Here is a 144,179-nt window from a genome sequence, read left to right as displayed (position 1 = left end):
AAACCTGGCCCCAAGACTGCCAACATTTGGGCCCTAAGAAACATCCAGAGGCTATTGCAACCCCACTACCTGTCTGGACAGTAGCCTACTGTCCGGTTGTGCTTACTCACCACATCCACCCCTTACACTACCCTGAAAGTGTTGACTTTCTTATTTTTCAACTGATTAATTTTTCATGCCCATGGTAATATGCAAAGACCAAAGTTATTGTAGTCAGCTGAGACTAACTAAACAACTAAAACTAAAGGGTAAAAATCATGTTAGTTAACTGAAACTAAATAAAAACCAAGCTTTATGAGAAAAACAAAAACTAACCAAAATGAAATAAAATCAGAGACAAAATCTCCTTAGTTTTAGTCTTTGACAGCAACACACTGTCTGACATGAACACCCAGGCCTGGAGAGAGTAAAGTGGCCTGATTTAATTGCAGAAGACTTCACACAATGGTAAATTTTAGGTCATGAGTTGTATACAAACATAAAAATTGAATAAATAAAATGAAAAGTGAAGAGCCCTTTTGGGTCTGGCCCTTGGCAGGTGTCCCATATTCCCCACAAAGCTAAAACTGACACTAAAACTAATAAAAATTAAACAAAAATGAAGTGTTTTTTCAAAACACTTCATGTTTTTTCAAAATCAAAACTAAACTAAACTAAGAAACCAACAGGAAACACTGATAAAAACTAAACTGAAATCTTAAACAAAAGGTAAAAACTAAATAAATATTAAACCAATGAAAAATCCAAAACTATTATAACCTTTGGCAAACTGTCAACTGGGAGTCATAAAGTTCTGCACAGTGATGTTTGTGCACTAGTTTGTATGTCTGTTTGCACACCTGTTCGTATGTCTGTGTCTGTGTCTGAAGTTTCTGGTCTCTGACTTCATTGTAACCACTCCTGAATCGTCCACGCTGAACACCAAGTTTGGCTTTGCCATGTTAACCATTTGTTGTGTGGCTGTTCATCCATCTTTATGTCCATTTGTGTGTCTGATCTAATGTCTGTGCATCTGTCTGGGTTATTTTTTGACACAATATCTTATGGATGCTTTGAGGGATTTTCATCAAACTTTCCATAAATGTCCACTCAAGCTCAAGAATGAACTTTTGACATTTGGAGGTTAGAGGTCAGTGTCATTGAGCTTAATGTTTATTCCGTGCTTAGGACAGTGATACATAAAAATGCTCTGTGGTATTTTCTTTTAAATGTGTCCACTCTGACTTAAAGATATGTTAAATACATTTTGGAGGTATAAGATCAAAAAGTCACCCCAACCCTTCTTCTTGACCGACCACTGTTCTTTTGCTGTCTGGCAATTGCGTACCTGGCAGAGGTATACAACCAACAGGCTTTAATTCTAGTGTCAGTGTGTAAGATACAGGTGAGCTGTGACACCAACTAGAAATTAACACTGGTCCTTGTGAATCAGATTGCAACAAGACTCATTTACATGAGAAGGAGGTAATTTTGCACCAAAATTTTTAATGTTCCCAAATATAAAGTACATGCACACCTGGCACAGGTACACCCAGGATACTGTCTGCTTGGCAGTCAGTGAAGTTTGTGTAGATTTCTCCCTTTGCATGTGTGTTCTGTGGATTGCTTTTCAAAGTGTGACTCAGGCCTTTAGTGTGAACTTAAAAAGTATGGGTTAAAACTTAATTTGTGCTTTTATTTAATTCGCTAAGTCTCTTAGATAACAATGTTTCTGACATGTGTCCGGACAAAAAGTACAATGTGATGAAAGACCTCTGAGCTTTGAAATCACTGAGCCAGGTGAAGTCTGATTCCAGGCAAGGAGTTTAAAGCTGATCATATTGCTTGTTACATTACTTTATTAACTTTAAAATTTAGTTTGGTTCTTTTATTACTGTTCCGATTGAATATAGAGAAATCATCAATCACAACCAAATTTTGGAGAAGGGTTTCTAAGAAAATGTTATTATTTTTCTCATTGTTGAGTGACCACTGAGAACCAATAATTTACCCAGTTGACTGCAGAGTACTTCAGGATTTTGATGAAATCCAGCTGCTCTCAGCCATTTTGATAATTGAGCTAAGCCTGATTCCTCCAACTTCAGCAATCAAACATGAGACTATCCAAACTTTTCTGCAGTAGGTTTTCACAAAACTTAATGTCTTGCAGGATGTATGTAGGAATGACACAATCAGTTTAAGCAAAGCGGGCACCCAGGGCTCAAGCAGGCATTAATTTGTGTATTTAGAGCACGGCTGATTTGACCGACAGGTGGGCACATTATTGCTGATAGAGAAAACAAAGACGACTCTCCCTACTTGGTGACCACTATTGCTGGGCTTCATAATACCTCTTAGGAGCTAATGAGTGACTTGGCTGAGACTACATCCATATTTTTATATGTTCTATGATTTAAGCAAAAAGCAAAAAGTGTTTATGTTTAACCCTCTGAGACTGACGTTGTCGTATACGTCAAGAAGAGACACCATTTACAGAAAGTTACATACATTTTGAGCTGTAGAAGCCCTTCATTTTGCCATTCTAATGACACTATTCATGCCTTTGTTACAGAGGCTTTTCTAGCAAGCTTGGAAGTTGGGTGTTTTTCCAGGGCATTTAAAGATTAAATTTAAAGATTAAATCCACGCCAGTAGGTCTGTTATTGAACATCTTTTTATCCATTTTTTAATCTTTTTTTTCTTGATTGTTTTTGCTACTAGTGGCAAATGCTATCTGCTATATTGTCTGTTTTGTTTCCCACAATGCAATGTGGTTGGGCTATGACAACCAATGGCAGTTTTGTAAGTTGTTGCATCGTACTTTGTCAAACTGTATATCCAGGTGGAGATGGCCTGAATGGCTCATAACGGAGAGAAAGAGAGACAGAGAGCCTGGGATGTGGCCCTCTGTGTTTCTGCAGACAGGATATGCTTGAATAATGACACAAATAAAGTTAGTACAAAGAAGTGCAAGGACTTTCTTGTACATATGTGAATATTTGAAGACTTTATGTCATAGAATGATTTTTTAAAACTTTTTGGTACCTAGGACATGGGAAAACAAGTTTGTGCAATCCCAGGCAAAACAAAATGGTTATAAAACAGCTTTTGGATCAGAGGGTGCAGGAAGAAAGCCTTCTAGCAGTCTGACAAACTTGTTGGTTGTTTCCACCAAGTTGTCTGATTTAGTTTGGTATGGCACGGTACACTCTTATTTGCGTTTCCATCATCAAAAGCTGGAAAGGGTCCTAAATAACTGACCTTTTCCATCATCAAAAGCTGGAAAGGGTCCTAAATAACTGACCCGAACCACCTTACTTTTTCTGGCATCCTTATGTAGGAGTGCCAAGCTCACCTATAGGTCCCACATGCAATAGACTCAATGATTGGTCGATAGAATTGTCTCTTCCCATGCAACAGTGGTAAAAAACACAGAAATGGAACCTGCAGTGTTTGAATATCCCATGGACTCCAGAAGAAGACTGTTATTATGACAAAGATGTCAGCACACAATACCAACCTTGAACTACATTGGAGGTCTCAAATCTGCCTGGTGATTGTTACTGACTAAGAAGTACAGTGGGAATTAGAAGAGCCTGTGAGGAACTAGAAAGTGTTCCAGCCTTGCCATAAGGCTTATAATTCTGCCCACCAAATGAGGGTACAGGTGTCTCTGGAAACGTAAACTATTTTGGGGTTTACCATAGTGAACCACACCAAACTGTACTCAGTCAAACTGGACCACCTGGTGAAAACGCAGCTTTAGACAAAAACAGAAGTGGAAGCAAGTTGATGCATTTAAAGGTCATCACAGTAAATGAAACATCTGTCTAGAATAGAGGGAATCTCTGCTTGTCTTTATTTCTTTCTTTTCGTACTTCAAGAACTGCTCATAGTATTGACTTCATTCTTGGTGTTGCAGCTGTTTTCAAATCTAAATATCTAAGATGACAGGTGAAGCAAAGTCGCCGCTGCATAGGCCTTTTGAGCCTTTATATTAAAGCTTAAAATCTCTTTTCAGTTTTTGTATCTCAAGAACTGTTCAACCTACCAACTTCATTCTAGGGCTGTGTATTGCTGAGACAGAGAGCATCGTAGAGAGCTACCAAGAAGGAGGGAGGACATGTCGTTAGGACACTGATATTGTAATGTTAACATAGAAACCCAGCATGGCAGTTGAAGCAGTGTGCCACTATAGAGACATTTCGGTTCCTTCTATTAATGGTTTGTGTTCGTGGGCATATTAACAGTATAAAAAAGAAGAAAATAACCTCCTGGCCAGCAGGAAGAGTATGAAACTGCTTCATTACCTGCATTGCAAATGCACTGATTGCTTACTGGTCACAGGACGGCAATGTCATCGCCCTCTCCCGATAGCTTGTGTTAAATTTTCCTAAATATTATGCACCATGTTTACATATTCTTTCACTCTGACTTCATGCTGAAACTTTACTATGGTTCTGGCGAGGGAATGTGTTGATAAAGCTGGAGTGATACATTTGTCTCCTTGCATTCACACATGCAGCCCACACTTAGGAGTTTTGTTGTTGTGTGAATACAGCAAAGGCAGCCTTATTGAAAGGCAGTTGTCTGCTTGACTATATGAAGGCATTGTAGTCTATGTTTTAGCTAGAAGACCTGTGTATGCAGCACATCTGTGATAACTACTGATTGGGCTTTCTCAATTATGTCTAAATTCTTTGCAGTTGACATCACAGCAACTCCCAATGAGGGGCAAGAAGTAATTTCTGCATAGAGATACGCTCCCAAAAAGGCCATGTTTTGTGCTTTTCACAACTATGCCAAACGTTCAAAGTATGAAAGTAAAAACATTCTTAATTCTTAAGCTACTTTGGGTCTTGAAAGTAGTGAAACAATCAGGCCAAAAAAGTAAGAAAAAAAAAAACGGTCAGAGAAACAGCAGCAGGCAGGAATTAAAAAAGCCCCAGTCTAAAGCATGAATGAACAGTGTCACACAACACTCGGGTATGGTCTGTTTCCACAGAGCAGTAGTTTTGTCATGGTTTAGCACATAAAACTCTGATCTTACCTGTGTAGCTGATGTCCGACCAGTCTCGCTCATTTTGTCAGGAAATCCATCTCTTTTAATAGATCAGAACATCTGGCTCAGCTCAGTAGAACTGGTTGTTTGGCTCCCAAATGGCTCTTCATTTTCAACAGTTTGGCTTTTTAGATATTGATTAAATAATGACCAAGAATGGGGGAAAGGAAACTGGCACTCAAACAGGAGCTAGCTACAGTTTCTTACATTAAAGAGCCATTTTGCAGAACATTTTATAGCCATTCATGAATGGCTCATCATTACTTCGTCGCTCACCCTACAAGATTTATTCTTTGATAGTGCATCACTGTTTCAGTTAAAAGCTGGACTCAGCTAGCTTATATCCAGGGTCTGCTGGACTGAGTGGATTGTGATATTGATCACCTGGACACCAGGTAAATTGGTTAAACTTTGGGGAAAAAACACTTTTTTGTAAAGTGTCGGGATCGTGCTCAATGTATGTAGAAATCTTCAGATGATAACTACGGTGTAAATGTCCATTTAGATCTGTAAAATACTAACTTTGCTGCATTCCCATTCATTCATTATGGCTGGCCCCCATGGCTGGACATTCGGCATGATTGTAAACAATCTATATGACTGAACATCTGCCACTCAGCATGCTTATGTGGTCCAGGTTAGAGGATGTGCTGATGTTGGTGTTACACTCTAGCCCTGATTTGGGTGTAAGACAAATGCAAGTTAGCCCTAACCTGGAGTGCAAATTAAAGAAAAGGGACATCCTTTAGAAAGAAAGAGTTAGTTTTCATGACTGGAAACACAAGTCTGGGTTAGCCCACTTTCACACCAGTCCACTGGGCCTCCTGTCTCGTTCACTCTTGCAGTGAGTGACAAGCTCGCCTTCATCCGTGTGCTCAGTTTCAGATTGGTTTGGTTTCAATGCAATGTACACTAAGGCAACTTTAGTTATAGAGCACCATTCATATGTGCAGTAATTTAAACTGCTTGGCAAAATTGAAAACAAATTATAGAGAGATGACTGGTGCTCAGTTGGGAGTCAGTCACCCAGAAGGTCAGGGGTCAGCCCCCAGCTCCTGCAGTCACATGTGGTTGTGGCCTTGGGAAAGACACTTGACCCTAAATTTCTCCTACTGCTGCGCCAATAACATGTGAACGTGTATGCATGGAATTATTTAATACAGATGGCCTCTCTACGTAGCAGCCTCTATCATCAGTGTGTGAATGGGCGAGTGTGTTAAAAGCACTTTGAGTAGTCAGACGTCTAGAGAAGAAAAGTCCAATTACCATTTACCCCAACATAAAAAGAATGTTGTATTTAAGTTAGCAAGTCAGTTGTCGAGTCCAGTTGATAGATGTGTCTTAAGTGTGTTTCATTAATACATTTTATTTAGATCCTCGGAAAACAAATTGAGGGAAAACCCTCATTTTTACAATGGTGCTGAGGTACAGACAACAATAAGAAAGATAGAAAGTGTTTAGTTGTGTTTGGATGTTACCTTTTACAGAGTGATCCCTTCTGGGGTATTTTTGATCATGTTCCTGTTGGATTGTTGTTGTTTTTGTTTTGGACATACTGTATCTGCACCATGAGTGACGTTATTCACTGAAGTAGAGATCCCGTCTGTGACTTTAAGTGCTCCTTAAGGATGCATAGTCTGTACTCTTCATCAGTTTGCATTGCCTTTCTATGAGGTTGGCTCTCTGCTTTGTTCTTGACAGAGGAGACTCACCTCGTGTGAAACCACAGATTTTCAGGAGTTACTGCAGCTCAATCATACTGTAAAGTATTTAACACTTTAAAAGTGTAGTTTAACTATATATAGTGTGGACCAGCAAAGACACATTTAAAGTGCTAAATTCAATTCTATATGAGATAAATTGACAGTTTTGCAGTGTATTTTACTTTATCATAGAGGTGTGACTTCACTCGAACAACCTGGTTTGAGATTAATTCTCTTGTTGTTGTCGCCAATAAGGAATAGTCATGTTTAACTGTACAACTCCTCAGTAGCTACACAGTTCTTTGAACCTTTTTTTAGTGCATTTATAGACCAGTACTTTTACTTCTAATTAAGTAAATTTTAATCGGAGTAACTGTAGTTTTACTCAAGTACATTAGCTGTGTATTTTTTCGCCTTCTGGTCAAAAACTTCACCTTGAAATTGCACATGTTCTGATCAAAATAAGACAACTTAGAAAAGATGAATAAGACATTTTTTTTTAGATTTTATTGTTAATTATTTTGCTTTGCAGTCATTCAGAAAAAATAATTTAATAGATCTTGTTTTGTATACAGTGCTTAACAAATGTATTAGACCACCTGTCTCAGAGACCATCCAGCATCATGAAGTGCTTTAATGCGGACTCTTTCATTTTCAGTGAGCTCCCCACGTTTTACCATTTTGAACAGGAATGAGGGATTTCAAACTGAATTCACCTTTTTATACTCAAATTTGAGCCGGCTCACTGGGCTTCTCTGAGAAGTCAGAAATGAATCAAACATAACATTCAACCACTAAAACTCATTTTTCTGTGCAGGAATGCAAGTAAATAACTATAATTTGACATATTAATCAAGAAATAACAATGTGCTTTACTATTTTTTCAGTTGTTTCGTATATCAGTAAATGTGAAAATTCATGGATAACAATAATACTTATATTTTAGCATTAAAATATCATTTCAGTCTAGGAGCTTCTACATATTGTTGAATTAACCATTGCAGAAATGTAAAAAAATGATTTTGGTAATTACCAGTGCTGTTAATTTAGGGCAGCTGTGGCATAAACCTGACTTTGGGTGGTGGTCTAATAAATTTGTTAAGCACTGTACATAATATATGGAAGCTTTTGTATATTCTAATGGTTTGAGTGGAATTTGAAACAATTTGTTAAATTCCTAATCTCTGTCTTTCAGACTGAAGCTGAGGGTGGCGTTCTTACACTGTTGATTCTGGAATTTGTTTTCTTTTATTTAAGATTTATTTTTGTGCTGTTATGAGTGAGAAAGGAGAGCAGATAACGTCAGAAACCGAAAGAGAGACCATGGAGAATAACATACAGGAAAGAAGCCACAGATCTGGTCTAAACCCGGGATGTTTGCTTTGAGGACAGCAGAGTTTTTCTCAAGAGTAAAAGGGAAATTAGAATTTTCCAGCAAAACACAAATGTAGAATCAGGAATGCTTTTATATCAGAAGTAGGGGGATGTTTTCTTTTTTCTTTGGAATAAATCACACAATGTGTTCATTCTTGTTAATGGTTTAAAATGTTCATGCTGTCTAATGAAAACTGATCTGTTTAAGATCACAGGAATGACTTAGTAGTGAACAGTTTCTACATGCATGTAGTTTTTCTATGTTCAGTCAGGAGCTCTGCAGTTTGATAGCAGGGGGAAAAAGATTCTGGAGTGGATGAGTGGAAGCAGACATAGTGGAAATTTAACAAAATAATTTACTTGAATTTGAGAATATTCACTTTATCAACACTTTAAATCAGGCATTGAGTTAAAGATTTCAATTAAAATGTTACACTTTCCTTAAATTTTTGATTAAATAGTGATCATATCCTTCATTCTGCCATTTTATCCACCAAATGTGTAACATTTTAACTCCTACAGAAGCTTAGTTGTAAAGCTGAGATTGTCGCAAAAGGACATTTTTGATAATTTCTGCCTTCAACTATTCTTTTGTCATCTGTTTTATGTCCAACAAAAATAATTTTTAAAGAGATTTGTTTGATGTCCTTTCATTTTGTCAGTGTAATCCAAGGAAATCTGTCTATTAATGTTAAAGCATTTAGTAGCTTTACATCAAGACTAAATCCTGTTTTTTTAAATTAACTTCAAGTAAAGAAAAATTAAAAATAAAAGCACGATTGCTTAACCCTTTAAAGCCTATTGTATCATATTTGATACTCACTATTGTGAAACCTCTGTCATATCAACATGATGAATTATTTCCATAAGAACCTTTTGTATACAGTATGATAAATGATTTAAAAAGCCTTCCAGTGGATTAACAATTGCCAGAAATGTCTAATGCATTAAATATGAAAAAATAATGTAATGTTTTTTGGAAATTTTTCTCTTTTGGATTTTGGTAGAAGGTTAAATAAACGTCTAAGTTCCAAAAAATTAAAAATTTCTGGATAATAATTCAGGTTTGAGGCTTTAAAGAGTTAACATATGTTAGGATAGTTCTAATCAGCCTTATATTGCTACGTATGTCTTGCAGTAGAGAATTATACTGCTGATGACTCATCTTTTGCAGAAGTATTTATGTTTAAATTCTGTTCACTTCCAGCAAGCATGTAACTTAAAAGGATAAAAACAGCAGCATTGTAGAAAATAAACTCCTACTGTTGTAATTTTTCTGCCTTCAATGTCTCAATAATGTAAAATATGCAATAAATCACAGTAAGTGCATACAATTTTGAACTTTTACTCTAAAGAGATTTCTAAAGACAACACAAGATCTGAACTTCCATTCTGAAAGATATAAGACTTTTATAAAAGACGTTTGTGAGTATTTGTGCGCTGTTGTTTATTTCATCAGAGTGCTGAGGAGTTACAGTGTGCTTGTGGAGTTACAGGAGGTCTGTTTCTCCTGGTGTTGAGAAGCGGTACACTCCCTTTCAGTGTTTTGAATGGAGAGGAGAGTCTGATTATGTCTGTGTGTGGTGATTTGGGGGGGGGGGGGGGTGTATCGTCACCAGCACTCCTGGTCGTGACTCACGGCACACAATGCTTTTCGCTTCTCTCCCGAGCCCTTTATTTATTTTTAGCTGAGCAACGTTTTGTACGCCCGAACTGAAGTCCTGCACACTGATCACTTACACACATTCACAGACATAATGAGCAACACATTTCCACACAGTGTGACTTCTTTGAAAGCATTTTTGTAGTTAAGTCACTGAAGTATAAGATTTTTACTGTCATACAAATCAAAGTTTTACATACACACTTAAGAAAGTGTATTTACCATCCACCTCAGCATCATCTCTGCATGATTTGCCAATGAAGAATGATATTGTACTTTTTAAAAAAAGAAGTTTAAGAAGTTTCCAGGGTGGTTCATGGGAACATTTCTAGTAAACATCCTGATATTTGATGAATGATAAGAGCTTAAACTGAATAAAAACCTGATAAGGATTTGAAAAAGATAATTATTAATTAGGATAACAGATTAAAGCTGTACTCCTTAAAGGCAAAATATGCCAAATTTTCACACTGAACTGTCACAATGAATTAAAAGTGACCTAACCTTTTATGCTTTTTTTATTTGAATACTTGCATTACCTCAAATATTTATGTCATCTTTCAAAACTAAACAAATTCTTCTCTAACTATCTATGTCTTGTCAAATTCATGTTTACTATTGCCATGGAAACACAGATGTTACATGAAAGACTGCTACATAAGGAAGCTACCATTTTTTGCTGCATCTCATTCATGTTTTTTGCTGCTTTCCTGTGATAAACCACGTTAATTCTCTGCCATCAGCAGCGTGTTCTGTTGCCCAAGCTCCCCCATAACACATAACTCCACCTCCCACCCCATGATTTCCACAACGTCGTGGCCCCACAAGACATTTCCAAGTTGATAAGAGATGAGAAGCTCAGCTTTTGTTAATAAATTGACAGTTAACAGAGTTACATTTCTGATGAATTTTGCCCACCTCTGTGTGATTCTACTGTAAAGTTGGACATTTTACTATGAAGCTGTATGGAGATTGACTCCCTTTTGAGGCCAGCCTCAAGTGGACGCTCAAGGAACTGCAGCCGACTACACAAGGACAGGCCTCCCATTTTTTTTAGCAGCTACGTTTGCTTGTTTTTTTGTTCATACAATAGTCAGATAATTCTTTCCTCTCTATCAGTTGGTTGCTGCTGTAGTTTAAGTGGTGTCTGATACAGGCTCTGCAGCTAAACAGAGAATTGTTGCCACATGCCTCCTTTAATGCAAGGTTTGTAGTCTGATATCTCACATTACATGTGTAATTACAATGCAAGCTGCCCGACCTCAAAGTGATTGTAGCTGGACAGCAGCTTTCTTTCTATGCCCCCTTCCCATTGTCTTTTATAATGTGGCCACTGGTGTCCGTGATAAACAAACTTCGTCTTAATCCTTGAATTTGTCTCAATTCCGATTACAGTTAAAAAAAAAAAAAAGAATTCTTCACTGCATCACCATTTGCCACAACTTTAAAAAAGTTGAAGTGAAGTGAAAGCCTTGTAATGTCACACATGAACTGTATTAAAAGGTTGATTTAGCAGTGTAAATGTTTTAATTAGTGCTGTTACGCGATAAAATAAATTAATCAAGATAATCAAATCACTACGCTGTGATTAATCATGATTGATCACAGCATTTTTTGAAAGTAGTTTAAGTATTTTTTATGGTTTTAGATTTTTAAAGGTTGTTCTTGTCAGGTGTTTTATTTTTATTCTTTTAATTCTATGTACAGCACATTAAAGTGCCGATCTGAGTCCTTATTGATACCACTATCAGTACTTTCTACAGTTTGGTGGAAAGACAAAATAAGGGCAAATATTTAAACTACAAGTAGTCTTAGCTGAGTAGTGCTTGAGTTGAAAAGCTGTGATTCAGTCTGTCTTATCTATTGTATATCCCTCAAATATAAACACATATTCACAACTGTAGTTTTTACATTTTCTAATTTTTATGTGACGTTTGAACATATCATAACAGACTACGGTCGTCTAATTTACTGAGGTTACCTGAACACATCATATTTTTGTCTTCAGCTCTGAAGTTCGCTAATTAACTTCAGTTTTGCCAATTTCCCCACGGATTTCTACACTGGATTAATATTGTTAACAAACAGGACTTACTCAAAGTTTTGGAGAACCTTTCTGCATTTATCTGAGCAGCTGAAGAAGAAAACTGCCAGCTGAAGAGAGTGGTATGACTATGGCTTGAACCCGTGTTGTTAGCATTAGCAAAGATGTGCTTTGCCCAAAGGTGTAACTTAAGACTTGTTGTGCTTTGGTGTAAAGACAGTTCATCACTGCAGCATGTACCCACAGTTTTGGTTTTATCTTCTCTAACAGAAAAGAAAACTGCCATTAAGTAGACCTGGGTCTGTCTCCTCACTCATCATTTCTGGCTGTGTCTGACCCTCTCACCTCTTCACCCCCAGACATGTACACATCCACGCTGGAGGACTACAGGAGCAAGTTGTGGTCATTTAGTCATATGATTGAATACGTTATTATATTTTTAACGCGTTAAGGTTTCAAGATTAATCACAAGTGGTAACTGTTAATGTTAACAGCCCTAGTTTTAATTTTTGTCTTGATGTTTTCTGAACCACCTTGAGCTTGGGTTGTTTGTTTTATTGTTTTTAATTTTTACTGTACAGCACTTTGGTCAGCATTTTGTTGTTTTTAAATGTGCTTTATAAATAAATTCAGGTTGGACTGGATTGGGTTGACATAACAGTTGCACGATTTGTTTTATGATCAACTTACAGCACACAATTTTCTAAAGATTTAGCCAGCCAGACACAGAATTCAAAGCCCTTTTAACTGGATAACTTTATCATATTTTAACTTAAATATGCCCTGTTTCTTTTAAATAAAATGGGCTGTATTTTATTTATAGATAAGAGAAATTGTTCACCATCTGTTGTTGTAAAGATATTATATTTTATTGTGAAATTTCTCATTTTGTTAAAGTGACTGCATGCCAGTTCTGGACCCAAAATATGTACGGTGGAATATTGGTGATTAAGTTTATTTGATAAGTGAGGCTTTAGTGTCACAAAACTTTACATTTTTATATATTTTTTTATTTTTACTTAGTCTTCTGTGTATGTAATCCTACAGCTGACAGAGCTGACAGCAGTGCTGGGTGGTTTGAGGACCTGATTGTATTTATCATGCAGGTATGTTGAAATAGCTGAAGCTACTTTTTCTCTATGACCGTACTTATTGTTTTTCAAAGTAACAAATGAATGGACACTGGTTGAAAAGTTCACCCTAAAACTTGACTTTGAGGTGAAAGCTTTCCAGAGAACCACAATGTTGCTTTTAACAGAAACGTGTTAGATAATCTTTGATAATCAGTAACAGCTTTCCTTTTCATCAGAACAGTTCACTTAGATTAAAAAAAAAAAAAAAAAATTGTCAGTTTCTCTGAAATTCGTTCACCCTGAGTTTGTCTGAGAGATTACAGCCATCAAATTGCACACTAAAGGCCTTTCACATCACAGCGTAAAGTTTTTAGAGGCTTCATTGAATGTGGACTTCTTACCTTGTCTAGTGGCTCAACATACTGTATATCAAGATAAACTGCTTGCAGTTCATTACATATTTTGTAAACCTTCATTTTTAGTCAGTCTAACTCACAAATTTGACAGGAACCATAAATAACATCTCTGACCAGCGGCACTCACCTTTGCCCCCAAGGTCCATTTCAGAAGCAGAACCCAGCCCAGAGCAGCTCATCACAAGTTTATGTGGGACCAAGGAGAACAACAAGCAGACAGTGTGTTACTTTGGGGCTGATTTGCTGTTCATTTCCTTCCAGTTTTGATGTCAGATTGATTTAACCTGATAAAGTGGGTTCTAAAGCCCAGTTGAAAACTAAGATTTGTGACAAGACCGTTTTAGAACGCCACAGAAGACAGTTGCAGCTGTCTGAACTGAGCCGTTACAGCTCAGATTAATCTGACGGTGTTGCAATTGAGTTTGTCAAATTGCCAAAAGCCAAACAAATATTTGTTCAAAGTAGATTATTTTGTCAGATAAAATCATGCTGTGAATTTGAAAATTATTTTATTTATTTAAAACAAAAAAAAAAAAGAAAGCTTTTGCCAATTACTAAACCGGACACTGATGTAACTCACTGGGTAGAACAGAGGAGAGGCTGGAGTCCTCAATGTACTGGTGATAGATCCGAGTCCCAGTCTCTGTGCTGTTTGATGCATGTCCTCCACTCTGTCTCCCCATATTTCTCATCTTTCTTTAGCTGTCCTATCTAAATAAAGGCAAAAAGCCCCCCAAAATAATGAGCACCCTCTGTATCTCCTCCGTCAGCTGTGAGCAGGACACACAGCACTAAACAGGCTAATACATGAGAAATTCAAGGCTGTAGTGGCCAGATTTGTCCCTGGAAAAAATCTTGTTTCTTAGCTGATATCTTAGCTGTAACAAAACTTATCTGAAGCTTTTTTTTTTTTTTTGCATTTTTGTGCAACAGAGGGTGAAGTATCACTGTCACATAGTTGATTAGAAAAATGCATTTCCCTTCATTTAAGGCAATCATACAGCCTAAAGCTCTGCAAGCTTTATAAAGGAAAGGAAATAATACCCACAGAAATATAAAGGAGTCCTTTCCTGGCATTAGCAGCAGCTTTTGACCTGGAAACTTTACCCTCCAAATGAAGCATCAGATAAGTTTATCTTGGGCTATTTTGTTGCCCTTTCTTGATTCTGATTGGTCAGTTAGAGATAAGTGATATTGATGAGCACAGCACTGTTTCAAAAGTAGAATTGTTGCAGTGTTAATTTTGACAGCTTGTTTTAATTTTAGTCTTAGTCTTTAGAAAAAATGTCTTTTAGTTTTAGTCCAATTTTAGTCATTTCTACCCTTTTAGTTTTTGTCTGGTTTTAGTCAACAAAAACTACAAAACATTTTAGTCTAGTTTTAGTCCATACAAATCTTCACATTTTAGTTTTTACTTTTATTCCAAGCATTAATTTTCTTGCCTAAATCTGGTACCAAATCATGGTGTGTTCTGTGCACTCTGCTAAACCTGGGGTCCCTGCTTTCTACAGCCGAGAGGCAGAAGAGCTACAGCTGCATTGTTTTTTGATAGATTTGACACCAGTAGAGAAATATCAGGGATTTTGAATGTCCGATGAAAACTACATAACATTTTATTTTAGTTTTATCAAAGGTAGTTTTTAGTTTACAGGACATTGGTTTTGTATGGTAAATGAGTGCTGCCTGTGCTAAAACTAAATGACTGTAAGAGTTAATCCTTTGGAAATTGTGCATCACCTCCTCCAGTTGCAGCTATGTGAACTGGTATGGTTTCAGAATGTTGCAGCACAGCCCATTACCAGCTGTGCAATTTTCAGCTTATCTTGCGGGGAATCTTTGATCTGAGCTGGGCTTAAAGGGTGAACTTTTGCACCTGTAGCATTCAGAGTTACTAGTTTTGATTTTAGTCTCAGTCTTAGTCTTTAGATTAAATGCATTTTAGTTTTAGTATAGTTTTAGTCTGTTAATAGTTCTTATATTTGAGTTGTAATTTTTTTGTCCAAGCATTTATGCTCTTGCCTAAATCTGGTAACATATCAGAAAAGCTACAGATGCGTTGTATTTGACAGATTTGCCCAAAGTGGAGAAATATGGATTTTGAATGTCCAAATAAATTGCATTTTGTCTCGCTTTAGTCATCTTAACTGCCTTATAGTCAATTTTAGTCATCAAAGATCTATTTTTGACTGGTCTTCATCTCATCTTTCTCATGGAAAATGGCTGTTGACAAACATTTTTATGAATAGTTTTAGTCTATGAAATTAACACTGGTTGCATTGAAAACACTTTGTAAAGATTGTGTCAGGGAACCCTCATGTAAGCATGTTGTTTAATGAGAATTAATAATAATTTGATAGTATAAGCTCCATAAGAGTCAGATTTTCATGTAGTGCTCTGTAGAGCTCAATGCCTTCCATCAACTTGTTTGCTTCCCTCAAAATAGGATATCAAGTCTTTACTGTTGCTGTTAAAAATACATTTGATTTAATGTTAATTTATTCTAAGAAATTACTTTCCTTTTTGATCACTGAATCTATATTCCTGTTCAGACAAGACTCTGTGTCATCCACAATAAAAAAAGGTGTGTATGTATCGATATCAGCCAGGATGAGTTTGAAGTATTGGTATTTCAGATACCAGCAAAAATCCAATATCCAGCCGTCCTCTCCCTCCTGTTTTGGCTGCAGCTGTTAACAAAGGAGGTGAGAACTGTGTCTCCAATGATTGATTTATGGGCTTCTAATTCCTACGTTTTTCTGACAACTCAACAAGTGCACATGTAGTTTGATGGTTCAGTGTATTTCCTTGATTTGTCTGACGCTGCTGGTCAAAACAAACACCCACAAACAAACATGCACAAAAACACAGCCATGTACAAAAGCCTTGTGGGACTAATAATAGTTTCCTCCGTTTGTGTCAGTTACTTCAAGTTCAAGGATTTCTGAACTGTTGATGGGACAAACAACTTCTGATTAAGTTGTGTTTCAGTCGACAATGAAATGACTCATTTAACAACAATAAAGTTTTACACTATTCACTATTTAAAGTTGATCTCTTTTAACTTAGGGATAAGGCAAAGTTTGATATTTCGTTTGCCTTTTTAGATATTTTCCTAGAGTTTAGTCAGGAGTTAAAAATGAAGACAGACTCTGTACCTCACTTCCTTTTCTCGTTAATCCACAAATTAACACACAAACACTGTATATATAGAAACACATGAATGCACAATTTCAGCAGAAAACAGCATACGAGTGGATTGTCACTCGTATGCTGACGCACTTGTGTTGACACTTACTGACTCACTCTCACACGTTTTCTCTTCCTCAATCTCTTTACTGTCACATTCACACACAAACATATGCCTCTGAAGAAACCAGTCTAATTTAAAACTTGTTCAAAACTTTCCCACAAATTTTGTCATCTTTCATTAAACTTTCTGCACATTACACTTCAAATGTCTTTTTCTACCTGAACATGCAAACACACATTCAGAAATAATCAATTTAAACATTAAAAACAATCATTTATCATTTGTCACTAGTCAGTCTAGGAGTTAAACTGCCATCTTTTATTAATCTTTGACTTAAAATATAACACTTACCCCACAAATTTTCCAGCGCTTTCCTTTCCTTACCTCTAAAAAAATCTTGAAGATTTGATCAAGCTTGATGAAGATGTTTAATATTCAAACATTTTTTATGATGGATTGTAAGTAGTGCAGAAGTAGCTGATTTTTTTCAGTCTGATTTTGAAGTTTGGCATGCATATGTATCATGTCAGGACCTACAAAAAATTTTTGGACCCATGTCGTAAAATCCACAGGAAGTCTGCCATTTTGAATTTTTGTAACATTTGTCAACCTAGTCATTTCCAGGGGTCTTTCCAGCATTATCTCCTCTGAGAAATTCATCAAATCAACTTCATCCTCGGTGTAAAATAAGAAGAGCACTGGAGCAAAATGCAAAAGGATGAGGCCATGGTGGCATCTGAAACTTAGATGCCTCATCATGTCATAAAAATGTCTGGTCTTCTTGGAAAAACTTCCATTTAATTACAAGGTTGAACAAATCCTGCTGAAATAAACTTAAGGGAGTCCCTAAAAGTTTACCTTACACATATTTGGAGGTCAAAAGTCTATGTGCAAATAACAATTCTATGCAGATACTCAGATTTGGTCCTTGCTCAAATGTGAAGGCCAAGAATCTTTACTTGAAAAGTCATCGCCATGAAAGTAGTTCATTTCTTATGTAACAGAAAGTAAAATAACCTGTGGCTTGAAAGACTTTTAGAGCCGTTTAACTTTGCATAAACAACAACCAGTAGAAAATTGATTATGATTATTGTCATTGTTATGGCTTATGGGTACTTTCGTGCCTTTGCAGCAGATTGGTGCAGTGCCTTTTGTAATGATATGTTGATCTTTTTATCGAATATGACATTGTTGGACTCGAGTAAATGGTCATTAAATTAAATACAGGAAAACGTCTCCTTTCAGGGAAAAAATGCATAGCTAGTCATGAATATTATAATAAATTGTTGTGACTTCCTAATTGAGCGGTCATATTTCAGCAAAAATGTAGGTGGAAGTTTGACACATAAAATTAACTGAATGAAGCAAACTTTCTTGAGTTAGATCCCAGTCCAGAGTTAGAAACACAACATTTTAGTTGTTGTTTATTTTGTTTGAGTTTGGTTTTTTTTTTTAAATTTTCTGACAGATTTGTTTTCTCACACCAGAACTTTCAAATAGTTTGGCTGTAATCTGTAAGATTGTCTGAATAAACTAATGATGTTTGTCACTTGATGGTGGCTGCAAACAGAAACAAAATAGCTGCTGAGTTAGGCTGCAGGTTGAAGTGATTCAGGGTTAAAGCATAACCGTAAAAGACACCAACCAGACCCATAAACAGGCCAATATATATAACTTGATCTCACAAATTTGATTAGAGTCCCTCTTTGACTATATCTTTATGCCAACAAATTATATTTGTTACAGTGCCAACAGTCGGTAGTAAACAAAACTCCATGCATGATTTTCCTGATTCACTCAACATTAAAATTTAACTCTGTGCTTTCACTTAATGCTGCCTCTAAAGAACAAGAATTGATGGCTGTTTCACAGTTCAGTCTTGGACAGACATCAGTGCAACTAGCTATTGTTTCCAACAAGACCACAACCCAGAATGTGCCGAGACCCCGGTGCACAAAGGTGCCAGGGCCCATTCAGCGCTGCTTGAAGCCCTAGTTACATTTAACCTGCATGCATGTGTTAAATACATGCTCAAGGCTATTAAAAACACCATTCCCTTACACTTTTCATTCCTCCTCTTTGTGTGTTTGTATAAAGATTTAACAGTTGATCAGGTGATTTGTGCAGCCAGGTTGTGTGTTTTTATACCACTTAGAAAGTGTGCATACTCTGTGTTTTTTTTAATCTGTCTTTTTTGTTTTGTTTTCTTAGGAGTACAGAAGAATGAAAAAGGAAGCAAACATAGCCGATGGAGCAGAAAGGAACTGAGGGGGGAGAAGAGGAGGCGGCCAGGCGGGCGGTGAAAGAGAAAGCTTGGGATCAACCGACACCTTTTTTTTCCCAGCAGCTCCACTGGAAACTCCTGAAAGTCAGGCCGGTTTTTGATGGGACACACCCGCCTCCTGTCACTCCGTCCTAAGAGCCAGAGAGAGATGACTAATCCCAGACTGAGGAGGTAAACGGGTGTGACTCTTGATAGCTTGAGTGTGAATGGGATTTACTTCAAGTAAAATCAAAAGCAAAACAAAAATGTGAAAAAAATCCTCTAAATTTTCAACTTTTCACTGCAAAATCAATGAAAAGCAGGCCAGATTTTAAGCTTACTCATACAGAGGCTTTAAAGATTGAAAAATAGTATTATTTGTTGTCAATTGACAGCTTTATCTGACTTAATTCATCCCAAATTATCCAAATAATTTAAAATCTGAGTAGAATTGATCCTTAGGCTGTGTAGTTGATATTGCAGATGGAGAGAAGGGGAATATAAAGATGAGCAGAAAGGTGGAGCAAGGCACAGGCTGGTCAAGTACCAACAAGCTGGGTAAATGAATCATTTCAGCTCTTAAAGACAAGACACTCCAACAATCCACCAACCTGCTCCTGTCATGAACACGTTTACTCAAAGTGAGCTCAAAGCACAAAACCTCCACTTTAAACTAAATATTATGTTTAATTTAGCTACACCTTTAAAGCAGAAGAATTGGGGAGATTTATGAATGGCTGCATGGTTGGTGTGACACGAGGCCTTTCTTGCAGGAGTATTTGAGGATCTGAAAAGGCAGGGGTTCTCTACTGGTGGGGTGGGACCCAAACATGGGTTGCGAAGCTCTTTTTAGTGGGTCCTGAATGTGTACCAGGGAAAAAAAGTGGCAGAAATTCTTTATACAGGAGCCCTAAGTGGACAAAGAACTTTTATAAATTCATAAAAGTATTTGTTAGGTTTCCTATGATTACAAGTAAATTTCAGTGTTTGACTCGAGCTTTCTATTTATTATCTCCTTTTCTTTGAATGCCACTGCTGGTTTTCAGTAGATAATAAGGAAATTCAACAAAAAATTACCAAATTTCCACACTGGTTCAGGAAAATGGAGTAAAATAAGATGTATGCATTCATGCCCTTTTTGTTATGATGTGCTTTTAAACATGTTTTGTTGTCTCTTTCTTTGATTGGTCAAAAATGTTGGTTGCAATTTCTCTTAAGGTGGTCGTGGTGGGTCCTGATGCCAAACCATTTGAAAACCACTGTTTCAAGGCGTATTTAGAAAATAACAGGTAAACAAACTGTAAATCTAAATTGAGCAGCAACACAATCCCTTAGATTTTAGGAGGGTTCACTGAAAAAAATCAAATTCAAGGCAGTGTATTTGTCTAATTCAAGTCAAAAATATCTCAGGATATTTATATGGTGCAGGAGGGCTCTTTTTGGGAAGAACTTGATCCCCAATGTCTCAGCTGCCCCGGACAAAAAGCCTCATTGAACAGGCCAGAGTATGAATTTTGTCCTCCCTCTTTCAAGTGGTGTGTGTTTTTCGTGAGGTTAAGAGAAATTTCCCCTCAGTAAATGGTAAAGCTAGAGCTTGTTTAGCTTTTTTCTTTTCGTCTAACTCAAAGCACTTCTTACCCCAAGGATCACACATTTACACCCATTCACTCCACATTCACACACTGATGTGTGGAGTGTGTGTTAACCAAGGGCATGATAGTTTGGGATTTTTCATTAATTTATTTGTATTTAGTTTTTACTTTTTTAGATTTCAGTTTAGTTTTTGTAAGTTTTTACTGCTGGTGTGTTAGATATTTTGTTATTTTGTAAAAATACTTTGGGGGGTAATATGGGATACCTGTCAGGGGTGAGACACTGAAGGGCTTTTCACTTTTCATTTGATTTATTCAATTTTGATCTTTTTATGCAAATCAAGACTTTAAATTACCATCATGTGAATTCTTTTTCAGTCAAACCAGAGCATTTTCAAACTCCAGGCTTTGTCATAGATGTCAGTCAGTATGCTGCTGTCAAACAATAAGACTAAGGAAATTTTTCTCTAATTTTATTTTAAGCACAGAATTCAGTTTCAGTTTTTATTTAGTTTCAGTTAACTGAAATGATTTTTACATTATAGGTTTCGGTATTTAGTTAGTTTTAGTAAACTATCGTAACCTTGGTATTGACTTAAACCATTCATCCACAACCATCCACAGTCATTCATCACTGATGCAGCAGTGGGAGTAAAAAAAGGTTAACATTCTTACCAAAGGACATGTGGACTGATGCTAGTATTGTCAACTAAAGAAATGACTAAAATGTTCACTGACTGCCCTTTTTTCACAAAGGCTAGACTCAGACTAGAAAAAAATAGATCCTTGGTGGTAAAACTCTGACAAAAAGTATGTTTTGTTCTAATGGGGATTTAAAACAAACTAAAATGTGAGTGCTAGATGGTTCAATGTTCAAATCTATGATAATTCTCCACTGTGCATATGAGGTAAGTCAGGATTTTCATCAGTGCATTTTAAATCACTTGAACCACTGATAATGTGAGTGTTTTACATGTATATTCATTTTACAGTTTTGCTGATTGAATTATTTCAAAGAAAATAAAAGCCTTGACTAATAGTGAAGATTAAAATGTAATGACTTTAACAGACTAAAACTAGACCAGGTTAAAAATGACTCAAAGCTGACTCAAACTTAAGGGTATTTTAATCCAAAGACTATGAATAAATTTAAGATACCTGCCAAAATTACCACTGACGTGGGTATGTGTCTCTGGACTACAGGAGCCAGGGATCAAACCTCTGACTTTCTAATTAAAGGGGACATATGCAAAAATCACTTTTTCAGGCTTTTCAAAAATGTGCCCCTGGCCTGTCCACAATCCCCTCAAGTACTAGAAAAATCCCCCTCCCCTTCACCTTTCAGAAAATTTGTGCTGAAACAAGCTGTTCTTAGATTTTCCCCTCATGATGTCATGTGGGGAGTTAACCCTTCAGGTTCGGTTGGCCCTCCCTGCTTGGAAGAAAGTTCTGCCCTCCTCTCTAATCTTTCTCTTACCTGGCAGCTGAGAGGAGGATCAGGAGAGCCACATCCATCTCCTGAGATGGGCGTGGTCAGGGGCGGAGTCAGACAGCCCAGTAACATTTAAAGCTACAGAGAGAAACAGATTGTTCTGCGCAGGGCTGAAACAGAGGGGTTTTTAGACATACAAAATCAAAAACTGGAGTGTCTCTTCAGAAACAGTCTTCACAGGCATGTTTTGGGGACATCTGAGACCAATATAAACTTGTCTTAAAAGGGTAAAATATTTGATCTTTAAGTAACGTCTGACTCTACCTACTGAGACACAGTCTCAGCACAAACTTGTACCCCTACCCCTTGATTTTAGGCCCCCCCTTGACCCTTAAAACAGAGTCACAAGGGGGACAACTCTTTAGTTCCTGTTATGTCATCAGAAATCTTCAACAGCATTTATGTACACATGTCACAACAATACCAGAAATTTCTACTACTGACACAATTAAATTATCACATCAGATTGTTAAATTTTTTCAAATTTTGCTGATGATTTGGAGAGCATTCTGGGTGTTTGATTTGAATTGTGCCTCTTGAAAATCTTCACCTGAAGGGCCATGTAGCCCTAACACTTTACCCCACCCCTCTATTCCATCAAGAATCAGGACATCCTACACCTGTATGCATAAACAATCTTCATAACAGGTTTTTATGACCCCCTATAGCCCTCACCTCATTCTGCCTACTAATATCTACCATTGTTGGGTGTCTTCAAATGAGACGCTCTTCAATGCATTTAGAAAGTATTCAGACTTCCTTCACTTTTTTCAATTTTTTTATGTTGCAGCCTGATGCTACAGTCATTTAAATTCATTTTTATTCTCAGTAATTGACACTCAGTACCCCATAATGACAAAATAAAAACAGATTTTTATATTTTGTTTCAAATGTATGAAAAATAAAAAGCTGAAATATAACATTGTCAGAAATATTCAGACCCTCTGCAACAATGGGTTCTTCCCATTTCTCTTGGACTTTACTGAGATATTTCTACACCTTGATTGGAGTCAACCTGTGGTAAATTAACCTGATTGGACATGATTTGGAAAGACACACACCTCTCTTTAGATGGCCTCACAGCTGACAAAAACCAAACCATGAGGTCAAAGGAACTGCAGAGCTCAGGGACTGGATTGTTGACAGGCACAGGTTTGGAGAAGGCTACAAAAAACATCTATTGCACTGAAGGTTTCCAAAAGCACAGTGGTGATTCTCAAATGAAAGAAGTTTGACACAACCAGGACTCTTCCAAGAGCTGATCACCTGGTCAGACTGAGCAACCAGGAGGGAAGGGCTTTAGTGAGAGAGGTGACCAAGAACCCGATGGTCACTCTGACTGAGCATGGAGATGGAACAAAGTTGCAAAAAGTGCCTGAAGGGCTTTCAGACTTTGAGAAACGAGTTTCTCTGGTCTAATGAAACCAAGATTGAACTGTTTGCTCTCAATTCTGGAGGTGCAACAAGAGGGGGGCACAGGTAAAGAGAGGAGGTAAGTGCAGAGATATAGAAGATGGAGGTGCAGAAAGAGAGAAGAGGGAGGTGCAGAAAAAAGAAGAGGAAGATGCTGAAAAATAGGAGAGGGAGGTGCAGAAAGAGAGAGAGTAGAGTGCAGAAAGCAAGAAAATAATCAGAGCAACAATGATGAATAAATCACAGAAAGTATTTGAAAATTATGCACATCTGTGTATTCTTGTCATGTGTGTAAAATGTCTGAGTGGGATGGCATGAAAGTTTATCAGTCTAGTATGTACTGTTAAGACATGACATTTGAGCATGTTAGTCTAAAACCTGTTTTAAAGATGATACTGAGACAGTAATTAGACTGTAGACGTATAGAGAAACATTAAGAATGAATGAGTGTTTTATTTTCTTCATCTTTTTTGTCTTTGTGTGAGAGAATGTTTGAAAAGATCTGAATGCACATCCATGTGTGTGTTTTTGCAGTTTTGCTCTGCGTGTGCACAATTTTGGAGAGACAGCATGGAGGTGATTTAGTTTTGTATGAACACTTAAGAGGTGTGAGTGGATGAGTACGCTGGTGTCTGCCGTGCATCCTCGATCCTTTAAATATTTTTGACTGTGAAGTCATGATATCCTCCAGACTTTATACACAAGTTATTCATGAACCGTAAGAGTGTTTAAATTTCCTTTACGTGTGTGTTAGTGTTACAGTTACTAGATCCTCATATACACCCATGTATGTCCTTTTTATTAAAGTTTTACTCCATGCATATCAAAGGTTTTAAAGACAACAAAGAAGTTTATCTAATATATAGATTAAATTTTGTGTATTTTGATTCCTAATAATGTTTTTAACAAGATTTAAAGACATAGATAAGACTGCAGACATGATGATCATTAAATATGAGATCATTTGAGCTTCTTTTGTTGGTTTTCTCCACATTTATAAGTCTAAGGGCCTCTGTGGTTGTGAATATTTTAATAGATCTACAACATTATGAATCCATGTTTTTATCAAGTCTCACATCGATTGTTATCACTCTAAAAAGTATCATGAAGAGATTTTTGTGAGTATGTTGATATCAAACATCCTTTAAAATTATTGACCATGATTTCAAGTCATTAAACAGACATTAGATGCACAAAAACATCAAATATAAAAGTTCTTGTTCTTGTTTTGTTTAATTTTTGCATGCTTTTGAGAGGGTGTGTGAAAACTCTTCATGCACATCCATATATTGTTATGTCCATGTTTGTTTTACAGTATGTGTAAGAGATTTCTGAGACAACATTAAAGTTTACCACGCCTACATACGTAGATTTAAGAGGCATAAATGATTGCATTGGTCTCAATTTGATTCTCGTTTCCTTTTAATATTTTTGACCATGATGGTAAGTCATTGATCAGACTTTAGGCACATGAAACAGAAGAAAATAAGAGTGTGTTTGAGTGTCTTTTTCTTCCTTTTCTGCATGTTTAAGTCTGTGTGTGAGATGTCCATGTTTTTTAATTTTTTGCACTGTTGTGTGTGTGTTGGTGTCAAACATGCATCTAGTGTTGTACTAAAGACCACACTATCTGAGACCAAGACTTGAACGAGACTAGAGTGCACCCAGACCAAGGCAAGACCAAGACTATAAAAAATCAATTTTAAAAAAACCTTGACAAGGTTGAACAGTTAAAAAGCAATTTTCTCTTTAATTTCAGTTTTCTTTTTTATACATTTTGCGGATAAAAACAAGGTGTCTCAACTCTCTCAAAGCACATCCAAAAATCTCAAATCTTAACAAATATGTTCAACAAAATTCTTGTAAAAAAATAATCCTTGTATGTATTTAAAAGTCACTGAAAAGTCCAGAATTATTTTAAGTATCTGAAAATGAGACGTTTATCTAGATTTGTCAGGTGCATGAGGCCTGTGAAGTGTTCAGAGGTATTTCTGACTAGAAATAAGATGGACTAATATCTGAGTTTTTGCAGGTGTAGCTATTTGTTGTTTTAGCAAGTGCTTCTCCTTATTGTCACATGAATAAAGTCGAGGAATAGCAGATCAGTAATGGTCTCGAACGGTCTTGATGGAAAATCTTGAGTCCAGCCAGTCCTAGACCCGAGACAAGACAGAGTAAAATGCTCTCGAGTGCGAGACAAGACCAAGACATTCAAAATGTGGTGTTGAGACTGGTCTCAAGACAAGACTGTTCTCGAGTACTACAACACTAGCAGTTCATTTATTATTATTTACAGTTTATTTTTAAAATTTTTAACATGATATTGAAGTATTGATCAGCCTGTAGAAGAATGAGAAACATAGAAACAGTAAATATGAGAGTGTTTGAGCTTCTTTTGCATATTTTCATGTGTCGATGTGTAAGAGTGTAAGAAAGGATTTTCATGCCTGTCACTAAGTTCCATGTTTTTAGGGTCTTGCATTGTGTTTGTGTTGAGTAGAAGAAAAAACAAAGTTTGTTGCTGTAATATGGGATATTATTTATTTCTAGGTCTCCAACATGTAGACATTAATCAGATTTTTGTGCAGGATATTCAGACATTAATCAGACTTTACACACATAAAAAACACTGAATATGAGAGTGTTTTGGCTTTTTTTGTTAATTTTCTGCACGTTTGCCTCTCTTTCTGTGTGAGTTTATAGAAGGGTGCGTCCGTGCTTTTGGAGCCTAACATATTTTTTTTAAATATCTAACAGAAAAAGTGAAAGTTTATCAGTTTAACATGAATGTTTAGAGGCATGAGTGTGTTAGTCCTAAATGTGTATCTTAGTTACTTTAAATGTTTTTTGACAAGACATTAGACATTAATCAGACTGTAGACACAAAAAGATAATACATATGAGAGTTTTTAGGCTTCTCTCTATGTGTGTGTGAAAAATCTTTATGCACATAAGTAAGTCTCCATATTTATAGTCTTATATTGAGTTTGGATGTTTTAGAATGGAGGTTAATCACTGTGATGTGTGTTATTCAGAGGTGTATGTTAATATCTTGGTCTCAAACATGAATTTTAATTCCTTTTCAGAAATTTGAACATGATGTTCAGACATTAATCAGACTGTAGATATAAAAGGAAACATCATTTGGGCTTCTTTTGTTCTTTTTTCTGCATGTTTTTGATTGTTTAAAAAGATGTAAATGCATATTTATATAGAGTATATCTCCATACTTTTTTAGTCTGACGTGTAAAAATGTTTCAGAGATAAAATGTAGGTCTGTGAGTTCAGTTTGAACTATTAGAGATGTTAGTGTGAGTGTGTTAGTCTGACTTCTTTTAAATGATTTTGAATTTTATATCAAAACAATCACTTTCTAGCACATAAAAACAAAATTTGAGAATATTTGGGCTACTTTTTTTTGCATTTTTATATCTTTGTGTGTGAAAGTGTTTAAAAAGATATACCTTCATGTTTTTGCACTGTGTGTGTGTGGAATTATTTAGAGAGCATGGAGCTCTATCAGTGTCTGTCACGATGTGTCTGTCATCACAATGCTGAGACAATAATCAGACAGCCATGTGAAACAGAAACTTTGAGAGTGTTTGAGCTTCGTCTGTGTATTTTGATGTAAGTGTTGATGTGTGAGAGAGTGTTTGAATAGAGCTTCTTGCAGATCAGTTTGTCTATATTTCTAAATCTTACAGTTTGAAATGTTGGGGAGACATCATGGAGGTTTATTACATATGGTTGTGTTTGAGTGAGAGTGTCATCCCTTAATGTGCATCCTTTTCCCCTTTAATACGTCTGAATGTGATGCAAATTATCAATCAGAAAGCAGACATATGAAAACAAATGTGAGACTGTTTGAGCCTCATCTTTATGTGTGTGTGAGTGTTAGTAACATAGATGTCCATACATACACATTCATATGTATTTTGGGGAGTTTTAAAATGTGTGTGTGTGGGGGGGTGTGGGTGTGTGGGTGAGTGTGTGTGTGTGTGTTAAATGTTTAAGAGACTGTATATAAACATGTTGGCTTTTACAATAATTTGCCTGCTATAATAAAGGCTTTTTTTAGTTTTCACTTTATTTATTATTATATATTTTCGATGCTTGGAGTGTCTGGTTTCTACTCTTTATAAAACAGTAGAGAGGTGTGTTTTCTCTGTGTGGACGCTGATGTTACTGGTGTGATCTTTTTCACTCTAATATGTGTGATTAACCCTTAGAGGTCCACTGGCTATTTTGCCAATTTGTTAATTTTCTTTTGACAAAATAAATCACTCAGAAAAAGTATCAGATAATCTTTATTTGGATAGCACTTTTCATAAATTGAAATGTAGCACAAAGGGCTTTACATAACAGAAAATTAAAAGAAAAATACATGAGTTCACCCCCCCATCCCTCACCCACTACCCCCATCCCACCCTCTTCCCCAATCTGTAGTCCATATATAACGTTGGCACCTATGCCATAAATAATGGATTCCTTACAAACAGGTGCGTACCAATGAAATGCTTTCTTAAAATTCAGAATGAGGAAACAATGGAAGTTAGGGTAGAATCTTAAAACAAGTTGACGTTAAATGAAATCAAACAGAATGAGAGGATACTAAACTAACAATAAAAACAAAATAGAGCTCAATAGACTGTATAAAATAAGTATAAAACACAAAAAGAGAACTTAGTAAAGTTATGATAAGAGGATAAACTATTAAAAGGCGATCCTAACATTAAAATATAGTGAGGTAAAACCTAAAACACAGACAAAATTAAGATATAAACTAAATTTTACTTAAAAGCCAGGCTAAATAGGTAGGTCTTGAGTTTGCTTTTAAAAACTACAACATTAGGTGCAGAAAACTTAGAACACGTAAACCATCCTCATGTTTGGGATAAACTTTTTCAGCACTTCCTTAACTTTCTAAAAAGGAAAACTATGTTTTTTAAGTTTAATTTACTGTATTATATATAGGGCCTCCAAAAAGCACAACACCCCACAAAAAAATTGTTGTGTAGAACAATATATTGTACAATATACTGAAATTATGAAAAAATACCAGTGTCAGTCCTGTACAGCATGGTCCACTGTCCCCTATATGTAACATCAATTTTTATACCAAATTAAAATGATCATATTTCCTGTTTTACTTGGGCTATTGACATCAAATGAAAAGTGAAAGAAAGCTTAAAGCTCATGCTTTCCACATGAAGTGATTGCAATGCAAAATGTTGCTTTGTTTTCATGCTTTCATGTGACAAAAGCAGCACATGATGAAATCATGCAGGCATGATCGTTGACCCCCTAAGATCCACGGTGTTTTTGAGTAGTTTGGTTTTAAAATGTGTGTCTTGATTTCTTTGAATATAAAAGACCAGGATGTAGAGAACAGATCAAGACTGTAGAAACTTGCAGAAACATTAGAGTAGAAAGTCATTTTGTGAGTGTTTAGAAATATTCAAATGCATAGTCACATTTGTATTTTTTCTGACTGTTTCATCTGATTTGTGTCCTAGATATTTTAAAGATAATGTCAACATTTATGGCTTATATGTGAAGTAAAGTGTGAGTGTGTGTGTGAGAGTTACTTCATCAGATGTAAAAGTATATATAGATTCCTTTTTTATATTTTTGACCACAATGTCGAGGTATTAATCAGACTGTATAGGTATTAAAAATATCAAATCTGAGTGTTTTTGCTCCTTTTATTTTGTTCTCAACATCTTTATGTATGCGTGTGTGTGTACATGTGTTTGTGAGTGTGTAGGAAGATATTTATATGGAGCCACATCTTCTGATATTTTCAGAATTTTACAGACATTTGTGTACAAAATGTTTTAGGGATGATGTAGAAGTTTAAGCCATCTATGGGTAATTTATTTTTATTCTTATTTATTTATTTTATGTGGGTGTGTGTAGGTGCTCTGTATGCATACTCTGTCTTAGTCTTAGAAATGTATCTTGATTATTTTAAATATTTTAAACGCATTATGAAGACATTAATGTGAATTTTATGGACATAAAAAAAACTTAAGATACAAGAGTGTCTGGGTTCTTTCTGTTTCATTTTTGTTGCTTGTTTTTGTGAGTTTATGTGAGCATGTTTGAAAAGATCTTCATCTGCACCACTATACGTCCAGGGTTTTTGGGTTTTATAACATTTAGAGGTTTATCAGTTCTATAAGGAGGTGTGTGAGTGTGTTGGTCTCAAACATGCATATGCATCATGCATAATCATGTTACTTTTCATAGTTTCCACAGACGGCAGGCATGTGTAAAAACACATTTCATGTGCTGTTCCTGACTTTTGAGTTTTTATTTCTGCATTTCTGCTTGCATGTGTTTGTTTGTGTGCTTTAATAGATCATCATTCCTATCCATGCATGTTTGCATTTTTGAGTATATCAGTGTATTTGTGTAGAGTTTATCAGCTTAATATGTTCAGTTAAAAGGTGAGCGTGTGTCTGTATTGACCTAGTGTAATATATTTTGTGTTTTGCATGCTGATGTTAAATAACTTCATGCATCTTCATATATATCTGTACTTGTTTAGTTTTATTCAGTGTGAATGTAAAATGTTTGAGTGACAACATGAAAGTTCATCACTTAATATTTATGATTTTAGAGGTGTGAGTGTATTTGTCTTAAATGTGCATCTTTATTCCTTTGAGTAGTTTTCACAGACTGCAGGCATGTGTAACAAACCATTTCATATGCTGTTCCTGACTTTTGAGATTTTATTTCTCCATGCATGTTTGCATTTTTGAGTAAATCAGTGTATTTGTGTAGAGTTTATCAGCATAATATGTTCAGTTTAAAGGTGCGTGTGTGTCTGTTTTGACTTAGTGTAATATGCGTCTCAAACGTGCATCTTTATTCCTTTGAATAGTTTTCACAGACTGCATACGTGTTAGAAACAGCTGTTTCTTGCTTTTTTAAGTTTTATTTCTGCTTACATGTGTGTTTGTAAGAGTGTTTTAGCTGATCTTCTTTCCTGTCCAAGTATGTCTGTATTAGTTTAGTTTTACACTCTGTGTTTGTGTATACAATGTTTCAGAGCCAACTTAGTGGTTTATCAGTGTAACATGTATGAGGTGTGTGAGTGTGCATGCATCCTTATTCCTTTTAATAGTTTTCCACACACTGCAGACACACGTGAAAAATAAACATTAAAATCATGATATGCTTGTGTGAGAGTGTTTTAGAGATCTTCATTTTTGCAAGTAACATTTTGAGTTAACAGTGCGTGTGTCTGTGTGTGGGGGTGGGTGTGTATGTGTGTGTGTGTGAGGCGTTAGGGTTTATCAGTGTGATATGTTCAGTTAAAAGGTGAGCATGTCTGATCCCTAACGTGAATCTTAATTCCTTTCAAAGTTAGAACAGGATGTGGAGACATTGCTCAGATTGTAGACACTAGAAAAATGTTATATATGGGAGTTTTTGGATGTATTTTGTTTAATTTTTTCCTCATATATACACACCTGTATTTAATAGTTTGTCTCTTTGCTTGTGTGAAATGTTTGAGTGACAACGTGGATGTTTATCACTGAATATATGTGATTTTATAGGTGTGTAAGTGTGTTTGTCTTAAAGATTTATTGTGATTCCTTTCAATAAATTTGACCACAATGTCCGGACATTGATCAGACTATAGACACATAGAGAAATGTTTGATATGAGGCTGTTTGGATTCTTTCTGTTTCATTTTTGTTGCTTGTTTTTGTGAGTTTATGTGAGCATGTTTGGAAAGATCTTCATCTGCACCACTATACATCCAAGGTTTTTGTGTTTTGCAGCATGTAGACGTTTATCATTTCTATAAAGAGGTGTGTGAGTGTGTTGGTCTCAAACGTGCAGCTTTATTCCTTTCCATAGTTTCCACAGACTGCAGGCATGTGTAAAAAAACAGTTCATGTGCTGTTCCTGACTTTCAAGTTTTTATTTCTGCATGTCTGCTTGCATGTGTTTGTTTGTGTGCTTTAATAGATCATCATTCCTATCCATGCATGTTTGCATTTTTGAGTAAATCAGTGTATTTGTGTAGAGTTTATCAGCATAATATGTTCAGTTAAAAGGTGAGCGTGTGTCTAGATTGACCTAGTGTAATATATTTTGTGTTTTGCATGCTGATGTTAAATAACTTCATGCATCTTCATATATATCTGTACTTGTTTAGTTTTACTCAGTGTGAATGTAAAATGTTTGAGTGACAACATGAAAGTTCATCACTTAATATCTATGATTTTAGAGGTGTGAGTGTATTTGTCTTAAATGTGCATCTTTATTCCTTTGAATAGTTTTCACAGACTGCATACGTGTTAAAATCAGCTGTTTCTGCTTACATGTGTGTGTTTGTGTGAGAGTGTTTTGGCTGATCTTCTTTCCTGTCCAAGTACATCTGTATTAGTTGAGTTTTACACCCTGTGTTTATGTATAAATTGTTTCAAAGCCAACTTAGTGGTTTATCAGTGTAACTTGTATGAGGTGTGTGAGTGTGCATCCATCTTTGTTCCTTTTAATAGTTTTCACAGACTGCAGACACACTTGAAAAATAAACATTAAAATCATGATATGCTTGTGTGAGAGTGTTTGAGAGATCTTTATTTGTTCATGTAACATTTTGAGTTAACAGTGTGTGTGTGTGTGTGTGAGGCGTTAAGGTTTATCAGTGTGATATGTTCAGTTAAAAGGCGAGCGTGTCTGTATTGGTCCCAAACGTGAATCTCAGTTCCTTTAAAAGTTAGAACAGGATGTGGAGACATTGCTCAGATTGTAGACACTAGAAAAAAAGTTAAATATGGGAGTTTTTGGGCATATTTTCTTTAATTTTTTCCTCATATATACACACATCTGTATTTTATAGTTTTTGTCTTTGCTTGTGTGAAATGTTTGAGTGATGACGTTGACATCGATCAGACTACAGACACATTGAGAAATGTTGGATATGAGACTATTTGAGCGTCTTTTGTTTCATTTTTTTCCATGTTTTTGTGTCTGTGAGAGTGTGTAAGACTGTTCAGATTCCCTGCATTTAAATACAGACATGTCCATCGTCTGAAATGCTTTAGAGATCATGTGGAGTCTTAACAGTCTAATACGGACAAACATAATGACTTTGTTAAGGTCTCAATGGTGTGTCTTGGTTCTTTTAAAGAGTTTTAAAGATCATGGAGATATTGATCAAGGTGCAGGCGTGTAAAACTCAAATATGAGTGTGTTTGGACATAATTTTTTCACTTTTTCCTCATATATACACCAGTATTTTATACAGTTTTTGTCTTTGCATGTGTGAAATGTTTGAGTGACGATATGGACATTTATCACTGAATATATGTGATTTTATAGGTGTGTAAGTGTGTTTGTCTTAAATATTTATTGTGAATCCTTTTAATATATTTGACCACAATGTCTGGACATTGATCAGACTTTAGTCACATAGAGAAATGTTGGATATGAGACTGTTTGAGCTTCTTTTGTTTCATTTTTTCCATGTTTTTGTGTCTGTGAAAGTGTGTAAGACTGTTCAGTTTCACTGCATTTAAATACAGACATGTCCAACGTCTTTTAGGTTTATGATGTGTGTCTGGAATGCTTTAGAGATCATGTGGAGTTTTAGCGGTCTAATATGGACAGACATAAGGACTTTGTTTAGCTCTCAAGGGTATGTCTTGATTCTTTTAAAGAATTTTAAAGATCATGGAGATATTGATCAGGGTGCAGGCATGTAAAACTCAAATATGAGTCTGTTTGGGCTGATTTTGTTACTGTTGTTTGCATAATGGTGTGTTTGTTAGTATAAGAGTATTTAAACAGATTGTCATGCTCACCCTTGCACAGTTAAAGTCTGTATTTTCTGAATTTTACAGCATGTGTGTATGCGTTTATTCAAAGTCAGTTTATCAAGCATCTAAAACTTTAAACAAAGCTGAAAATATATTATAAGGGTTTAATGTTCTTTTAAAAACCTATTTAAATTTGTTTAAATTTCATTCTGCACAATTCTGGATTTGCTGACTTGCTGTAATGATCATTTTCATTACAGTTTATTGTGGTTTTGAATCATCTTGCATCAGAACGAGAAATGTTTTTAATATTAAACCAACCCTAAATGACTTTAAATCGGTATAAAAAATATTAGAAACACCAAAAATTACTCTCCCATCTTTAAAATAGTCTTATAGTTAAGTTAAATCTTTTCTAATACATCTGACGTTTATGTTTTCACCTGTGTGATTGCAGAAAATATAAAGACAGATACTACGTAGTAGTAAATCTATTCCAGCTTTTAAAATGGCAACTGCTGTGCTTAAGGTGCAAGTATTTAGATATGAGGAAACTTAAATATTCAGCGTCTGCTTGTCAGTGTGTGTTAGTCATTTACAACACGTGATCCATCAAAAATCTTCCAAAAGCAGGATAAAAATCTGCACTTATTTGATAAATTTCCATGGGATTTATGTCACATTTTGCAGAGTGATACCTCAAAGCTGGGTCATTAAAATCAGCTGTGTTAAAAACAGCAGGAGGTTTTTATTCAGTGACCATTTAACGGCAAATAATGACATTTATGAGCTGAACACAGATTTAGTGTCTCACACACTTCATTCCCACATGTTTTAGTGTGTTTTCTGACTCTGTCCATTCCGTCATTGTGTTTAAGTGTGTATTTGTCATAGGAAAAATCCACTGTATAACTTTTTTTTTTTTTTTTTTTTTTTACAGGAGTGTGTTTTTTTGTCTTGCAGAATAAAAAGAGTGATGTGACGCAGCCGTTGAGTGAAGCAGCAACACAAAAACAAACACAGGTAAATCAAACCTTTCCTGTTATGTATTCCACATACTAATCATTATTAAAAACAGATTTAGTGTTTTTTTTTAGAATAGAAATATATTGATTATTCATTTTCTTTTTAACATTTTAGAATAAAAGATAAGATGCAGGCAAACAAATTGAGTCTATCTTTATTTGAATAGCGCATTTCATACACAGGGCAACACAGTGGGCTTCACAATTTATCAATCAACTTTTTCGTACAGCGCCAATTCATTATGAATGATAAACCACAGCACTTTACAAAAGGAGCAGTGCAGACTGTACTCTGTGTTCACTTACTTACAAAGATCTGACATTATTTAATGAGGGATGCATGACACTATCAGCATAATACCAGTATCTAAAGATAATAGCTCAGTTCATCTACTGGTGTCAGCAGGTCTGAACATTTTTGCTGATATTTGTGGCGAATATATCAGTCGTACATGTTGGCAGGATGCACCAATGCACAACAAGGCCTCAGCCTATAAGAAGCATAAAGTTAATGGAGTTTTAAGGAAAAAACTTTTGCAAATTTTTGTCATTATCCACAAAAATGGCAGTAAAAAAGCAAATAGCAACACGAGAATACTTTCAGTAATGACTTGATTCTCATAGTCGGTGTTAGACAATGGAGTATCAGCCTCTATGTCATTTATCAGATTAATCAAAGGTGAGGGCTTTCAAAATAAAATTAAAGAATACAGGTAAACAAGCAGCAACAAACAACAAATAAGGTCCATAGAACTTGTCAATGTCGAGACACACAGACCAAAAAAAATCCGTTTAACCCCTTCACTCTTCAAATTCATCTGTTAAATTTCCTTGAAAATGTGTCTAAGCTATCCAAATGCTTAGCATGTTTCCCCAAAGCTGTCCAATAGTTTAATCTTCTCATTTTTAACACAGTAAAGTTTAATGCCAGTCCTTACTGCTTGTTTTAAACATAACTAAACATCTAAGGTTGAGTTTTCTCAACCACTGTTTAAATAAAACTTTTATAAATGTTCTGTAAGGACTTTCTCTTTTACTCTACATGGATTTGGATTTTAGTGTCTTTTGTTGGATGAAGAGTTGGTTTGTTAGTTCTGTTTTTCTACATTGTATTCAGATGCAGGTGGGAAAAAACTCAACTTATTGTCTATTTTTAACAATTGATAACTGACTGATAAGAAAAACTAAATCTTTGCATCACATAATGAATTATATAATGTCTAGAGAGTGTGTGAGAGAAAATATCCATTAAATCCTCTGTCCTTTAAGTTAGAGACCCACTAAAGCTCTGATTTCTGTTCTGTTCTAACACACACATTATTTTAAACATCATCTTCTGCAAAGAGTGCATATGTCTAATTTCTGTGTCACAATGTCTCATTACACTTATATATATATATATATATATATATATATATATTATCCAGAGATATAAAAAGCAAAAATAAAGCCTGGGTTGTTTGTAAGACGTTTAAAATTTATAAAACTAGCCCAGTTTTTCTCTTGATCATCTTGAATTGAGGAATACTAACTAATTTAGGTAGTACAGCTCATTCTGAATCCCTTCACGTGTAAAATTCCTCTTCCCTCATTGGCTGATATTTTTACTTACTACAAACAATTCATGCTTTGTTTTTGGTCCTCATATCTTGAAATAAGATATTTATCTTGCCTTGAAAGGTGAATGTGGATTAAAATAAGTGTAAAGGGATATTTATGTCTCAAAATTTGCCAAAACTTGAGGTTTTGCAGTGTTGATGAGATAAAATAAGGAAAATGTGATTGCATGACAGCGAGAGGAGGACATCAAGACGGTTTTACCATTAGGCAGAGTTAAGTAGAGGCCTCAATCCATAGGATGCCTTGTGCTCTAAATGTGAATAAAAATTATTTTAGTAATGAAGATGGGTATTTAGAATGAAAATAAGGGGTATGGAGTGCATACAATTGGCTAAAAAACTCCCTCAGCCGTCTCTACTGAGGTTCAAGCCCCTCAAAAGCCCCACTAAAACTTCATGTCATGCAAACTACATCAATTTAGATCCATAAGGAAGAAGAATTATTGCAGGAAAAATGATAATGCCCCTATAGTGAACTCATATTATTTATCTCTACAAGCTACAGCTTGATTTAAGACATGTTGAACTGAGATGCAGAGACTTTGAATTCTATTATTACTCATATAAGAGGTGATGAGAAGGTACTGCTGACTCACATTTAGTTGTACCCATACTGTGGTCATGTTACTTTGTTGATTAGAAAGAAATGCCTCACTTTGCTTTCTTTAAACCAATTGGAGAAAGGCCTTTTTTTTCCTACTCAAAGCCCTCAGAATTACCTAAACCATCCCCTGATTATGACAAAAACACACAATAAAGATTACGGTGATGCATGGATGATGAGGACAGGTCTGGGAAAGGAAATAGGATAGAAAAATAACCAGTGTTTTTGTCGGAAGTGTGTTGTGATTTTTTTCTGAAGTGTGAGCAAGAGATATCAAAAATGTATCTGAGGATGCCATTAAGAAGAATGTACAACTTCCTCCTTTTAATAAAAACATTTAAAGGTGAAATTGTTTAAAATAAAAGTCCATACATTTTGCTGGAAAAAAAACAGTTGAGAGTTAGTTTAGGCATCTGGACATGACACCAGTTCTACCAAATGTTTTCCAAATGTTGCTGACACATCTGTGCAATTTAAACAACGTGAAGGAGCTTGTCTGCAATTTTTCATAACCAAAGACAGTAAATCACCCACCATGGGTTATTTGGGATTTATAATTGCAGACAAACACACCTCCTAAATAGTACAAAAACATTGGCAATATATTACCATATATTTGTCATTATTTTTAAATACTGTGTTTCAAATGACAGTATCTTCATTATTTTAATTAAAGATGGTATCAGAGAGTACTTAATATACGTCACACACATTTTTAAATCAAAAAACAAAGAGAGCATTGTAAGAGTTGTAAAAATATGTTTGCAATATTTGGGAAAGTGGGTGAAACTGTCATAAAGTAAGGGTCTCTAAATGGTCCCAACATACTTGTGCACTTTAGACAGCATGCTGGACTTAGCCTGCAGTTTCTGATAACAGAAATTACCCAATACTGTATGTTTAGGATTTAGAATTGAAGATATAGTTCTACACATGGGCGTAGTACAGGGGGGAAAGGGAAAGGGTACTGATTACCCAGGCCCACAGTAGGAAGAGCCCTTGAGAAACCTGCAATGAAAAGTGTTTCTTTTTTTATTTATTTTTTACTTAGTGTCATTATTGAATCAAAAGCAACTACATGAATCCGTCAACAGACTGAAATCTGTATCTAACAGAGTGAAATAAAACACTGAGGATCCCCTGCTCCTCTCTTAAAAATGTCCAAATGGTGTAGTCAAGCACTGTGAAATAATGCAAGTAAATCAGATTTAACCATAGTAAAAATATTGCTCTTACATTGGATAATGACTCAAAATTGGTTGCATGGCTAGCTGGTATAGGGGGGGCCCTATGTAATATTCTTTCTGGGGGCCCAAAATCCCTAGCTATGCCCCTGCTCCTACACACTACCTAAATAGTACAAAAACATTGGCAATTTTACCATATATTTGTCAAAATGCTCTTTATTTTTGAATACTGTGTGTTTCAAAGGACAATACCTTTATTATTTTAATTAAAGACGGTATCAGAGAGTACTTAATATTTGTTACTCACATTTTTAACAAAAACAAAGAGAGCATCGTAAGAGTTGTAAAAATATGTTTGAATATATTTGGGAAAGTGGGTGAAACTGTCAAAAAGTAAGGGTCTCTAAATGGTCCCAACATATTTGTGCACTTTAGACAGCATGCTGGACTTAGCCTGCAGTTTCTGATAACAGAAATTACCCAATACTGTATGTTTAGGATTTAAAATTGAAGATATACGTCTTTACACTGGCTTAATTGTACAAAAACACTGTTAATATTACCATACCATTACCAATATTACCATATATTTGTCAAAAAACTCATTAATTTTGTATCTTTCACAAAAACAAAGAATGCATGGCATGAATTGTAAAAATATGTAGGGTACATTTGGAAAAGTGGGTTAAATGGGCAAAAAGCAAGGGTTTCAAAATGTTTAACGTATCTGTTTAATTTTGACCATGTGCAGGAATTTGCCAGCAAGTTTTGATCATTAGAAAAAATAAATTAGCCAATATTGGGTGTGTAAAACTTCTATTTCTGCTGCAGTGGTATAAAATAGGCATTAATACCATTATAAATGTACCTAAATTTAGATTAAATGAATAACATGATAATTCTCCATTAGACGGAACAGTTCAAATAGTTTGGTGGTCAGTTAGCACATGGATGTTAGTGGTTCTTCTTGTAAACAATCTTTTTATTGAAAATTAGGTGTGGCATCTATTTTTTCAGTCATATCAACAACTGTGTGCTTACATATAATATTGTCTCACCAATGTGATGATGCATTTTAAAACCTTAGAGGAGTTTGTCTTACAAGTACGGAGTGTAACATTTGCAGGACACTGGAAAATGTGGGCTATTTTGAGGAAGCCACATGTGTAAAATCTAGGGTTTCCTTTGTTATGTGCATTTAAAGGCTAAAGTCTTTCAAAATAAAGCTTTAATATATGTTGGAATTACAGCAGTCTACGCTTACTTATATCTGTTATTTGGTGTTATATCTCAGTGATGTTTGTCAGACATATTCAAAGACTTACAGGCAAGATAATAGCAATTAAAAGCCTTAAACATGTGTGTGCTGGTGTTAAACTAAGGCTCCTGTCTTGTCTTTGTGTTCTCAGGTGCAGCTGCTGTAGTCTCCTCGTTTTCATAGGATGGAACAGAGCTAAAGGTGTGTATCAAATTATGAATCATGAATGTTATTCTTGGTGATATTGTTGAAAGCATTGTTGAAACTTTTAAGGCTTTAATGTGTGAAAATGGGCTGAAAATGGTGAAAGAAGCTGCTAGAAAGTAAAGTTTGTGTGGGAATTGTTTTGGAGGTTTGATTTAGCGTTAATGTTGCGGATATTTGAAGTGTGAGATGAGTCAGAACAACGTGTTATGGTAAAATGCAAGCGCCTGAAGACCCAACCTGTTGTTTGTTAACTGGAAACAAGTACAGCATGGATGGTGTTTTGTGCAGCGGTTGTGCAGCCTTATCTTTGTTGAGACGTTTATCAAATGATATAAACATTCACTTTTGGCATCAACAAAAACGGCAATAGAAAGTCTCCAAAAGCCACTCTCGTAGCTCCAGAAATGCAAAAACAGATACGAAAAACTGAAGTAGTCGTTGAGCTACATCACAGAGTGAAGCCATGATTTTAGCTAGCAGGGATAGAAACGTAACAACTCTAAAACACTCAATAACAAATTGATGTCGTCACAGAAATGTTTGATATTGATTTTGAAGATTCTCACTAAGATGTCACATAGTTAAAAGCACTTTTTAGCAAGATAAACGAATTTATTTTTAAGTTTCTAACGAAGCTATTAACAGCCAACATGAGCAGCATAGTGCATGCTAGCAACGATATACGGGGTTTGACGTGCTCGTATGCAGGGACGCTCGTGTTACAAAGTACCAGTCCCAGTGAAAACTCAGAACTTATTATAACTTTTCACAGTTACGTAGGTGTTGTGCGTAAAGGACATGACAGTAAGAGTTGTGGTTTTATTTGTGTATGAGGCTCGTTAAGATGAAAAGGCAGTGAAACTCTCCCGCCCATAACTTGCATTAGAGAGGCTGAAAGGAGAGGGTTAGAGGGTAGTTGGTGAGTGTCGCTGTCCACTCTGGGGGTGCTGAAATGTGCGTTTCAGCACCACGGAGATGGACAGCGACACACAACAGAAAACACAAGGGTTTTGTCACAAAATGTGTATCTGAAGTAGAAAATTTCGATCTTAGATTAGAGGTAACTTGTTTTAAAAAGAGGGGTGATATAAACGCCACTTTGGATGTGTGTTTTAATACTTATCAGTGTGAGGAAAAAGTGCAAACACTGCCTCATTGGGACTTTTTTTCTCCCTTTATTTATTTTGCCCCTATGTTTTCCACCTGCTTTCATGAATGGTAAATTAAAAGAAATGTAGGATATATTTTTACTTTAAATAAGTTAAGAATACGACATTAACACTGTGGTTGGTGCCGTTTATTCTATGTTTTTGTGCGTAATTTTTACCTATAAAAACTGTATCACATAGTACATGCTCCGATCATCACTAATACCTTTTAGGTTGTCCTATTGCCGGTGTGAGGCTTTTTTTTTAGCACGGGAGATTAAATATGCCAAATGCTGCTTTGGTGTGACTCTTTATGCCTTTTAACTGACTTGAAAAAATAATCGTTTCATGACAAGTATAAATAGATACGTGACCTCAAGAGAGTTAAAGAAACGCCATTAACACAGTGGTGGGAGCAGATTATTTCAAGCCTAAAGACAAAATTTTCCCCCAAATTTTAACATATTAAAAGGTTATTTTTCTGAAAATCAGTGATGACTCTCAGGATGTGTTTTCATATTTTGTGCGTTTGAGCACAGAGGGGAAGGGGTGCAAAACTCTTGTTGTTGTGACTCCTTTTTGTCCCTTTTAACTATATAGTTCCCTTTTTCAATCACTTTCTTCATGATGAGTAAATTAAGAGGAATACAATATATAATCTGTCTTTAAAGGGAGCAACAGTGCACCGCTAACACAGTGGTGGGGGAAGTTTATCCAGTGCGTAAAATACGTAAGTCTCCCTCTAAAATCCGTACTATTACAGTGTTATTTCTTTGATAATCAGTGATGCCTCTCAGGATGTGTTTCTATATTTTGTACGTTTGAATACGTTTGAGCACAGAGGGGAAAGTGGTGCCAAACTCTGAGTTGTTGTGACCCCTTTTGTCTCTTCTCTTCTTGTTTTTCTCTCTTTAAAATGACTGCTAACACCATTTGTATATTTAAATAAATACACGAGGATATCTGACTTTGAGGGGGATAAAAAGGCATCATCACCACAGTGGCTGGGGCAGATTATTCAGTGCGTAAAAGACAAAAGTTATCCCTCAAAATTAAGGTGTATTATTGAGTCAATTCTTTGATAATGACTGATGCTTCTCAGGATGTGTTCCTACATTTATACGTTGAAGAAAATGCGGCACAGAGGGATTAAAGGGTGCCAAACGCTGCCTTATTGTGTCTTCTTTTCGCCCCTTTTTAACTTGATCAATCTCGCTTTATAATCACTTGTAGTGTTATTTGTAAATTAAAAGAAATACAAGATATAATCTGACTTTATAGGAGATAAAAAAGATAGCACTTAAACAGTAGTGGGAGCAGTTATTTCTGTGTGTTGCTGTGCGTAATGAACGATGGTTTCAGGGTGTGTGTGGGGAGAAAATGGGGCTAATGTTGACTCTGATAAGGTCGAACAAAGAGTGTGTGTTTGTGTGTGCTGAGAGGAGGGGGCAGAAACTTAAATGTGAGAGCTGCTCTGTCTTCCAGAATTTCGGAGAGGTGGAGTGTGTGAGAGAGAGTGTGTGTGCTGAGGGATGTCGATACTGGGAGGAGTGAGCAAACTTCCAGTGCAAACAAGACACACACAAAAAGGGGGGATTTAGATCAACAAAGGGGGCTGTAGTTGTTGCAAAATTTGCTGAATTAATACCGGAAAAAAATGTGATTTTATTACATCGTGTGTGAGTGTTTGTGATGAAAATATTCTCACACACCTTGCGTTTAAAGAGGCGCAGAACAAGCTGTATGTATGATGTATTTGGGCTCTTTTTCTGCACTAGTGAGATCCTAAAAAAAAGTAAACACGTGAAGGGATTACTTGAATTTGCTTGGAAGATGTGCAGGACTAAATCCAAATTCTTCTCTCTTGTTTTCAGCTTTTGAGCTGCGAGGGCACGACCGAGACGTGACTGTGGACTCAGATATGAGTGAAACATCAGATATGAGTGCGTAAAATGGTTGTAGTTAATTGTATATTTTTGGAAACACTTAGGAACCCAGTGAAAAATCATATCATGATAACTACTGTGCTACAATAGTTTGAGTGTGTGTGGAGTGTTTTTATTATTATTAAAGTTCATGGAAATATTTGTGCGTAAAAATGTGCCATATTCGAGGCTGCATGTTTTTAAATATGGAAATATGATTGTGAAATGTAAAATCGATAATGTCAAGAGAATTTTGAGGTTTATTCAGTTAAAGATGACTTATTTAAAAACATTTGTCCTTGTATATTGCGACTGTTTTTGCCACATATTGACAAAATTACTGCTAATTTCACCCTCTTTGATGTTGTTACACAACTTGCTGCTCCTTGCTCCCTCTCGGTGTCACGCTGTCTTCGATCCTCCACTTGTGTCAAAAAATGCGAGCGACTGCATGATGCCAGTCAGCGTTTGGACACATTTTTATACTCTTGTTTCTCTACTGAGTACATGACAGTCTTTGCTTTATGCAGCACAGCCTCGGTTTGTTAGAATTTCATGTTTAGTTTTGCTGTGTGTGTGAGGGGAAAAGAGAGGCAAGGAGCATGGCGGCAGGAGGAGGGGGGATGGAGGATGTTGGAGACTAAAAATGCAGTTGCAAAAAAAAAAAAAAAAAAAAATCCTTTCTGGGTCGGAGACAGTACACACAGATGAGGAGGGAGTCGTGACAGCTGCTTGTGCTGAAACATCCAGAGCGTGCAAACATGACCGTGTTATTCATGTGCGTAAAAATGTTGGAAAAACTCATAATAAAGCGATGTTAAAACACATTTCTGACTCTGTGTTTATGTAAGGCACACATCACATCTCTGCTCCCCCTCCTCAATGTTTGGGATGAGGAACTTACTACGATGGGGACACTCTCGCGAGAGTTTGGAAGGCATGGCTGGGGATTGTAGTTTTTCACCGCAGTTACACATGCAGCAGCTGAGGCTGGTTTGGAGGGGGTTTGAGGAGCAGCATGGGGAGATCCAAGCGCTAAGATGTCTCTCTGTGGCTGTTTCCAGGTTTCTTTATGAGCTATCAGCAGCATGATGCGGACTGAATACCAAAAATAGAAGAGTGAGTCATGGCGAAGTGGGAGCTGGCTGACTAGGGCTGGGCAATATGGACATACCTCAATATTTTGCTTCATGGCAATAAATTGCACATATATCAGGATTTTTAATGTAAAGATTAACAAATGTCTGTTACAATACCAGAATGAGCCATTTTGATATGACTGAAATAAAACTGATACCTGTTGGATACCATGGCAACAGGAATAGAAGGCACCTATATTGGACTTTTGCTTTGAAATCATAAAAAAGCAGGAAAAATGCAATACATAGTTTTATTGGTACAAAATATTGGCAACATTTCCTGACTGACAAACTTTTCATGTGAAAAAATGACAAAACCAGAGTCATACTGAATCCAAATGAGCTAATTGTCCAATAATTGTCAATATTGGGCAATTTTTCATTTTCAATGATCTAAAATTGCCTACAGACCCCAACTCACTTTCAAGATTGTACAAAAACATTGGCAACATTTCCAGGTTGTCAATACTCTCTGAAATTAATTGAATCTGCAAATGATCAGTGACATCAAAAAGTGCAAAAGCTTCACAATCTTCTGTTGCTTTTATAACCAAATAAAGAGAGCACAGTCTAAATTGCACAAATATGTTGGCAACTTTTGGAAAAGCAAGTGGAACTAGCAAGGCGAGGAGCATTCCTTGATTCCATGGCATCAAAAGCAATTTCTTAAACTTTAATTATCATTAAACCTGAAGAAACTCTGAACAAAGTACTGTCTGCATTGCACAAATATGTTGGCAACATTTGGAAAAGCAAGTGAACCTGTACTCTTAGAAACCATGAAAACAGAAATAGAAGTCCTAGATGCCTGTATTTTGCAAATTTTCATTTTTCATCAATGCCAAAGTCCTAGACACCGAATACTGGGCTTTTTTTCAGCTCCTAATCACAGAAAAAATTATGATCAAATGTCCAACACACTTATCTTTATTGTGCAAAAGCGATGGCAACATTTTCTTAAATGAAGGTTGTCAACATTTTCTGTTCTTTTAAAAGGTTTTTAAAAATGAGCAATTCTTAGTTATTTGGTGGTAATGGTAATGATTGGCGGTGATCTTCAGACATATTCTTAACCAAATAGATAGAAAGCAGTGTTTAAATTGCACAAATATGTTGACAACATTTGGAGAAGCACGTGGAACTGGCAAGGAGTGCTTCTTGATACCATGGCAACAGGAAGAGAAGTCCTAGACACACAATAAAGGACAATTTTTCAGTTTAAAAATTGCAGCCATATCCCCTGCTCACCATCTAAATTGCACAAAAACATTGGCAACAATTCCTTTTTTAGAGATTGACAACATTTTCTGAACTTTAAAATGTATTTTGTTAAAGATACATTTTTAGTTATTTTAGTGATTGTTGATTATCTTCTGGCATATTTGTAGTAAAAAAAAGGGAACACTGTCTAAATTGCACAAATATGTTAGCAACTTTTGGAAAAGCAGGTGGAACTGGCAAGCTGAGGCGCATTCCTTGATACCATGGCAACAGGAATAAAAGTCCTAGACACCCAATGTTGGGCAATGTTTCATTTCTAAGTTTAAAAAATTGCAGCCATATCTCCTACACACCATCTAAATTGCTCAAAAGCATTGGCAACAACTCCTTTTAATGGATGTTGTCAACATCTAAAGCACATTAAAATGTGGTTCTCAAATGTACAATCATAGTTGTTTTAATGATGGGGGATTTTAGCCGTCATTTTATCCAAAGAAAGAGCATTGTCTAAATTGCATAAATATGTCGGCAACATTTGAAGGAGCAGGTAGAAGCGGCAATGAGTGCTCCTTGAAACACTGGCAACAGGAATAGGAGTCCTAGTTACCCAGTATTGGGCAGATTTTCAGTTCCAAGTATCAGAAATTGCAACCACATTTTCTTAACGTTATATAAATTATATAGATTGCATAAAAGCATTGGCAACAATTCCTTATAAGAGGTTGTCAACATTTTTGCACTTTTAAATGTGTTTCAAAATGACCAGATCTTATTTTAATTATCAGTGATGATCTTCAGTACTGTTTTTAACCTGAATAAAAGAACACTGTCCTGTCTAAATTGCACAAATATGTTGGCAACATAAGAAGCAGGTGGAACTGGCAAGGAGTGTTCCTTGATACAATAGTGACAGGAGTAGCAGTCCTAGAAACCCAATATTGGGCAGTTTTTCAGTTCGTAGTTTCAGAAATTGTGGCCAACTTTCTTAACATAGTATTAATTGTACAAAAGCATTGGCAACATTTCCTCTTATGGAGGTTGTCAATGTTTTCTGTTCTTTTAAAAGTGTTTCTAAATGATAAAATCTTATTTTAAGGATTATAATGATTTTCAGACATACTTTATCAGAAAAAAAGAGGGAACTTTAAATTGCACAAAAAAGTTGGCAACATTGGGAAAAGGTTTCCTTCGCAACTTGCTGGCTGTTTGTCGGTCTTTGCAAAATATGCATTATGTACGTATGCACCTGGGTGTAAGTGTTGACCATTTCCACCCACTTTTTTGAAATGTTGCCAACTTATTTGTGCAATGTAGACCGATTGAAGGACATTTCCTTATGACTGTGATAATTAGAAACAGTCTGACACCCAGTACTGGATGTTTAGAACTTCTTAACATAGTATTAATTGAACAAAAGCGTTGGCAATATTTCTTCTAATGGAGGTTGTCAATGTTTTCTGTTCTTTGAAAAGTGTTTCTAAATGATAAAATCTTATTTTAAAGATTGTTGATGATTTTCAGACATACTTTATCAGAAAAAAAGAGGGAATGCACCAAAAAAGTTGGCAACACTGGAACAAGGTGTCCTTCGCAACTTGCTGGCTTTTTGCCAGTCTTTGCAAAATATGCATTATGCACGTATGCAACTGGGTGTAAGTGTTGACCATTTCCACCCACTTTTTTGAAATATTGCCAACTTATTTGTGCAATGTAGACCAGTTGAAGGACATTTGCCTATGATTGTGATAATTAGAAACAGTATGACACCCAGTACTGGATGTTTAGAACTTCTTAACATAGTATCAATTGTACTAAAGTGTTGGCAACATTTTCTCTTATGGAGGTTGTCAACGTTTTCTGTTCCTTTAAAAGTGTTTCTAAATGATAAAATCTTGTTTTAAGGATTATTGATGATTTTCAGACATACTTTATCAGAAAAAAAGAGGGAATGCACCAAAAAAGTTGGCAACACTGGAACAAGGTGTCCGTCGCAACTTGCTGGCTTTCTGCCAGTCTTTGCAAAATATGCATTATGTACATATGCAACTGGGTGTAACTGTTGACCATTTCCACCCACTTTTTTGAAATATTGCCAACTTATTTGTGCAATGTAGACCAGTTGAAGGAAGTTTGCCTAAGATTGTGATAATTAGAAACAGTATGACACCCAGTACTGGATGTTTAGAACTTCTTAACATAGTATTAATTGAACAAAAGCGTTGGCAATATTTCTTCTTATGGAGGTTGTCAATGTTTTCTGTTCTTTGAAAAGTGTTTCTAAATGATTAAATCTTATTTTAAAGATTGTTGATGATTTTCATACATACTTTATCAGACAAAAGTGGGAACTGTAAATTGCACAAAAAAGTTGGCAACACTGGAACAAGGTGTCCTTCGCAACTTGCTGACTGTTTGCCAGTCTTTGCAAAATATGCATTATGTACATATGCAACTGGGTGTAACTGTTGACCATTTGTACACCCTTTTTTTGGAAATGTTGCCAACTTATTTGTGCAATGTAGACCACTTGACGGACGTTTGCCTATGATTGTGATAATGAGAAACAGTATGACACCCAGTACTGGATGTTTAGAACTTTTATTTTCGTTGCTGTGGTATCAAAAAGGATCCTTGTCAGTTGCTTTCAAAATATTGTCAACATAATCATGCAATTCAGTCAACATGCCTGCAGTTTTTAAGATTAAATCAATAGGTTATGTAACATGGGTGTTAGGGGCTTCTAACTTCTTTGCCTTATTATCAAACATGGATCAATATCATGTGATTATTGATAATAATATCAATGCTGATTGGCTCGTATAAATATAGTGGTTATTGCCCATTTAGACAAAGGTTTTTAAGCAGATTATCCTGTGGTCAGTAACCCTGTAACTTTAAGAGTTACAGGGTTACTGTAACTCTTAAAGTTACAGTATGTCTGATGATTTTCAGACATACTTTATCAGAAAAAAAGAGGGAATGCACAAAAAAAGTTGGCAACACTGGAACAAGGTGTCCGTCGCAACTTGCTGGCTTTCTGCCAGTCTTTGCAAAATATGCATTATGTACATATGCAACTGGGTGTAACTGTTGACCATTTCCACCCACTTTTTTGAAATGTTGCCAACTTATTTGTGCAATGTAGACCAGTTGAAGGAAGTTTGCCTAAGATTGTGATAATTAGAAACAGTATGACACCCAGTACTGGATGTTTAGAACTTCTTAACATAGTATTAATTGAACAAAAGCGTTGGCAATATTTCTTCTTATGGAGGTTGTCAATGTTTTCTGTTCTTTGAAAAGTGTTTCTAAATGATAAAATCTTATTTTAAAGATTGTTGATGATTTTCATACATACTTTATCAGACAAAAGTGGGAACTGTAAATTGCACAAAAAAGTTGGCAACACTGGAACAAGGTGTCCTTCGCAACTTGCTGACTGTTTGCCAGTCTTTGCAAAATATGCATTATGCACATATGCAACTGGATGTAACTGCTGACCATTTCCACCTACTTTTTTGAAATGTTGCCAACTTATTTGTGCAATGTAGACCACTTGAAGGACGTTTGCCTAAGATTGTGATAATTAGAAACAGTCTGACACCCAGTACTGGATGTTTAGAACTTCTTAACATTGTATTAGTTGTACAAAAGCGTTGGCAACATTTTCTCTTATGGAGGTTGTCAATGTTTTCTGTTCTTTTAAAAGTGTTTCTGAAAGATAAAATCTTATTTTAAAGATTGTTGATGATTTTTAGACATAATTTATCAGAAAAAAGAGGGAACTGTAAATTGGACAAAAAAGTTGGCAACACTGGAACAAGGTTTCCTTCGCAACTTGCTGGCTGTTTGCCAGGCTTTGCAAAATATGCATTATGTACATATGCAACTGGGTGTAACTGTTGACCATTTGTACACCCTTTTTTTGAAATGTTGCCAACTTATTTGTGCAATGTAGACCACTTGACGGACGTTTGCCTATGATTGTGATAATGAGAAACAGTATGACACCCAGTACTGGATGTTTAGAACTTTTATTTTCATTGCTGTGGTATCAAAAAGGATCCTTGTCAGTTGCTTTCAAAATATTGTCAACATAATCGTGCAATTCAGTCAACATGCCTGCAGTTTTTAAGATTAAATCAATAGGTTATGTAACATGGGTGTTAGGGGCTTCTAACTTCTTTGCCTTATTATCAAACATGGATCAATATCATGTGATTATTGATAATAATATCAATGCTGATTAGCTCATATAAATATAGTGGTTATTGCCCATTTAGACAAAGGTTTTTAAGCAGATTATCCTGTGGTCAGTAACCCTGTAACTTTAAGAGGTTCTCAGTGTAATCAGTCTTTTAACTGAGCATTATGCCTGCCTCTTTTTTCCCCCAAACTCTATCATCATATCAACAAAAGCAATCTTTAAGTAGCCTGTTGAAACTATATCTGTGTCTGAAAACTAGCCCAGCTCCAAGGCTGACCTCACAGACTGGCATCACTTGAGCCAATAAACCATCTCCAAGCTCTCTCCAAAGGGCGGGAAGACGCACACATTTTTCACCAATGAGGGCATCCTTTCATTCATAAAGTGGTGTGGGCAGTTTTTTTCCGAGAGCGTGGGTTTGGAGGGTTTCATAATCCTGACTGAAACCGACAAACCTGCTCCGACGAGAGCCAATCACAGCCTCCGGATGGGAGCTGCCGTAATGTTTGCCCAATCGCTCCTCATCCCGGTCTCCCTTTGACCCTCCCTGCTTCATACAGAAAACCAAATGAATGGGGGAAGCTGTGGGGTTGATTGACATGCAAATGCACCAATAGGAGGGGCGGATGAGCCGAGAGACAGCTGCGGCAGCCAGTGCGCCGCAGAGAGGGGCGGTGCGCTTTAAATCAGGCTAGACAAGTGTTGGGGGAGTTGGGGGAGTGAGTGTGATGCTACAACCTCCTTATAAAGGGACTCTCTCTCACGTTGTGGCTTGGAAATTAGAGCACATTGCCTAAAATTGAGGTCTCCACACACACACTCTCACACAGTCACCGAGAAGCCGCTGCCATGAGCTGGATGAACGTGGAAGAGACGCTCCGTGGGGCCGAGACGCCTCTCTTCTGGGTCGGTGCGTTCACTGTGGCCTCCCTGACGCTGTGGCTGCTCTACAGGCTGCTCTCTGGCTTCAGGATCTGGGTCTTGGGGAACGGACAGCTGCTCTCTCCGAAGCTGGGCAAATGGGCAGGTGAGTTGGGTCACATCAATTTTCACGCCACCTACATGACGGTCACGAAGAGGGCAGGCTGGTGAAGCCGACAAGCACAGCAGAATGAGGTTATTGGGCAAAAACTTCACTTTGGCACAGAGAGGAGCTGCTTTCTGCTGCGTTTTTGTGGCAAAGGGGAGTTTGGTGTTGCGTAACAAGCGCAGGTAAGCAGCTGATTGACTGGCAGGATAATAATGCTCCTTATTAGCTTAATTGGGTTTTTTGTTGGTCTTGTTCTCGACTTGAACACCGCAGCGTCTTTTCCAGCTGCTTTCACCCACATTTGGAGCGGGGATGCCCCACATTGGGGAGCCAGGAGCCAAATTGAGCAGGCTATGCGCACTTTTCAGAGGGCTGTTTTATGTGGGTGAGCTCTCGGGCAGCGCACTACTGAACCACATTAGCCCATCCGCATGATGTAGGACAAACCGTGAGCCCAATTAAAACGTGACCTACATCTAGATCACCTTCGGAGCTCATCTTTTCTTTTAAAAACCTGCCCCATTTACGCACTTTTACCTACATTTGACTCTTTAGTTGGAAATCTTTGCCCTCACTTTGTGTATTCAGCTGGTGTCATGCTTGGGCTTGTGTCGTCGCTTCTTTCTCATCATTGCTTGTCACATCACCTTGCCCCGTTCTGTTTGCCCTACATATCTAAAATAGCCTCTTTTTTTACCTTTAAAGCTCTTAAATGTTATTTTAAATCATGATTGTGCAATGAGGAGCGAGTTCAGATTGAAATCTGTGCGTATTGTGATTCAGTAGAGCCTAGTCTCTCAGGAATCGCCCTGCCATGGCTTGACCCACTTCTCTAGTCTCCTATTTTTGAGGAGACTGCTGCGTCTGGAGCCTCTTGCTGCGCATTTTCCACCGAGCGCGCCTCTTTTCATCAGATAGGTTGATAATCTTCATTCTTAAATGGAACAAGTAGAGAAAACGAGTTATTTCAGTGTTTGCTCCAAAATTAACCCATATATTTATCTGCACTGTGACGCACTTTGCCTCCAAATGGTGTCTTTTTTTATGAATGGGGTGCTTAATTGATACCCTTTTGCGCCAAAAGTGAGGCAAAAACGCATGACGCAATGAAAAGGAGTCTTCAAGAATGACTAATGTACATATTTTTGCGGTTCTGTTGGAATATGCGGAGGAATACCAGTGCACACCGATGACTCATGCGCTTGTTCATCGCTTCGTCATCCATTGGTCATATAGAAATTGTGATACCCCCACCCCCACTGTTCCTTCCACCTGCAGAGCCCCCAGTCGCTTGCGTTTTAGGTGTCCTTTTTGCACTTGTAAGAACCAAATTGATTCTTTAGGTTCATTTTGGCGCAGTAATGACGCTCTCTTAGGGTTTCTCTTTTAATGATTTAAATGTAAGCCCTAAATTTAAAGTTCTGGATTTGCTCAACAGTGAACGTTTCAGTGTTAAGTCCACATATCAAAGGGTTAATGAGGCTGTTTCCTAATTTTCCTTGCGGACACATTTATTTTTGAACTCTCTGCCTTGGGAACTTGGCATGCCACTCCCTGAAACTAGTCTGTGCCACCAGTTTGACAAGTCTGACGGTGATTTTCAATCAAAACGGTTAGAGCCACGGCAGCAGCAGCAGCAGGAGGAGGAGGAGGAGGAGGGAGAGGAGGGGGTGTAGATGAGTGCTAAGGACGAGGTGTCCTCCTCAGCTGGTTGTACCAGATGTGCAGGTCTGACCAGGTTTGTGCAATGGTGTGATTTCTTCTTCTCGCACATGCGTCGGTGGAGCTGGCCGGCTGTCTCCACCTTTAACTTCTACACACAGGAACCTGTTGCAACTCACCAAACCTCCTCCACCTCTGTGTCCTTTAATTTTGTTGTTTAGTAAGAAAAAAAAACGTTAAGTGAGTTAACTTTGCAATTTGGGTCAAAGTAGGGCTGGGCAACATGGACCAAAAATCAGACTTTTTTTTTTTTTTTTTTTTTTTTTTTTGAATGCATGATATAACTTTTCCTGTAAAGAGATGACAAAACCAAAACCAGCTCCAAGTCAAACCCACATGGTCTAAATGTCATAGAGCCACTTTTAAAAACACGCTGCTGCACAGTTCAAACATGTAAGATAAATAATAGATACAAGTTTTTTTCAGTATTGGTCAAATTTTCTATTTTATTCATCATAGAACTTATAGAAAAATCTCTTCCCCACTCTCTAAGTTGTACAAAAACATTGGCAACAGTTCCCTTTTGTCAATTTCCCCCCTTTTTTATACTATGCATTTAAAAATGATAATTTTCCCCAATATTTAAAAAAATGTTAGTATCAAATAGTACAGAAATGTTCTGATCTTCAGTCATATTTCAAACCAAAAGAGAGAGCACTGTGAAAATTGCACAAATGATTTGGCAACATTTGGAAAAGTTGGAACTGGTGAGCACTTTCCAAATGTTGTCAACACATTTTGTCCATTTTAGATGCTGTGATAAAGTTTTTATTGCAATTTTTGATCATTAAAAACAACAAATTAATAGTCACTCATTATTAGGTAGCTTGTTGTTTAGGTATAAAAAATTGCAAACTCCTGCAGACAGGAGAAATTGGACAAATAAGTTGGCAACATTTGGGAAAAAAGGGTGGGACTGGCAAAGACTGGGGGAAACCCTTGCTCTTTGCCGTTCCTGCAACTTTTCCAAATATTGCCAATGTATTTGGCAATTTATACAGTGAGCTGCAATTTTAGTTATCGAAGATGGCAAATTGATACCACAGAAGAAACAGAAGTCCATGGTATCAAATGTTGGGCATGTGTTTTTTTTATTTAAAACTTGCAATCTCCTGCATATTATAATTGGACAAACATGTCGGCAACATTTGGAATAGTGGGTGTATCTAGTGAGAAAGTTTTGCTAGCTCTTCTCAAGTTTCAGTCGTCTTTCAAATGTTGCCAATGTATTTGTGCAATTTGTACCATGTGCAGGAGATTGTTTGCAATTTTTGACTCTTTAAATCCATATGTCGATACAACAACAAGAAGTTGTAGATGCCAGTGTGGTGTTCATATATGTTTAAAATTGCCAACACTTTACAAGTTGGACAAATATGTCAGCAACGTTTGGAGAGATTGGTCTAACTGGCAATGAACGGATGTTCTGTTATCTCAACTTCCAACCAACTTTTCCAACATGTTGCCAATGTATTTGTCCAATTTAGATAGCATGCAGGAGTTTGTCTGCTGCTTTTGATGATTTAAGACTACAAATTGCCTATATTTCTTGTCTAGAACTTGTATTTTTGTTTCCATGGTATCAAATGGGTGTCAGTACAGCTTGATTTTTAAGATTTAAAAATAAATCAAACAAAATAAATGGATGCAAAAAGCCTTTTTTACCAAGCATTAGGCCTGGCATTATTGCTTCTTTTTAATCATCATAAACTGTATTAGCATCAGTGATAATGTCTTACCATCCATCTTGTCTGAAAGTTATTAACACATTTAAAACTCTACTATATATTGCACAGCCCTAATGTGTTATTTTACTGTTAAAATCAAACTCCTTGCAGAAAAAATTCACTTAACTTGAAATATGCAGGAAATCTCTTATCTTTTAAACTAATGTCAACTTCCTTTAAACATATGTGATTTTCTTCTAGCTCTTAGAATATTTAGTTTTAAATCTTCTGTCTCCATTTGGATAAAATAACTCCCCTCTAAATGTTATTACTCACAAAGTTTCTGACTTTAATAGACTTTTATGCTTCAACAGAAGAAAATGGTGTTGGCTGGTGGTTTAACTTGTAAAAACGTTCTTTCATACATGACATTTTTGTTCTTGCGATGTTGTAAAAGCCTCATGCTTTCTAGAGAAGAGAGTCATCCTTCAGACATGTGCTTTTTGCAATGCTCATATCTGCTGTTGCAACACATGCCACATTCAGGTCAGACAGGTTTGAAAGTCTACCTGGTAACTACTTAAAAATGATCAGATAAGGCTTAATCCCTCCTTTTGTCTGAGGTCAAAGTGAAAAATGTTAGACTGTCAGTCCTAATTTCAGAGTTTATCATACCATAGCTGCTCTTCACACTCTGCAGCTCTCACTCATGCAGAGAGGAGACAGACAGAGAGGGAGAGCAGGGATTTCTCTGGAGTTCCTCTGCTGGTCTTCCCCTTAAGCGCATGAGACCCCTAGTGGCAGAAGATGAGCATTGCAGCCGGAGGTACAGCGGCTTCCCCAGCCTCTCCACTGCACTGAGCATCCACACACAAATACTCTCCCCATCTCCTGCCAGCCATATCCATGTCTGCAGCTCTGCTTTTCTGAGCCCAGTTCTGTGGAACACGACACATTTTATCTGATTTTAGGTTTTTATTTTGCAAACATTTTCAAAAAAGTGCATGAAGAGAGGAGGATTCTGGCTTGTTTTGCAGCATTGTAGCTGTCAGATTTAAGAGCTACTCAGTTATGGCAAAAAATCTTTATTATTCTTAGAGATTGAGATTGAGGTATCTGCTCATTGATTTTGCAAAATTTGCATGTGCATTTATTAAATTGAAGCACTCTTTGCATTCTGAACACTTTGCAAAACATGCAATAAATAAAATAAGTGGGAAAAGTATGAAATGCAAATAAGAGGTGGTAACAAGTGCAACATGGCATGCAGCACAGTGATTGCTTTCTTGTTTTCATGCTCCTTTGCAGCCAAAATCATAATTGCAATTGAAACTTGAATATTTGCAACTTCCTGTGCACATATTCAAGGACCTTTTCTGGTATTTTTGCTGTTTTTTCTGCAGCATTTTGGTATTTTTGCACATTTTTGATGCTTCAATGTTGAATATTTCTGCTTTTTCTTCCATTGAAGCAACATTTCACTCCTAACATGTATTAGAGCGCAGTCTTCTCCGATTCGCTCACTCCACTCTTAGCCCCCAGCATCCCATATTATATAAGGGAGCCAGTGTCTGCTCTGTTGCGTGTGTGTAAAACTCCATTACAGGGAAGTAAATTAGACCAAAGGGAGCTTTTTTAGTGAGGGTGGGGGGGCTTCTGCTGCCTGTGCTGCTACTGGTGGTAGTTGGGATGTGACATGCGCCTTAGAAGAGCCCCCCTCCTCCTCCTTCCTTTGACATCAGAGTTTATTGAGAAAATGGTGCTATTATATAAGAGGGATGCAGCCATTCATCAGCAGCAGCACAGGAGTGACAAAGACTCGGGTCAGCACTTACGCAAGAATTTCATTGAGTTTGATTCGACTCCAAAAATAAACATCTGAGGCGTGTGAGTTTGTCAACACGCGCTGTGGGCCAATCAGAGCTCCAGGACGGCTTTTAATTAATATTATAGGAGAATAATTTAGTGGTTTTTTTTTTTTATGAATAGGATTAATCTTCATTCACGCTGAGGAACATGCTCACATGTGAATGAAATCCATCTCTGTGCGTGTGTTTCTACCCAGGCAGGGTCTCCTCTTCTTCTTCATCCTTGTGAATGTGCTTCCCCCTAGTGATTTGTATGAGCGAGCGAGTGTGGGCGGAGAGAGAGCGAGGGAGAGAACACTGCTGTTCATGTGATGAACACGCTCTGTGACACGTGCCCGAGCCAGGGATGCTGGGTAAAAAAAGAAGAGGGAGAGGGAGAGTGGAGAAAGAGAAAAAAAATCCTCTGCATCTCCCTCATTTCAACCTCCTCTCAATCCTCCCCCCTCCCTCCCTCCTCACCCATCTCTCCATCCAGCCAGTGTGTGTATCTGTTTCTCTCTTTGAGTCTACAGTCTCATCATCCTCCTCTGAGCGTGGTGATCTTTTTTTTTTTTCAGCTTTAATTTTTCACAAATTCTCCATCTTTCTCCCTACATCTCCAGCATGTTTATCCATCAGCCTCTTCAGATTAGCCAGTGATAAAATCTATAAATGCACAATAAAATAATCAAAATGTGACTTTGATACTCATCATTACAAGACTAAACATTGTCTGGTCATGCTGCAGCTTCATTCATGCTTAAGTGTTGCTTTTTGACATATTTTCTACTCCACACTACTACAAGAAGTCTCGTCAATGACTCTCAATCACGCTAAAAGTGATTTGCAACAGGGCTGCGTATGATTGGGCGGGGAAGATTGAGCTTTCTGGGGCTCACTGAGGCTGACAAAGATGCTCCATGCTAAATTTAAACCATGATTATCTTTGATTTTAAACCTAAATCTTCAACATAACTTATTAAAGCAACTAAAATTGCAGTTCATTCATTGTTGCATGTTTCAGAGTGTACTTCTCATTCAACTTAACTGTTAGGACAGAAATATCAGTATGTATAGTCATGGTTAGACCTATAGGGAGGCACAATTTTGGACTTTGAAAATCTCAGCATGTGAATATCTTCAAATTTTGTCCCAGCTGATGCTGATATTTATATTTTGGTGCTGCACATTGAATTGATTTTCAATTTCAATCAGAATTTTGGCCTCCAACAATCATGAAAACAAGATAATGTGATTAAACGGTCATTGGGCTGCATGCCAGGTGCATGTTTTGTTGATGGGTTTTTCCACGTGAAGTAAATGTTTCTTTTTTGCACTCTTGCAATGCAATTTTCACATTTTATATTTATCATTTGTTTGCTTGATTTTGAAAGTTAAGGTTCAATTAATGCATTTGATGCAGATGTAGTAAAATTGGTGAGTAAATGTGTTCAACAATCATGATTCCAATATCGTTTAAGATAACCCAGATTTTTATTTTTACTGCAATCAAGCAATCCTAGACCCAAAACTTCAGTCCTTTAATCATACTTTAAAGGTTAAAGACAAACAAGCTCCAGGTAGAAGAGCACACTTTTTTGAAAGGCTGATATTTAGAGCCAGTATAGGCTGATGTTTATTGGTTGTAAATGGGGGTAGACTGAACATCGGTCAGGCTGATTATTGAGGCAGATGTGAACAATTATCCGCTTCGTCATTTTATTTTCCGGGTCATCAATAAAATAAATCAAAAAGTGCAATACTTTGCAAGGTGTGTCTTCCCCTCTGGCATTATTTTTATCCTAATCTAATTAGCCAGGTGTCATGAGTACCAGCCAATCTACACTTTAGCCTGGGTGCCACTGACTTCTGTTCTCCTGCTGCTGCTGCGTTTCTTTGTGCCGTTTGTCATGCTGACAGATCTTGGTCTAAATTGACCATTTTTTTGATTGTGCAATTTCACTTTTGTCTCATTAAGTACATTTTGCATGTCATAATAAATGCATGTTTGTTCCAATTATGGGTTGCCGGTCTCTCAAACTATCAATAATCTATATCAGCAATAAAAAACATCGGACATCCCCTAGCTGTAAATATCAGCAGTGATTTTCATATCTCCCTTTCAGTTATAAAGATAATATCTTTTGATACCAATATCATGCTGATAATATCTTGCATGCCTAAAACATTTAACACTCAGCTCCAGAGTTGATTGGAGGAGAATGTTAGCAACCTAGATGGCACTAATGCTGCTGATCCAAGGTAGATGTGTTTGTATTAAGAGTGTTTAGCTGTGTTTAGATATTGTCTGTACAGTGATCCCTGCTGGGGTTCATATGCCCATGTTAATGGTTAAAATTTTGTTTTTTGACACACATGCACCATGAGTGAATGAGTTAGAGTCCCCACCTGTGACTTCAAGTACTCCTAAAGGACACATAGTGCATATTATTTATCACTTTGTACTACCTTGCTATGAGGTTTACTCTCTTGCCAGAGGAGATCCACCTCACCACAGATTGTCAAGAATAACCGCAGCTCTGCCTCACTGTAAAATATTTAACACGTAAAGTGTTTAATGATATGTTGTGTGGACCAATAGAGACACTTTTTAAAGTGTTAAATTTAACTTTTTATGAGTTTAATGAACTAAGTGTTTCGCTTGATCATAGAGGTGTGACTTTACCAGAACAACCTGATTGCAGATTTATTCTCTTGTTGTTCTTGCCAATAAGGAAACATCCTATTTTACTGTCCATCTCCCCAGTAGCTGCTCTGTATATAATATAAAGTTTACTTTAAGTACTAGGCATTTCCAGGTTGAGTAGGGACCAAGCCAACTGCTCAACTCCACCAATCTCAAAGGCTTACTTCTTATTGTGAATTGAGAACTCTTCATTGAAAACAACATCCTTAAAGTGTATTTACTAAACAGTAAACCAGTGTTTTGGTTTCATGGATAAAATTTACATAATGAGGCAGAAAAGAAGTTAAAAGCTGGCTTCTCGGGTCATGCTGTGAGTAAATGCTTTGGGAATAGCTTGTAGCCATAACCAGGAACGCCACTTTTAACTGTTTTTCTCCCTCATTACGTGAAATTTATCTGTGAAGCCAGAAGATCAGTTTATTGTTTACATGATGCACATAATGAGGCAAAAAAGCGGTTAAATAAAAGTTGCCTTCTTGATTCATGCTGTGAGTAAAAGCTTGGGAGAATCTTGTAACATTAAGCAGGAAGGCAACTTTTAACCGCTCTTCCCCATTTTTGCATGAAATTCATCTGTGAAACCAGAAGATGAGTTTACCGTTTAGTTGATGCTCGTTATAGAGTGCCATACTTGCAGGACCAAGCAGGTAGAGGTTGACAGAGTTGAGCAGCACTGCTCTCTACTCATCTAATCACTCCCATGATTCCCGGCTACCTTCAACATCATGGTTTGTTTCTTTTATCACTAAGAGCTCCCTGGAGGCAGAACTTGCACACCTTACTTTTGAATCTTTGCCAAGCCATAAATCAGCGGATGTAAGAACGTTACTAGATGCCACCACACCTTCTTCTATTTAACACACATTATCAATCCTTAACTGGTTGGAAACGGCTTTTACATGGATGACAGAAACGATGACGACGTACACACAAGTTGAGTGCAAGTTCAGGGGCAGTAAATCTACCAAAACAATATTGTATTGATTTTTTGACAAAGGTCCTAATGATACAATATGTCAAATTACAATCACTGCATCCACAAAGCATGTTAGTGCAGGCTTTTTTGACTCTAAGAGTGTTAAGAGACGCAGCTCGCTCTACTTTAGCCAGGGGAGAGCGTGTATTATCCATATAGGATCCTTGATGGCAATGCATGCTCATAAAAAATGCAAACAGTCCAACTATTGTCACACAGTTCAGTTCAGGTTCAGTACACCCACAACTTGATGGAAACTGTCAGGCTAAACAGGCATGTCAGAAGAATTTCAAAATAAAGCTCTATCTTAAAGATTATAATGCATGATAGTGATATGTTCCCGCTATCTGATCATACGTCTGCTCATCCGTGTTTTTTTTACTTCCCTAGTAAGAGCCAAAAATGTGAACGAGGATCAGCAGAATGAATATTGATGTTATGCTGTGTGGAAATCCACACAGCATAACATGGTATCACTGGTGTGATACTGATCTTTAAGCAAATACCTGAAACACATGCATCTATCAGCATATTTTACCTTTAGTGTATTTAATCTTTTCACGTCACTACTGTTACACTCACAGTTCAAGTTTTGCAGCCTAGCTGCTGCACTCTAGACAAACCCAGGTTGGGATCACTGGGTGCAATAGTGACGGTGCACACAGTCAGAAGATCCAAACACACTCTACTGGACCACCAGCATATTTGGTCCTCGCTGTTTATTGACTTGGTTGCACTCCAACATGCCAGAAAGGCAGTTTGGTCACTTGCGAGTATCTGTTGAAACCTTCTTCAAAGTGTTCGGTGAATCTGAGACAAACATGAGAGGAAGAATGTATGAAGTCATGTTCAGAAACATCACCTGAGCACGCACACTTAGGTGTGTGGAAATGAGAGCTGGTGTGAGTTTTAGGACTAGAGGTTTGATTTGGTTGAAGGTTATCATGTTGTTAAATTGTCTCAGTAAATAAGCATAAAGAATGGTTAAATGCGCATGTTTAAAGTCTGACGCTGCAACGAAACATCCATTAAGAGTTTTACTTGTTCATCTTAAAAGCTATATTTAGGTCTATCTTGGCAATACAGGTTTATTTGTAGTCCCCCAATCATAAAGAAAGCAACTCAAATGATCTTTATGCAGTAAATGGGATGTTTCAGTATTTTTGAAGCCTCCAGAAATTTCCATGAACGTTACCCCTTCATACAGCAGAGGTTTGGAGAAACTTGGCTATACAGCTTAGCAGATGGGTACAGTTTTACCAGGTAGTTTTACAAGTTTGAGGTGAAAGCGGGCCAAAAAAAATGTTTGCTGAATTATACGCTGTATCAAAATTGCTTGAAGCTTCGATAATTCACCCAGAAATTCTCTGTGTTTGGGACAAACAGCTGATCAGATACGCTGAGGCTGAAGAGCACACATAGCCAAAGCTCACATTGCAAAATAGTAAACACAGAGGCATTCTGGGTGTAAAATAAAACGCTCCAAAAATTTTCAGCATGGCGTACAATTGAGCCAGCATTGTTTTTCGGCTCAGTTTTACCTTAAACTCACTAAATTCGGCGGTGAAACTGTACCCATCTGCTACACTGTACAGCCATGTCCTGTTTAAAGGGGCAACACTCACTGAAATCACTGTAGGCTAATACCACTGCTACTGGCAAGAACCTCAGACAATCCAACTTCAAAAAAACAGAAATATCCCTTTTTTCTCCAGTTTTTATTTTGATATTCAATGTTTATTTCCTGTCCAGGAAGAGCAAAGAGTCAAATTCCTTGATTGCACAAGCATACATGGCCAATAAATCAGATTCTGATTAACTTTTAAAAATGACTGCTTTTTCTTTGACATATATTTCAGTTTACTTGCAGTGCATTACATTTTGTTATTACAATTTTCAAACTTTTTATAAGAATGGTCAATTTAGGTGAGACATGTTATTTGATGTAACATCAAATACTGGGTGTATGGTTGCAGTGTTACTGCTACGTCATGGCTGGATTTTTATTTTGGCGTTTATGTTAATGTATCAGCTTCCACACTGCCTGTGTGAGCTCTGTGCCTGTCCACATTGGTAGAATATGTCACAGGGAAGATTGACAAAATACCTACAGTATATATTTTCAGTTTTCAAAGTAAAAGCCCATTTTGGCCTTTGTATGCTGAGAAACTCGCCAAGCTTGTACACAATGTTTTTATTGAATTTTCACTGCTCAGTCGTTCAATGCATCGAGTCACTTGCAGGGAGCTTTACTCGTGAAAAAAGTCAACTCGGCATAAACAAGCCTGGTGTGAAAGTTGTGACGTTGTGACCTAGAACTGACACTTGCCACAGCTGTCACACAGCAAACACTCACCCGGTCTGGAAGCTGCCTTTCTGTTGCTGTACCTCATTTATGTTTAGTGCTGCCTACTTACAATGACCATTATTATTCTCTGCAATCTTTCCGTTGCTCAAGCTGCCCCTGTAACATCTCCTGACATTTCCTAGTTGGTTTGAGACACGCTGTTGCTCTCTGTCCACCTCCACTGATCAGTTCTTTAATTGAATGAAGGACTCAGCATAACAGAAACTGCACCTCATAAGCGGATTTACAAAACAGCAACCTCCCTCTTTGTTTCATGGATGAATTTCATGAGCAGTGGGAGAAAAGCTGTAAAAGTGGCCGTCCAGTTGCATAAAAACAGTCTTTTTATGCATTAATGATTATTTGAAACTCATGGCTCATGTCTGATCGAGGTAAAAATGGCAAAATATGCTTCTCCTGTCATAATTAAGGCAACGGATCTTTCTTAGATCAAACCTGTTAATCCATTTATACTCTGCAAGACTATCTAGTCTTCATTTAAATCAGGATGATTAGATTTGTTAAGTTCTGCAGTTTGCTGGTGAACAGTCGAGCTTGTCCTTAACCACACAAAGTCAAATATGGGAAGTTTGTTTCCTGCTCAGAAATCCCCTCACCTTGTCTCAATGGAAGTCCTGAAAGAAACTATTGATTTTTAAACAAGGCATGTGACTGCAGGAGGGAGGGAGGGGGAGGACGGGGGGCTATTTTTTGCTCCGTACCCAAATTTAGATGCTGCTTCTATCTTTGGCGACTCTGAAGTACATGTTCTCTTTTTCTCTGTCTCTTTGTCTCCCCCCTCCCTCCCCTCATCCTACCCCCCCCCGTCTCTCTTTCTCCCCCAGCCCGATCAAGCTTTATTTTTGTCGACTTTTATATTACCCATGTGACTTTCTCCCCCTGCTATTTAAAGCAGCGTGTGTGTGTGTGTTTGAATGTGGAAGGTGGGTGGATGGAGAAAGGGATGTGTGTTTGGTCGAGCTGTCTTTGGATCTTGTGCTGCATCCCTCCCTCCCTCCCTGCCTCAGTCGGTGTGAGGTGGGAGGGGCTGCTGCTCGTTGATAGGCGAGTTTGGGGTGCGACAGATTACATAACGGTACGTAACGAGAGCGGGGCATACAAGGACCGCAGTCTCTCCTCACTGAGAATCTTAATTGGGGATTTGGTGGAGATGGAGGGGGGTCGAAAGGGAGGGAGGGGAGGTTTGAGCTCATTCTAGTTCTGTCTCTGTCTCTTTTTTTTGAATAGGAAGTTGGATCTTTGAAAAAACCCCTCAGCCTTTGAGTAACTGATAGTTTTGACTGTGCCAGCTTTCTCTGCAACTAAACTAATGAGCACAGTTTTAGATTTAGACTATTTTTGATGCTTATTTTGGTCATTTTACAGTCATTTCAAGGCAATCTGGCACTTGAATTCCTTCTGAATGAAACAGTTCAGTCCCTCTTTACCTTCATCTTGGGAATAAATGATCATGAAGTTTTAGCCACTAAAAGCTCTGTATTTTAACAGACTGAGTTTTTCTTTAAGGGTTAAAGATAGGCACCTTATCCTCACACATGTGCTATTTCATGCAGCTCGTGTTGACATAAAGATTACTGCTCATCAGTATTCATTTTCTAATAGAACTAGCTTTTTCCACAGAGAAGACTAGACCTAGACTAGTGAAAAATATTTGTCTGATTAGCCGGCTAAACAGTTAGAGTTGTATCCCTTTAGGGTTGGCAGCAGAATTTGTAAGCCGGTGAAACTAATCAATAACGTTCTTTTATCAGTTCAGAACAACAATCCTGCAAATGCACCATCCAAACTGTGATGAAGATCCCCGCCACTATGAGCCATTTTAGCTGCCACAATGCTCAACCACTAACAGCTAGCTATAGCGCCAATAGCATGTCATAGGAACGGTGCAGTTCAGCACTTTTTTTATTAAGAAAATGGGGATTAAGTTGCCCAGAGGCTGTGTCAGGTTATGCTTGTATAACCAAAGCATTGAGTGATGATATTCAACTCAGGAATGTGGACATGAACCTACAAAGACTGCTAACCGCTAACTTTAGCCACATTCTGAACCCACTTTGCAGCTTTGCATGGTGTGGCATTGTTCTACCGTTCCAGAGTGAAGTCTTGCATACATGCATGAACACATCTGTAAATGCAAACTATGTGCGATAAAGCTATGTGCAATAATATTAGCACTTTAACCAACCAGGCCAAGGGTGATGTGCAATTTCTTCTATAGCACTACAGCACTTAACCGTCTTCCTTATGCACTTTAACCACAATGGTCGCTTTATTCCTGGTCTGTCTGAAGCTAAGGTCATGCAGCCACCTCTACTGTATTGGTATATTTGGGTCTTTGTATTTTATTGTACTGTCTATGTTGTCTGGTCTATTGGTGTTGTCTGATTTTTATGTAGATTTTTAATGTACTCTTTGTTGTGTATACCATCAACCTACCAAGGACTACAGATGAATTAACCTGTGGCTACAATCTGGCACGTTTACATGTCCATGTTCATTAATGTGCATTGTCCCATGTAATAAATAAATAGGTCCTGTTACAGAATGTATTTATTTGACTTGAGACTAGTTTGCAAAACGGTGTTATAATTTGCATTTAATGGGATAGAAGATGATGGGTTGAAGAACATCGTTAATGTATTTGATTTAAAACTTTTAAAAAGTTAGCTTTGTATGCAGCGCTCACATTTTAGCCTCCTTCACTAAAACAAAGTATCTTAATATTTTCTTCAGTATAAGTAGGACTAATCTAAGAGGGTTTTTTATTCTAGGGGATGATGCACATTAGTGAACATGCACATATAAATGTGCCACACTGTCGCCATAGGCTGATTTCCATCCGTTGGGCAGGTTGATGTTATACATATGAAAGTATACAGCAAGCATGGGCATAATGAAAATAAATAAGTGCTATCATAGACTAAAACTATGAGCTGGGCTGTCAAGACTACTTGCATTAATCACAATAAACTAAGATTATTTTGAGTGCATTAATGTTTTTAAATTGCTATTAACTGCAGCCACAGTGATGCAAAATAACTCCCCCACTGCTTTACTCCTTAATGTTTCATTTTACTCTAAAATCTCAGACAGGTCGGTGAGATTTACCTTTTTTCTGTTCCCTTATTCCCTTTTCAATCCAATGCAGAAATGCAGAAATGCAGAATAGTGGGATTTTAAAATTTTTGCAGTTAATTGCATCATTTCTGAGATTAATCTCGGTTAAAAAATGTTATCTTTGACAGGTTGATAATGACTAAGATGGGACTAAAACTGAAAGCATTTAAATCTAAAGACCAAATTTGAAATGACTGTTAAACTAATGAGCAAAATGTTGAGTTGGTTTTTTTTAAACCTTGTTTGGTTTTTCTTACTGTTATTTCAGAACAATCTGGTTCTTGAATTTCCTTCTGAATGAAAACAGTTCTTTCTTTTCTTACCTTCATTTTGAACTAGAATGATCATGATGTTTTAAAAATTATAGGCTCTAAATTCCTGCAGATTAGATTTTTTCTTTTGTTGTTACACTTGAGGTGTCTACTGCAGTCTGTTGACCTAAACTCAAAGATTTCTGCTCATCACATCAGATGTTTGGTGTGTTTTTTCCCAGCCTGCATTGCTCACCCTAGCATCAGTGATTTAGATGGAGGATGCAGCAGCAGCCTGGTCGCCGTGGTGATGCTGGTGATGGGGGATCTTGTTGGTATTCAAGTGCTGTGGCAGGCAGGCAGGCAGCTCCCAGACGAGGCAGTGCAGGCGCGCTGCTATTTTTACTCCTCCTGCTGCTTTTTTTAGACCCTCGGAATAGTGAGCAGGCAGCAGCAGCAGCAGGGGCTGCTCCACTGCTGAGGAGGGAGGGAGGGAGACAGAAAAGGCTGGGGGATGTCAATACCTCTGGACGTGATGTGCAGCGTTAAGCACAGCAGAGCCACGGTGCTAGTGCGCCCCCGTCAGGCCGACACGGTGGACCAGTTTCCACACAGGCGTTGTAATTGGGAGGGGGGTACTGGGATACTGGGGAATGAATGAGAGGCAGCAGTGCACACATCCTCTGTGCCAGCATACATCCATGAATCCACACGCTCCTCTTCACTCGGCCGCTCCCAAATCTCCTCTTTTTTTCCTTCACATCACTGGATGCGTGGTTTCCCCATCAGCACACATTCACCCTTTGTTGTCAGTGTGCGTCTTTGAGCGTCAGTAGTGCTGCTGTCAGTCACGTGCATGCTTGCGTCGACCGTTTTTGTTAAATTACATCTGTGAGTGTCACAGATGTAATGCATCGCTCACGTGAGGGGAATTAAGGCCTGCTGGGAGCACTGGGACGTGTGCGTGTGGCTTAAATGAACAACAGTATTTTTGGACATGTTGTTCTTCTTTTACAACATTTAAAGCTAAGAATAGATGGCGTATTTTCCTTTTATTCCATCCTCTGCAGTTTAACTTAGTTTTCCTCACACCTGCCTCCATATTTCAGCCTTATTTTGTCCATAAATGAATGCTTTTGTTGCACTAATGATGTCTGACTGCAACTTAAAACCAAAGGGGACACGTTTCAAGACTCAGGAGGAACTCTGTGTCCTAATCCCACTGTACCACCCCCCCAGCCTACCGCCATCCTCTGTTACACACACTTCACTCTCACTCACTCCCAAGACAACGTTTATTCAGAAAATGGTACTATTATATAATGAGTGGGAGGAGTGTAGTCATTCATAAGTACAGCACGAGGATTTGGGAGTGTGGGGAGGGGGTTTTGTGAAGGGAGGGGGCATCAGTAGGCATATACAGAGTGGAAAATCACTAAAGTTGTGATGTTTATTTCTGTCTTTTTCTTTATATAGTCGTTCGCTTTTCTCAGATGGATCTTTTTCCAACTTTCTTCGCCGTTTCTTGCCTCAAACTTTTCAAAACACCAAATCAGACTGCTTTATTTCAGGAAATAAATCTTCTTTGGAGTTTAATATTACATGCTGACACCCTTGCATAATGATTTCAGAGCCTGAAGATGGACATTTGTCTTAAAATAAGGCAGATGATCTTACTACTCCTTTAATTTTATGTGCCAGGTCTTACATTTTGCACTGATCAACTATCCATTGCATCAAACTTTTCAAAATGAAACGCATGAAACGTGCATGCATAATGCACTTTAAATGCAGAATTTGTGCAGACAGTTTTTAAAGGTTGCAGAGTTCTGTAGCGATATTGCAAGTCTTCCAGGCTTGTTCTGGTTCTGCACACTTTCCCCACAACAGAGCCAACTTCCCTTTTTATAGACGTCATTCTAGCTCTTGTATTTTAAGTCATAACTCTTACTTTTCCTTTAAGCCTTTCAGAAATGTCTGAGGCTCTCTGCTAAATAACTGAGAGGGCAGGGCTGCACATTTTTCTTGATACTAAGCCAATTTACCCACCAATGATAAAATAGTTTGAATTTTAAAACTAATATTTCCGATGTAATTTGACACTGACTACACACTGCCTTCTTTGTACACTTTTTTTCTTCCAGAAATGATTGATTTAAAGGATGTAAAAACTCAGTTTTTTTCCCAATACAATGGCTGTCAGTAGCATCTTCACCTGATAGGCTACAACACATAAAACCCTACAAAGTGCAGGTCAAATGCATTGAAAATGCTGCAGAGTTTGTGCAGAAACTTCATGTAGTTTTGCAAACTTTTCGCTCAACCAAACCAAATTCCCTTCCCCAGGTGATGCATGTGTGGCTGCCTTTTCCTTATAGCCAGATATACATTTGTTAAAGCGTACTAAATCTTTCTGATTAGTGCTGCCTTGATTGGCTGTCAGTTCTCAAAATGACATACATAAAAACCTGCACAATGCAGGTTTTTTGCACTCAAAATGCAGCAGACATCATTGCAGAGATGTGGTAATCAACTTTCTCTGAATTTTCTTGCATGCTTGAACTAGTTTTGCAGCAAAACAACCCAAAAATCCAATATTGGGGTTGAGATTGACACTTCTCTTGGTGTCTGTAAAATGCATGGCATGCTCAGCCTGCACGTATGTTCATTCTGACACGTAACACACGTTCTTCTCTGTCAGGTTCAGGTTCAAAGGGTGACTCTGTTCCTGCCTTTTAAACACCTCGTACATTCTTGCACGCTCTCCTCTGTCGGGTTAGGGTTGAAACGGTGATGCCATACGTACGTCTCTCACGCAGGTGCACCTGAAACCCAGTCATGCAGGTGAGCGACATCCTAGCTGCCTCTCTGTGGGCTACACGTGTGTGATCCTTGATGACAGGAATGCGGTTGGAGCAGAGGCCCCTCGGGTTTTAATTTTGTTCTGTGGTTTTAGTCCTTATTCAATTTCAGGTTCAGCTAACCTGACCTGTTTCCTCGAAGGTGTTATTCGAAAAGGTGTTCCTTGTCATTCATGACTTGTGCTGTCTTATCTTACCTTCTGCCACCACTGATGACTTTCTAAGCCAAGTTTCCTGCTCTCAGCTGACCGGAGCAGCACCAAGTTTGGTCTTCAGCTTCTGTAGGCCTTTTGCTTCAGGGGTCAATGTGTTGTGAATTCAGAGATGCTCTTCTGCATAACTTGGCTGTAACAAGTGTTTCCTCTCTATCCTGTCTAGTCATTCTCCTCTGACCTCTGCCATCAACGAGACATTTGTCCCAGAGAACTGCAGCTCACTTCCTTTTTCTCTGTGAACCCTGGAGATGGTTGTGTGATAATCCCAGCTGAGCAGCAGTCTGTGAAACACTCAGACCAGTCTGGCCTGCTGGTCTCAGTATTTAGCTTTTGCAATATTGTAAAAAAAAAAATCAGCTAGAATGTATTAGTTAAAATCAAAGCTTTTCAGTTATCTCTCTATTGTTTGCATAATGTGGAACAATAATTTTCTAGGAATGCACATGATTATGTGGAAGATTGCATGTGATTTAGATAGAAATGGAGATTCAAGACAAATATAAAAGTCTGTCTTTTAGCTTCATTTCATTTTGGCTTTGCAAAATGTGAAAATTGCATCCTCCTTTGTACTTTTAGTTTTAATGTTTTAATTATTCTCTCCCTTGCATGTTCATGCTTCTTCAGTGGTCCTGAGATAAACCCAAATCCTGCATGATTGTCCCCATAAAGGGTCAGATTTTTGTCCCTGCTGCATATTTCCAGCAGTTTGATTGTCATTTGTGTAAATGCCAACCCTTATAGCTTTAAAGTGACTCATTTACCTCACTAGATTACTTTAAGACATTCTATTCTTTAACCCAGGTGGTAGTTGTGTTTCCTCCCCTTGTCCTTAGCCATTTTCCTCTGCAGCTCATGCTCCCTCCATCTGCCTCCACCTCCATCTGCAGCTGGAGTCAGATTTGGTACGACCCGCTCCCATTGAGGCTTTTCTGCCATGGAGCGTTTCATTCTTAACACGGGGGAGGTTTAAAAATAACCAGGGATTCTGCTCTCTTTTTCACTTTTGACTTTGTGCTACTCTCTCTCTTCTCTCATTCACCCCCCCTCCATCTCCCCTCTTCCTCCACCACCGCCATCTCTATTCTGTCTCTTTCTCCTTCACTCATTCGCTCTCTTGCTTCGCTCCAGTTCTATTTTTAGCCGCCCCTAGGATCCCTCCTCGTCCCTCCCCTTCCCCTCTCTCGTCTCCCTACCCCACTTCACCCTCCTCCTTTCTCTGGCTCCATGTTCGTCATCACTCCCTCCTCCTCCTCCTCTCATCTTGTCTCTTTTTTCCCCCCTCTCCCCTCCATCTCTTTGCCGGAGAATGTCCTCTACCTCTATTAATCTTTCATCAAGCCTCCATGATAATAAATTCATGTGTTTTTGAGTACCCCCAATCCCTGCTCAGCACCATCACCGTCCATTTTTTTGTCTTTCTTTTACCTCCATTGTCTTTGTTTCTCCTGCTTCCATCCTTCTCCCCCCTCCTGTCCTCCGTCAGTCAAAGAGGAGCTGGGGTTGATGGGCAGTGAAGGTTTAAAAATAGCCCCGCTTGCTTGACAAGGTGAGGAGAACTCTGAACACAAGAACATCAGCTCTTCTCTACCATCACGCTTCACCCGCTTCTCCATCTTTTGTTGTGCTTCAATAAGGGATGGGCAATATACATTGAGTTTTTAACAGACTATAGTGATGCGTTTTCAACTGGTATGACAATTCATATCAATGCAATTATTGATGTTGATTCAGGGGAAAAAGTGTAGTTGTGAGTCCTCATTCTGGGTAAAAAGATTGATTACAGTAATAATAACAATCTCTCTGAAATGCTTGGTCTAAATGTGGAATTATCCTTTATTTTATTAGATTTAGGAAGCTGACCTCAGGACAACCTCCACCACTACCAACCTTTGTCATAGTTTAAGGTCTTTGCGCACCAAGTTTGTTATTTTTGGGTGCATTTTCAGATCCAAATTTTAAATATGTGATGGGAGGCAGATGGCTTAGTATTTGCGCCTCATGTACTGTACATGGGTGGTCCAGCCTGCAGCTCCTTTCCTGCATGTCTCTCTCACTCTCTCTTCCTGTTTCTGACCCTATCCTCTGTCCTTCCTTTCTAAAAATAAGAAATAAAACTCCCAAAATATAACCAAAAAATGCAAGACTTGTGCACTCAAACCTTACTAACTTTTCTATTTATTGGGCAAATTTGCAGCACAAGACAAAAGTCTCGAAATGCAAAGAAAAAAAAATTGACTACAATTTTGCAGCTCTTTTACACTGTGAAAAAGCCACATTCATGTGTCACCATTCCAAGTGTTGCCAACTTGCCAGTGTGTTTGTGCACATATGACCATGCTCTTTTTCTTTGGTCAGCTTTTCACACGTCTCAATTCAAACAATCATTTAAATAATGAAGATTTGATTATTTTAAAGCAAATGGTATTTAAGAGTAAAGAACATTAACATTCTTTAGTGCATAACCTCTGTAACTGCATTCTTTATTGTTCCTTTCAGCACACTTTTGGTTAAGCCACATCAGCGTCTCCCTGCAGTCACACTCAGTGGAAAGTGAAAAGTCAACTACTGCTCCTTAATGTCTCATTTTACTTTTAAAAGCTCACAGGCAGCAAAAGTCCTCTTCACCGCGTGTTATCAAGTATTTACCTCTTTACTGTTCCCATATTTCATTTTCAATCTAGGAAAAGTTTCTGTTTCTGTGGTCAGCTATGTTTAGTTTAAGATGGATAGAAGATCACAACAAACTTTCAAAATTCTGAGGTTAATCACGATTGGAAGTTAATTTTCAGAGCTCAGGTCAGATCAGAGATTTGCAACTCAACAAAACTGTTTTCCAGAGCATCATGGGCGACAGTCGCAGCAGTGTGAACTGAGCCGTCAGCTTAAATCAGCATGGTTAACCCCTTAAAGGAGGGGTGTCCAAACTTTTTCCACTGGTGGCCATATACAGAAATATATAAGGATGGTGGGGCCACTTTTATTTATCTCACCTCACTATTAAAGTTGGTAAAACCAATCTAATGTTGGTCAAGATAATCAGTGATTGGGTATGCTTAAGTGGCTAGTAGATGGCCAGTCATTTTAAGGATTTTGGGGAGGCAAATCAGATTTCAGGGGGGCCTATTCAGCTCTGGCTACCACTGGCCCCGCCCTCGAACAGCATTGGTGCAGCTATTTGCTGCTGGGATCCATGAGGGCATTATGAATCAAGGTATCTTTATTATTTTGGTTGCCGATATTTTTACTATTTATGGTGTCGTCTCAATTTAGTCTTGAAAAACAGCCATAAATCCTTGTCAAAATGTTTGTTTACAGTATAAGTATGGTAGCAGTGCCTTGTGCTGAAGCTAAGAAGAACAATACAGTGCAGCACAAGCTTCATGCTCTATTGAGGGTCATATTTAATGCAATTTAAATAATTTTCGGAGGGCTTATCAAACATGGGCCACTGGCTGCATTTGGGCCCCATGGGCATAGTTTGGACAGCCCTACCTTAAAGCCTAATTACTCAAATGATGGCCTGAAAATTCAGATTTTTTTTATTTGGAACTGATATGTTTATCTAACCTTCTACTTAAATAAAAAAAAAAAAAAAGAAAATTTGATGAATGTTTGGGAGTTTTTGGCCACAGATAATCCACCGGAGCACTTTTTTAAAAATCAATTATCAGATTGTATTTAAAGGGTTTCTAAGTAGGTTTTTGATCATATTGATTAGATAGAGGTCTCATAAAAGTATGTATCAAATATGATGCAAGGGGTTAACGACACTACTTGCATCTCTGTTCATCAAATTGCCAACAGCTGATTTGTGGAGGGTGGAAACAGTTAACCATTTTCATTTTTAATAATTTCTTTTTTTTTAAGATATGTTTTTGGGCTTTTATTCAGAAAGGTGGACAGTGGATAGAGTCAGAAACAGGGGTGAGAGAGTAGGGATGAAAGTAATCACAGGTCAGACTTGAACCCAGATGCCTGCCTAACCCTATCTGCACCCTGATAATTTGGTCTTTCAAGCCTTAAGAGCAACAATTATTGGTTGAGAGGAAAATATTAGGTGGATAAAACCATGTGGAAATGATGACATCTATCTTTGGTTATGAATGGAGCGATCACAGATTGATTTATTGATCAGCTGTGTAAGCAGGGTGTGTATTTTCCCTGATATACGAAAAATTCAAGGCAGTGTGATGTTCTGCATAAACATGCGATAAAGGGTGAATATGCAGTACTATCCGTCTTGCAGAAACAGCCATTTAGAGGGATTTATTTCTCAAGGTACTGCACGATGAATCTGAGAGTTATTGCTGTGGAAATGAGGCATCGTCTCCTCCAGTAGCAGTGGTGTAAACTCACAGGCTTTCAGAAAGGTGCAGAGCGGCCTGCTACAGTTGAAAGTTTCAACTTTTCTCATCGTTAATCTTTGGTTGGAAGTTGGCTTAAAACAGAAAAAAAATCCCCAGCATTGGGTGTTAAGGACTTCTGTTTTTGTTGCAGTGGCAGGTTTCACTTTTCCTGTAATGAGATGGTATTATGAAAGCTGTTTTGCAAAGTCAGAAAATACCTGTGTAGTGTGTACCTCCATATTTCTATCAACCGACCAACGCCCTTTCCTCCACCTTGTCCTCATCTGTAGATGATGAAACTGCTTAATCAATAAGAAATTTAAGAATAACTCTAAATATGATGTTAAAAATCCCCTTTGCCTCTCAGAGCAGCTTCTAGTGAGGTATCAGTGAGTCTCCATGGCTTTGTGAGTCCTATACCGTCTTCTATCTTTGTTCTGCTGCAATCCATACCATCTTATCACCGCCTTGGTACAATCTCCACCCCGTCTTTTGTCTTTGTAGCTTAATCTTTGGTTATTCAGCTCCTATCTTGGCTATCTTTGGTCCCAAATTCTCTCTGCGTGCTTCTCTTTGTGTGCACCTCAACCGGAGGAAGCTTTATCTGACTGATGAGCAAAGTTGTCATTGAGGAGCTTACAGAGAGGCTATCCTGAATAGTACTGTGAGGCGTCAAATAAGACGACATCCCGTCTGTCACCCGTGAGCCGCTCTGACGGCTGGAAGCGGACAAACCTGATGTGAAGGTGCGTCGTCGAAGCCTGCACAGAGGCGTGTAAGCATGTGTGCCTCCTTTGTTTTATGTTGTGGTTTTATGAGGAAGGTAGCACAGAAAGAGGTGCCAAAAGATGAGTCAGAGTGGCATGATTTCTTCTCTGAGGTTTCTGTGTCGCTTACGTAATGGGACTTTGAGGTCATTCATCAGTCTTGGCGTAAGTTCACCTGTATTCAGATCAGCTGCATTGTGGGTTATTATTCAGGATGTAGACAATTCTGGGTGTAGCTTTATTACAATCCCAATCTCCACCCTGAAGCCTGAGGACTCAAGTCTAACCGTCAAGAGACATCAAGAGTTTGAGACCAAGAGGGCCTGAAAGGTTAGAAAAGAGTTTTATGTGACATCAGATAAATACTTTGACTCCAAAGAAAATCAAGTTTCAGCATTTCCACTACTTCCACAGCAAGAGGAAGAAATAAAATGATAACATGGTAATGCAAAAAAGGAACAATAAGAAGAAAATGAGCAAAAGTTGAAGGGATTACTGAAAACACAAGTAGCATTTAAGAAATCCAACAACACTCAAAGCAAAACCTTAAATCTTAGCGTTTTCTTTTGTTAAATTCCTCCTCAAAATATCTGATTAGGATTAATAGAAGCCACATTCATTTGAAAATTCTAGAAATTAAGAGCAAATGATAAGGGAAGAATTGCTTGCAATGAGAAAAACTGGCTGCACATGAACAAGTAAAAGCTACTTGTCGAGTTTCTTGGCGTGTACTTTTTCCACCTCTGTTTATCATGCATCCCTAGATTTCAGTATCCAGCCATGATCTCAGACCACCTCCAACATCTGAGCCTCTACTGTACTCTCCTGATCATAATGTTCTTGGTTTATTTACCAAAAATTGCTGGCAAACTCCAGCACATTGCACTGATACATTGGAAACGTCTCAGCAGCTCCTTTATTTGTGCAGTTTAGACTGTGCACACGCACTTTTGCTTGTGGTTATAGATCTGAGGATTTAAGTGAAGCCTTCTGTCTTTTTTAGTTTAAAACAAAGTAGACTGTGTCATTTTAGAAAGTGGTATCAAAGCACTGAAGATATTAGAACCTTAGACTGTGGCAAAGACTTGACCCCGTCCCTGCAGAGGATTTCTGAGAAAACACCTTCCTAACGTCGTCTTCTTCTTTGTGTCTCCCTACAGTTGTGACTGGAGCCACCGATGGAATCGGGAAATCCTATGCGGAGGAGGTGAGGCTCCTGGACATTTATTTATTTCATTTCTTTCATGGAATAAAAAAAACTATGACTCATGCATACACATGGTGTGTTAACTCGGCGTCCGCTGTAGGAGAGAGCTCTTAGCGGCCTGTTAACGTGGAGGAGAGCCCTCACACACACATGCACACACTCTTCAGTCCAGGTTTGTCATCAGGAGCTCATACGGGGGTAACAGGCACACGTTGAATGGGGGCTACCCTGCCACGTGTTTGGATCTGCTTGTGTGGGTGTGTGGCTGTTTAATGTAGTCATGTAGGTCTTTGACTCATACTGTTGGTGCTACAGTGGGGCTAGCTGCTCGTCACGCTGCAGGAGTCTGATATTTACAGGGTTTATGCAATAATGCATGGTAGCATTGATGCGGAACCACACTACTGGTATACTGCTTCTAAATGACACACGATGCATGGACTAGACTTTAATATTGGGACTTTAAAACTGTCTTAATGGTCATAGCAGTCTCTCTGATATCTCATAATGAGGATGAAGGAGTCTGCAGTGATATAAAGCTTGATGGAAAGCTAGAGAAAGAGTAAGAATTGTTCATACGAGATAAAATATACAATTTAATGAATGTCAAAACATGTTTATAATCCTGATTATTTTGTGTTTAGAGATCCCTAAACCCATCTTTGCCATTTTTATTGGCTCTTACAAGTCAAGCATGCTGACTGACTGATGGGCAGTAAGTGACTGTCGTAAAGGCAGGGATGCTGCCGTCAGAGGTGGACAAACTTTTCCTCTTTTTCATAGTTTCATCTGTCTGCACGAACATCATCACTATTCTTTTGCTTAGCCATTTGGTTTGTTTACATCTCTGACTTCTGCATGTGCAGAGCACTCCATGCTCTCACTGGGTCAAAGTCATTGACAGGTGCTGAAGGTGTGCTGAAGCACATTAGTGTGTCTTGAAGCAGCTCTTTTAACCTTGCAAAGCAGATGGCTTGGCTAGATTCCATATCTATCATCATGCAGATTAATCTTCCAAAGCTCTAACCTAAAACAATTATGCTAGGTCTGAGAATGAACAGACCAGTCAGTGTTGGAGAGAGAAAGAAGCAGAAGCTACAGGTGTGGTTCAGTTGTACTGCAAGCCAGTAAACGATGGAGACCTGTGTAGGGATTAGCTCAGATGTAGCTACAGCGGCAGTTTTATCAGAACAGGACAACATTTCTTTACTGAAGGAGGAGTGCAGAGCCAAACGGAGAAGCGTGAACAGAACAAGTTTCCACTGCTCCACAGTCCAGTGTCGGTTTGCTTTGCACAACTCCATCCGATGTTTGGCACTGGACTTGGTGATGTAAGGCTTGCATGAAGCTCCCACTGCACAGTTTTAGTGATTACATTAATGCCAGTGGAAGTTCAGAACTCTTCAGCAGAGCGTTGGCAACTTTTGTGCACCAAGCTCCTTAGCAGTCGTAGACCTTGCTTTGTGATTTTACGTGGCCTCCGCTTCATGGCTGAGTTTCTGTTGTTCCTGAACACTTCCACTTTTTTATAATAACACTTACAGTTGGAAGTGGAATATCCAGCAGGGATGATATTTCACAAACTGTCTTGTTCCTAAGTTAGCATCCATCACAGTACCATGCTTAAAGTCCTGAGCTCTTCAGAATGACCCATTTAAGATCACAAACACTTGGCCAAACACTTTTCTCAAATCTAGTGAATCTTATGCAATGTATGAGCCAAAAAAGTTTAAACACTGCAGTATAGTGAGCAAAAACAAGGATAGAGGAGCATTTTCATCCTTCTTTGTCTTTGCCTAAGCTAAATTGCTGATATAAATAATGGTAAAACACTTGACAAAGTCGTTGACACGTTATATTTACTTTATTTTTGCATCTCTTTCTAACCTTTTATTTCTTCTGCAGCTGGCTCGCCGAGGCTTCGCCATGATGCTGATCAGTCGCTCGCAGGACAAGCTGGATGACGTGGCCAGGTCACTCAGTAAGTGTGTTTTTTTAAAGCGTATATAGGTGTGTGGCTCTGCAGCACATCATGGAAACCTGCTCTGGGTTGAGAGCACAGCGAGTGGGCTGATGAGGATGTGTGTATGGGCAGCCGCTGACGTGCAACCTCCCACTTGGCCAGCTACGAGGTTTCCTGGGCCTTGATAGCAGGGAGTGTCTAAGAATTAAGAGTACAGTTAAAAGAACAGATAAGGCGGGAAAAAGCTCTAAGTCTTGTTTCAGGGAGGAAGACTGACTGCAACTTTTAGAAAGTTTTTTTTTTGTGAAGTTTAACTTTTTGAAATCTTTTTTACACTCTTTTGAAGCCAGTTAAGTTACTGTTTAACCCACTTTGAAATCTTTGAATCATGCCAGCAAAGCCGTTTCACTTCCTTAATGTGAGTATAAAGAAAGACGGATCAAATATCTGTTGGAAATTACATAAATTGTTACCCAATCTCTTAATCTGAGACAAAAAGACCACACAGTCATTGACACAGATGGAAACAGCCAATGGAAAACGAGCATTTGTATAAAAGGGGAAAATCTTGGCCTGTCTCCAGATTTTACCACAGACTGAATGGAGTTTACCCCCCCTTGTTCAAATATTGCCCTCTCTGACTCGCTCTCTTTCCATCTGTCTCTGACGTCTCCCACAGCGCAATTTCCCCTGTCGTGCCTCAAGTCCACAGAGGGGGCTGATGGGTAGTCACGAGCGGGATGCGGCGTGCCCAACTCTGGCACTCCTCCCTCACGATTAGCCCGACAAAAACCGCCCTTCTTGGCATTAAACGGGGCGACCCACCCAGTCCTATCTGATTTAACTGTCCTAAATGATAGCATTTTTGCTTATTTGTCATCAAACCTGGCAACCACAATTTAACCTGATAATCTGGCCTCTACAGATTCAATATTACTCCTCTTTGACACCACCTTTAGCTGTTTTTATTATCTTATCTCTTTCAGAGAGTCTTATGGCTAAAAATAATCTGAACTGGATCAAGATCACAGGCCCCAGTCTGATATTCCTCCCAGGGTTCCCCCTTTTTAAAAATCCTTGTTTCTACACTGAATATGCACTGACACACTACTGGCCTTCATCGAGGCACATCCCAGGAATTTTCCTCTTCTAACTCCCTCCGCCACCTAACAGCTAAACGAGTCTTTGGACAATAAATTCTAATTGCAGCAGGCGCGTCAAACATGACGAGGACGGGAGGGAGGGAGAGGGAGGAGGAGATGGTTTGTTTGGTTTGTTGGTACGCAGTGCCCTCCTCAGTTCAAGTCTGACACTGACTGTTTTCAAGCTCAGGTTATTTGAACTGCTTCTTTCTTTTATAACAGGGCATCGCTCAGAATTTAGGGTTGCTAACAGACTTTTGACACTTAGAGTCTTTACTCATGCTGCATTCATGTGCTCCTGGGATTCTCTGATTTCCCAAATATGCAAGTCCAAGTTTAATACATTCAGGGGCTTTGAAACATGAATGTTGCACAAGAAAATAGCTTCTTTTATTGCTCAGAAATAAAGTAACTTGATGCTTAATATTCAGAAGTGCTTTGCAGTTTGTGCATGCAATAAAGTTTTCTTGCCATCAACATCAGACATTTTGGCGTCCAGGTTGAGCAAAATCAAACTTCTGCAGCTTTGCAAGACTGTCAGCTTTTTTAACCCAACTTGTCGACTAGTTCCAACTTTAAGTCAGCTTAACTGTGAATTTTCTCAGTCCAGACATCTATAATTTTCAAAGCATTCTTCATGTATTATAGGTGTGAAAGCTCATAAGGATGCATGAACCAAATATGCATCTATCTGGTTAACACAAATCATTTGTCATTTCACTGTCATGCCATTTCAAACTTTCCCCTTTTTGCCTTGCTTGTATATCCTTGTTGCTGCTTCTCTTATTAAAGGAGTTTTCTCTTCCTCTTCACAGCGGAGCAGTTTGGCGTGGAAACCAAGACGATTGCAGTCGACTTTGGCAAGTCAGACATCTACCCAAAGGTCGAGGCAGGGCTGGCTGGTCTGGAGATCGGTGTTCTTGGTAAGAGCTTTTCGAGCATGCTCATTCATCATCCTTGTGCTTTGGTGGAGGGCTAGGAGGAAGTGCTAGGCCTCTAATGGCCTTCAGAGGCTCACTCCAAACTAAGCTTGTCATAAGCAAGATTTAAAAATACAACAATAACCTAATGTCATAATTTAATATTTCAATGCACTGTAGTCCTTTGATTTCAAGCATATGAGAAACGTCTGGTCCTGTTGCCTCTTGAATCGGAGGGATAGAGAAAAGTTAGAAATTGGACTTCTTCAGTGCAGCCATCTTGCTTTCAGAACCTGTTGGGGTGAATGTGTAGAAGAGTCTGGTAGATGAAAACCAAATTAAACTATTTACATTGAAATAAAATGAAAAATTACAGGGTATGATAAAAGTCACATTTTCTGCTGTCTCTGTTACTTGAAGATTTTAGTTTGTCGTGATGTTGAGGAGGCAGCACAATTTACTTTCCCATTAGAAAGCATTAAAGCTCAAGTTTTATAAAGTAGAGGTATTATATAAAAACATGTGAGGGATAGAAGAAGCACAGAGCCTGAAAATTTCCCTCCACTACCATGACCAGCTTGGAAGAAATGTACATCAATTTTACTGATAAAATGCCAACACAGTAGGCCTATGCACATTCAATCTTAACAAAAGATCTTTGTATAAACTACCCATTACTGCTAAGGCATATTTGGGCTACTCTAAACAAGAAACAAGGTGGTCTGTTGGGAAGTTTATTAATGAGATGATGTGGTAGAAAATCCCCTCAGACTGGATCAATACGGAAATCCTTGTGATTTCAGCCCATCATAATTTGGGCTTAGAAGACTCATTTATTTCACCTAGTGTTATCCTCACTATTTTCTGTTTAGTTTCTTCTGAATTTACAACCTTTTCAACTCAGAAATTTTGAATCTGGTTTCCTGTAAATAAACAACTTTATCATCTCAAAAATGTCTAGTTTTTCTCAAATTATCAGATCCTCTTCAGGGTGGCACTAATACCCTGTCATACATAGTTTTTTAGTGATTATTTTTTTAATGCATGCACATTAATTTTGACATCAGAGCAGACGTGCCCCCCAGATTTCTGGGGCCACCCAGATTCCAGGTTGAAAGCAGTGGTTCCCAGCCTTCTTTCCTATGAGCCCTCCCTTATTTGTATTGTAGAGGACCCCCAAGACCCACACAAGCAAAAGGTGATACATGGATGTCAAAAATGAACATAAAATTTAAAAGTTTTCATTGTTCAAATCTTTATTAAACAGTCCCACACAAAGGTTTTCTTATCAAGAGCCCCTGGTCTAAAGCACTGTCTCAGACTAACTTAAAATCGACCTAGAACTGGACAAAAAGGGGACCGCAGGCAAGTCTGAACTATGCGATGTGCCCATAAAGATATGAGCCATTTCCACCAGAAGGTCTTTTTTAAACTGGTCTGTAATCATGCTGCAAAAATCTGCATTAATATGGGATGTGTTTCAGTGGTTTTGCAGGCAGCCTCCAGTGCACTTCCATATTGGCTTAATTTTCAAACCATAGATGTTGCTGCTTGGTTATTGGGCTGTTAGATTACATGAGAAGTTCAGACCTAATTCAGGGCCTTGTTTGGGGTCTTTTTATAGCAAACCTTGCAGAGACAGTTGAACTAGGTCATCAACTCTTGTTGACCCTGTGTGACCACACAGCCATCAGCATCACTGGCTTTTGCTGGCTTATGTTTCAGCTCTGTCCACCAGTTTGATTTTGAACTGAGGAAGCCTTCAGAGAAGAGGTGAAACGCCTTTAGCTTAAGTCCAGCTGCCTTTGGGATCAGGCCTTGGACTAAGACTCTTTTACAGCATGCATCAGTCATACAGTGTGTTGATTTAATTGTAATTGTGGAGATGTAGAGCACAGAGAACTTCTTTTTTTGCTACTTCAGGTGCCTTTATATGTAGTGTTACTGTTTTACAAAGTTGACTATTGATGCCAAGAGTTGCTTTTTAATTGTGCACTCATCGTTGCCAGTGATGCATGAGCCCATTAAAAAGAATAAACAATTATTATTGTTTATAATTATTGGGTCTTTGTCTTAATGCATGCTCTACTTTAACGTTTAAAGATAATTTCCACGCTCATATCAAGACCCATTCTTGTGCTAAAAAAACGCTCCAAAGTTCCAGCGGTCGGACGCTGAAGCCGCGGAGTTCACATTGTACTTTTTAGTTGAACGTTTTAGGGACCCTGTGTCCTTTTTTATGAAACCAATTGTACTCTGGTTGTAAGGTGTGGCTGAGTCTGCTGTGGAGTGAAACAGGCCTGCTTTACTTGTTTGCTTTTGCTGCCACCCTGTGGTAGAAATAAGAGTTCTGATATCTGAAGCATCAAGTTATTTGGCTTAAAGTGATGGATAATTGTGCTTTTTTCCTCTTTTTTTTTGTCTTCAACAGTCAACAATGTTGGTGTTTCTTACCCTTATCCTGAGTACTTCCTTCACATCCCTGATCTGGACAATGTGAGTTTCATTCATTCAGATTTACTGATATTCTAAGTTGTTTTTTTGGTCTGTAATTAAGGAATTGTTTTTTTTTGCATTTCATATGCCTTTTTTTACTCACTATTGTGTAAAAGTGTCATCTAATAAGTCTGCTTGTGCTTTACTTGTTTCCAGTTCATCACAAATATGATCAACGTCAACATGACCTCAGTGTGCCAGGTAAGTTTGAGACAGCTTTGCTCTCTTTTAAGGAGGAAATATCCCATATAACCTTCATCCCAGTGATTGCAAATCTACATTACCATACTACAGCACAAGTTTAAGTTTAAAGTTGATCCACTGGGTTGACTTTCTCCCCCTTTTTGCCCTTCTGCTCCTCTTCTTTTTCTTTCTCCTTCTGCTGTTTCTGCCACGGTACCTGCAGTGTCTCAGTTGTTCCCAAAGCAACGGTGGACTACACCAACGCTGTCTGTACTCGCCACCCACGCAACACTCTCTCTGTCGCTCCCTGCATGTTTCTCTCTTTTACTTTGTCTTTTTCTTGTAGAAAACTCTTCCCCTTCTTTCCCCCCATCTTGTTTGCCCTCTGTGAGTTAGTAATTGTGTGATTTTTGAAGTTAATGGAGCTTGTGTTTATTTTTAGATGACCCGTCTGGTGCTGCCCAGGATGGCTGAGAGGTGAGTTAAATGATTGGCTTCCATGTTTTGCGACATGACTGCAGTGAAACACCAGAGTGTTTGTGAATGAGGAGCTGTAGCACAGACATTTCAAAATAAAAGCCACACATGTTGCTGCTTTCTGCGAGATAACACTTCACAAAGGTGACTCTTATTGAAAAGGGGGACAAGAAATCCTCACCGAGCCCTCTCCATCACTGCATCTCTTTTCCTCTCCTCCTTTGTTCGCAATGCTGACAAGCTTTCAATTCACACAAAGTGCTCTTCCCACCCCATTGGCTGCTGCGTCGCCATGTGACTCCGGCCGGCCAATAGCGGCGCAGGCACATTTGGTGCCGTGTGAGGCTGGAGCGACGCTCCACTACATCACTGCAGCAACAGGCTGCCATGGCAACACACGGGGCCACTACCACTCTGTTTTAGCGGCATCACTCTGTGTTTGTCTGTGTGCTGACTGTGTATAGACACAGGGTTCCCACTGGCCTGGAAAATCATTCAAACTTTGTGGATTTACAGGAAAAAACAGCAGTGGAAAGGCATTTCTTGCACTCTTCTTTTACAGGGAGAGTGCTTTACATGTCATGATGCATGCATGAGGAAGCAGTAATTTCTATGAAGCATCTTTTTAGGTTTCTGTTGCTGTTGAAGGTCCATATGCAATTGTGCAAAAGAAAAATCATCATTTAGCTGAGTAGCATCAAACCTAATTAATCCAGGTGTTTAAAAAGTGTGAGGAAGACCAGATATTTGAGTCTAGTGGGGAATGAATGAGTTATTTTTAGACTTTATGTTGAAGTTGGGAAATTAAATCACTGGGGTGGGGTTGCAGGTTGGACTTGAACCTGGGCTGCTGGTTTTGAAGACTTATAGCCTCTGTGCATGGTGTATGACCTAACTGCAAGACCATTAGTGGCTCTTAAAGTCAAAAGGTATAAGAAGGACAACATACCTTTGACTAAACTATACAGTAGTATGATAACAAAGTTTATATCACACTTTATTTCCAATCCCCTGTGTGCTTGAGACACTAAATATGGGATTCAAATGAGCACAATGATGGAAAAAGACAGGAACAGTGCTTTGCATATCTTGATGCATGAAAAAAATAGTCTTTCTACATGCATTTATCCCATCTATTGAGGTTTCTACTGGTGTTGGGTTTTGGAAGTCCATGTGCAATTGTACAAAAGAAAAATAATTTTACTAACAAGCATTAAACCTAAAAAATGCATATTTTAAAAGTGTGAGGAAGTCCAGATATTTGTGTTTAATGTGGGAATCACTGACTTATTATTGGACTTTGACATATTATTTTGATAAGACAGAGTAGGAAATAAAGGAGTCTGCAAGGAATAACGTGATAAAGGAGCCACAGGTTAGAACTGAACCATCGCTGTTTGTTTTCAAGACTGTTTCCTCTGAACATGGGGTGCGACCTAACTGCTAGGCCATCAGTGGCCTTTAAAGTCGACTGGTGACTTTAAGGGATGAGGGATCACACATTACATCAGTGGTTTTCAATGTTTTTTTTTTTTTGCCAAAGGCACACCATACCTATATCTATGCAAACTAGTCACTTTAAAGCATGATGCATTGTCTTTAATTGTGGTCTTAATGTATAGTCTTACAAATTCCCAAGGCTCACCTTGACTAAGCATAAGGCACACAGTTTGAGAACCACTGGACTACATGATTTGTCAAACCAAGTAAAGCTGACTGAATGCATCAAATTCTCCTGAGTGTGACTGTTTACAGGGTTTTGACATCTCTGCTACTTCCTGTCATCTTCTGATGCCATTTCCTGTGTCCTACCCTCTCTTTTTCATTGGCTGTTGCCAACACATGTTTGCAGTTTGGTCACTAATCAGTACACACCACCCGATTGCGTCTAGGTTCAGCTAAAAAATTCAAACATGTTTGACTAACTGCGACTGAGGGCAGGTCAGGTCTGTTCCCCTTGCACACTTGCAGATTCACGTCTTCACTCCTAACATATGAACATGTTTTTGTGCCAACTAGCCATGCCAACTGTCCTCAGCTAGTGCAGACTGGTGCAGACTTTGCCCAACTGGGAATCATGGGTAAAATCTGGCAAAATATCTTGAAGTGTGTCCTCAGCTTTACATGTCATGATAGATCAATGCAGAAAAATCAATATCTATGAATACGTATCCTATTCAAGTGCATGTGTTAAATTAACTTTCTGTGGAGGGCCTACATATTGAGCCCATTAGGGGCCCAGCCATTGCAGTAGACAGACCTTCTGAGGGCCACTTTTCATAGCAGCCTTTGACATCAGTGTGTGACTGTGGACTGAATGGGTAAGGGTGACCTCTGGTGTAGTGTATACGGTGTATGTGCAGCACTTGGAGCATTAATCACTTTTAAAAGGGAAACTGAAGTTTTCCACAGGTTTTCTTGATGAGAAGATCCCAAACATCACTCTTTAATGTGAACCAATAACCAGAACAAGAGTTTTGACTCCTAATGTTCCATGAATTTGTTTAAAAGTCTTTCTGTTGCAGCCCTAAATGATTTGCTAATCTTAACTCTTCCTTGTTTCCCTCTCAGGTCTAAAGGAGTTATCCTCAACATCTCCTCTGCCAGCGGCATGTACCCCGTCCCTCTGCTCACTGTCTACTCCGCCACAAAGGTACAAATAATACTTACATTTGCTTGATATCACAAAGCTACATTTTCTAAACTGCTGTGTAAAAACGAGCCGTGTCTCATTCTTGTTTGCATGCAGGCCTTTGTGGATTTCTTCTCTCGTGGCCTTCAGGAGGAGTACAGGCGTCAGGGTATCATCATTCAGGTAAGAGTGGGGATTTTTCCTCTTTACTTCATCCTGCACAAGTTTGTTTTAGAAAAGGATGTGTTCTCAGCTGTAAGGACACTTAAGGTTTTTTGACCAGGCGGGAATGAGGATTAGAGAGACCATTATATGCCTGCACTAACACTGACAGCAGCTGCACTGTAGCCCCCTCCTCTCCTGAAGTTTTCCTGGTGTTACTGAAAAGAGATGCTTAAGACTAGATGGCAAAGGTGCTTCCTGATAAAATCCAGATTTAACTCCTAAACCGTTTAAACTTGTTGATCTCACCTTCTTTTTGTAGAATTGTGGGATTGAAGCAGAGTTTTGTGCAGGTTTTACAGCAGCAGCAGGTTTAGAAATGTTGCTCTAAATGAGGCTTGTTTGTTCTGTTTTTAGCATCCATGTAATGTAGCTCATGCACCACCTCGTGGTTGTAGTGTGCTCTGCAGTTTCACCTCAGCAAACCTTGAGAGCAATTTTCACCTGATGATACGTGCCATCAGACCAGTTTAAAGAAACCAATCACTGTAGTTTATAAGAAACTGTGGACTGCAGTGTCACTGGTCTTCACTCTAATAGGAAGCATCATTTGCTGCCACTCTATGAATTGTTTTCTAAGCTCTAGATGTGAAATATTAAAGATGAAAGTGTTTGTTTTGTAAATTGAGAAGGAGAAGACTTGATGCTAAGCTTAAAGAATCTAGCTCTACTGATAATTTGTTTAGGATGTGATTTGGCCTCTAGGTTCCTTCGATGCTCTTATTTTTAAGCTTATCTCTCCTGTTTTTCTTCTGTCTCCCTGCAGAGCGTGCTGCCCTTCTTCGTGGCCACTAAAATGACTCGTATCAGGAAGCCCACTCTGGACAAACCCACCCCTGAGCGCTACGTTGCAGCTGAGCTCACCACTGTGGGTCTGCAGAGTCAGACCAACGGCTACTTCCCCCACGCCGTCATGGTGAGAACTGAAACTATCCTGTAGTAACGTGACATCAGATGGTTAAAGAGGGAACTATCTGAATCAGTTCCTAACACATTGTGTTCATGTGCAACATGTAGCTCTTTATTAGGGCTGTCAAGATTAATCAAGTTAATCGCCATTAATCAAGTTCCATAATTAGTGCACTAATTTTAAAAGATTTGATTATCCAGCTTTGTTATCCCTTTCAGTATGCTTTGGTTAGGGCTTGTCTATGTCTCCATACACTCCCCCACTACCTCTTAATGTCTCTTTTTACTTTTAAAACCTTTTTAATGTTCTCATTTCATTTTCAATCCATAACAAGTTCCTTCTTCCGGGATTAAGTTAATGTTAAAATCTTTTTCTACCAATAAAAGCAGGTCTGGTTCTAAACAGGAAGTCAATTCCCCCTAGTTTAAGACAACAGAAGACTTAAAAACAACAAAAAAAATTAAAATGCAAGGTGGTGGAATTTTAAAAATGCGATAGAAAGGGTGCGATTAATCGTGATTAACTACAGAAATTCTTAGATTAATCATAATTAAAATTTTTAATCTTTTGGCAGCACCACTCTTTAGATTTCAGGCTGTTTCTTGCATTTTTTTAATCACACGTGGTCAAAAATTGCAGCAAAATAATAACATTTAATGCACTGGATGCATTCTGTGTGGACTGATTTGCTCTTTTTTCCTCTGAAATCTTTTTGATGCTTCTGAGTTATGGCTAGATAACTAATTACTCATTTAAAACTTAATTTCTTCTTTGTATAGCCCTAACCAAAACTGTACTTTGTAATATAAAAGCAAATCGTTTAAAAAGAAAAGAGATGGTGGCTGATTGAAAATGATCAATACCATAGTTAAGATTTAGTGTAGGATTGTCTGCAAAAGTGAATATTTAAAAGTGATGAAAACTAGAAACCTTTTAATGCCATTTAACCTGTTTTTGGTCAGAGATATCAACACTGGAGTTTTTGCTGTTTAAAATACTCTGGTTTAAACTTATTTAAGTAAAGTAAAAGTACTGATTTCAAAGTGTACTCAAACAAAAAAAAAGCAACTCAAGTCCAGTTATTTGTGTAAATGTAGTTAGTTACTTTTCACCCCTGCTTATTTCACATTGTGTGGGCCGGTAGACATTCTAGTTACCCAACTATGCAAAAAAAAAAAAAAAAAAACTGTTTTCATGGTATTTTGCCCTCAATATCAGTTGTCACTCTTTTGTCTTATTGCTGTAAATGATGTATACATAAAGTCTCCAACATGATGCTGGCATTTATAGTGTTGAGTGTGCAATATGCCACATTGGCCCCGTGCTTTCTCAGATTTCAATACTGCCTCTGTTTTTGCCAGCACAAATAAGATGCAACAATAACAAACAGGGTCACAAGTATTTATCATGAATCCAGGGAAATGAACAGCTAGGTTTTATGTGTGCTTCAGTGTTAATTTTGTTGAATAAAACTATGACTAAAAATGTTGCCAGCCTTTTTCTATGACAAAAACTAGACTAAGACTAACAAAATAGATCTGTGATGATTAAAACAGACAAAAACTAAGTTTTGTTTTTGTCAAGATGACTAAAACTAGACTAAAATGTAATGTAGTTTCATCCGACATTCAAAATCTGTGATATTTCTCCACTGTGGGTAAATCTGTCAAAAAACAATGCAGCTGTAGATATTCTGCCTCTCAGCTGAAGAAAGCAGAACACACTACCATGACTTGGTACCAGATTTAGGCAAGAAAATAAATGCTTGGACCGAAAGTATAGACTGAAATGCGAGCGCTTTTATGGACTAAAACTAGACTAAAATATTTTTGCAATTTCGCTGATTTTTCTTCCCATGCCATCACCAGTATTTTTGCTGTACACCAGTCCCTGATCTATGCAATGTCTTCAGTAGAACTCAGATTACACGTTTCCTCATAAAGTGTGTAGGGATGTAAGACAGAGAGATTTCCTCTGATTTATTTGGGGCTTTTTGCCTTTCTTAGAGAGATAAGACAGTGGATATCGCCAGAAACAGGGATGAGAGATTTGGGAATGACATGCGGTGAAAGAGCCACGGGCGACTCTTAAAACTGGGTCAACCACATACCTTAACCACAAAGCCATTTGTGCCCAATGTGGAGAATTTTGAGGCACAAGAGCCCTGGTTTGAATCATTCTTAACTGTGCACTTTTTCTGCATCCTCCCTCACAGGGTTGGGTGACCACCAAGCTTGTGCCAAGCAGCATCGTCATCTTCCTGGGAGCCAGAATGAACCGTCTGCAGCGCACCGGATACCTGCAGCGGAGGAAGCTGCGGGAGCAGAAGAACGGCACGAGTTTGAAAAGTGAATAAGGAACCAGCTGACGATCCTGCCGACTGCCGCTCTGTTGTCATCTGCTGCGGCGTTTAGGGAAGGGTTTGCGTTTATGTGATTGATCCTCCAGGGCTGCCTTAGATTTCATCTTTGTGCCTTCAGTAAATGTGCACATCAACGATTGTGCACGACTCTGTATTTAAAACAATGCTGCTCTTAGCAAAGGACATTCCTATTTTTTTGTCACTGACACTGTTGGTGGAAACCATAAAACTATAAGATAAGTGATCTGTTAACCCTGCTGTTGTAAGCAGTGGAAAATGGTGGTGGGAATCTTTTTTTATATGTATGTATAATTATTTATTTTATAAGAACACACGAGCCAAACACGGACCCTCAGCTTTCAACCTGTACACAGATCAATGAGCCTTTAAAGATGGCAACTCCTACTTTCTATAATGTCAGTTTCTTTCTGTAGCTCCTCATCTCCTCTGCATTGGCTCTCCATATCTTTTTTTTCTATTAAATTGTGTGTTAACATATTTAAAATGATACTCTGTGGTGGGTTGTTGTTGCACCAATGTTTCACTTTTTCTAAGCCAAAGATTTTCATTTAATTTTCACTGTTGCAGTAAACAGTCGTGCCTTTCTACTGACTTGAATGCTGGATACGGTCAGATTCAATGAGCGGGGATGGCTGGTTTAAAAACACTGAGGATCTTCTTCATTTGGTGCTATGTCTAATTATATGTTTGCTCCATTTTCTTAATATTCCTAATCCAAAAATGGAAGCCTTAAATGACTAATGAAATGTAGTTCATCGTGTTATTTCATTACAATTTTTCATTGATGAAGAATGTTTTGTAGACATTTTCACATTAATATTAAAGAGCTGGTGCACAGTTTATAATCCCCATATGACTTGGTCTGACCTGTGCCTTAGCTGAGCTGCCTTGTGAACATTTTTCTCTGTAGAAAGTCTTTTTAATATGCTTGGAAAAAAATATTGCTACATGTAAAATGCACTGTTTACATTTAAACTGCTGGCAACTTTTGTTTTATATGGTTTGTTAATAAAAGCTCTGGCATACATCACATGGTGTACTTTCTTATATGAAGCTGAATGAATTAAAAGCTTTTCAGATGACTGAGATTGAATCAGTGAAGGAAATTTGCAGAATTTGAAATGTATCTGAAAAAAAAGATGCTTGTGCCCTAATGAGAAGATAAACAGTGAAAAAACCCTAATCTCAAATTTGCCCCTATACACTACTGATAAATTATCAACTAGCATTGCCATCTTCAACAGAACCAGTCTCTGTGCATACAGGCCAAACTGTTGACCAATGGGGAGCAAAAGCCAGGACATCTCTGGCATTAAAACCTTCCTTTACATGAGCTTTTTCAGGTTAGTTCCACAAAAACTAGCTTAAATTAAATGAATGCATACTTCACAAGTATGTGAAGGCAGTTAACCATTCAGGTCATGATCATTACTACTGAGTCTGACTGTCTTATGGATTCAACCTGAGTCTACAACAAGTAAACATCCTGTTCTAAAATCTTACATGGGTACGAAGAATTATTGTTAGGAAAATCCACTTAAACATGTAAATATTTATCTCCAAGTCTTTGTATGTTTTCCTAGAGCTTGTAATACATATCATAAAGTCAAGGTGACCGAATAAACCCAATGGGGAACTGACAGTTGGAAAAATGTCTTTACTGTGTAATCATATATTTATTTGGAGTTACTATACATTGGCTAATTATAATAAAAAAAATAGTACCATCTGCATCAAAAGTGGAAGTACTGTTTTTTTTTGTTTGTTTTTTGTTGTTTTTTTTTTAGAAAATGTATCACGTCAGCGCAAAGTCAAAGAAGTTGAATGTGTGATAACATATCAAAGAGTTAAGAGTAAAATCACTTTTCTTCTTAAATTTGGTGAATATACGTGATGCAACGTCAGCCTGTCGCAATGAAATTAACGTCATGGAAACTATAATAATATAAACGGCATAAATGTAATATTTTACTTACTTTACACGTCGATCAGAATCAACAAATGATTTACTTTTGAGGTGAGAAGAAATGATCACCTGCCCGGAACCATTTTCTAAATCTCCGTTTCGTGCGGGATTTGTTTTGTTGTAACACACCATCCATGGCCGTCAAACAACAGCTGTCCTAACCAAGTGGAGTTTTCTATCTACTGCTCGCTGTAGTGTTGCGCTTTAGCGACCATTTTGGTAAGTCGTTTAAATGTTTGGTTCAGTCTTATTCATTTGGTGAATGTTTGAAGTTTTTTACCCCCTTAACGAGTTTATTAAAGCAACTGTTTGTATAATTAAGCTAGCTCAGCATGGGCGCGAGTTACCTGGCTATCTACATCAGTGGGCTTTATTTAGACTAACCTTTACTAATGATCTATAAATAACCTTGTGATGTAAGTATGAAACATTACCGAACTAAATGGGTGATATATTATCTTAGGAAGTTTCTTAACATGGCACTGAGTTGCAGATGCCAACGTAGATATTATTTGTGTACTTCAGTAATTTATTTTACTTTTTTTTTGGCAATAAAACAATAAATATTTGAACATCTTGAATGGAGGTGTTATCGGCGCACAATGTGATATCAAGGGGTGGATTGTGACTAATTATATTTTAAAAAATTACAGTGTACTTAAAATAAAGAATGAAATGATTTCTTAAAGTCCCTGTAAAGTGAATTCCAAACTTTGTGTGTTGGATAATGTTTCTGTTTCAGACCATAAGAAAGGGTCCAAGTCACCTCTGTCTTGTCTTGGTTTTATTTGGGCAGGGCAAATACCTGAGCCCATGATATCAACAGTCTTGATTGAGAATTACCCTGCCCCCCTAACCCTACAATGATATAAATCACTGAGCAGTTCATGTCAGTTCAGTCTGTTGTTAGCTGATGTCACTACCTTCACTGAAAATGAACAGCCATCTATATGCTGTGTTTTTGCTCATTGTGAGCCAGGTTGGCTGAAGAAGAAAACAGCAAATTTAATCCCCATTTTCTGTCTCTCTGCTCTGGCACAGAGCCAGGCAGCTGTGCTCTGATCAGAAGCTTTTTTTTTTTTCTTTTTCTTTTTTTTTTTTTTTAAATTTGAGGGAATCATATTTCTCATGAGTTGGCATGGCTTTGGCTCATTCAACAGACACGCCCACACATCCTAGAGCAGATTTTACTGTGTCATTTTCAAGATTTTGAAGCTTAATTTGATAAACTTAGAGATTTTTTTTTGACTGAAATTTGGCATGGTGGTTCATAACACAGTGGCCTGTCAGACAACAAATCTAAAATATAGATTTTTTTTTCATCACTTTACAGGGACTTTAAGTAAATTTTGGGTATTGTACTCCGTAGCACAAACCAAGACAATTAATCCTTATTTAGCCCCAAAATAGCCGTTTTATTTTACCCAAGGCACAGCGTTTAATATAAATCCTGGTAGGAGACTCATATTCTCTTATCGTCATTGCAATAATAATTCACAGTACAAAGTACGTTGATGTCAAAAGTAGCTCATTTCTCAGTCCTTTAAATTACTTACTTTTTACTTTTACTTGAGTGGATTACCAGTTCCTTTACTTTGATTACACTTAAATAAAATTTAACCAAATAACTGTATTTTTACTTGGGTAAGAGTGTCTCGTTTTTTTTCCAGCTATGTTCATATCACAATATGAGTTCCTGATAAGACTTAATCACCATTTTCTTTTTTTTTAGCCTGTAAAGTAGTGTTAAAATCAAACATCATATTAATGTTAATGCTACAAAATTCAGTCATTATTTTTTTACTGAAACAAAACATGTTATTGACACTTTTTTGTTTTTATTTTTATTTTAGTAATTTGGATAGTTCCTTATTTGTTTTTATTGTAATCACAGGGTACAAGAAAATCCCTATAAAATAGGATTTAATTCAGTGTAAACCGGGATCAGACAGTGGAAGTGTCAGCATGTGTTGTGTCCAATAAACAGACACAATAACTCTATTCAAGTGAAAAAGTATGTTTGTTTTAGGCATAGAAAACTAACCGAGATTACTCTTTATTCACTTCTTTTATTCTCTTTTATTGTAGATGTGATGTCAGATAAACGTCAGCGTGCCAGAGTCCAGGGATCCTGGGCCAAACAAGTGCCAAAACACTCCAGGCCAATTGGTAATTTTGTACCCTACTATGATCGTTAGCTAGAACTCCCTCTCCTTGATCTCCTGTTGTCAGATTTACTTTTTTATGTGTGTGTTTTTTTACAGGTGCCATCCAAAACAACCAGCAGCCTAAAGGCGTCAACACAGCTCCTGCTGCGTGGGGATGTGGACCACAGAAAACACAGAAAACGTTTGAGTTTCACCAGCCTGTGAAGGTAGACAGAAAACCTGGAATATATCTGATTTTAGATAAAATAGCAGGCCATTTTGAGGCTCTTTAATGTTGTATTAAAAAATGATACCATTTCTCTGTTCTGGCTTTTTTTCCATTCAGCCAGTCAGAGAGGTTCCACCAGAGAAGGTGATAGAGTAAGTTATACTTTGTATTTTCAGTGGATAGATTTCTTTGGGGTTTTGTCTAACTGATGTCTGTTTTTTTGATTACTTCCAGTCAAGTATTGTATGATGTTTCTGCTTGTTTTCTAGCTTTCCACCCAGCACAAGTCTGCTAATCTTCATGTTTTTGCTCCTGACAGAAAAGCAGGTGGTTATGAGATTAGCCATGGACCATCAGGAGTGTCAAGGTGAGTAGAATGTGAATCTACATTTAGACATTATGTATGGGTAGATAAGAAAAAGAAAACAGAAAAAGAAGGGAATAAACATGGATGTTAAAATAGCAAAGAAAGTTTATTGAAGATGATACATTTGTGATTGAGTTTTTTGTCCACTAGATGGCAGTCATCACGTCAGCAATAGTGTATGCAGTGCTTAGTAAATATTATGGCCCCTACCTCACTTTTACTATCCACAGGAAAACATGAAATTAATCCACATATTTAGAATAAAACAAGCAGCATATTACCTAGTTGTTGTCCTTAAGGCTTATATTCTATGACAGAGCTTGTGTGATTCAGAGAAAATGTTAGAATTCCTTTTTTTAGGCCTTTTTACTTTTGATGACAAGCAAACATCCTATTTCTCTTAAACAGGAACCTCATTTACCACTATTTTTCAACAGCAAGGGAAATTCTGTAATTGGACTTCTTTCTGAAACAGATTTCTGATTCACTTTTTGACTAAAATAATGTGCAGAATTGACCGTTATCACTGAGGCACACTCAAATGGGACAGCTTGATTATTCAGTAAGTGCTTGCTGGATTGCTGTTTGTTTATTTTTGGCCCTTTTTGACCATTTCTGTTACTCTCCAGATTAAACCAGCATATCCAACCTACGCCATGTTGTGATTAAACAGCTGTGTGAGGTTTATAAAAGAGGAGGATTTGAAGTACTCCCAAGCTGTTTTTTTCATAAATTTATACACAGCTGCGTATGGCCCTTTACATGTAAACAACTGTGCAATTTACAAATAATTTCCAGGAATTACCATCTATGTGTGTTTGTGTGTGTGTAGTTTTCATTGACGCCACCCACATAATCAACTCTGCTGCTCATTCCACAAATGCATGTTTTTGATAAATGTAGCACAATATAAAAGGGATATAAACAGGCTTTCCAAAGACATAAGATTTTTTACCTAGAAGCATTGTTTCAACAAAGAAATAATCTCCAAAACAAATTCCTTACTTTTTGAGCTAAGCTTATATAAACTGCTATCTCATTTTCAATGAAAAGCATGACTCCCTCCAATCTAAGACTCTCCCTCTTTGATAATGGTTAGATACATTCGAGAGCAGAGTAAAAAAACCTCTGTGTCATGAAAAGCTTTGTGTGGCTCTTTGCTCTTGTTTTAATAAAGAAGTGTGGTCCAGTTCTGATAAAACTGCCGCTGCCAGCAGGTCAGCAAAAGAGTAAAAACAACTTTTCAGTCTTTTTTTTTTTTTTTTTAAGATTTATTTTTGGGCATTTTTGTGCCTTTATTAGATAGAGGAGGACAGTGGATAGAATCGGGAACAGGGTCAAGAGTGGGGGAGAGACATGTGGTAAAGGGCCTCAGGCTGGATTCGAACCTGGGCCACCCACGTACATGGGGAGCGCCTTTAACCACTAGGCCACCTGCTCCCCAACTTTTCAGTCTTGAAAAGCTTTTAGTATGGTTCTTTGCTGGAATGAAATGTGGTCCAGTTTGATTAAACTACGACAAAAGCTACATCTGAGCTAACTGCTACACTGGTGGCAGCCATTGCCATCAGCTCAGCAATTCACTGCTTCTCCTCAAACGACACTGATTGGTCTGAACATTTTTGATTTGGCACAAATGTTGTAGATTGGAGCTTTGCAGGAGGGATTTGCCTGATGTCATTCTAGCAAATCCATCTCTTTTGCAAGGTTAGAAATCTTCCTCTGCCAAATAAGATGACCCTCAAGTTCCATGTAAACTTCACATTTGTGAATTTTGTCTTTTCATCCAGACTGCAGCTGCTGCCTGGATTTCTTACCCCAGAAGAGGCTGACTGGATGTTCAGTAAGCTGCTAGCAGAGCTTCCCTGGTCTCAGAAGACAAACTACAGACAGGGTGGGTACCTTGAGTCTGATATTAAGCTGTATATGAAGTGCAGTATGATCTGGTGGTATACAAGGTTTCCTCATTGCAGCTGCTTTTGTGCTGGGTCATTGTCGTTTGGGGCCTTTTCATAAAGAAACAAACAAAAAAAAAAACACCTCATATCGAAGGGCTCCAGTGTCCAAAAGCATTTATTGCTAGGGATGCATGGTATGATCGGCCTGATATCACCAGATACTAGCTAAAAAAGGCAAATATTGGTACTGGCAGATATCAAAATTTCTGCCGATATTTACATCCGATGTCAGCATACATCAACTGTATCTTATCTTATCTTATCTTAAAAGTGTAACATTTTGTAGGCAGAAAAAAAATCAGTTACACTATTTTCCATCTTTATACTCAGCCTCGAAACTTCAACAGGCATATTACACGTCTGCTGAAATCTGTAAAGAGTTATCTTTACATTGATGTCAAGCTTATTCATGTAGACTTTGAGGTTGCAGAGAAATAGTTGTATTTGGGTATGTCATTTTTAAGCTTGAACTCTGAAAAGGGCCTAGGGATGAAAGGGTTAACTTTAAAATGTGTTTTAAGAAAAAAAAGTTGGTTTCTTTTTTCATCTACAAACTTTAAGTTGTGTTCAAAGGACTGAATTTTTAGTTATGTAAACCACATTTAAATCTTGGTATCGATATCGGTATCAGTTAAAATGAATTTGTAAATAGCGGCATATCGGATATCAGCAAAATTCAGTATAGTGCATCCTTATTTATTGCTCTCTAATGAAGTCAATTTGAGCCTGGCAAAAAGCAGCAGTGCTCAGAAACATTGCTACTTTGGTGCATTTTAACCAATGGAGTTGCTTGTTTTCATCATGTTTTTTTTTTTTTTTTAATTCAGTGCCTGCCTATCTGGGTGCATACTCAGATCTGATCTTCCTTTATTGACACCTTGTCTTCTACATGTAAAGATTAGAAAGTTGTTGGAGGTCAAACCTGTACCACAGCTGTGAAAGGTTCTGAATTTATTATCAACAGCAGAGTGTGTTTAGACATTTGAAGTGTACATCTGGGTTTTTGTAGTGAACAAAACTTACATGTTACCTCACACAATCATGGAACGACTTTCTGGCGAGAAGAACTGCAACCTACTGCTTTACACTGTAGGGAAATGACTTTTTTGGTTGTTTGAGCCATTTTATTGTTATTTTTGTTTTAATGCTCATTTGAATGCACCAACTGCTAAAGAGACGAGAAATTGTAAGGCCGCAGCATGAAGGCCTGAAAAGGCTACTCCAGGCCTTCATACTGTCACGAGGCTGAAATCTATGAACACATTACCTTCAACTCAGTACAGAAAATAATGACAAGGTTGAAAAGTTTTCCAGCAGCAGAAACTGAAGCCTTGCTCTTTTTGTGAAAGCATAAATCCTACATTGGCTTTATTACACAAAAAATATCCCTGTGAAGGAAAGAATAACTGGCATTGTACCCAGACAGACTATATACAGTGAGCCTGTTGAAGTGCAGCCAGACTTTGCCTCAGAATCAGCCTCTCTGTCCGCTGGCTCTCGTCCACCTCGTGTGTTACTCCGCGATAGCTCCGCAGCAGAAGAACAGCACGATAAGGACAAGTGACCAAGATGATTTCCAATTGCAGTTCACAGCTGCAGGTTGTGTAATCTCAATCCTTCTCAGACTTTGTCAACAAAGCCCATGTGATGTTTGGGTTAAGGAGGAAGGAGTGGGATAGAGAATCATAACCCTCCGCCAGTCAGCTCTCCTACATCCTTTTTTGTCATTTATCCTGATGTCTTTTTAAACCCTCATGACTCAGTTTTTCCAACTATCACTGAGACCTCTGAACTGGATCCTAATCAGATAAAGACTTGTTAATATTTTCTCTAATAGCATACTTTTACTAAACAAGTTTGGCTTTCAGACGTTGATAAATGATCCCAAATATTTAGAATTATGAGTCCTAGAGTCACTGAATAATTTAGAACCATAAAAAGCAATGGCTGCTTGGTTGTTTTGGTGTCACTGTGTTTTGGAGCAGAGAGCTGCTCAAATGACAGAGAATTGGTTCTTGGAAGAGAGCTGGTTGTTCCCAGAGAAACGCCAAGACCACAGGGAATATCGGAAAGAAATAAAATTTAGATGTTTACCTTACCTTACCCACTGCTAGAAATAGATTCTGATGACGTTGCAGATAATCAGTGCACGTGTGCTGAAAGGAATACATGATGAGCAGATCTGCGTCAGCTTTCTACATCTATAGATGTTGTGCAGAGAAAAGGCTACATCTACTCTCTTTTGAAGTTAGATTGCCTTGACCCAATTACTGCTGCCAATTAGACATGAATGTAAGAGGTTTTCCTCTTTATCTGAAGGGAATAATGTGAAGGAGATACAACATGCAGAAACAACTGCAATTATTTTCATTCATTTCCAAAAATCACCTTTAAAAGTGAATGCTTTATAAAAACTCATCAGTGCGTCTGTGTCTGTTCACAATGAGAAGTAATCTTTGGGAGCTTGGATCAGATTTTAGATTCTTAATATAATAATTTTAATAATTCCTAGTCTTAAAGACCCAGCATCTCTTCTACTCTGTCTTTTTTAAGAATGTTTGTGTTTTTTGGTCCAGGTGAGGCGTATGACGAGCCCAGGTTAACCTGCTGGTATGGAGAGTTGCCGTATACGTATTCTCGCTCCACCATGGCTCCAAACTCACAGGTGAGCTAATCCTACTTTATTTATTGCTGTCAGCTTTTATCTTTGTTTTCAGTGGGGGTTCTCCTTTGCTTTACACACTACATGGACAAAAGTATTTGACCCCACCTTATAATTAATGAATTCAGGTGTTCATTCAGACCTGTTGCCACAGGTGTATAAAATCAAGCACCTAGCCATGCAGTCTCCATCTGCAAACATTTATGATACAAAATAGGTCGTTCTGAAGAGCTCAGCATTGTACTGTGATGGATGCCATCTTTGCAGTGAGTCAGCTGGTGAAATTTGATCCCTGCTGGATATTCTACAGTCAACTGTAAGTGATGTTATTAGAAAGTGGAAGCGTTTAGGAACAACAGCAACTCAGCCACAAGGTGGAAAACCTTGTAAAAACACAGTGCGGGGTGAATGCAATGTAAGCACTAAAACTGTGCAGCAGGAGCTTCGTGAATGGGTTTCCATGGCCGAGCAGCTGCATGCAAGCCTCACATCACCAAGTCCAGTACCTACATAGCTTCAGATAGAGAGGTGTAAAGCACACCGACACTGGACTGTGGAGCAGTGGAGACGTGTTGTGTGGAGTTACAAAACATTCTTCTCTGTTTGAAGAATGTTACCTGCCTGAATGCCCTGTACTAACTGTCAAGTTTGGTGGGGGAGAGATAATGGTATGGGGCCGTTTTCAGGGTTTGGGCTAGGCCCCGTATCTCCTGTGAAGGCCAATCTTAATGCTTCAGCATACCAAGACATTTTGGACAATGCCATGCTTCCAACTTTGTGGCAACAGTTTGGGGAAGACCCTTTTCTATTCCAACATGACTGTGCCCCAGTGCACAAAGCAAGGACTGTAAAGGCATGGTTGGATGAGTTTGGTGTGGAAGAAACTGACTGACCTCAACTACATCGTACGCCTCTGGGATGAACTTGAACAGAGATTGCAAGACAGGCCTTCCCATCCAACATCAGTGCCTGACCTCATAAATGCTCAACAGAATGAATGGGCTCAAATTCCCACAGAAACACTCCAAAATCTTGTGGAAAGCCTTCTTAGAAGAGTCATTGTAGTTCCATTTGGTGTAATGGTCAGGCTGCTAAATACTTTTGTCCATATAGTGTGCTACTTTAGTATTGTTGTTTATACAGTGCTTAACAAATTTAATAGACCACCACCCAAAGTAAGGTTTATGTCACAGCTGCCCTAAATTAACAGCATTAGTAATTACCAGAATCATTTTTTGTTTCTGCAATGGTTAATACACCAATATGTAGAAGCTCTTTAACCCAAATGATATTTTTAATGCTAAGATAGAATTATTATTGTTATCCATGAATTTTCAAATTTACTGACTTACAAAAACCAGAAAAAATAGTAAAACACATTATTATTTCTTGATTAATATGTCAAATTATAGTTATTTACTTGCATTCCTGAACAGAAAAATGAGTTTTAGTAGTTGAATGTTATGCTTGATTAATTTCTGACTTCTCAGAGAAGCCCAGTGAGCCGGCTCAAATTTAGACATAAGAAGGTGAATTCAGTTTGACATTCCTCATTCCTGTTCAAAATGGTAAAACGTGGAGTGCTCATGGAAAAAATGAAAGAGTCCGCATTAAAGCACTTCATGATGCTGGATGGTCTCTGAGACAAATGTGACAGGTGGTCTAATAAATTTGTTAAGCACTGTATCTCTAAATCCTTGTTGAGCTGTTTCCATTTTCTTTTTTTTAAGTTTATTTTGGGCATTTTTGTGCCTTTATATTTGATAGAGGAGGATAGTGGATAGAGTCGGAAACAGGGATGAGAGTGGGGGAGAGACATGTGGCAAAGGGCCCCAGGCCAGACTCGAACCCGGGCCGTCCACGCACATGGGGCGCCCCCCCCCAACCAATCAGCCACCTGCGCCCCAGCTGTTTCCATTTTCATTTTTTTAAAAATTTGACAGCTACTTTCTATCTCGCTCCTTCTCTCGTAGTGGCATCCCTTGCTGTTAACCCTTCGTGAGGCAGTGGAGCAGGTGAGCAGACACAGCTTCAATTCACTGCTGTGTAACCTTTACCGGGACGGCCACGACAGCATCGGCTGGCACAGTGACGACGAGGCGTCTTTGGGTGAGAAGCCCACCATCGCCTCCCTCAGTCTGGGTGATACGAGAGTGTTCAGCCTCCGTAAGCAGCCTCCACCGGTGAGCTGATGATTCGGAGAAATAGAAGGTTTAACTTGCTTCAGGTGTACTGTAAAATCTGGTGTACAAGCAGCACTTTTTTCATCTAAAAAGTTGACTTCAGACTATTTACTGGGGTGATTTTTATACTTAAATATCACTGAGACATGCAACGTCATTGCTGCAAGTGCTGCCACCGCACTGCACCAGATATAACACAATTGAAAATTCATCCAATGCCGAATACATTTTGACTTAAACCACACCAGCAGGGCTGGCACCACCTTTTTAAACATCTTTCCCCTCTTGTTTGGTCACACCTGTGGATTTAAGGAAAACAGGAGGTAGACTGTTAAGTGAATTAAGCTTTATTTTCTGTCGTGTCAGGAGGAAAATGGAGATTACACATATGTGGAGCGGATTCGCGTTCCTCTGAGTCACGGGACACTTCTGCTGATGTCAGGAGCCACACAAGATGACTGGCAGGTAAAAAGCTACAATCACTTTCAATGGAGAGCATCCAGAAAGTAACTCTTTACTGCATATTTTGTTTGTTTGGCTTCATGTAAACATTTTGATACTTTAAAAAGTCATCTCTGTTTCACTAAAAAAGTTTTCACATCTTTCTTTCACCAATTGAATGCCAAATAAAAGAACTCTGTGTTTTTCAAATAATAAAGGAATAAGGTTGAAAAGAAAGCTGCAATACAAACAGAAAGCACATTGAGGTACCTCATGTAACCGTGAATAATCAGAGTAAATAGTCATGCTCTGAAAACCTCAGCTGGATAACATCACATGGCGGCCTAACTCACCTGCCTTGCGTCTGTGTGTTAGTGTGTGTAAATGTGGGGGTGTGTAAGGGCTTCCGACTGAACACACGTGAGAGGGCAGACCTGTGTTCGAGCACTCTGACCGACTGAGCCGGAGAGAACGACAGAGCTTCAACATAATGAGAGCAATTTGTTTTACAATGGAGGCAGAGGACAGGTTTATATGAGTGCATGAGAGGATGAAAGGTCTGTGTTGTTGTAACAGGGAGTTTGAGTGCGGAGCTGGAAGCAGCTTTGTTGTACTCTACAATGAGTTCATGTGTTTTTTACTGTGTTTAAATGTCATGATAAATCAGCGTTTATACTGTTACAACGGTGTGAGAATTTGGGGATTTTTGTCAAGCTAGTCTTCAGGAAAATGAGTCGATCCCAATCAGGCCTATTGATCCAGGTTCCTTGCTGGCCCACCCCTTCATGCGTGAAAACATTCCATCAAAATGATTAGCAGAAAATGGGAAAGATCATTAGTGTTTCAATATCTTAAAATACAAAAGGAGTACAGTTTAATCTAGGGATGCACAGTATTATCAGCAGGCATCATTATCAGGAGATATTAATTTAAAAAATTTAAGCATCATATTAGCAGATCTAAGACAGCATGGACATTTGGCAATTTTAGAAGAAATTTCATCAATATCATGGAAAAAACTGCTAATTATCCAAAGAAAAGGAGATGAATAAGTTGAAATTTTGAGACAAACACTGAAATCTACTCCTCATCATAAGAAAACCTATAGAAAACATGTATTAATGTACCCTTAGGGCTTCCATACAATAGACTTTTGCTGGATTTTTTTCCCTGGCACACATTTCACGACCCACTTTAAAGAGCTTCTTGACCCACCAGTTGAGAACCACTGCTCTTAAGGATTAATAACAGTTTTTTTTCAGGACAAAAGCTGGTATCCAATATCTTAAGAGGGGGTCAGACCAGGAAACAGGTGGAAATTAGAACTCCATTACAAAAATATCATGGATCACATCAAACCATTTCTCAACTGTGGGTACAACTGTTGACGTCCATTTTCTTGTGAGAGCTTTTTTACTTGCTAACATTAAAATATCAAACAGGTATTTATTTGGAATGGTCTTAGAGGTCTTAGGCCTAATAATTTAGCTTTTCTATAATGTATGATAATGACTGCATAAATATTCTCCCTCTTTGAAGTGACTGACCTGATTCAACAGAGATCCAGCCAATTGGTGCTAGCAGTCTCACTATAAGTGAACTGGGGAACACCTGAGTGCAGTGAATGTAGAATAAAGTGACCTGTGTCTGTAAGGTCCAGTTACTGGTTAATCAGTATTCCTGGCTACCATTACACCATGGAATCAAAAGAACATTTCAAGCAACTCAGAGAAAGGATTATTGAAAGGTTGAGGTCAGGGGATGGATTTGGTGCACACCAAATACTTCACATCACCACAAACACACTGTGAAGCACAGTGGCAGCATCATGATGTAGGGATGCTTCTTGGCAGCCAGCCCTGGAAAACTTGTAAAGATAGAGGGTAAAATAATGTGGCAGAATATAGGAAAATCCTGGAGGACAATCTGATTCAGTCTGCAAGGGAACTGCAGCATGAGGCCACTGACCATGAAAGATTGTCTGGTGCATATGTGGGTCACTCCATTTACCCTTAATGGAGTTTATTAATAGTTGCTGACCCAACAGGCCAATCAAATAGGATTCGGTTCATCTCTGGTTTAAGTACTACAAGAGCACAAAATTGTTAAAGGAGAAAACAATTTTCATAAATTCAGCCTCTTAATTTTTCTCTCAAACTGCACTAGATTGATGTATTTTACTTTAAAATGTACGAATCTTTCTCCCCCAAACATCCGTAGAAAGTTCAATGATCCGAATGGAACCACCTCTGCCTAATCTGAGCCAGGAAAAACCCTGGAAAGTTCCAGATGTATATGAATGTCTTTTCAAACTCTCAATGTCAAACTGGACAAATGACCCATCCTGTGACCAGAGATGGCATAAATTGACATTTCATACTTAATGTGTGCATTTCAACCATGCTAAACTAGCTGAATCCTAGATTTTAAAGTTCTGTGAATAATCTCTGTGAATGTGTGAAGAATCTGTGAAGAGGTAGGCAGCTCGCTCTGCAGCAGCTTCTGCTGTCATTGAGCTTAAAGTCTGTAGGAACACAACACCAGTCCCACAGCTGACCTCTTTAATCCTCTCCTGTTTCAGCCACAGAGCTACTCGTCTTCGATATTTACAGATAAAAAAAACATGTCATAAATTATTCTAATTGTTTGAAGCACAATATACAACTCAGTAGAGTCCACCTGATGACAGACAAGGAATCTGGCCAATCAGTGATACTACATGTCTTAAAATGATATAATCACAGTTATTTAAAGACCAATAATATCAAAAAGTAGCATAGCTTTTAAAGATGCATTAATGCCATATCAAGGGTGTATGGTAGAGGAGTAAATTTGTCAAAAATTGTGTGAAACTGCTGCACAGCATGAAATTATTGGTAATGTCTCTGTAAGGAAAGAAACAGGCATGCTGCATTAAAACTGGCCAGAGCTGGTCTCACTAAGAGGGGGGACTTCAGAGTCCGTGTTCAGAGTTTCAGCTTAGAGGGAAAAAAAGGTCACATGTGTTTTATAGTGACGCCTCCCTGAGTCTCCCCACAAAGGCTTCATCTCTCCTTTAAAGACGGTGCCAGAGAAAGATCACACTGTCCATTAATTTTCTCTCTGTGTGACTGCAGTCTTAGTCTGCTTAATGAAGCCTCCTGGCTCAATTAGAAAGCTCTGGAAACGAGGGCTAAATATTTAACTAAGCCTGTCAGTCCTGCTAGAGTACTACATTTGTTTTTAGAAGGGATACAGGGTTAGTTCTGCATGGTCCAGACTTTCTTTTTGGCATGGATGTGGAGGAGCAAACCTTTCACCTTCCTCTGAGATAGAGGTGAAGGTGATATGTTTGTCATTAGTGCTGCCCTGGATTTTGAGTATTTAGGCGAGGTTCCATTGTGAATAAAATGGAAATAAATGTGAGCATTTGTTCTGTAAATTTGACTTTTTAACATAAATCCAGCCATTAAAAAGTAAAAAAAAAAAAAGCTGATTTTTTACATTCAGGACAGTTTATTTAAATATAAACAATATCTGCCAGCCAATACATCTTTGACATTTGCTTGAACATGTTTCTTTTTTGCACAATGCACACCAAAGAGCCAAAATAGCAAGGCATACCATATCCATACACATGAAAATAGGCTTTTTAACATGTTACAATATCTGTACTTGTTGTCCATCTATTTTCTACACTGCTTAAGTTTTTATACCTTTAAATATTGCCTTTAAGTAGTTAGGATCCCTGAGAAGGATATTGAGATGTAGTTTTAGAGAATGGTATTTACAGAGGATCAAAAAACAGTGATTTGGGTCACATTTACCCACAGTGTGAATATCTCAGAGGCCATACGAAAGGCTGTAAACCTCTTAAATGGATATTTCAGATTTTTATAAGTAGGGTTATATAAGGTAAGTATCAAAAGTCAGTGTATTAGCCCGATTTTGGTCAGCCTGGTGCCTGTTTGGGAAAGCCAGATTACCAAAACAGGAGCTGAGCTATGCACTGCTGTGCAAGCGGTTTGGAGCAGAGCAAAATAAATCCACCTAAAAACACTACTTTAATCCATCTGTAATAACAACCCTCAATAATATTAAATAGACACTCTACAGCACCTGTTTTCATCAGCTGTTGCTTTTAACAATCCCCCTTTTTATGTCTGTACTTTGTGTTTATAAAGGGGTTTTATGTTTTGCATTATATTAAGTTCTATTTGGTTGAACCTTTCAAAGGAGAATTTCTATCACTTCAGGGACAGACGTCATCCGTCTGTCCATCCGTCTTGACAAAAGACAAATTCTGTGTTGCTTGTTCACATGTTTCCCTCACAGTGGGAGACTTTCCCTGAACAACAGAAGGGAGGTCTCAGAGGACTGATGTTGATGTGAGACGTTGATGTGAGAAGAACAAAGTGGAAATGATGAATGAAGCAACAGAGTTCAATGCTATGAAGACCTATAAAAAGCACAAACCTCCTTGGATGTTTGACCCTTTTATCAATTTTATAAATCAATCATGGTCAATGTAATTTAGCTTTTATTTAATGTTTATTAAGAACAGAGCCATAACATTCCACATCACAACTTGGCCACAGTACTTCCTGATCCTTTTTTCCTTTCAGGAAAATAAAAAAAAGAGCCAGAAAAGATGTATACAACACAATAATAATAATTCTAATAATAATAGTAATATAATAATTACTTGAAAGATCCAAGACCTCTACCCTTGGCACATTTTTTAGCACACCAAATAAAGATATAGAAAGCATAAAAATAAATTGATTAAATTAAAAAAAAAAAAAAGTTTTGACATCAGACAACTATGTACACTTAAGTAGCTTAGAAAATTAGAGGGGAGAGTTATATGAATTCCATCTTTTATAATCAGTTAAAGTAGGATTCAATGAGTAGATATAGCTAGTCCAAGGTGTCTGACAGCTTACAAACTTCTCTTTTTCAAGTCGAAGACTGAAGTGAGTTTCTCCATTATGAAAATATCATGGATCACATCAAAACAATTCTCTACTGTGGGTACAACATGCATTTTCTCATGAGAGCCTTTTTACTTTCTAAATATTAAACTATTAAAGAGGTATTTATTTGAAAAACTCTCAATAGTCTCAGGTTCAGCCACTGGTTAATCAGTATTCCTGGCTACCATTACACCATGGAGACAAAGAAACACTCCAAGCAACTCAAAGAAAAGTATATTGAAAAGGTTAAGTCAGGGGATGAATTTGGTGGACACCAAATACTTCACATCACAAAAAAACACACTGTGAATGTTGTGGGGATGCTTCTTGGCAGCCAGCCCTTGAAAGCTTGTAAAGGTAGAGGGTAAAATGAATGTAGCAGAATATAGGAGGACAGTCATATTTAGTCTGCAAAAGAACTGCATCATGAGGTCCCTGACCATGTAAGATCAACTGTCTGGTGCATATGTGGGCCACACCATTCTCCCTCAATGAAGTTTATTAATAGTTGCTTGTATTGAATGGATTTCTTTATAATAAATATTTGTCATAAAATTCACATTGGGAGCCATCTGGAAAAAGTCTGGGGTGAAACATTCAGCTGTTCGCATTCACACCTGCAGATCACTACATCAGCATCAGGATGTTTTCAGGAATTTTGTGTGTGTATGAAAACACCTATGATCTAACACTTGGCATGTCTGGATTTAAAGATTAATTTTGAGTTGCACGACTGGTTTGGAAGTCAGATTTTGCATCGTTTGTTGTGCTGTGTACCGGGGTTTGACAGCCGACCATGACCTGACTACTGTCCTGACGGGGCCGATGAATTTCTGTCATGTTTGATACTTTAGTTGTGCAACGGCAAACACTGATAGCAGAGCCATGAGCAGAATCCTAAACTCTAAGGCATTTTTGCTTTGAAAAATATCAGACCAGCTGATAGGTTTCCATTTAAAGCTATAAAAAAATTTCAGTTTTGACATAAATAAAAAATGTGTTTATTCTATGTGTGTCTTTGTTCCCAACAGCATCAAGTGGCCAAAGAGTACCATGACCGTGGACCTCGAATCAATCTGACCTTCAGAACCATTTACCCAGAGCCCGAGGGGCACAGGGCAGGGACCAAGATACGATTCACAGCCACACAACCGTAAAACCTCTGCCAGAGTCAGGTACTTAGAGCTGAAGAGACTCTCTTCTACTTTTCAGACTAACGGTTCACAAATCTGAGGGTTTGAGTGTAAACGGGACTGATTCTGGTGAACGATTTAAGTCTGTGAATGTTATCTGCTTTATCAGTGAGCCTGCAGAAAATCAGCTGGTTGAAGGGAGTCAGAAAAACAGGCTGTAGTGGTGATAAGATGTTCCTCCAGTTTAAACAGGGACATTTTTCAGCTCTGTCTGTATTCACTGGATACATAAACAAACATCATCATAGACGTTGGCTGTCACTGTTTTCAGAAAAGTTAAACAGAAAATGAAGATAATGACAAAGGTTTACTTTAGATTTTAAGTTTAATTGTTAATTAAAAAAGAAGATTGTTTATGTTCATTTCAGAAAATAATGTTATTAAAACCTTATGTTGGTCTTCACATTGTTCATTTTTTACCCAAGCAGTGAGCTATGAAGTTTGTGGTTTTACAAGGGCTCACTGCTGGTGGGACCTTCAGGAAAATGTAGTTCAGTGTGAATAAATCCCCATTTTGTTTATTTTGGGAGCTTTTGGAGTAAACATAGTTGCTATAAAATGTGCAAGCACAGGTTAAGTGGCCATTTAAGCCAATTACAGCTCCATTAGACTGGAATCAGTTAATCCTCCTGTTAAACAAGCCTGCTCTGACCGGCCCATCAAAGAAGGGATTCAGTTTAAAAAACATCTGAATCATCAGAAACAGAGCCATTTAAAGGCCACATATTATACCCCTTTAAGACAAGTTTATATTGGTCTCAGAGGTCCCCAAAACATGCCCGTGAAGTTTGTTGCCAAAAAAACACTCCAGTTTTGGATTTTTGCATGTCTAAAGACGCCTCTATTTCAGCCCTGCTCAGAATGAGCTGTTTCTGTGTCTGTGGCTTTAAATGTACCTGAGCTGTTGGACTCCGCCCCTGACTCCGCTGCTTCCAGTAAATGGATGTGGCTCTCAGCTGGCACCTGAGACGTGAAACTTTATTCCAAGCAGGGCCAAACGAAGCTGGGGGTGGTCCTTACTCCCCACATGACATCATTAGGGCAAAATCTAAGATTGGCTTGTTTTAGCACACATTTCCTGAAAGGTAGAGGGGGGGTAGGGGGTTCTGATTCTTGGGGGGATCGAGGACAGGCCAGGGCACATATTTTTGTTGGAAAAAATGGATAAAGTGTATTTTGCATAATATTTGACCTTTAAGATGTCTAAGACCTGCAAAACAGTTCAATTTAAGGCTGTGTAATGACAGATTCTCTGAATCTGAAAAGAGGGAAAAAGGGAAATTTAAAATTTCTTCTTCTGCAGTGATTTCTTCAGCTGAAGCACTCTGCCAGCTATCATAAGACAGTTGAGCTCTCGGCCTGCAGGGACTGATGAGAATTGCAAACACACTCTTCAAGTTTCTTGTCCTCGCCCTCTCTGTCATGTGTTGTCTTTAAGTTAGGAGTGCTTTAAGTTAAACCAGCACTCCACAAGGTTTATATGCTGATCAGTATACCCCTGGGAAAAGATGGTAAAATGTGGCGCCATTCCCTGCCAGTTTCATCATCATCATCATCCTACACGGGTATACTGGTTGCACCGGTTCAAAGGTCGCAGTCAACTTTTTACATTTAAAAAAGTATGGAAATAGGATTTTATAATCTGGATTTTCCTAAACACTTCATGAGCAAATACCAACTGAACCAAATTACTGCCTACCACTGTTTTTAAGTAAATTTTGTCCTTTCTAACATAATATTTACATCTAAAACAGACTAAAAGGGGGAACGTGTATTGGCTTAAAAGGGCGGTAACATCACCTCAAAGGCTCTCATCAGGGGACACTTTCTATTCTGTAACACTAAAGAAAAGCAACCAGTGTTTTTGAAGACTGTGGTTTTCAAATAAAATACATATTTGAAATCTTTCCTAATGTGTCCTGTGTTCAAACAACAGATTCCTGTCAATATGCAGAATGTGCATTACTTGGAAGATTACATGGACTTTAATGGGAGGGAGGGCGCATGTTATATTTACAGACAACTCTAACAGCAAACACTGTATTGTAGAGGGATGTTTGTCATGTAAGCAATGCAGCGATGGGTGGATAGTGTTTGCTAAATACAGGGAGCAGTGAAAAATTTCTCAGCAGGATCACTGAGACTGGAAACATTTGGCTGTTTTTGTTGTAATTCTACCCATAAAAATGACAGACTGTTAAATGGAAAACAGTTCTTGATGGTGGGGTTGCATAATACATAACAATTTTATCATTATTGCAGAATAAAAATTCATTCAGCGTTCATTCGGAATTCTGACTTTAATCTCAGAATTTTTACTTTAATCTCAGAATTCTGACTTTAATCTCAGAATCCTGACATTTTTCTCAGAATTAGAAAAAAATAGTGCATCTCAAAGAAGTTTTTCAGTGGCCCTAATCCTCTTATGTAATGATGCCCTTTATTCATACTTAAAACAAATATTTTCACACATGATTAAAAAAAACACCACTAATAAGAACACAAAATGAGTGTTTCCATGGGTTTTATTTTCCCTTTTTGTGTTGTTCTTAAAATAGATTTAAAGTCAAAGCTATTTTTTTTAATGATCTTGAGCTTAAAGACATGACTGAAACACACTGACTTAGGATTATCTGTTTTTTAAAAATCAGAATTCTTATTGTAAGTCGTTTTCAGGGTTATAAACAGTTCAGTAGTTTAACAGCAGATTGTGCATTCGATGAAGAGTCATAACCCAGAGCCCTCTGGGAGATTCCTGCTGATATTTTATACGTTGTTATCTTTAGGCTTGAGGTCACTGACCATGTAACACCAACTCTCTGGTAAATATCCAAGCCATACCGCTCACTCTCAATGCAGATTATAAATAGTTGTTTATGTCGTGTGGATTACTTGAAATGAAAGGCTCCTGGTAGTCAAATTATCCTACTGTAAATGTAATACAAGATAAGGATGATGCAACTCTGACCTCTCAAAAATTAAGAGGATATTCTGAGATTAGTACTAAAGCTTCATGGATCATTTACATATTTTAACTGTTCTTCAGAAGAGAGATCTGGCTCAGACAAGCAGTTTAATTCCAGTAAAAGTGTAAACAAAAGTGTTTTAAAGCCAGCTCTGGTACTAAAAGAGTAACAAGCACCAAGATAGGAACAGTCTTCCTCAGAAAAGCGCCAGGCGATGAATGTGCTGCATTTTGGTACACACTTCTAGTGTCTGTTTCCTGTTCTCCACAGTTAACCTGACACCCCAGATGGACTGCTTCATAAACCCATTGCATGGATATATGTGACATTCATCAGTGAAACCTCCATAGGGATGAGCAGGGTTTTTCAAAGGATTCACTACAGGCCAGTCAGAGCGACCAGACAGACTGAGGTGGTAGACATGCAGCTCCAGTAGTAACCTAAGCTTAGCAGGCACAGTCTTAGTTTATGAGGGCTTGTTAGTGCATTAAACTCATGCCAAGGTTGGTTGAGAGAAGTGCATAAACATCTTCTCTGCCAAGAAAAGCTTTCAGTGCTGTTCTTTGCTCTTTATTTAGTAATGAAATGTGTCCCTGTTCTGAAAAACTGCCGCTTTACTTTAGCTTCATCCAAACTTAACACTACAATGATGGCAGCCATTGCTGTCGGCTTTCAGCACAGCTAATCCCTGCCTGTAGCTCCAACCTGGCATCTTTAGTTCTGAACTAAAGATGTCTTCTGGGGAAGAGGCAAACTTCTTCAAGAACCCCAATCAAGTCCAGACCCCCCACCCCACCCCAAACCAAGCTTTAGATCAGTCGCTTCAATTGGTCTAGTTTCAGGACCATCCGCCACCTCTTAATGACAAAGTGTGACACGCATTTCTTACATTTTTCATAGTATTTTGAATAAAAATGAGGCGGTTTGGATCTGAGATGGACCAAAAGATTGAACAAAGAAATGTAGATGTATCCTTCAAAATAAAAGCACATGATAGACATTTCGCCACATTTTTTTTCTCAGTCACACATCTACAGCCCACTGAAAATGGCATGGTGACCCATTTTTGGGTCCTGACCCACCAGTTGAGAAACAAGGCTGTATATCAAGCCCTCTTGTTGCATCCTTTACCCCTCTTGCTCATTTGCAGTGAGATTTTTAATAACTTTGTTCTCACATCAGCCAAGGGAGAGAGGGGGGATTCCTCTGTTTACATTCATATAACTCGACCCCCAAAATTTTGGAAATTCTTGGAGTTTTTTCCAAGTTTGTATGTGCATTTGGTGTTATGTAACCCTGTGCTAAGACATCTTCTTTCCTCTAAGATAAACAGCATTTGAAACCGTCAAGAATTGTAAACTTACTGCAGCTTTTGCTTAGCACAGTTTTCCAAGTACCTTTCCATGAGAGCATAAGTCACTGTTACCAAAACAGCATTTAAGTCTGAATAATCTGACCCTCGCCAGCTGTGATAATCTTTCCCTAAACTCTCTTTTGGCACCAGCTTTTACAACTGCAATCATTAATGCACTAACAGTTTTCTTTACGCCTCACTGTCCTCCATTAGAACGGCAAACACATGACAGAGCTGGAGACTGCTCTGTGGAGTTTGTGTATGTACAGGATTTGTGGGCTCAAACTGTGTAATAGGATCAGCAGACTTTCTTCTTGCAAGACCCTCTTTGTGAGTGAGTGAATTAATGAGGAAGAGCCACAGTGAGTAAGCAGGTTGTGTAACAGGTCCCTAACCTTTTGTTGGAACGGTTGCAGGTGAGAAACGCGCTGCCTGCTGTGCTGGGTTATTATCGGCTCCTTGATGTGGGGCCTCAGAGAGGCACAGATCAGAATATTTTGTACCAGTAGAGAACATCACAGGCCGGGGACGAACATTAAATGTAATTTTGGGACTGTACCTGACGTTTGAATCTTTGGGGATACTGTGTTTGTGTTTTAGAAACGTCTGCAGCAAAAAAAGCGTCTGTTCTGGTCGCTTTCTGGACTCTTAGTCATGTTCATGAAGTTAGTTTGTTTGTTTGTTTTCATCTCTAATAGAATGCTGCATTAATGAGCCCAAAAACTTGTAAATTAAAATTGTTGCTGTCCTTTAGCTGAGTTTTAATGATGTTTGGGTAAGGGTCTGTGAGGCGCAGATTGCCTAGCAGTTAGGTTACGCCCTATGTATGTGGGCAGCCCAGGTTCAGGTCTGACCTGTGGCTCTTTTCCCATATGTCATTCTTCACTCTCTCATTCCTATTTTTGACTCTATCCACTGTCCTCCTCTCTTAATAAAAGCACAAAAATATACCAAAATAGGCTCATGTTGCACAAAATTTTAAGAGGTTCTAAAAAAATCTACAAGTGAAAACACATCCATGTGAATTTGGAAACCTTTAAACAGATAACCAAAGATGGTTACTTACAAGAGGCTATGGACATGGTGGTGTTTTTAACCCTGCATTTCTTCCACTGCATGTTTGATGTGATATACAGCATATTCAGAAAGTATTCTGAATATGAATACAGGAAACTGAGCGATTGGGGGAGAAGAGCCTTAGTAAGAGAGGTGACCAGGAACCAGTTGGTCACTTGCACTGAGCTCCAGAGATCCTGTGTGGAGATGGGACAAAGCTGCAGCCCTCCACCGGTCTGGGCTTTATGGCAGACTGGCTAGACTGAATCCTCTCCTCAGAGCAAAACACATGAAATCCTGCTTGGAGTTTGCAAAAAACCACCTGAAGGACTGAGTCTCCAGAGTCGTCTGGTCTGATTAAACCAAGATTGAACTGTTTGGACTCAATTATAAATGTGTCCAGAGGAAACCAGGCTCCGCTCATCTCCATCCCAACAGTGAAGCATGGTGGTGGCAGCATCATGCTGTGGGGGTGTTTTTCAGCAGAAGGGAATGTGAGACTCCACATTATTGAGGGAAAGCTGAATGGAGCAAGTACAGGGATATCCTCAATGAAAACCTGTTCCACAGTGCTCAGGACGTCAGACTGGGACGATTCACCTTCTAACAATGACAGTGACCCTGAGCACACAGCCAAGACAAGACAGGAGTGACTTAGGGACAACTCTGTGAATGCCCTAGACCGGCCCAGCCAGGGTCCTGACATGAACACTATTGGGCATCTCTTAAAGACATGAAAATAGCTGTCCACCAATTGTCCCTTTCCAACCAGACTGAGCTTGAGAGGATTTGCAAAGAAGAATGGCAGAAAATCCCTCAATCCAGGTGTGCAAAGCTTGTTGTGTCATATTAACAAGACTGGAGGCTGTAACTGCTGCCAGTGGTGTTTCAACGGAGTAATGAGGGAAGTGTCTCAATACTGATGTCAATGTGATATTTCAGTTTTTAATTTTTCATAAGTTTGCAAAACTTTCCTAAATGTTGTTTTCACTTTGACATGATGGTGTACTGAGTGTAGATTAATGAGAAAAGGAAGTCAGAATACTTTCTTAATGCACTATCTTTGCTTGAAACAGAGACTTCAGGTTCTAAACTTTCACAGAGCATTGTTTAGTGGTAAAAAAATCCATGTAAACATTGGTACAGCAGTACAAAACAGCTAACTCTTGTTACAGGGGACTTTATACGGAGTGATGAGTGATTTTGGACACAGTCTTTGTCTTCCTGTATCTGCAGCCTTTTCCCAGCTCTGTCTTGTTATTGTTGCTGTTCCATTCTGCCTGGAAAGATGGAAAGAAAACTCAGCCTGTGACCTGACCGCTCGCTGACAAGCTGCCCGGCATTCCTGGGTTAGCCGGTGTTTACTCGATCCAGATCTCGACACCTGTTGCACTGAGCTGTAAGCGTGTGGGTTTACGGGGGCTGCATCAGAGCTGCGGTTTCTGCTGACTGCTTTTAACTCTGTCTTAAACCTCTGGAGCCATTGTTTGGATCACAACCAATTAGGCTTCGGTTGAGCAACGTTCCTGTGTTTGCTGCCTACTGGATTCCAGCTATGAGTCTCTATATTCCTCTATTACCAGACAATGAGCTGCAAACTACCTGGCAAGATCTGAGCAAAGAGCTTAAACATTTGTTTGGATTTATGAGGTCCTGATCCACAAGGGACACAAGGATATAGGAATTAATCCAGTGGGGAAAACTATGTATACAAATTCAGATTTAACAGTGTTACATAATGCTATAAATAGGTATCAAACTGTAATGAATCTGAGTCTATGTGCCAGCTGTTTGAGCATGTAAAGCCTATTTTTAATTACAGCCCACTGGGTTGATGTTAAATTATTTCACAACATTTCACATACTGTAGCACCATCACCAGGTCAAAATTTGTTTCTTTCCAGGAATTAGTTTTGGTTTTAATACCTCCAAACTAAAAGCCATTTACATCTTCAATTCCATAAAAGTTGGGACAGTGTGTAAGATTTAGACAAAAACAATGCAATGGTTTTCCGATCTCATAAACCCATATTTTATTCACAGTAGAACATAAACAACATGTCAGATGTTGAAACTGAAACATTTTACCACTTCATGAAAAATATTAGCTCATTTGAGTTTAATGGCGGCAACACACCTCAAAAAAGTTGGGACAGGGCCATGTTTACCATTGCATAGCATTCCCTCTTTTTCTGACAACAGCCTGTAAACACGTGGGAAGTGAGGAGACCATTTGCTGGAGTTTTTGGAGAGGAATGTTGTCCCATTCTAGTCTTATATAGGAGTCTAGCTGTTCAACATTCTCAAGGTCTTTGCCTGATTTTCCTTTATGATGTGCCACATGTGTTGTTAAAAGGTCTGGACTGCAAGCAGGCCAGTTCAGCACCCAGACTCTTGTATTGTGAAGCCATGCTGTTGTGATAGATGCAGAATGTGGTCTTGCACTATCTTAGGCATTGTCACTGCACTGCATTGGCACTGCATCAAAACCCCTGTTTTTGATGCATAAGCATCCAATATTAGCTTAAGGCCTCATCTGTTGTATACAGAAATTCCTTCAGATTCTCTGAATCTTTTAATATTATGTTCTGCCGGTGGTGGGATATTTAAAGTTTTCTCAAGTGTACATTGTGGATATTTTCAGGAAAATCTTCCACAATTTTAGGCAAAGTTTTTGTCCCAGTTTGTTGAACCTCTTAAATGCTCCTTTTATACCCAGTCATGTTACTAACCTGCTGCAAATTACCCAAAGTAGTTGCAAAATGCTCCAGCTGCTTTAACATTAGTTTGATTTACTTTTCCATCCTTTTTTGCCCTGTTTCTACTTTTTTGAGATGTGTTGCAGCCATCAAATTCAAAATGAGCTGAACATTTTTAATAAAATGGTCAAATGTGTCAGTTTCAACATCTGATATGTTGCTTATTTGCACAGTGCCCCAATTTTTTTGGAACTGGGGTTGTACATCTATGTTAGCTGCACTTTGTTGTGTAGCAAATACTTGCATGCTGTGTCAAAATAAGACTGAAAACCCACAAAGGACAATAAATACTGCTTTGAATTGGATAAATGTAGGTTTTTAATTTGAGAGTCTTGCTGAAAATCCACAGAAGTCAGAGTTCAAATGTTCCTGTTGAAACTTGGCTGAACATCCTTACACTGAAGCATTAACGTAACCTCATGGACATATTTACAATGCAACCATGTTTAACTCCCCTCTGCATGCAGGTTTGATGTTAGGCACCTGCACACAGACTACACCCACATGATAAAGCTGTTGAGTTTCTTGCACCTGAGACCAAACGTGTCATTTCTAGATCAGCATGGGTTCATTTACTGTTCTTTAGATTTTTACCTGAGCTTTAATAGTAGTATCTAACCAAGTCTACATTTAAATACGACTGGCCTTATTCATTCTTATCCTTCCTTCATCCTTCCTTCCTTCTTCTCATGCCTGGACAGGACAAATAATCAATTACAGATAAATGTCATGGCCCAAAGTCCACATCTGTCCTCTGAGTGCAGTTCTGTTTTATTGTGACAAAGTTTTATGGCTGTTTAAACAGTGATAAATTCTTGTTTTATGGTCTAGTGCAGCAAACTCTTTCTAGATATTGCTAAACCATGAGTTAAACAGATTGACAACAAGTTCAGTGACGGAGAGTCCGCTGAGAAGAGGATGGTTTATGAGTTTCTGTGTTGACAGGATGTTTATAGATCAATAACATGTCAGCTCTGGGACTGTCACTGTAGAAAACTTTAACTGACCATAAAATCAGTCCTTCATCAAGATTGTTAGTGTAATTTTCCATATACATTCTCAACTCTTCATCCTGTTAGTTCTCCAGGTTACTGTAAATCTCTGTTTGTTCTTGTGATTTAATTTGTGGTAAGTGCAGCCTGGAGTCATGCTGTGATTTGCTGGGAAGCTGCTCTGGGAACGGGCTGACCGATTCACTTCTCCCCTCCCCTCTCCTCTTCTCCCCTGGGCTTCATGACTTAGGTTCACTCTTTTTTATCCTCCCCCTTCCTTTCTTCCCCCTCCTGCTTCGATAAGCCCCCCTCATCTTCACTTGTCCATGCCCGTCGTGTATCACTGTCTCTTTTCTCTTTAATCCTGTTTGGTCAGGTTGTGTTGTTGGTTTGGATGCAGCTGCCTTCCTCCGTTCAACCTTTAAAAGAGTGATTTATTTGTCCATCTCCTTAAATGTTCTCTCTTCAGACCAGCTAATGGACTCTAGATACTAGGGATGTGCTCATTCTATCCTGGTTTCTATCCTAACTCAAATAGCTAGATCAGGTATCATGTCAGTGGGCCAATCCTCTTTTCTATGCTGTTTCTTGTTTATGGCATGCAGCAATGTTGAAGTCCTGTATCCTTGTGCATTAAAATCTAGAGAGTTTCTGCAAACCTGTTGTCTGTGCATCCCAGAGATACACCTCATCTCACCCATAAAGAGAGGAGCAGGGCATGTCTGCAGAGCCAGTATTGCATACAGGACAGCTGCTGTGAACAACAAACTCATAGTCCAAAGACAGCTCTTAGTAAATTACCAGATATACACAGCTATTCTAAACCTAATTAAACAATGGAGGTAATGATGGGTCCTAGCAAAAAAAGTCCAAAGGGAAATCCATGCCCTCCACAACCTTGGAAAAAATTCAGTGTACTACTGAACGATGTTCACCCCAGGTTAGGAGGGTTTTACTCTGTGGAGACTAAAAATAAGCAGGCATACTCCATAAACCTGTTTATACTCAACACCATCAGCCGTCAGCAGCACTAATCTGTCTGAACAAGATGTTTCAGTTTATGATAATAAGACAAAGGGCATCAGAATTAAAACACCTCAGCTGAAGCAGAGTTTTGATGCTCGTCCAATCCTCAGTGGTATTGCTTTTTTTAGTTTGAGCCTAAGATTGTCAAGTGACTCTTCAAGTGACAATGAGTCTGTTGCATGTGTGTATCCATTGCCAGGCATGTTAGGGGAATAGTGGTTTACTTTAAGTGTGCTATCATTAGGTTTGGTAGTGAGGCAGCATGATGATACAGTAAATGAATTTATTTATAGGTTGTTTGCAGTCAAATGATACTGATGATGCTCAGTGCAAGATGGGGTCAGGAAGAGGAGGAAGGAATGAATGGGAGAAAAGGAAAGTTAGTTCATTAAAGCTCTAAATGGACCTGTTTGCTGCAGTTATCATCAGAAAGTTTCCACATACATTAGTGCGATCCCTACACTTTACAAATAAAGGGATTTTTCCCAGGTTTTAACTGATTTACCTAGCGTGAAGGCCATCAACAGTGATGGACTATTAACCAAATATACCTTGTGAGATGAGAGACTGTTATCTAATCTTTATTTAATCCACATTTAAAAAGTCAAACTGGTGCCAGATGAAGAGCTGTTGGGAGCCAAATGACTTGTGCTTACTGAGCCAAATGATCTGGATCTGTTTAAAGAGACAGAACTCCCGTCACTAGACAGCATCATCTGTGGAAAACCACCAGTCCCTGAAGTTTTTTAAATGTGCTAAACCTTGGCAAACTAAACTGAGCCAGGCCAGACTGCTTTTTGGAAAAGGACCATACACAAACAGCATGACTCCAGGCTTTAGAGGGAGGCTTTTAATTCCAGCCTGCCATTGTTTCTCCATGAGATTTTTGGTCTGTATGCGTCTGTCTGACTGAGTGACTTTACCTTCAGAGCCATACATGCAGAGTTGTGCTATGGTTGGGGAAAACTGTCAGTAATGACTGCCTCCACTGCAGTGATGCCTCGGATAAAGCTTTAGCATTGCACCCATTTTACTGGAACTGGGCAACGTTTCTGTATGAAATAAAGAATTTAAAAAAAAACTAAAGGGGCGCGATGGCCTTGTGGTTTGGGGCACGCCCAGTGTGCGCGGTTGGCCTGAGTTTGAGTCCGGCCTGTGGCGCTTGCCCACATGTCTCTCCCTGGCACTCTTTGCCCTGTTTCTGGTTCTGTCCTAGTGATGGGTCAATCGTGAACGAGCCGGTTCAAAGAGCCGGCTCTTTTATGTGAATGAGAAGAGCCGTATCCCGTTTGAGAGCTGTCTTAAATCATTATAACTATTACTTTTACTATTTGTTTGTATGTTGTTTGTGTGTTAAGTGATTGATTATCAGGAATGATCTTTTCCAAATGCACTCCCACATGCATCTGGCATTAGGGACACAAGCCTGATGGTATAACATTAATATTTTATATCAGGTGTGTCAAACAGTCCGGCCACTGAGCAGATTTCATTTGATCTGCAAGGTGTATTGGGAGGGACAGTATATTTACATTTACAAATAATAACATGATATTTTCCTCAACTCAAAAAAATTGAGCACAGTTGGACTAAAATACAAATATCAATCAAATGTCATGATATAGCTAAATCTGTCAGGTCAAATAAATAAAACTGGTACCTGAATGAAGAGCCGTTTGGGAGTTAAAAGAGCCGGCTCTTCTTGCTAAGCTGAACCAAATGATCCAGATCACTGAAACAAGACGAAATTCCCATCACTATTCTGTCCGCTGTCCTCTTTTGTTAATGGAGGCATAGAAAGCCCAAATATAAATCTTAGAAAGAGAACCTAAAATTTTTGTGAAAGGTGTTTTCGCTCTTCTGTTGACCTGCTTTGGCATGACTATGTGATGGTTACGCGGAAAGTGTTAGTTGTTGTGAGTGCTTGTATACAATGCCTGCTTGTAGAGTGATTAGCTCAGAATTAGCCACGGCTGCAGTTTGGTCAAAAGTGAACAAAGTATCTTTATTAAAACAAGGGCAGGGAGTAACACTGAAAGCTTTCCATGACAGAAAAGATGTTTTTGGTTTTAACCCAGTTTGCTTCGGCATGGGTTTGAGATTGTTACGGTGGGCTTTTCCGGTGTATCTGGGGGCTGCTGCCATGGTACCTGTTAGCTTGCATGTAGCTGTAGCAAAGCAGCAGTTTAATCAGAACTGGCCTTCATTTCTTTTTAAAACAAAAGCCACACCGAAAGCTCACAGAAGTTGTTTTTGCATGTCTCCCGAGAGGCAGTGGCATTAACATTCTAAGGCAGCTGTGGCCCACACTACGTCATTTGTCGCCCTGAGAGCTCATCATGAATGTGACGGAAAGAACGTTCCTCCAGTCATCTTCTGAAGATTTTCTGAAAAGTCCTGCCCTTCCCAAACACTTTCTATGGGAGCTTTCCCAGATGACTGTGAAATGTATTCAGTCAATCTGGGGTGTCAGGTTAGATGTTTCCTGCTGACAGGGATTTATGTTTTACATTTAAGGGTCCTTCGATTCTCAACCCACAGACATTAGGGACAACACAGTTACACACCCCAAACACTAGTCACTCTGCCAAAACAACCAATTCAGTCACAGGTATCCCAGGTAACCTAGTCTTGTTAAACTATTTTTTTTGTTGCCTGAATGCACCACTATTGTTGGGACTCAAAAGTAGCTCAAGATTGTTTTGTTTTTGCAATTTGAATGATTGCAGACATAAACAGCACAGAACTTTGGTGTTTTGACAGCGCTTCTCTATGCAGAATTACTTCCTGTCCTCATCATCTGAAAAACAGCCTATTGAAACAAAAGGCCTTGCGATTCTGCCAAAATAAAACCCTCTCCTTGTTTCCCGTTCAGCAGCTCACGTATGAATTTTTCATGTTTTCATCTGAGTGCCTTGTTCTAATTTTAGAAAAAAATAAAAACATGACCTCAGCTGCTCTTAATGTGTCTCACCTGCCGTTTTCTGATATCAGCTCTCTTAAGCCAGGCCTTTCCTGTGTGAGTCTGAGCAGCTGGTATCAATCTCATGTTAGCAGACACATCATTAAGGGCATCTGGAGGATGCAGCTGATTTTTATGCAGTTAATGTGGTTAACACACATGTGCAGGATCATTGCATTTAAAATATTTTGTGGCATCCTGCAAAGTCTCAGCATCCTCAGCTTTTATTGCCAATAGTTATTTTGGAATCCATTCTGACATGATGACCCATATTTGTTTCTTTTAATAGCTGTGACAGGAATTGAAAATGAGCGTGTAAGAACAGGAACTTTAAGAGGCTTCCCACCTTTAACAAGACAAACAGTTTTTGTTGGAGTACCTAGCACAGGCGGATATACACCTACCAGGAATCAGAGCCCACAAGAGGATGGAAACTTCATTACCCACTGACAAAAGTGCTCTGACCTAAATACCAATCTGGATGGAAGTAGCCTATCGCTCCATTCGTGAATATGTTAGCACGGGTCCAGCAACACTGATTTCAGACGAAGCCATTTAGTAGAGCAGGTATAACCCGGAAGAGCCACAGTGGTTGACGCTTGAGTATCAGGGTCGACTTTTGGTCCTGATGCTGTTTAGTGAAAACTGCATTTTCTGTCTCTCTCTCTGTCTCAGTCCTGTTAAATAGAAGCCAATCAAGTTGAAATATAAGGTTTTGTAAAAACATCAAATTAAATCATAAAAAATACATCATCTAAGCATTGTATGATTGTAAAAGCTGTCAAGTAGAAAGGTCAGCAGAGCCATGTGGAGTCTGACCTGCAAGGGCGACTGGATGCTGGCACAAAACAGCAAAACATTTATTAAATAAACTTGTTTGTGTGATGGATGTCCTGTTTTTGTTGTGTTACACAAGTGCAGTTTCTTTTTTAATATGGAGGGTTTAAGACGAATACGCTGGAAACAACACTCTTTATTAATCCCAGAGGGTAACTTCAGCTCTATCTCTGTTATTGGACATGCTGGACACACATGAACAAACAGGAGCCTATAGATATGCACTAATGAAAAGATGTTAGAGGAAGTAAACACACGTGACAGAGCGCACAAGCAGTTGGGGGCCAGCTGTACTAATTTAAGCCTGTACTGGGACTTGAACAGGTGACCTTCCAGATCTTGACCAAGTCCCAACAGACTAAGCGACTGAAACCCGTCCTCTGACTGAGCGAGACCTCTAAATTCATGTACCAAACAAGACACCAAACCTTAAAGTTTATATTAGAGAGGCATTTACAAACTAGAGATCTTAGCAGAACAGGGAGCATCGTTTTCAGATTGAGCACCCCCATGAGGTAACTTGGTTAGAGCCCAGGATAAACCTCTCACTCTCTGGGACAGTAGAGTTTGTCTTATCTCAACCTTTTCTTTGCATGCCTGAAAACAGAGAGGTCTGAAAACAGGTTCCAGAGTGCAGATGTTTGAATACATCGCTGGATTTGTTTTCTTGTAAACTGGCAGTCCTTCTGAAAACTGCACGTTAGTTTTACAGCTTGAGTCAATCATCAAGTTCAAGTGGACAGCAGTAACAGTGGTGAATTTTTGAGCTGTATTCTCTTTGTGGTTTGGGGTTAACCTTGCAAAGCCAATGGATTGACCAGATTCCATGTCCTTCATAAGGCAGATTCTAATTGTATAGCTTCCAGTTGAAACATACATTCCCGGTTTTGAGAATGACCAGAACAATCAGAGTCATTTGAGGAGAACAAGATGGAAGCTAAAGGCCTGGTTTAGTTCTACTGCAAACTGGTACACAATGGCAACCAGTGAGCTGAAATGTAGCTCTGGCAGCAGTTTTATCAGAACTGGAACACATTCTTGGATTGGACGAATGTTCTAACTGTCACATTCACGACGGGCCAATCAGAACGACAAAACAAAATGAGGTAGCAGACATGCACAGCTCCAATGCTAACCTCAGCTGTACAGGCTAGTGCTGCTGTAGTGTTTGAACAGTGGAGCTTGTCAGTGGGGAAAAAAATCATGCCGAAGCCGACTGGTAGACGTGCAAAAACATCTTCTCTTTTGGTGTGGCTCTTTGCTCTTGTTTTAATAAAGAAATGTAGTCGAGGTCTGATTAAACTGGAGCTTTTCTACTGCTACATCTGAGCTAATAGCTCCTCCAGCAGCCATTGTCTACACAACTAACAGTACAACAAACCCACCTGTAACTATTGCAAACTCATGCCAAAGCAAGTCAAGAGAAGAATGAAAACATCTACAGTATGGCCCTGTGCTCTTGTTTTAATACACAAATGTGGTCCAGTTCTGGTAAAACTCACACTAAAGCTACATTCAAGCTAACTGCTACACTGTAGACAGCCATTGCTAACAGCGCACAGTGCAATTAAACCCTACCTGTAGCTGCTACCTCAATCAAATGACGCTGATTGGCTATTTAAAAACAACTTTATGGATACATCCAAGAAAAGCAGAAGTCTGCTTTTGTAAGCAATAATAAATGTGAAGCCCCCTTAAAACGGAGGTTGTGGGTGCTGTGGAGACAGGCTCCTTCGGGCTCTGACTGCAGCATGTTGGTGCCACTGCTCTTGTGGTGCCAGCCCAGACAAGGTTGTACAAACAAGTAAAAGAATCTCAAACATTGTCATCAAATGTGGAATTTTTAAGACTGCCTAGAGGGTTCATGCTGGGCAGCATTGGGATTGGTCGGTTGGATATACAGAAAATCTAGCATGTAGTCATGTAGAGTTTTGTGCAATCATCAGTAATACTGTTTTATAGCTCATGTTAACCTTGCTTCAGTATACCAGCTATAGGCTACCTCTTGCTCTGTTAGCTTCATTTTCACACTCATGCTACCTTTACTCAATGTTTCATGCACACAGTACCAGCCTGCCAGGAGCTGCTCATTTTCAGCTTTTGTGCATGGATTTAAACGTAGACAGACTCTTCTAACATTTCCTCTTTAATAATCAGGGGCAGAAAGTGAAGGAAACTCTTCTCTGAAATATAAAAACATTTATCCGTGAACGATATGTTGTAAACAGACATGGTGTTCCTGGACAGGAATCCTTCCAGTCTCCATGTCTAAGTCTATAAATAACTTTGTTGTCTCTGTGGTGTCGTACACTGACTCAGTCTCCAGAGAGGGAGGGCAGGAGAACCAGGCCAACCCATCAGGGGTGATGTATTTACTGATTTACATAAACACTGAGTCTGCTGCAGACATGTTTGTTTTCAAACGGAGTGAAAGCTGCCTCACTGAACCTACGCCACTGTGTGTGAGTGACGTTTGTTGTCCACCCTGTGTTCAGTGGTGACCTCCTGGGCTGCTCCAGCTCTGCTTAGTGTAGACTGGTTTGAGCCTAACTTCTGACTTATGACGGCATTTATACTCTGCTAACATTCAAGGTGTCACACCAGCGGCTCATTAATAATAGGGAAGGATACCAGTGCTTAAGTACTCAGTGTGACTGCCATTATTTGAGGAATGTTTTATTAGTTATGCACTGAACACAGTTTCTTCAACCAAACCTGAGCTTTTGTTTTGAATGCATTTTTAGTTTCTAACACTTATTTAGGATTAGTGTGACCTGATTAGTATCAAACCTAAGCCCTGTCTTTGAGCAGGACAAGTTTTCACCGAAAAATTCTGCCCGCACATGACGAAAACAGGCTCATCTTACTGTACAACACACAAAATTTAAAAATAAATAAATGAATACACCATAAATATGTTTTGATTGGCCAGCTTGCAGGAGGCCATTCAGCCAGTAAGGTAAGGTTAAGCTTAATTTCCACAGGTTCTGGAGGTTTTGGAAAAGTCCCTTCAAATGATCAGAGATTTCCAAGACATAAAAAATCACCAAGAAACTAAAAAAAAAAAAAAAAAATCTGTTAAAATAAAAAAGATCCCTTTAAGATATGCCCCAAAATGTCCTCAGTTATTCCCCAAACATTTCAGTCAACCTTTCTGAAAATGCCCAAAAGATAAACATAAAATTTTCACCAAAAATACCATGAGAATTCCTGAATAATTTCAGACAAACTCCCCTTAATTTCAAAACAAATTCCACTCAAGATTTATAATCAAATTATCAAAAATGTACAAATAAAACCCCCAAAATTGAATGGTAAATTGTGGAAAATTTCCAAACACACCGAAAAATTCCCTGAAAATTCAAGACAATTTTGAAGGAAGTTTACCACCCAAATTTTCCAAAAATTTCAAAGCAGCTCTTTTCAGTTTGGCACAAATACTGTAGATTAAAGCTTTACATGATAGATTTGACCAGCAAATCCAGGACTAACCCCAGTCTGCTGTTTAGTAAATTAACCCTAAAGATATCTATTTTTGAAGACCAGTGCCAGTGTTGGGGGGCCTCATCAGAGGCTGCTTAGGGCCACACTGCTGCCAGGGACAGCCCAGGGCAAATTCATTTGCTTTGCAAGGTTAATGTGGATTTACAGTTCCACTAGACTGAAAGAGTAAAGGCAAGCTTTTGTGGCATTAAAACTCCGGGATGCCATCCATAGCTACTGCAGCAGGCCTTTTATTGCACAGAAATGACTTCAGCTGATCATTTGGTCTTGATCATTTGTGCTATGTTACTGTAACTCTGCACACTTGCACCTCTGAAGGAAGCAGAGAGGACTTACTGTACCTGAGCTGTTATGTGACTAAACAGCTTTGGCTCCCCCTGACATTTGGGTTGTTATGGAAACAGGGGCGTCCCGTCGCAGTGGGTACGGGGGGATTTGCCTGTGCGGGAATGCAGCCTGTGGCGTGTACCTCACCTTTTGACCCCAGGGGATCTGGGTAATGGATTTTCCTTTCCCCCCTTTCTCTCCCTGATTTCTTTCCCTTTCTTCATCCACAGTAAGTTTAAGTTACTCTTTTATCATGCTTACATTTATTATCTGTAGATTTTATAAATGTACTATAAATAACATTTAAATTTTTGTTAAGTTTCAATTAAATCACACAGGGCTGTGTCAACAAGCTTGAGACTTGATAAAAACGTGTGTTTGAAAAAGGACTGTAACTTAAAGTTGTGTTTAGTCTGTCTTGCACAAGTAATTTACACAAGAACAGATAATCCTGTCTGTGCTTTAAGGCCTCCACTGTCTGCTGGTGGTCGTATTTTTGCAGGAGGACCATGCTGAGTGTTGGCTCCAGGGTTCTGGGCTCTGGACTCTGTACTGTAAACATCACATTTAAATAGACAGTGATTTAAAGATCTGTCGAGTCCATGTGTGTCTCCATGACTTCATTTACATCTTTCACTACACACAGGGGGTGTGATTGTAATCAAGGTGTTGAATGCCATGTAAATAGATCCAATCTTCGATGGAGATATTACAAACCGCCCTTATTTTCTGCTCATGAAAATGTCATTTTCCTGTTGTTTTGACCATTGCTTCACATTGTTGGCAGTGTACACCTATTAACACAGATCTCCAGGGGCCGTGCTACATAACTCTTGACTAGAAATAAAGGACTGAGGTGCTAAACTTTATCTGAGTGCAATTTTAGTCATTTTTATAGTATTTATTTAAAATGCACAAGCAATTCTGCAAAGGAAACTGCATGACTTTGGAGCAAATTCATAGAAGGACTGCATTGCTTTTGCAGTTTTGAAACTTGTGCATCTGACGCAATAAGAAATCAGAATCTTTGAAGCATATGCAGAAGATTAAGGGCAATACAAACTGTGCAGAACAAGAAGCTTAGATCAGGCCCAAAAATTCTACCCTGGACTCATGCATGTTCTCTTGAAGTCTAGCCATAGCGTCCCATTACTACAGCGCATATAAACAGTATTCATCTCCTTTGATGTTTACTGTTTTATTGATTTTATAAATGGTTAATCAGTATTCATGGCTACATTACACCATGAAGACAAAAGCACACTTTAAGCAACTCAGAATAAAGGTTATTGAAAGGTATAAGTCAGGGGATAGACAAAACAATGGCCAAGGTTCTGAACATCCTCTAGAGTTCAGTTAGATCCATCATCAGGAAATGAAAGGAATATTGCACATGTGTAAATCTGCCTAGATCAGGCTGTCCTCACAAACTGAGTGAGCATGCAAGAAGGAGACAAGTTAGAGAGGCCACAAAGACTCCTATGACTACTCTGAAGGAGTTCCAAGCTTCAGCAGCTGAGATGGGAGAGACTCTGCGGACAACAACTGTTGGCCAGGTTTATGGGCGGGTGGCAAAGAGAAAGACGTTGTCGGAGAAAACTCAGATTCTATCTGGACTAGAGTTCACCGAAAGACATGTGGGAGACTCCATAGTCAAGAGGAAGAAAGTTCTTTGGTCTCATGAGACCAAAATGGTGTTTTTTGACGCTCAGACAAAGCGCCAAACACTGTACATCCCCACAAACACACCATCTCCACTGTGAAGCACACTGATGCCAGCGTCATGCTGTGGGGATGCTTCTTGGCAGCCAGCCTGAGAGGCTTACAAACATAGAAAAATCCCAAATCACAAGCTTATTCATTCTGGAGAACTACAGCTTGAGTGAAGATTTTTTTTATCCAGCAAGACAATGACCCGAAGCACACAGCGAAAACTACACAGAAATGGCTTAAAGACAACAAGATGAATGTTCTGGAGTGGCAGAGAGAAAGCCTAGACCTCAGTCCAATAGAGAATTCGTCCAGATGTGCAAGCCTTATTATAAAATGTCTATTATTTTAATATCTGATGGTGCCATAATGCCCTGAAGCTCTAAGAAAAACTTTGGATCTTTGATAATATTTTACCTAAGGCTGCCATGAGATACAGAAATAGAGTACTTTGTCTCAATCTTAGAAATACTTAGGGATGTATTTGTGCAATTTATAATGTGTTCAGGTGGTTTTCTGCACCATTTGATAATTAATAACATAACTCAGTATCAGGTGCCTTATTGTATTGAAGTTGTGCTGCACTTGTGCTCGCAGTGCTCTCTAAGCTATGACAGTTAATATCCATTCTATATTGAGACATGCCATACTGCTAAATCCTTATCATGGTGTACATCTCTGCAGGGGGCTAGTCTGTCAATAGTACAATCAGCACATGAACTAATCTCTTACATCAGACCTGTAACTCTACCTGCTACTCTCTAACATCTACACACTTTCACACTCTGGACTCCAATGAAGAGGAATCTGGTGAGTTGAGCTCACTCCTTAATTACAGAGACTCTCCTCTGATTCTCTTTCCAGTCTGTGCTCTTGTTTCCAACCATGTTTCATAACCAGCACTGTTATATTTATATGCATATTGTACCACTGATACTGGCTCATATAGCAGTTAAAATTAACTCAGAGAAATGCTGCTCAAGCAAAAGGCAGTGCTGTTTGTGTAGCATACAAGAAATAGAACAAGCACCTGGTGACTGTATGCCTCTGCAAGGTATACAAATGTCTGCAAGTGGAAGTAGAGTGGTGGGTCAAGAAGAAGGGCTGCGTTCTGTGGTGTGTGACTGGTGGAGGAGGGATGAACCTGAGTCCCTTAACCTTGACCTTTGACCTGCAAAATCAAAACAGAATATTCTGGAGTCAGAATTGACATTTGAGCAATCGCATCCCATTCACAGGCAAGGAATGAACATGAGGCCTTATGATCTTGACCTGTGACCTCCAAAATCTCCTTCATCATGTATGAGTCCTAGTGGACATTTGGCAAGTTTAAAGAAAATCTCGTAAAGTTTTCTTGGCGTATCTTGTTCACAAACAAGACATCTTGATGTATGACCTTAAAAAGTCCAGTCATTTTATCCTTGAATCAGAGTAGACATCATGAAAAGTTTGAAAAAAAATCCCTCAGAGCAATCTTAAGATATCTCAGTCATGAGCAATAGATTAACATGAGGCCCAGTGATCCTAACGTTTGACTTATGTAGTCCTGATTCTAACTGAGTCAACTCTGCAGAGTCTCAACGACTGAGTCATAGTGGATATTTGTGCAGGGTTTGATGAAATTCCCTGAAAGTTTTCTGTAGGTATCACCTCCTCAAGCAAGGGTCTGAACATGAGGCCCAATGAACATAACTCTTGACCTCATAGATCTATTTAGTTCACTCATTCTTATTCACTCTTAGCCTGTAAGTCAGAGTGGACATTTGTCAAAAGTTTGTGGAAACTCTTTGAGATAACTTGTCCACAAACAAGGGGTGAACATGAGGCCCATTTATCTTGATATGTGACCTCAAAAAACCCTTTTTTATCCTTGAGTCAGAGATGATATTTGTGCAAAGTTTGAAGAAGTCTTTGATACAAATAGGTCGGGCTCCAGGCATAAAAAGGTTGGGAACCACTGTTTTAAAGGATGTATATGTGAATGGATGTAGTGGTTTTTGGTGCCTTGTCTTGCACAGTAGATTAATTTAGAGGTGTCAGACTGAACTATGCTGTAAAAACAAGAATTAAACACGATGGAAACACTGCAGAGCTGTGAAATAGTTCACCATGGGTTCAAGGTTTTAAAAATAATCCTACAGCCGGAGATTTAACTTTAAAAATGAAATACAAAAAGCTGGATCACAGGAGTTGACGGTGGCCCAGTTTAGAGTCCCGTGTGTATTTCCAAAACAAAGGTGTGTGTGTGTGTGTGTGTGTATGTTAAAGGTGGGGCAGGGGTGCTGTCAGTGAGGGGATTATTTCTCAGCTGCCTTTGCTCATGGTGGAGGTTTTCTCTTGGAAATGCCATCAGCTGTTGAACATAAGAACCAGGATGTGACAGAGCATGTCAGCACCAAAGGTTAAACCTAAGGGTGTTAGCTAAATAAATAAAAGAATGACTCTTTAAGAAGAAGAGGTTTGATATCGTCCTGGTTTGAATTAGCATCTGTATAAGACAGCGTAGTTGAATCCTTCATTTGAACATAAAATCTAAAACAAATGTTATTGTGTCTTAAATGATGTAGAATACATTTATTTTAATTTGAACTAAAATGGTGTTATACTGTCACAAATTTAGCACAGTGGTTCTCAACTGGTCCAGCTTCAGGACCCACATGCAATGCAATGCAATTTTATCTTAATGTTCAAAATCTCACGTTTATTTAATGACAAACGTTGCAGCTCAGATCTCATGACAGAAAAAGAGACAGGACAACCCAAACACATTTTACCTCCCATGTATCTTTTGGGTTGAACCCGACCAGGCCCTATGGAGAGAGGCATGGCCACCAGATGCTTCCCTGTGAGCTCCCACTCAGGTCTGGCTTCCCTTGACAGGTATCTGGACTCCCAAAATGCCAGTTCAGTGTGGGTTTCCGTAATCTTGCAAAGCAGGTAGATATGCCTGTTTCCTTGTTTTTCACTGGCGAATTCATCTTGCAAAGCTCCCATCTGAACCATTTGGGCCTGGTTAGAAAGTGACGGGACCAATCAGCGACGAGGGGCAGTACTTTCGGGTGCAGCAGAGTCGTGACGTAAACGAGCAGCAGCAAGAGGCCGGTGCAATTATGGCGGAAGAGCTTAGCGTGAATGCTGCTAAAGCACTAGTTTTATCAGAACTTGACAACATTTCTTTGTTAAAAGAAGAACAAAGAACAGCACTGAGTTTTTTTCTTTTCAAAAACAACAAAAGTCGAGTACTGACATGTCTACAGTCACCATGTTTCCCGTTATTCCTCAGTAGCTGCACATGTGCAGCTCGATGGCAGCTACGTCACGTTTTTTGTTGCTCTGATTGGCCCGTAAAGATGTGACAAACAGAATGTTCATCCAATCACACTCCAAGTTTTTTTCAAAGCATCTGCCTTTCCAAACGTTTCCTATTGAAGCTTTTTTTCCATCTGGTGTGTCAGGTTGGGGTTCCCGTGCATGAAAATAATGAGTGCAAATGTATAACTGCTAATAAAGAAATCAATTTATAACCACACATCAAGTTTGTTTCTTGACAAAGCAGTCCTGACTGAACTTAAGTTATTGTATAGTTGTAGTAATTGCTTATGGTTGTACATATTCCCAGGGCACACCGAGACTTGGCTCAAGGCACAAGGACAAACAGAACCACACAACGTAATGGCTCTGACTCTGGATGTCATCAGCTAGGAGACATAAAAATTCACCAATTGCTTCTTTTATTCTCAAACAGCCCAAAAAATTTGGAGGCCAAATGATATCTGACTTAATTTAACCTTAGATTGGAAATTGAAGACATATTTTTAAACCTTTCACCACTAAATATCTAAGAATCCTCTGACAGCATCATGGACAACAGTAAGGATGTTATTCTTGGCATTGTCTTTGCCAGAGGATGTCCTTGTGTTCGACACATGCAGACACAAACAGGGTCTTTCAGAAAAACAAAGCTGCCCCAGAGGACACTCATCTCCTGGGGTTGCTGATTTCCTGTCCAGTGAATTTCTATTTTACAACAAGCTTGTCAAAAAACGTGCACATTTAATCTGTGAAGGTAAGTGTAAATAAAAACAATTTTGTGAAAGTTCAGACCCTCACTCATCACCTCCATGTCTAGTTTAAAGGTGAATCTTAACCGTCATGTGATGTCACTTGACTGGCAGCAGCTGGCCTGATGGAGGATGACCTTACATCTGCCTAAAATAGAGCAGCGGGTATTTGCAGGTTCACATCCAGGACTTACGAGCCTGCAGAATGTGAGCGTGCATTCCTGTGTGTGCCTGCTATCAGACTCTGAAGATGGCCTCCCTCGTGAGGTGTCATCTGAGGAATGCGTGACAGAAAGAGAGGAGCTGTTTTAACCCCGACCGTCACTCCTGAAATCTCCACGGTGGAGGAAATCCCATGAGGTCAACGTCTGAAATGTAGAAAAGCTGACAGTGAAGTGTGAATGACCGTACGCTGCATGATGCAGAAGCCGCTGATACAACGAGTTAATATTAGTGACTACGGATGACACTTGGGTTTGCCCCTGAGATCCTTATGTTTGTGTACATGCTGCCATAACAACTGTGACATTCACCATGAAATCCATTCACTGTGTGTGTGTGTGAATAACACAGAGCCACGGTGATGTCATTCATCAGTGTGTGGCCTACTGAACTGAAGCTTCAATTAAGACATCAATATGCTTATTTCTCTTTCATTTAGAGGCAAAGGAAAGGCTTGGATGTATCTAATTATTTGGCTAATAAGCATATTAACTATGATATTTCAAAACAAAAGAGGGTTTATTTATGGTGTAAAAGAAGGGAAAGGCTCATTAATACAGCACATCTCAGTGACAAGGAAACTTTAGCTGGTTTATATGCCAACACTGAAACTGCAGGAGTGGGTCTGAGAAAAGTTGGGTAGTTTTCTATGGTTATCAGAGTGGATGATAGTGTCACTTGCATCTACTTTAAAATGTACCCATGTATGATTAAATCAATTCTAATGATCATTTCAGCAAATCTCAATGGCTTATGTTGATGCTTTTTCCTGCTATTTTAATGTTTTATACTCTAAAGCACTGATACTCAACATGTGGCTCTTGAGTCACATTTGGCTCTTTCGTGATGATTTGTGGCTCTTCTGTGCCTTTATTTGAAATATTTTCCACCCAGAAAAACTTTACAAAGGTAAACTTAGACCTACGAAACTATCCATTACAAGCTGCAATAATCTGAATCACTTTTCACTCATTTTTGCCACATTTTTACTTCCTTTTGACCATTTTTGTCACCTGTAACTCATTTTTCCATCCATTTTTGCCACTTTTTCTCACCATTTTTGGCCATTTTTATCCCATTTTTTGCAATTTCTGCCTATTTTGCCCCTTTTCACCCATTTTTTGCCACTTCTCTGCCCCTTTTTGACCATTTTGATACTTTAACTTATTTTTTATTGACACTTTAACCCATTTTCGCCATGTTTCACCGCTTTGATTGTTGTTCTTGCAAAGGTATTTTTCAACAATTTGGCTCTTTGGTTGAGCAGGGTTGAGTAACACTGCTCTAAAGATACAAAATGTTGACTTTTTGCACTGTAATATCTTTATCAACCCTTGGAGCCCCAAGACAATTTGGTCCACCTGTATTTTTTATGCAAACATGCATATAGAATCTCAACCCTTTGAAGCACAATCTATATCTGGCAGCCCTACACATGAGTCTGTATGTGTCTGACTGATGCTCCGCTTACATGACAACATTTTCAAGTGAAAACGCAAAAGTTTTGTAGCATTTTGGCTGCCCGTTTACACATCAACAGCGTGTTGGTGCCTGAAAACAGAACTTTTTGGAAACGGGCTCCAGAGTGAAAGCCCACGTCTCCGCCTCCGTGTAAACAGGGAAACCAGCACTTTCTGAAAACGGACATGCACACTGCAGCTGCAGTAAATATCCATGCGTGAGTAAGCTTACAACGCATGCGCGGATGGGAAGCCCAAAACAAAAAAAATATGGCCGACACCAGTGTACTGTTCGTGCTCCTCACTCTTTTGAATTTAACTGTACCTCTCCAACAGAGTTGATTTACTTCACCATCACTTGGATCAGCGGAGACATATTTCGTGCCTGCACCAGATTCTGACTTGACCCATACACTGAACCACACCGCCATCTGCTGATCTGGCATGTATACTACATCGTTTCTGGTGTTTCCCGCAGTCTCGTGTGAACGGAGATCATTTTAAAAACTTGCCGTCTGAACGTGGAACTTTTTAGAAACGAAAACAGAAAACGAAGTAAACGTGTAAACGAGGCCTGAGTGAGTGAGTGACTCTACTTTTAGAGCCATACATACAGAGTTGCGCTATGGGCTGGGTTTTGTTGTACAAAAAGCCATTGATAATGGCTGCCTCCGCTGTCGTGATTTCCTCAGATATAGCTTTAGCACTGCATCCATTTCTACTAAAACTGGACCACATTTCTGTGTGAAATAGAGAATTAAAAACACCCCTAAAAGTTTTTCATTTTGTGGAAGGTGTTTTTGCTCTTCTGCTGACCTGCTTCAGCATGGCCATGTGATAGTTACAAGGGACTTCTTGTGTGAATGCTTGTATATACAGCCTGCTAGTGGAGTAATTAGCTTAGAATTAGCCACAGTGGCACTTTAGTCAGAACTGGACAGCATTTATCTTTAAACCAAGACCTGAGGGCAACATTGAAAGCTTTCCATGACAGAAAAGATGTTTTCTGTCTTCTGCAGACCTGCACTGACATGACTTTGTGACAGTTACAGGGAAAGGGTTAGTTGTTGCAAGTGGTTGTATACAATACCTGCTAGTGGAGTGATAAGCTTAGCCAGAGGGACAGTTTGGCCAGAACCGAACAATGTCTATTTATTAAAACACGACACATGCAAACACATGCAGAAAGATGTTTTCACCCTTCTCCGACTTTGTTTAAGCATGGGTTTGCGATCATTATGGTGGGGTTTTCTGGTGTATCCAGGGGTTGCTGCCGCGGTAGCCATTAATTTGGATGTAGCAGTGGGAAACAAGCGCAGTAAGCCACACCCAAAGCTTGTCTTGGTACAGAAGTTGTTTTTGCACATCTCCCAAGCAGCCTTGGCATTAACTTTGCTTGAAGCTCTGCCATTAACAATCTACGGCAGCAGTGGCCTGCACAAGAGTAGCTCATGCACACTACGTCATTTGTCGCCCTGAAAGCCTGGCATGAATGTGACCAACAGAACATTCCTCCAATCACATTCTGAAGCACATGTGGAAATCCCGCCCCCAAGGTGCACATGCATCTCATTTTGGGATACATCATCGTTTCATTGTTCAGGCTAGAGGACAATTTTTTCTTATGTTTCAAACTGGCAGGTAACTATTTTGTCTCTTGTTGATCTTTGGTTGGCCCTTATTGGTCGCTGCTTCCAAGAAAACAAAAGAAGAAGAAATTGGAGCACTGTAATTGGCCAACAGGAAGTTGACGTCTTTTATTTCCTGTCTCAAACACTAAAAGATCACTGTAATAATCACCAGTCTATCTCTGTCAAAGCATGCTGGATCACTTACTGTAAAAATGAGGTTGTTTTTCTGCTTTTCCCAGACTTGTTTGTGGATCTGTCCTGTCACACCCGCTATAGTCCTTGGTGTTGCCCTTGACGTCACCGTATGTAAAAAAAAACAAAACAAAACTAGTTGTGAGACATCGCAAACATCCCCATGGTGAGAATACAGTTTAATTTAAAGTTCTGTGCCCATCTGTTTTTGTGGCATTGCCTCATATTACTCCTCGGATTCATCTTTACATGGCTGCTGTTAGGATTTATGTTCAAAGTCCCAAAGGGGTTGGATTTTTTGATTTAGCATCAAAAGTCAGTGTTCTGAATGGTAGCTCTGAATGGTAACTGAGAAAAGTGACTCCACACAGGCTCTATAAACATGCCACTAGTGTTACGTTGTAGCAGAAAGCTTTAACGTGGATGTAACCGACCCTGTGAACTCTAACAGTGACATGCAGCCACCAGCAGTGACACTGATGAATGCAGTCATAACACTTACAGCTGAGGTGACGCAGCTTGTTGATCTGGATGATGTCGGTACTGTGGGTGACTCTTCCGTGTTTGAGGATCTGTTTCCTGGTCTGTGGTGACTGGAACAGACGGAGAATCCGGTGTGACTGTTAATGACCTATGCTTCAACCTGTTACCTCATCTAATGGCATCTTTATATTTGATTTCCACAGCAATAATTGTTATTGAAGAACAGAAGTTACCTCATCCATTCAACTGTTATTTCTGCAGGAGAAACCTTTATACTGTGCAGAAGTAGGTAAAATGTTGGGTCAAAGAACAGGCAGAAATCATTCAGAAGAGAGAAACAAATGAAAACTAGAATAAAAACACAAAAACACCTCTACCTGGCAGCATGACAGAGGAAACACTGATGTTATTTTAACAGACAAAGCAGTTATGTTCTTGATTAGACCTGATTGTCTAATGAAGCACTAGATAAATACACTAGTCTACTGATCACATTATTTGGATGATTGTTGTTCATTACAGAGTCTTCAAGATCTCTGGTAAACACATTTCTATCAAGGTTTTTCTTCATCATGTGATCCCAAATGTCCACTGGGGGTCAGGAAATGAGGTACAGCCTTTAGAAATAAATGCAAATGGAGGAAGGTTTGTACTTGACAGCTCTAAATGGACCTCTATGCTGCAATAATCATCAGAAAATTTCTTCTGGCCTTATAGAATCTTGAGGAGTCTTGTGCTGAGCTAAGAGGATAGCTGAACCTATTTAAAATATCTAAAAAATCCTAATTTGGGCACAAACATTTTTCTAATTGAAATGGTGATGTACTATTAACTCAGTAAACCTTGTGGGGTGAGCAACTGAGTAAAGATGTTCACAAACGAGCCTGTTCTATGAAACGCCTTTTTTTGTGTTGAGCCACTGTAGCTAACTCCTGTTTGAGTGCCAGTTTCCTTTCCTCCATCCTTTATCATTATTTAATACACATTTTAAAAGCCAAACTGGTACCAAATGGGGAGCCATCAGCCACCGAACTGGGCTAAATGATCTGGATCTCTTAAAAAGGACTGATTTCCTGTCACAACAAGCAAGACCCGATGGACATCAGCTCAGACAACATGGATAAGATCAGAGTTTAATGTGTTAAACCATGACAAAACTGTACTAAACTAAACTGGACCGCCATGTGGAAATGAACTATACACTTGCCAAGACTTTAGATTGAGCCTATTTTAGTTCCTGCCTGCTGCCGTTTCTCTGTGAGTTCTTAAACTTTTCTTATTTTTGCCTGAATATTTCACTACTTTTGGGACACAAAGCTAGCCTAGTAAACTGCTCTAAACATGGCCTTCTGGTAGGGTTTCTCTATGCAGAAGTCACTTCTTGCCCCCTAAGGGGGGTTCTCTGCTGCTGCTTGATGTCATCTGCAAGGAAACAATTTTTTAAGGCATTAGACATAATGCATAAAAAAAGTGAATAAATAATGATAGAGTTGGATCCAAAATACTCCTATAATGAAAGACAAAATTGGTCTCATAGTTGAATACATATTTCTTCAGTTATCTCCTATAGTAAAGCCCCCACCCCTGAGCTCTACTGCAGATATTCTCACATGTTTATTTTGGTGGAGTGACTGACTGACTGCTCTGAAGGCCGGAACCATGACCGAGAGAGAAGGAGGGGAGTAGGAGGGACTAACAATCACAAGGAGAGAGAGAGAGAGCCAGCGAGTGGGTAGAGAGCTGCTATAAAAGACTGTGCTGGAGCTGTCGCTGGCATTAGCCTCAGCAGACCCACTTTCACACATAAAGAACAGCCTGAGAGAGAGAGAGAGGAGACATCGGGGATCAGCTGTTGAAACAGAAGCATTCACAGAGAGGAGAGAACAACAGAGACTCAGCAGTGCTGCTGAAGAAGAGCTGTTTACTCAGACTTTAGAGAGCCTGGACTGTAAGGGTGAGGAGTGATTGTTTGGCTCAACTTTGGATGAGTTCTTGATTTAAATCAGCAGAGAAAGAGACTTCTCTTTGATTTGGAGCAAAGGAAGACGATTTAGAAGAAGCCCAGATCTTCCTCCAGCTGTCCTCACTTAAACCAGCTTTACTTCTGCGTCCTCGTGGATCTACCAATGGCTGCTGTACGTCAGATGGTTATGGAGGCCTCTGGCTTCCACGTCCTCCCAGCTCACCTTATGGCCTCGGCCATGGAGGAGTTCCCCCAGCAGCTGCCGGTCCCCAAGGGCCCAGCCAGAGGGAAGAGCCGCTCCCGCAGATCTCGAGAGGCCCGCTTCAAAACCCAGCCAGTCACCTTCGCTGAGATTGCAGAGGTAGAAGAGGAAGGTTCCTCACCCCTGGAGGAGGAGAAGGCACGCCGCTCCTTCCTGCAGTCTTTGGAGAACCTGCGGCGGAGCACACAGACCCTCCACTGCCCAGCTGCTCACCACAGCTGCACCCCCACTCCCACACAGGCCAGTCTGGACTCCAGTGACTCCGACTCCACCCAGTGAAGGGTGCACACCTTCTGGCACCCATGAGCCTCTCTTCACCTTGACGCCGCTTCAGAAGAGGCCGACTGAACTGAACCAAACTGGCCTTTCTGCCAGCCTGCCTGTGTGTGAGAGCTGCTGTCATACAAATGTGCTTTTAATATTTACTAACACAGCAGCTGAAGATGATGCATACCTGTAAAGACCTGATCCAGGGCCTCAGAGCTGCTGGTTTTCTGCTGTATATGAGTGTAACATTAGCAGATGACACACCTCTCTTCACATGTATTCCTTTTCTACTGTAGAGATCTATGGGGAAAACTTGAACGAGGAAAGTTTGCTGATATTTTTCCACTTTAAAGATGTAATGGTATTTTTGATTCAGATTTTTCTACTCGACCAGTCTCCACAGTAAGGACTGTTTCAAAATTATCCTAACTTACCAGGCTGTAAATATTCTGACTGAGCAAAGAACGGGGCGTTTAAGTGACCTGGACCTCACAGAAGCAGTAGAGAGACTTTAGAAACCATCACAGTGATGAAATCTCTGCTCCTGCTTCAATTCCTAAGCAAACAACGCCTTTAAGATGTTTTTATTTATTCTTTTTTTTGTTCATAACCATGTGGAGTTGTAGATGTTGCTCTTTCTGACTTCTAAAGTCACCTTGACTTTCAAAAAATAACCTTCTTGCTGTATATTTGTTTTACTTTATACATTTATGTTTAAATATTTGTTATATATACTTTAATAAATATTTTCAAGTATCCCGAGTGTCTTCCTATTCTTATTTCTCTTTAGATTTCTTTTTCGGATATGCAAATTTGATTTTAGAAATCAGATTGCAGAAAGTTTGTGGGGTTTTTTGGCACTAACAAAGAGTCTGCAGTAATCTATTAATGCTGTGAAGTTATTTTTTTTCAAACACCAGGGTAGTGACACAAATACTAACTTGTCTTAGATGGGACCAGGTAAGGACTGTGAGGCTGACTTTGAGGTGACAGGTGTTGGTAAGGGTGTGTCCATAAGAACACTCTGGAGCAGTTTTCTTCTTGAGTTTACTCCATTAACACTAGAACCGCCGTGGATCTCTATACCCCTAAAACAGCTAACGGGTCAAATTTACCCATCATTTAAGTGCCTTGATTTTCATAAAAATCAGCACTGATCAAGGACTGGTAATTAACCACTGACACTCAACAGCTTATAAACCAAAGATAGCAAACCAGATCACTGTTGGAAGATGATCCATCACATAGAAAATCATCTTTGGACTGATCACTAATTGATTGATTCCTCATCACAGGATTTTTCTTCATTAAAAGCACTGAGATTACATTTTGACATTTAAAAATGATAAATGTCCTTTTCCCCTGTTGTATCCATGTTGAAGGTTGATCTATTGACTTCTGATTAGGCATTGCTGCAATAGAGAGATGGTATTTCCACTGTGCCATCTATTTATGGCTGGTGTGAAATGAAACATTGAAAAAATTAAGGCTTTCTTATGGGATAAATTTGACCTGCATGGTGGTTCTAGATATAAATGTCCATTAACCAAATTTGGATTTAGGCAAAGATTTTTTTTTTTAATGACACCAGGTATATATGCTATAAAACAAACTTTTAGGAAAAGTCAAAGACTGACAGTCTCTAAAATTGTATACACATCAAGTAAGATACAATTAAAGAACAGCCTTGGGTAAATTTGACCTGCATGGTGGTTGTAGTGTTATTTCAGTTATTTAGCACAGTGGTTCTCAATGTTGGGGTTGAGATCCCCATGGGGATCACAGGACCAGACCCGCCTCTGCCTATATATACGCAAACTATGCATAGCGCTGGTTATTGCAACCAGAAATGTGCTAATTAAAATCATGATAATGTTTGTGAGTTTTTTCAGATAAAAATTAGTTTTGCTGAAAGACACAGGTCTGTGGTAGTTTTTGGTATGTTATCCTTGATGATGACTCAATTACAGCTAAGAACGGTGTCATTAAAATTCATCTGACTCAGGCTAAATTGCAAAGATACTGTTGTGTTTCAACATGTTAAAGAGTTTAGAATGATCTCCCTCAAAGTTACATCAGTTTTCAGTGAATAATTTTCCAAAAAGATTGCCTTATTTTGAAATAGCAGTGCAGCTGGTGGACTTCCTGTTGGGTTTTTGGTATGGGTCCAAGAGGCTTTTTTGTAGGTCTGATGATGATCCATATGCAGAGCAAAAATCCTAGGCTTAGGATGAATGGTGCATTGGGGCTGATATTTTTTTGGGGGGGGCAATCCAAAAAAACACATGAAAAATCAATGAAGTAAATGTTCAATAGTTAAAATCAAGTAAAACAGTTGCAATGTGAAACACAATAGCTGGGTTAACCCTAACTCTAACCCAATGCTGATTGGTCTGAACCATCTCTGGGTCTGTAGATTAGAGCTTTGCAAGATGGATCTCATTGGTTGCTGTGGATATTGCAGTGGAGCCTCCCTGACCCAGAGTTACAAATACATAAATATTCAAATGTTTAATGATTAAAATTCAAGTTGGTGGAGCTCCCAACCTGATAAGGAGATGAAATCAGTGACAACGGACCTCGAATCAAGCTACTCACTCCTCTTCTTGAGGGAGGTTTTTTGCAATAAGTTCTGACCTCAGTCCAGCATTTCTGTTTCATGGATAAATTTTGCATATGAAGGGAGAAAAGATGTTTAAAAGTGGCAACGTCCTCTGGGGTTTGTGCTGCATGCTTTCAAACATGCTTGGCTCCAATGATGTGAGAAATCAATCCATTAAATGTAGTTTAATGATGAGTAAATACACATTATAAAGTGCAGGTTCTAATGAAAAGACCCCATGGTGGACCCTCCATCAGAGTGGCTTGGATGCATTCAGTGGGGTCATACTGTTGAACCTAATCGATAGATTTTTGACTGAAAATTATGATTAAAGGCTTCATGTGGAGTGCTTGTCAAACAATTCACTCAAAATATCAGAGCCTAGCGGAACACTTTGTCTTTTATTTAGAAACTATAACCCCCTATTAGCAACAGTGGTAGGAAAACTCTGCATTAATAGGCAGAAACCTGGAGCAGAGCTAGAGTCAGAACTGTACAGCCATTTGCCAGCATGGTCTGAGAAACAGGCATACAGAAGGAGGGATATGGAGCAAGTCTACACCGCTTTCCACATTATTAAGCAAATGACATTTTTTCTCTTATTTTCCGAAATATTAATGCAAATGACTGTCAGAGTATTTTTCAAGTCATCAGCCATTAGAACATAATTCAAATGTTTTTAAACAAATTTCATAATGATAACCTTTTTTTAAAAAAATAAAAACCCCAAAATGCACTGTTCTACATTATTAAGCATGACAGAGTTTTAAAACATTGTTTTGGTTGTAAAGAACTGAAAATGGTCATTTGTCCAGTTAGCAGCATCAGGGGGTCATATTCACTGAAATCAAAGCTATGTCAATCAAAAACATCTTAACAGGCCAAGTTCCATGTTAACATAGGAGCCCTTCTTTGATATTACCTTCACAGTTCTTGCATCCATTGAACTTGTGAGTTTTTGGAGAGTTTCTGCTTGAATTTCTTTGCAGGATGTCAGAATATCCTCCCAGAGCTGCTGTTTTGATGTGAACTGCCTCCCACCCTCATAGATCTTTAGCTTGAGGATGCTCCAAAGGTTCTCAGTAGGGTTGAGTTCAGGAGACGATGGGGGCCACACCATGAGTTTCCCTCCTTTTATGCGCCTAGCAGCCAATGACACAGAGGTATTCTTTGTAGCATGAGATGGTGCATTGTCATGTATGAAGAAAATTTTGCTACAGAGGGCATGGTTCTTCTTTTTTTACCATGGCAGAAAGTGGTCAGTCACTTTTTGTACCATGGAAGACAGTGGTCAGTCAGAAACTCTATATACTTTGCTGAGGTCATTTTCCCACCTTCAGGGACCCCAAAGGGGCCTACCAGGTCTCTCCTAATGAATCCGGCCCAGAACATGACTCCGCCCCCTCCTTGCTGACGTCCCAGCCTTGTTGGGACATGGTGGCCATCCACCAACCATCCACTACTCCTCCATCTTGACCATCCAGGGTTGCACAGCACTCATCAGTCAACAAGACTGTTTGAAAATGAGTCTCCATGTATTTCTGGGCCCACTGCAACCATTTCTGCTTGTGAGCATTGGTTAGGGGGGGCTGAATAGTAGGTTTATACACGACTGCAAGTCTCTGGAGGATCCTACACCTTGAGGTTGGTGGGACTCCAGAGGCACCAGCAGCTTCAAATACCTGTTTGCTGCTTTGTAATGGCATTTTAGCAGCTGCTGTTTTAATCTGATGAATTTGTCTGTCAGAAACCTTCCTCAGTATGCCTTTATCTGCACGAACCCATCTGTGCTCTGAATCAGCCACAGATTTCTTCACAGTACATTGATCATGATTAATATTTCCTGAAATATCTAATGTTTTCATTCCTTGTCCAAGCCATTACACTATTTGACACTTTTCGGCAGCAGAGAGATCCTTTGTCTTTCCCATATTGCTGAAACCTGTGGCCTGCTTCAAAAGAATAATTGTTATCATTATGAAGTTTGTTCAAAATTATTCGAATTATGCTCTAATGGCTGATGACTTGAAAAATACTCTGTCATTTGCATTAATATTTTGGAAAATAAGAGAAAAATGTCATTTGCTTAATAATGTGGGAAGTGGTGTAGGGACAATAGGAGAGGAGTATTGCCTTCATTGGCCATCCATTTTCACTATTATTGTTAAGATAAACCAACTATAACTCCTACATAAACACACTTCTCGAACTGCGTCGACTGCATGCCTCCTCAGCTAGTGACGCACTTTCAGTAATGACAGGTTTTCATCATCAAACTCAGCTACTGAAACCACCGTCCTGCAGAGAGAATCACTCTCCAGAGCCTCACAGAGACCCTGCTAACTGCTAATCCACTCACTGACAAGTGAAACGTGATGCATGACTTCCATGGGAGCGCGGGTCAGCAGCGTGTTGCAGACTGAGACGACGCTGCAGAGGCTTAAGTAGAGAAGCTGCTGGGGTTGCAGCTCGGTGGTCGGACTATAAATAGACCTTGATTAGGTAAATCTGCAAGATGAGAGAGGTGTTCTCTCCAGAGGTATGAGGGCTTCAGTTTTGTGTGGTGAAGTGAGCGCTGTAAGGAGATGAAGTCTCAGAGGGACGCTGATATAAGAGGGCAGAGAGGGTGACCACACCAGAGTTAAAGATTAGGATAGGGAGTCATTCTGTATGTTACTTATTGACATCATAATCTCCAATATGATGGAAACCAAAAACACACCTTAGACCATCTCTAAACTCCTCACTGCTGTAGTTTAAATTAAAAAGACACATGAAAAACTCAACTCTCTCTGTCTAGCGTCCTTTTAATTTAATGACATGGTCATGAAATCAGACTCTAACATGTTATGAGTCTGAAACTGGGAACCAAACACTTGGAGTTCGTTTTTAGGTCGACATGATGATGCAGTTACAATGAGGCATTTGGTCAGTTTATTTTCTGGCAGATCCAAAACCAGACTCAAAAATCAGGAGAAGCTCATTTTTGGTCACAAAACAGAAAAACTAATAACATTTTAAAAAAGAAGGTCCAATTTCTGTTTGTTTTTTTTTTCCAAATCTGTCATTTTGTTTTCTTCATTTAATAAAATGCTTGAGGAAAAGGAAATCATGTAACCCATCGGAAAAGGTGAGCATTTCAAAATAAAAGCCCTCATTCTTTGTTTTTGTTTATGTTTTAAACAGCTTACCAACCTTTTTTAGAACTGGAGTTGAACAAATGTGCCTTAACCTTCAGGTAACATATATATTTTGGGATTGGGTACACAAACCAGGGAGTGTTTTTGATTAATCTGCCTGTGATCAGAAAGACTCTAAGGGTTTTTTCTGCACATGCTAATTTGATGATACTCATCTGGATCAATTCAACGATTCTCGTTCAAAGTATTTGAGAAGAAAAAGAAGAATAAAAAACATTTCAAGCATCTCTTTCAGCTCTTTAAAAAACAGACACATGCACACACTTCTCATATTTGTTTTAGTACTTTCATTGAATCGTGGTGTCACATCATTACACGCTGTGAAAGCCTGGTCCTTCCGCTCTTTTACAATGAAACAAAAGTGAGGATGTACAGAAACCAGCCAATAGCTCAGATAAGGTTTTTCTTTAGCTCTCTCAAACATGAGTCATTGTTTGTCTGGAGCTTGTAGAGCTGTCCCACTTGACCACATCCACAGAATAATTACTGTCCGTGTTCTGTGTTTGACAACGCAGCTCTGGAGCCGTTTATGTCACTGAGACTTCACTAAAGGAGTGTGTGACCCATGAGAGACCAGAGACGGCCAGCAGAAGAGGGATAATATGTCATCATGTGTGAATTACCCAGAGAATGGGCCCTCACAGGTTTGGATTTGTTGATCAGTGTTTGTTTGTTGAATCAGTAGCATTGATGCTAGCATCCTAGCTAACAGTTCCCTCTTTACGGGGCTGAAAAGAGTGTCGAGCTATTATTGGGTTCCGATGTTGAAATTAATTTTATTGATTTGTGGGACTTTTCAACCATTTTCACCACTTTTTCTATCCATTTTTGCCCTTTTTACCGCTTTCTGCCACCTTTTTTAACCACTTTTTTCCCATATTTGCATTATTTTCCTCTGTTTTTATTGCCAGATTTTTGCTTATTTCTTCAACATCTTTTGCAACTTTTTGCCAACTTTAGCTGGCTTTTGCCATTTTTGGCAGTTTTGCCACTTTTTGCTTATTTTTCCCATTTTTGACTTTTTAAAAACTTTTTTGTAATTTTGATCCTGATTTTGCCCTTTTTCACCCATTTCTGTCACTTTTCTGCCCATTTTTCCTCATTTCTGCAACATCTTTATGAAATGTTTTTTCTACTCTAGCTGCCTTTTGCCACTTTTTGTAATAATTTCCCGTTTTTGTTGCATTTAACACATTTTAGCGAGATCTTTACCTATTTATGCCACCTTTTTAAACTGTTTTTTGCCCTTATTTGCTTTTTTCTCACCCATTTGTATTGCCAGATTTGCCACTTTTTAGCCCATTTCTTCAACATTTTCTGCAACTTTTTGCCAACTTTAGCTGGCTTTTCCCATTTTTGGCAGTTTTGCCACTTTTTGCTTATTTTTCCCATTTTTGAATTTTTAAAACTTTTTTGTCATTTTGATCCTGTTTTGCCCTTTTTCACCCATTTCTGTCCCCTCTTTGCCCTTTTTTCCCTATTTTTGCCAATTTTTTGGACCATTTTGTCTACTTTAGCTGCTTTTTGCCACCTTTTTTTCATTTTTCCAGTTCTTGTTACATTTAACTAATTTTTGCCCTTTTCACCACTTTCTGCCAGCTTTTTGCCCATATTTGCATTTCTTTGCCCATTTTTATTGCCAGTGTTTTGATTTTTGGCCCATCTCTGCAAAGTTTTTTCAACTTTAGCTGCATTTTGCCACTTTGTCATTTTTCTGTTTTTTGTTGCATTTAACCCATTTTTGCAGTTTTACCACTTTATACCACCTTTTTAACCACTCTTTTTCCATATTTGCATTTTCCTTCTTGCCCATTTTTTATTGCCAGATTTGCCAATTTTTGCCCATTTCTTTGACATATTTTGCAACTTTTTGCCAACTTTAGCTTGCTTTTGCCATTTTTTTTTTTTTTTTTGCCAGTTTTGCTCATTTTCACCATTTTTGCCCTATTTAAAAATATTTTTGACATTTTAAACCTGTTTTTGCCCTTTTTTTTACCGATTTCTGTCACTTTTTTGCCCCTATTTTCTGCATTTTCTTTTTGGAACTTTTTGTCTACTCTAGCTGCTTTTTGCCACTTTTTGTCATTTTCCAGTTTTTATTATTTATTTATTTATTTTTTGCATTTACCCCATTTTTGCTGCTTTTCGCCCATTTCTTGCCACTTTTCACCAATTTTTTGTTACTTAGAGCCCATTTTGCCCACATATGCCAGTTTTTCACCCATTTATGCCATTTATTTTGACCTGTTGTTGCAAGTGTTCACCCGTTTTTGCAACATTTCTTTTGCCACTTTTTCACCCATTTTATAGCCTAAATTGCTTTTTGACCATTTTTGCAATTTTCTGTCTATTTTGCAACTTTTCACCCATCTTTGCATCAGGATTATGTCCATCCATCTATTTTCTGCACCTCCTATCCCATTCAGGATTGGGGACGGCTGAAGCGTAGCCCAGCTGTCATTGGGTTAGAGGTGGGGTAGCCACTCAGTCACAGGGCTGACATATAAAGACAGCCGACCAGTTCACCAGGTTTAGTGCCGTGAGAAAAGTAGGAGTACCCAGAGAACACCAATGCATTCACAGGAAGAACATGCAAACTCCACACAGAACGGCCCTGACTGAGATTGGGACTGGGAGTAACCCCTACCGTGCCGCTGTGCAGCTCCTCCTGCTGTTTTGTGTATTTATTGAAATAAAACACTGACCCTTTGCAAAAATACTTGAAATGTATCTCAGGTTACTCAGTTTTCTCTTGATCTTTGCTCAGATGCTTCTACATCTTGATTTGAGTCCACCTGTGGTAAATTAAATTGATTGGACATGAGTTGAAAAGGCCCACTCCTCTCTATAGAAGGCCTCACAGCTGACGATGCATATCAGAGCAAAAACCAAGCCATGAGGTCAAAGAACATGCCTGCAGAGCTCAGAGACAGGATTGTTGACAGGCACAGATCTGGGGAAGACTAGAAAAAAAGTTCTGTTGCACCAAAAGTTCCCAAGAGCACAGTGGCCTCCAGAATTCTTAAATGGAAGAAGTTTGGCACAACCAGGACTCTTCCAAGAGCTGATCACCTAGCCACACTGGGCAATCAGAGGAGAAGAGCCTTAGTAATAGAGGTGACCAAGAACCTGATGGTCACTCTGACTGAGCTCCAGAGAACCTGTGTGGAGATGGAACAAAGTCCCC

General features: G+C 38.8%; 3 protein-coding genes and 1 long non-coding RNA gene across 6 annotated transcripts; all 4 read left to right on the top strand.

Annotated features, from left to right (window-relative positions):
* The first annotated feature begins 34,046 nt into the window (after window positions 1-34,046).
* LOC121514444 lies at window positions 34,047-42,463 on the top strand. Its single transcript, XR_005992299.1, has 3 exons — window positions 34,047-34,129; window positions 38,951-39,000; window positions 42,029-42,463. It is a non-coding gene; the product is annotated as an uncharacterized LOC121514444 (long non-coding RNA).
* A 6,902-nt stretch (window positions 42,464-49,365) lies between these two features.
* hsd17b12a (hydroxysteroid (17-beta) dehydrogenase 12a) lies at window positions 49,366-88,085 on the top strand. The gene is made up of 11 exons (XM_041794756.1): window positions 49,366-49,673; window positions 73,681-73,727; window positions 75,633-75,708; window positions 77,648-77,755; window positions 80,184-80,248; window positions 80,405-80,449; window positions 80,874-80,908; window positions 83,480-83,561; window positions 83,658-83,723; window positions 84,529-84,678; window positions 86,888-88,085. Exons 1-11 carry the CDS (start codon window positions 49,496-49,498, stop codon window positions 87,026-87,028), a joined length of 993 nt encoding a protein of 330 aa, XP_041650690.1. The 5' UTR covers window positions 49,366-49,495; the 3' UTR covers window positions 87,029-88,085.
* A 1,039-nt stretch (window positions 88,086-89,124) lies between these two features.
* Window positions 89,125-108,411, top strand: alkbh3 (alkB homolog 3, alpha-ketoglutarate dependent dioxygenase). Of its 3 annotated transcripts, none has more exons than XM_041794753.1 (11): window positions 89,125-89,240; window positions 91,110-91,190; window positions 91,286-91,395; window positions 91,515-91,549; window positions 91,717-91,764; window positions 93,555-93,658; window positions 96,299-96,387; window positions 98,358-98,567; window positions 98,934-99,032; window positions 104,995-105,138; window positions 108,393-108,411. In XM_041794753.1, the coding sequence occupies exons 2-10, from the start codon at window positions 91,115-91,117 to the stop codon at window positions 105,118-105,120; spliced, it is 897 nt and encodes a 298-aa protein (XP_041650687.1). In that variant the 5' UTR covers window positions 89,125-89,240; window positions 91,110-91,114; the 3' UTR covers window positions 105,121-105,138; window positions 108,393-108,411. The 3 variants fall into 3 exon arrangements, with proteins under 3 accessions (XP_041650687.1, XP_041650686.1, XP_041650685.1); XM_041794752.1 differs by lacking the exon at window positions 108,393-108,411 and adding an exon at window positions 106,460-107,063; XM_041794751.1 differs by lacking the exon at window positions 108,393-108,411 and having other exon boundaries at window positions 104,995-105,677.
* Window positions 108,412-134,474: 26,063 nt separating this feature from the next.
* Window positions 134,475-135,946, top strand: c9h11orf96 (chromosome 9 C11orf96 homolog). Its single transcript, XM_041794895.1, has one exon. The coding sequence runs from the start codon at window positions 134,825-134,827 to the stop codon at window positions 135,200-135,202; it is 378 nt and encodes a 125-aa protein (XP_041650829.1). The 5' UTR covers window positions 134,475-134,824; the 3' UTR covers window positions 135,203-135,946.
* Window positions 135,947-144,179: the final 8,233 nt, after the last annotated feature.

Source organism: Cheilinus undulatus, linkage group 9 (assembly GCF_018320785.1).
Source record: "Cheilinus undulatus linkage group 9, ASM1832078v1, whole genome shotgun sequence".
Classification (NCBI taxonomy): domain Eukaryota; kingdom Metazoa; phylum Chordata; class Actinopteri; order Labriformes; family Labridae; genus Cheilinus; species Cheilinus undulatus.
Note: the sequence above shows the minus strand (reverse complement) of the source record. Positions and strands in the feature narration are given on the sequence as shown.

Bases quoted from the DNA above. Each gene is read 5' to 3' on its own strand.
- alkbh3 (XM_041794753.1), top strand. From the start codon at position 91,115: ATGTCAGATAAACGTCAGCGTGCCAGAGTCCAGGGATCCTGGGCCAAA. The intron at 91,550-91,716 runs GTAAGTTATACT...TGCTCCTGACAG, and splicing joins CCACCAGAGAAGGTGATAGA to AAAAGCAGGTGGTTATGAGA. The intron at 98,568-98,933 runs GTGAGCTGATGA...CTGTCGTGTCAG, and splicing joins TCCGTAAGCAGCCTCCACCG to GAGGAAAATGGAGATTACAC.
- c9h11orf96 (XM_041794895.1), top strand. From the start codon at position 134,825: ATGGCTGCTGTACGTCAGATGGTTATGGAGGCCTCTGGCTTCCACGTC.
- hsd17b12a (XM_041794756.1), top strand. From the start codon at position 49,496: ATGAGCTGGATGAACGTGGAAGAGACGCTCCGTGGGGCCGAGACGCCT. The intron at 49,674-73,680 runs GTGAGTTGGGTC...GTCTCCCTACAG, and splicing joins GAAGCTGGGCAAATGGGCAG to TTGTGACTGGAGCCACCGAT. The intron at 83,724-84,528 runs GTAAGAGTGGGG...GTCTCCCTGCAG, and splicing joins GTCAGGGTATCATCATTCAG to AGCGTGCTGCCCTTCTTCGT.